Source organism: Protopterus annectens, chromosome 9.part0 (genome assembly GCF_019279795.1).
Source record: "Protopterus annectens isolate FY-2018-M chromosome 9.part0, PAN1.0, whole genome shotgun sequence".
Lineage (NCBI taxonomy): Eukaryota > Metazoa > Chordata > Ceratodontiformes > Protopteridae > Protopterus > Protopterus annectens.
In genome coordinates this window covers 813407555-813551733 of record NC_056743.1, presented here as the reverse complement: position 1 = coordinate 813551733, position 144179 = coordinate 813407555, and positions in this window count along the sequence as shown.

The following is a 144179-nucleotide window of genomic DNA, read 5'->3' as shown; positions in this document are numbered from 1 at the left end:
TGAATGTTTAAAAGCTAATTTTATTTTTTTAGTCCTGGAACAAATACCAGGAGGAGAGAATAGAGTTCAGGGAACTTGGGTGGCAAGTAACCCTGGAAGCATCAAACCCCCCTGGTTTAAATGATTTCATATCTATTGTTCCATTATTAAAATTGAGATCTGCTAAGCTAGTTTTCACCTAAGACAGTTCCTAATGAAGCCACTAGATGGTGCAATAACGTTTTTCCCATCACCCAAGTCAAATTCCTTTTAACACAAGTATAAAAATAATAATAAAAGCAAAGTATTTAATGAATTTTAAAATATTTATGTAATTGTATGTTTTAAGTAAGGTTCATTTCCTTGTGTAATTTAAGGTTTCATATAACACTTTTTCTAAAGGAAGTGATCGTTTTTAACATTTTTCATTACATAATGTGATTTGTTTATTCATATCTGTGAGGTATTATATAAAAGGTAAAATATTATTCTAGGTCATCTGATGAAGTCTTTGAGGAGAGACAAACGCTGGTGCTACAAGTGCGTTTGTGTCTATGCAGTCTGTGGATTGTGTATTAAAATCGTTTTTAAACAAACCTCGTATTTTCCGTTTTCTGAAGGACCTATAAAGTGGATTCTAAAAAAAAACAAATTATCAGAATGGCTGAAGACCTTATTACTTAAATCAGGGGAAGCCAACCTTCCCCGTCTAAGAGACCTAGGACTGAATTTGCTTATACTTCTGACCAGGATTCTGAAATTTCTGTTTCCTCCGATGACCAGGATTTACCCTTATCTACCTATGAGGATTCTGATGCAGAGGACTCTATTCCCTCTGCTTCCTGCCAGAGGATTTCTCTTTTGGTGAAACCTTGCATACTCTTGCAGAGCATTTTTCGCTGGGAAAGCCAGGATTGCTCTGATTCTAAAAAGAGGCTCAGGGATTTCTTACTCCTGCCCCAACACAGGCCTTTAGCTGTTTCTCCTGTACTAGACATGGTTGATGATGCCTTTTTGGAATCTAGCTTGGCCCCTGACTCTTTACCTCCTGCTCCCAGAAAACCTGATAGATATTACAGGGATGTTCATCGTGCATACAGCTGCAGTCATAGCAGATGGGTTATCCTGCTGTCAGGCGGGTCCTCGGTCGGCCGAATTCCAAAGTCTAGGTCCGGCGTCGGTTGTTGTTGCTTCTTCCCTGACGTCAGTGCGGCAGGGGTATAAAAGAGCCAGCCGACGCCATCTTCAGTCTTTCTTGCTGCGCGGTGCCCGAAGCAGAAGCAGTTTGCAAGTGCCAGTCGGCCAGCTCCTGAGATTTACGAAAATATTTCAGCCGAAGTCGTCTTGAAAGCTAAGTACCCCGTTGGGAAAACTTTTCTTGCCTCAGACAGATGTCAGACAAAGTTAATAATTGCATTTCATGTGGGAAGCAACTACCGCATAAGTATTTCCACTTTCTGTATTCCTTGCTTAGGCCCAGACCACGATATCTTGGCCTGCCGTTTTTGTGCTAGATTCAACAAACGCACTATTAAGCGTCGGGCGGGGTTCGCCCATCACTATTTTGGTAAAAAATTTAATTACATTATGTTGTCGGATACTCCAACTCCAGTTTTGAGTAAAAGGCGCAAAGATAAAGACCGACATACGAGGTCCGCGACTTCTGATACCATGCTAAGGCCGACTACTGGTTCTCAGCGAGGTGCCTACGCAGCCCCTGAGTACCGGTGACACTTCATTACCGGTGTCTGGCTCCTCTGCCCCCATTCTGACTACAGATACAGACGCCACTCTTGGCGGGGAAACCCAGAGTTTAGACAGGCCTGCCATTTCTCAAGGGGTCTTCAGGCCTTCCTCCTTCTCTATTATGGCTTTCACAAAATCTAAATCAGCCATGAAAACTAAAAAACAAGGACCACAGACCCCCTCTCAAGGCCCCATGCCTAAAAAACAGATGCTCAAAATGGCTAAGGATTTGATTACTCTTATCAGGGGTTCTCAACCCCCCTCTGACAAAAGGCCCAGATTAGAGGAACACTACCCTTCCTCAGATCAAGCCTCTATTGCCTCTGAACATTCTGAGGACCAGGAATATACATATTCTCCTTTTGAAGACTCTGATGCAGAGGAGTCTATTCCCTCAGTCTCCCCCCTGAGGACTACTCTTTTGGGGAAACCCTACATACTTTAAGGGAACACTTTCACTGGGAAGGCCAAGATTACTCTGATTCCAAGAAAAGGCTGAGGGATTTTCTCTTGCTCCCCCAGCATAGGCCTCTGGCTATCCCTCCTGTCTTGGCTATATTAGATTATGTGTACACAGAAGCCAGCCTCAACCCAGATTCTTTACCTCCAGCTCCTGTTAAACCAGACAGGTATTACCAGGTTCCTGATTCACACCAGTTCCTATACAAGAGCCATACTGCTGACCCAGAAACTATTTCACAGGGTCCCAAGGGAATTAAGGCCTCTACTGCTAGAAACCTTTTACCTTCAGAGAGATATTCCAGAGCTTTAGAAAGGTGGGGGAAAAAGGTGTATACCTCTGCCACTTTAACCATGAGGGCATTAAGCTGTCAGTTCCATATGTTAAAGTATCAACAGTTTTTATTATCTGAGTTGACAAGCAAAATTACCCAACCTGAGCAACCAGATTTAAGAGTTGCAGAATTTGTTGCATAGTGCAGAGCAAGTGGGTAAACATACCTTGCAGTGTGGTTTTGATGCTTTAGAGGCCTCGTGTAGAGCTGCTATTACAGGGTCTGTCATACGCAGACATGCTTGGCTCAAAGAACAAGCCTTACTAGATCATGTCAAAGCTAAATTACTAGATGCACCTCTTCAAAAAGATGTATTGTTTGGTGTTAAAGCTGAGGAGGTACTAAAGAAAATGGAGGAAAAGGCGAGATCAGTGCAAACAGTGAAAGATTTCCTGCAGGTACAACCACCACGTTTCAGCAGAAACTGGCCTTCAAAAAATTGGTCCTTTCCAGCCATGGACAGACCTCAGAGGCAGATACAGGCGCCCGAGGGTTAGAGGGCAATCCTCAAGGATCATTCAGAGCCAGACAATGGCAAGCACCAACCCCAAGAGGTGGAGAAGATAGATCAGTCATTCAGAAAGCAGACACAATGACTTTCCCCTTTACCTGCCAAGCATAGCTTTAATGGCAGCACCTTTAGGCGGAAAACTGGCATTTTCAAAAAATTGGCATTTTGTCACAAGACAAATGGATCCTGGACATTATAGACAGAGGCTACAGATTCCACTTTCACACCCTTCCAAAAATGAGAGGCATGCCAAACCTGCCACAAAATCAAAGGGCAGAGGCACAAAAACAAATTTCAGCTCTCATGGACACGAAAGCTATTCAAGAGGTGCCTGCAAAAGAACAAGGTCAAGGGTTTTATTCCACACTATTCCTGGTACCAAGGAAAGACAAAGATTGGAGACCTATTTTAGACCTATCCATCCTAAACACACATTTACAGGTACCAAAATTCAAGATGCTCACATTACAGCAACTTCTTCCCATGCTGGGCAAGGAGTCTTGGCTGGTAACACTGTACCTCAAGGAGGCATACCTGCATGTCCCTATCAGACAAGATTGCAGAAGATGCCTCCGATTTCTTGCAGGTTCAACCCATTATCAGTTCTCTGCATTGCCCTTTGGCTTGTCTACTGCGCTCAGTGTTTACGAAATGCCTGGCATCAGTAATTGCCTTCTGCAGATTTCAAGGAATACAAATATACCCATATCTGGACGACTTCCTGATCCAAGCAGACAGCAAAGACATACTTCTGAAACACCTGGCATTTGTGTATCCCAGAAAGTTCAGTTTTATTAGTCAACAAAAAGAAATCAAAACTAATACCCTCTCAAAAAATAATTTTCCTGGGTGCCAGCTTGAATACAAACACCCAGATGGCCTACCTCACACCAGACAAACAAGGGCAACTATCTCAATACTTCAGCAAAATGGCAACCTTCACCAGGCTGACTGCAAGGAAAGTCCTGCAGGCTCTGGGATTCATGGCATCTTGCATCCTGCTGATCCCATGTGCAAAGCTGCATATGAGGAAACTTCAATGGTACCTAAAAAAAACTTATGGTCTCAACACAGCCACAGTTTGGAAACTATTATACCACTTATTCCATGTCTTCAGAAGGAATTTCTGTGGTGGGCTGAAGCATGCCAAAGAAACATAGGTCTCCCTTTCTGCATACCTCAAGCAAATCAAATCATCACAACAGACTCCTCGGACTACGCCTGGGGGGCACACATGATAGATCAGTGCATTCAGGGAAAATGGTCCCAAAAAAAGAAGCACCTACACATCAACCAAAAAGAAGTGCTAGCAGTGCAAAATGCTATTATGGCCTTCAAAGACTTACTGCATCCAGGCCAGCTATTGATAAGGACAGACAACACCACAGTGATGTGGTACATAAACAGGGGGGGGAACTCATTCATACACCCTGTGCAGACTAGCCATGACCCTTTGGAACACAGCTCTGGAACTGCAAATCCAACTTCAGGCACAATTCCTGCCAGGGAAGGAAAACACACTGGCAGAAGACAGCCTAAGCAGAAATATGACAGATCCACACGAATGGAAGTTGCATCCTCAAGTTTTCACAAAGATAACTCAGGCATGGGGACAGCCAGACCTAGATCTCTTTGCTACCCAAAGAAATTACCAACTGAAAAAATTTTGCTCAAGGACCTATCATCCACAGGCCTGGAAAGTGGACGCACTTTCTTTCAATTGGACAACATTGACAGTCTATGCCTTTCCGCCTCCCTCTGCTGCCCAAAGTTCTCTTGAAAGCCAGAGCAGGGAGGCCGAAAATGATTCTCATTGCTGCAGACTGGCCTAGACAACACTGGTATACACTCCTGAAGAGCCTGACGCTTTACCCACCATGGATCCTACCTCTAGTGCCTATTCTGTTGTCCCAGCACAACTTCAAAACTCTTAACAGCCAGCTCAAAACCCTAAATCTAGCCACATGGAGAATCCCTTGATTTCCCAACAGACCCTCTCCAAGGAGGTGCAGGATGTCATCTTGGAAGCCAGAAGACCTTCTACTAGAAAAGCCTACTCCGCCAAATGGAAGCGGTTTTGTGCCTGGAATCAGAAAAAGGGCCAGAATCCTTGGGTAATAAATATACCTCAAATATTACAGTACCTAGCTGAGATGTTAAACAGTGGACTTTCCTTCATCAAACTCCATGCTTCAGCAGTTTCTGCACAATACAACACAGATCCTCCTTTATTCTCTCATCCTCTCAAGACAGTTTCTCAGAGGGGCTAAGAATATAAAACCCCCAAGGAAACCACCAGTCCCTGCTTGGGACCTCAACTTCATATTGTAAAAACTGACCCTTCCTCCATTTGAGCCAGCTGCTTCAACAGAACTATAATATTTGTCATGGAAAACGGTCTTCCTTCTGGCTATCACCTCAGCATGCAGGGTTTCGGAACTACGGGCCCTCATGGCTGTGCAACCTTCATAATTTTCCATCGGGACAGAGTTTCCATACGAACCAACCCTACCTTTTATGCCAAAGGTAGTATCCAGTGTAGCCTTGAATCAGACTATCCACTTGCCTACCTTTTACCCTAACCCACAAAACAAAGGGGAAAGACTACTGCATTCCTTGGACATTCACAGACAACTACGTTATTTGGACAGGACAAAGCCATTCAGGAAATCAGAGCAACTCTGTGTCCGGTGCTACAGGTGCTCAAGGAAAGGCCATCTCCAAACAGACTATCTCAAAATGGATAGCCCACTGCATACGCTTTTGTTAATCATTTCATGGAAAAGCTGTACCTTCAAGCATCAGGTCCCACTCCACAAGGGCCACAGCTACCTCTGCAGCTTTCCTCAGGGGGGTTCCTACCAAGGACATTTTGGAAGCAGCCACTTGGAGTTCAGTGCACACTTTCTCCAAACACTATCACCTTCCACTTTACTCAAAATCTAGAGCGGGATTTGCCACAGCTGTCTTGCAGGGCATCCTTGTTCCACTTAGTGCCTGCCACCCCTACTTAGCTTTGGGATTCTACCCATCTGTTATGACTGCAGCTGTATGCACGATGAACATAGTACAGTTTAGTACCTACCATAAATGTAGATGTTAGAGTGCTCATACAGCTGCAGTCCAGGTTTCCCTCCCTCCATCCCCTCTTAGGACAGGCCTTATAGCAAACACCTTCTCATACAACCTATTTGGGGTATTCCTTTATGGTGTATTTGCTTGCAAACTACTGTTTTTTGATTATTCTATATTGCATGATTACCTAAGTTTTTGTTTTGCCTTCCTTCTGGGGGCACCTGACATCTGGGGCGAGAAAAACTGAAGATGGCGTCAGCCGGCTCTTTTATACCCCTGCCGCACTGATGTCAGGGAAGAAGCGACGACAACCGACGCCGGACCTAGACTTTGGAATTCGGCTGACCGAGGACCCACCTGAAGGCAGGATAACCCATCTGTTATGACTGCAGCTGGTAGGTATTTAAAAATCGTACTGTGGATCCTGAAACCATTTCACAGGGACCCAAGAACATTAAGGCTACTACTGCCAAAAATCCTACCCCCTCTGATATAGAGACTCCATGGCGCTGGATAGATGGGCTAAAAAGGTTTACACATCTGCAGCCTTGGCCATTAGGGCCTTAAACTGCCAATTTCCTGTGTTAAAGTATGAGCAGCATATTATTGGATTGCTTAAACAAAAAATGATTCCGGATTGTGCTGAAAGTAAGGGTTTACAGGATTTAATGCATTCTGCTGGACAGGTTGGATACTTTGCAATGTGGTTTTGATTCACTAGAAGCATCTTGCAGGGCTGCTGTCACTGAGTCTGTACTTAGAAGGCATGCTTGGCTTAAGGAGTAATCTTTGCCAGATCGTGTTAAAGTGAAATTGCTGGATGCTCCATTAAATCAGGACCGCCTGTTTGGTAACAAAGCAGAGGTTCCTAAAAAGATGGAGGAAAAAGCTAGATCTATGCAGACCGTTAAAGATTTCTTACAAGTACAGCCTCCAAGATTTAGTAGGCATTGGCCGCCTAAGAATTGGTCCTTTCCTGCCTCTTCCAGGCCTTCAGTCCAAACCCAGAACCGGCAGAACACCCAGACTTCAGTCCCAGGGTACACACAGGACTAAGCAGTGGGGGGCTCCCACTTCCAAATTAGGGAGTAGTTAGACTCCCCTCTATGGTTAGCTGTCTCAATGACTTAACTTTAAAACTTCCATGCACTTCTCATCTGACTGCTCCTTTAGGGGGAAAGATTGCTCTGCAGGCCAAAAACTGGGCACTCATTACTCAGGACAAATGGGTTTTAAATAGTTTCCCAAGGATACAGATTTCACTTCCACACGTTGCCAACCCCAAACGGTTGGCTAGATCTACCCCCAAATCGGTGGGCAGAGGCTCAAAAGCATGAAGGCTATTCAAGCTGTACCAGAAGAGGAAATGGGCCAAGGTTTCTACTCGGGACTTTTCCTGGTACCCAGAAAAGACCAGTCATGGCGTCCTATCATAGACCTTTCTGTCTTAAACACCTTTTTGGTGATTCCAAAGTTCAAGACGCTAACTCTTCACCAGTTGCTGCCTATGCTAGGCAAAGATGCCTGGTTGGTAACACTGGATTTAAATGAAGCCTACCTGCACATCCCAATCAGGCAATTTTGCAGGAGATACCTACACTTCAAAGCAGGCTACATGCACTATCCGTTTACTGCACTGCCCTTTGGCTTATATGTTGTGCCCAGGGTATTCGCAAAGTGCTTAGCTCCAGTCATTGCTTTTTGCAGGCAAAGAAATATTCAATATACCCATACCTGGACGGTTGTCTAATTCAGGCAGAAAGCCAGGCCATCATTTTGAATAATCTGGCATTTGTACAAAAGGTGCTAATTTGTCTGGGGTATACCATAAACGAAAATAAATCACATCTGGTACCGTGTAAACAAATTATATTCCTGGGAGCAAGTTTGAACACAACTTCCCAGATGGCTTTCCTCATGCCAGAGAAACAAATTCATTTGACAACTTACTTGAAACTAATGGCCACAAAAACCCTCCTATCTGCAAGGCAAATACTGCAAGCCTCCTGCATTCTACTAATTCCATATGCAAGACTGCATATGAGGAAACTACAAGGGTATCTAAAAAGCCTATAGTGTCAACTTTCTCAGGATCTAGAAGCAATGATTCCTATCATACCTTTCCTACGGCTAGAGTTCCTTTGGTGGGCAGAGGCCTGCCACCATAACAAGGGACTACTGTTTGATTCTACCCCCTGCCGCCCAAACCCTAACAGACTCATCAGACTATGCATGGGGGGCTCATGTCATTGGGATTGGGATGTGCAGGTAGGCTTCATTTAAATCCAGTGTTACCAACCAGGCATCTTTGCCTAGCATAGGCAGCAACTGGTGAAGAGTTAGCGTCTTGAACTTTGGAATCACCAAAAAGGTGTTTAAGACAGAAAGGTCTAGGATAGGACGCCATGACTGGGAAGTGCATTCAGGGCAAATGGAACCCAAGTCAAATGCACCTGCATATCAATCAAAAAGAAATGTTAGCTGTACAGAATGCTCTGACAGCCTTCAAGGACCACATTCTTCCAGGACAATTGATGGTAAAGACTGACACCACTGTTATGTGGTACATAAACAAGCTGGGGGGGGGTACCCATTCTTACCCCCCTCTGCAGACTAGCCATGGCTCTGTGGAACACAGCCTTGAGCTACCAAGTGCATCTACAGGCTCAACTAAATACAATGGCAGACAAACTAAGCAGAAATCTCATTGACCTGCACGAGTGGAAACTGGAACCAAAGACTTTCAACATGTTGATCAAATGGGGGGGGGGGCCACATACAGACCTGTTTGCCTCCCCCCAGAACTACCAGTTGGACAAATTCTGCACAAGGACTACCCCCAAACAAGCCTGGAAAGTGGATGCTCTGTCCTTCACCTGGAAAAATCTCAGTTTGACTTTCCTCTTGTGCCTCTCCTCTCCAAAGTACTACTTAAGATCAAACAGGGCAAACCAAGGATGATACTGATTGCCCCAGCCTGGCCATGCCAACACTGGTGTACCCCCTCTTGCGCAGTGTCACTGCTGGCTCTATGGCACCTTCCCCAGACCCCTACCCTGCTGTCTCAGCAGGAGAGCCAAATTCTGCACCCTCTGCTTCAACCCCTGAACCTGGCAGCCTGGCTAATTACATAGTCTCTGTTACCATCCCTCATTAAACAAGTGCTGGATGTCATTTTGAAGGCAACAAGACCTAGTACTAGAAAATCTTACGCTGAAAAATGGAAATTATTCTGTGCCTGGAACCAAACTTGACGGATGGGCGCAGCAGTGCCCAGTTTCTCAGATTCTTCAGTACTTGACTGAGATGCTTCACAAGGGCCTTTCTTTTTCCTCCATCAAAATTCACGCCTCGGCCATTTCAGCTCATTACAACCCAGAACCACCCTTCTCTCATCCACTGCTCAAGCAGTTCCTCAGAGGGGCCAAAACCACCCAGCAGAGCCCCAACTCCAGCCTGGGACCTTAACTTTGTATTGGAAAAACTCAACTTTTCCTTTGAGCCAGCTGCAAGTGCAGAGTTAAAATTCCTTTCTTGGAAAACAGCCTTTCTTTTAGCAATCACTTCAGGAAGAAGGGTATCTGAATTACATGCCCTTATGGAGGTGGAGCCTTTCATCTTTCATGCAGATAGGGTGTCCCTCAGGATCAATCCCTCCATGCCCAAGGTGGTATCCAGTGTGGCTCTTAATCAATCCATTCATTTGCCAACCTTTTCTAATCCACAGAACAAAGGGGAACGGATAGTGCATTCCTTAGATGTGCACGGACAACTTAGATTTTACTTGGACAAGACTAAACCTCAAAGGAAATCTGAACTGCTGATGGCATTTGCTTCAGGGGCAGGGAGGAAGGCTATTTCAAAGCAAACCATTTATAAATGGATAGGCCATTGCATTAATTTCTGCTGTAAGCACCATGGAAAACGTATCCCACAGGGGATTAGACCCCATTCAGCCAGGGCTGCATCTACCTCTACAGCCTTTCTCAGAGGTGTCCCTACCAGGGATATCCTAGAAGCTGCTACCTGGAGTTCTGTACATACTTTCACCTAGCATTACTATTTGACAATTTTCTCTAAATCCAGCGCTGGCTTTTCCACTGCAGTCTTGCAAGGCCTTATAGCTGGTCCTGATGCTATCTAAATTCCTCCTCCCATCCTTAGCTTTGGGAATCTACCCAAATGTGATGACTGCAACAGTGAAACACGAAGAACGTGTAGTGCAGTTATGTACACTTACATAAATGTAGATGTTCCGAGTGTATTCACTGTTGCAGTCCTGGTTACCCTCCCTCCAGCCCCCAGACTTCTATAGACTATACCGCTATTCTAGTTTACTATGCTTAAAGCTTTTTGGTGCATTTCTTTTTGTTGGAGGTGTAACCTTGTATACAATTGCTTCCCATTATGGGGGCACCTGACATCTACGGCAAGAAAAACTGATGTAATGGTGTCGGCTGCATGCTTTATACCTCTGACTACCTGACATCACGGAAGATGAGAGAGCAACTGACTCTGGACCCAAGACTTTGATAATCAGGCCGACTGAGGGCTACTGCAAGCAGATAACCCAACTGTGATGACTGCAACAGTCAATACTGTAACATCTATATTTATGATAAGTGTACACAACTGGACTTTTCAGCTTTATGCTTTACCCTTTGGACTTACTACTGCCCTAAAGGTTTTCACAAAGTGCCTAGCACCAGTGGTGGCATTCTGCAGATTGTAAGGCATCCATATCTTCCCATATTTGGATGATTTTCTTTTCCAAGTAGACAGTCCAGAGTTATTACAGCAGATCCTCAGCCATGCATTCTGCATCCTTCTTTCCCTGGGATTCGCAATAAATTACCAGAATCAGCTCTCACCCCAATACAGGACCAGATTTTCCTAGGATGCAGGATTCAAACAGACCTCATGAAGGTCTCTCTCCCCACCCAGAAGGCTTAGGAGCTCACTGCCTTCTTTCAGAGTATCATTCCTCTGTCCCACATGTCAGCCAGGACCTTTCTCAGCACCCTGGGCTTTATGGCCTCCACCATCCCGGTGCTGCCTGTGGCAATGAATGGACATGAGAAAATGGCAATGGTACCAGACATCTGTGTGGACTGTGCATGCACACCCGCTTGAGTTCCAAATTCCCCTTCTTCCCTGCCATTCCCAGGGCTTTCCACTCAATCCTGTTCCACCAGTACAGGAAGTGTACACAGATGCTTCAGGCACAGGCTGGGGAGCAACGTTCGGTGCTATGAATGCAAAAGGCATCTGGTCACCTTTCTCGAAGAAAGGCTCACATCAGTGTAAAAGAAATGAGTGCACTACTCTTCACACTTCTAGCCTTTCAGTCTTTCCTCACCCAGGGGCCCTTAAAAGTTCTAACAAACATGATGATGCTCTGGTATGTGAACAAGCTGTGGTGGAGGCGGGGGGCAAGTCCTACCTTCTATGCAGGCTAGCAGTACAGGTGTGGAATCTGTAGGTCAAATTGCAGACACCCCTTCAGGCAGTATACATTCCCTCCAGCGTGAATGTTTTGGCAGACTCTCAGCAGGTCCAGAACACAACCCCACAAATGGATACTTCACAGGGATCTGTTTTTGGACACTATCCACTTGTGTATTACCCCATTGGTGGACGTCTTTGGTTCTTCCATGTACAGACAGATTCCTGTGTTTTGTGCCACAGACTCGCATTCTCTGGCCTGGAATGTGGACATCCTCCACTCCTCATGTTGAGGGATGTTCTTTTCTATATTCCCTCCTGGGCCTTTCATCCCGAAATTCCTTCTGAAGATTTGGCAGGGCAGACCAAAAATCTTGCTGGTGACCTCCTTTTGACCAAGACAGCATTGGTTCCCTTTACTCCCTCATTTAGCCAAAAGCAATCACCACAAGTTACCTCAGAGTGGACCTTTTCACACAACACAGGCATCCTCATTCACCCCCCACTTGTCAACTCTACAGATGACATTGTGGGTGATAGGGCCTTAATTCCTTCCAGACATCTTTTTATCAGAGGACATGCTAAGTGTACTGCAGGAGGCCAGGAAACCCAACACAAAGAAATCCTATTTATCCAAATGGAAATGATTTTCATTATGGTCTCTCTCTCATAATTTGGACCCACTAACAGAGGATGTTCCCACAGTGCGATCATATCTGTGAGATGCTTGACTAATTTATTCTTCAGTGAAAGTGCACGTGTTTGCTATCTCTGCCTGTCTGCCTCTCACACCTACCTTGGCATCCCAGTTTGAGGTCAAACAATTCCTGAAAGGTGTCCTCCACATGAGACCTCCCCAGGAGACCTGCTCCACCTCCCTGGGTTCTTAACTTTTTGGCTTGAAAAACCTGACCATTTCAACCAGCAGCTTCCGCCTCCCTAAAATTCTGTGCTTGAAAAACTGTTTTGCTTCTGGCAGTCACTTCTGCCAGAAGTGTTTTGGAATAACAGGCCCTTATGGCTTCCTCTCCCTTCCTAGTCTTTCATAAGGACAGGGATGTTCTTTGTGTTTCACTGTTGCAGTCATTGCATTTGGGTTATCTGCTTACAGGTATCCCTCAGTTGGCCTGATTATCAAAGTCTTGGGTCCTGCGTCGGTTGCTATCATCTTCCATGACGTCAGGAAGGTCAGGGGTATAAACCATGCAGCCGACGCCATTACATCAGTCTTTCTTGCCGTGCGGTGCCTGAAGCAGAAGCAGTTCGCAAGTGCCAGTTGGCCGACTCCTGAAATTTTAATTTGAGTTACAGAACCAAAGTCTTCAAAAAAAAAAAATGAAGTACCCCGTTGGGGATCATTTTTCTTGCTCTAACCCGATGTCAGTAAAAGTTAACAGTTGTATTACTTGTGGAAAGAAAATACCTCTAAGATTTTCATTCGTACGGCATTCCTTGCTTAGGCCCAGACCACGAAGTACCTCGCTGTTGGTTTTGTGCCTTATTCAGTCCTCTAACTATTAGTCTGTTCATTTTCGCATCAAACTATTTCAAGCCATCTGACTACTGACTTTCTTAAAAAAATGTAAAGGTAAAGACGAGACAGACCGCATAGGTTCAAAGCTGCCGACGACGCTTCTGTTAAGCTAGTTGCCAGTACTCAGTGAGGCGCTTTCACAGCCCCTGATACCTGCTACTTCAGATTTGCAGGCCTCTACTGAGACACATTTGGAGTCCGGTATGCCGCAAGATGCTTCGACCTATGGAACCTGTGGATGTCTCTACCTTGGATGGGTCTGGAGCCGCTGTGCAGGCACCAGCTTCTGAGGGTATATTCAGGCCTACTGACTTGCATATCAACCCGATGCCATCTTCAAGACCTAAAACTCGATACACACCTAGAAAAACGATGCCCAGACCACATGGTAAGGCCCATATGCCTAAAAAACAAATGATAAAAATGGCTGAAGACGTTATTACTCTAATCGGGGGAAGCCAGCCTTCTCCCTCTGCGACCTAGAACTGATTTTCCTTCTGATTCTTCTGATCAGGATTCTGAAATTTCTGTTTCTTCTGATGACCAGGATTTGCCCTTATCTACCTATGAGGATTCTGATGCAGAGGACTCCATTCCCTCTGCTTCTCCTCCAGAAGATTTCTCTTTTGGTGAACCTTTGCATACTCTTGGGGAGCATTTCCACTGGGAAAGCCAGGATTACTCTGACTCCAAAAAGAGGCTTATGGAATTCTTACTCTTACCTCAACACAGGCCTTTAGCTATTCCTCCTGTACTGGACATTGTTGATGCCTTCTTGGAAGCTAGCCTGGCCCCAGACACTACCTCCGGCTTCCAGGAAACCTGACTGGTATTAGAGTACCTGACTCTCAAGTTCCTCTTTAAAAATCCTACTGCGGATCCAGAGACCCAAAGGCATTAAGGCTACTCCTGCCAAAAACCCTACCCCCCCTGATAGAGATTCCAGGGCCCTGGACAGATTGTGTAAGAAGCTATACACTTCTGCTACTTTGGCCATTAGGGCCTTAAACTGCCAGTTTCATATGCTAAAGTATCAGCAGCATGTTACTGGATTACTTAAACAGAAAATGATTCCTGACTGCGCTGAAAATAAAGAATTACAGGATTTAGTGCATTCTACTGTACAAGTTGGTAAACATACTTTGCCATGTGGTTTTGACTCCTTAGAGGCATCTTGCAGGGCTGCTGTCACTGGGTCTGTACTTAGAAGGCATGCTTGACTTAAGGAGCAAACTTTGCCAGATCATGTTAAAGCTAAATTACTGGATGCTCCCTTAAACCAAGACCACCTGTTTGGCAACAAAGCAGAAGTACTTAAAAAGATGGAGGAAAAAGCTAAATCTATGTAAAGCATGAGATTTCCTGCAAGTACAGCCTCCCAGATTTAGTAGGCATTGGCCTAAGAATTGGTCCTTTCCTGTCTCTTCCAGGCCTTCTCAGTCCAAACTCAGGACCAGCAGACCACCCAGGCTTCAGTCTTAAGGTACGCACAGGCCTAAGCAGTGGGGGGCTCCTACTTCCAAAGCTGGAAGTAGTAAGAAACCCCCCTATGGTAAACTGTCACAATGACTTACCCTTAAACCTTCCAAGCCCTGCTCAACTGACTGCACCTTTATGGGGAAAGATATCCCTGCATACAAAAAACTGCAAATTCATTACCAAAGACAAATGGGTTTTAAGTTTAGTTTCTCGAGCGTACAAATTCCACTTCCACACCTTACCAACCACAAATGTTTGGTCAGACCTACCCCCAAATCAGTGGGCAGAGGCTCAACAGCAGGTTCTCTCTTCTAAGTATCAGGGCTATTCAACCTGTCCCAGAAGAGGAATGGGGACAAGGTTTTTACTCGAGACTTGTCCTGGTATTCAGAAAAGACAACCCCTGGCATCCTATCCTGGACCTGTCTATCCTAAACACCTTTTTGGTAATCCCAAAATTCAAAATGCTAACTCTTCATCAGCTGCTTTCCCATGCTAGGCACAAATGCCTGATTGGCAACATTGGATTTAAAGAAAGCTTATCTGCACATCCCACTAATGGAATCTTGCAGAAAGTATGTACGCTTCAGAGCAGGCTACATGCACTCTTGGTTCTCTGCACTGCCCTTTGACTTATCTACTGCACCCAGGGTATTCACAAAGTGCCTAGCTCCTGTCGTGTTCTGCAGGCAAAGAAATATTCAAATAGACCCATACCTGGACGATTGTCTAATTCAGGCAGAAAGCCAGGACAAGCTTAAACCAGCTTATTTGACATTGTGCCCCTCTACACATCACTCATCAGGCCCATAATTGAATACAATGCCCCATTTGGGATGTACCTTAGCAGACACCTTCAGCAACTAGAAAGACCCAAAAAGTACCTCACCAAGAGGATCAAGGGACTCAGATGCCCGACACAGTTAGGCTAAAAACTCCAGCTCTACTCAGTTGCTTACCGCCTACTCGGAGGCGATCTGTGCCGGATGTATAAAACCATGTCCAACCCAGAATTAATGAACATGCTCCACCTCAGGAAATCCAAATCCCTTAGAGATACATGCTCCAGGGACTTAAACCTCAGCACAGAAATAAATAGGACATGTTGGAGGGGACAGATTCGTATCCGGGTCTCCCCTCACTCTGGAGCAAAATCCCAATCCATGTTAGGCAGAGTCCCTCAATGACCCTCTTCAATTGAAATCTTGAGTGGATGGGAGATCGTAGGTTTACCCCTAGGATCTCTTCTGTGTCCCTGCTAGACAGAGGCACAGTAAACTAACCTCAAAAGGGCTATCTTCTGTGACCTACTATACAGAGGCACAGTCAACTAATCTAAAAGGGTGGCGAAAGCCAAACACACTCTGGCTAGGCTTATAAATGCCCTAGGGCAGATAGCCTAGTATCAACCTATGAACCTATATTAAATCTGGCATTTGTAAAGAAACTGCTAACCTCACTGGGGTACACCATAAACAAAAAGAAATCACGCCTAGTACCCTGCCAACAAATTGTATTCCTGGGAGCAAGCTTGAATAAAACTTTCCAGATGGCCTACCTCACACACCAGAGAAACAGGTTTATTTGATAGCTGGGTCTTTGTGGCCAGTAGTTTGAAGTAGGCTATCTGCAAGGAAAATACTGAAAGCCCTGGGGTTCATGGCCTCTTGCATTCTACTAATTTCATATGCAAGACTGCATATGAGGAAACTACAGTGGTATCTAAAAAGCCTATGGTGTCAACATTCTCAGGACCTGGAATTAATGATTCCTGTCATTCCTTGTATAAAGACAGAGCTCCTTTGGTGGGCAGAGGCCTGCCATCACAACAAGGGACTGCCATTCACTCTATCCCCTGCAGCCCACACCCTAACAGACGCATCAGACTATGCATTGGGGGCTCACTTGGCAGGCAGTGCATTCAGGGCAAATGGAACCAGTCAAATGCACCTGCATATCAATCAAAAAGAAATGTTAGCTGTACAGAAGTCTTTGATAGCCTTAGAGGCACATTCTTCCAGGACAATTACTTGTAAAGACTGACAACACCACTGTTGTGGTACATAAACAAGCAGGGGGGAACCCATTCATACTCTCTCTGCAGACTAGTCATGGCCCTGTGGAACACTGCATTGAGCTACCAAGTGCACCTACAAGCTCAATTTCTGCCAGGCAAGCTAAGTACACTGCCAGACGACCTAAGCAGAAATCTCAAGGACCCACACGAGGGGAAACTGGAACAAAGATATTCAACATTTTGAGAAACAAATGGGGCAGCCCAGAGATGGGCCCGTTTGCCTCCCTTCAGAACTACCAATTGGACAAATTTTGCACAAGGACTTCCCACAGACAAGCTTCGAAAGTGGATGCCCTGTGTTTCACCTGGGAAAGCCTCTCAGTTTATGCCTTTCCCCCTCTGCCTCTTGAGAAAGTTCTACTAATGATCAAACAGGACAAACTGAGGGCAATACTCATTGCATCATATTGGCCACGCCAACACTGGTACCCCCTCTTGCGCAGTTTGTCACTGCTGGAACCATGGCACCTGCCTCAGACCCCTTCCCTACTGTCCCAGCAGGAGGGCCAGATACTGCACCCCAGCTTCAAACCCTGAACCTGGCAGCCTGGCCCATTACCTGAATTCTCCTATACCATCCCTCAGCAAGCAGGTGCTGTATGTCATCCTGGAGGCAAGGAGGCCTAGTACTAGAAAATCCTATGCTGAAAAGTGGAAAAGATTCTGTTCCTGGTGCTAGACTCAGGGGATGGGCACAACAGTGCCTAGTTTACCACATATTCTTCAATACCTAAGAGATGCTTCACAAGGGCCTTTCCTTTTCTGTTAAAATTCATGCCTCAGCAATTTCTGCACATTAGAATACTGAGCCACACCTCTTCTCTCACCCCTTGCTGAAACAATTCCTCAGAGTCCCAAAAATTTAACACCACCCTACTCCAACCTGGGACCTTAACTTTGTATTGGAAGAGCTCTCTACCTCCTTTTGAGCCAGCTGCAACTGCAGAGTTGAAATTCCTTTCTTGGAAAACAGCCTTCCTTCTAGCCATCACTTCAACAAGAAGGGTGTCTGAATTACAGCCCCTCAAGGCAGTGGAGCCCTTCATCTTTCATGCGGACAGGGTGTCCCTCAAGACCAATACTTCCTTTTTGCCCAAGGTGGTAACCAGTGTGGCCCTTAATCAGTCCACATTTGCCAACCTTTTCTAATCCGTACAACAAAGGAGAACGAATACTGTGCTCCTTGGACGTGCACAAACAACTTAGATTTTATTTGGACAGGACTAAGTCTCTCAGGAAATCTGAACAGCTGCTAGTTGCCTTTGCTGCAGGGGCAGAGGGGAAGGCCATTTCAAAGCAAACCATTTCTAAGTGGATAGGCCATTGCATTAGTTTTTGCTATAAGCACCATGGAAAACCTACCCCACATGGGTAGACCCCATTCCACCAGGGCTGCATCTACTTCTACAGCCTTTCTCAGAGGTTTTCCTGCCAGGGACATCCTAGAAGCTGCTACTTGGAGTTCTGTGCATATATTCACCAAGCATTGCCACTTTCCAATTTTTTCTAAATCCAGAGCTGGTTTTGCCACTGCAGCCTTGCAGGGTCTAATAGGTGGTCCTAATGCTCTCTAATTGCCTCCTCCCTTCCTTAGCTTTGAGAATCAACCCAAATGTGATGACCAACAGTGAAACATGAAGATCATAGTATAGTTGTGTACACTTACCATAAATGTCGATGTTCGAGTGTATTCACTGTTGCAGTCCTGACGTTCTTCATGTTTCACTGTTGCAGTCATTGCATTTGGGTAATCTGTTGGCAGGTTGCCCTCAGTCGGCCTGATTAACAAAGTCTTGGGTCCTGCGTCAGTTGCTGTCCATTCTTCCATGACGTCGGGTCGTCAGGGGGTATAAAACATGCAACCGACACCATTACACCATTTTTACTTGCCATGCGGTGCCTGAAGCAGTTTGCAAGTGCCGGTCAGCAGACTCCTGAAATTTTTGTTTTCTAATTTCGAAGCCGAAGTCCAACTTAAAGCTAAGTACCCTGTTGGGGAAACTTTTTCTTGCTCCTTACCGATGTCAGTAAAATTTAATAATTGTATTACTTGTGGGAAGCAAATACCACAAGGATTTTCATTTGTACTGTATTCCTTTCCTAGGCCCTGACCATAAAGTACCTTGCTGTCTGTTTTGTGCTTTATTTAATCAGTCGTAGGTACATTTTTGCTTCAAAATATTTCGGTTCTCTGTTTATCCAGAAATTACATCCATTAGCCATCCGACTACTGGAATACCGAAAAAAAGTTGAGCAAGAGACGGCCTGTTCAGGTCCAAAAACTGCCGACGACACTTCTAAGCCAGTCACCAGTGTGCCAGTAATGTTTGATTAACTTCCAGAATTTTTTGGCAGGGTTCCACACCGCCTGGCATGGAAGGTGGATGCTCCATAATTTTCTTGAAGGGGATGTTTCTGTATGCATTGCCCCCTTAACTCTCCAAAAAGTCCTACTGAAGATTCAGTAGGATCAACCAGCAATCTTGTTGGTGACTCCCTTTTGGCCAAGGCAACACTGGTTCCCCCTTTTCCTGCACTTAGCCAGGGGCAGTTATCACAAGTTACCCATCAGGATGGCTCTACTCGCACAGGACAGTGGAACCCTGATACATCCACAGTTGTCAACTCTGAACCTGGCTGTTTGGTGATAGGATTTTGTTTCCTTTTACACACCTATTTTCAGAGAATATGCTTAAAGTTCTGCAGGAGGCCAGAAAACCTGTTTCCAAATTTATTTATTTTACATTTGTTGACCAGGATAGTCCGACTAGATATATGCCCAGTTTCAGCAGAGGGCCGGGGAGAAAAGCTCCACTTACACAGTTAGAACATAACACACGAGACAAGCTAATTATCAAAGTAGCTACAGTATAGCCCTCTAGTAGGGTCTTACAGTAGACAGTGTCACATTGTACAAAACCAGCAGGATTACAACAAACTGTTTTGAGCAGGAAATGCATACAGTACTATAGGTATTAAACAGTCAACTAAGATGCACTATGCTGTAATATACAAAAAAAAAGCAGACTGCAGCAAACTGTTTTGAGCAAGATGTGAATACAATACTATATAAATAAGATATATTTTATTAGGAAAATTAATCTGGGTTGGTACAGGGGCAAAGCCAGTGTGTATTAAGATACTGAGGCCTTTTTTGAAGAGACTTCAAGAGGGTTCAAGGGTGAGTGTGGAAGAAAGTGAGTTCCATGTTTTGCCAATAAAGTTGGCAAGCAGGGAGTCACCAGCTGTTTAGTAGCTTTGCAGCTTTGGGCTAACATTTTATTGGCTGAGCGTAGTAGCCTTGAGTTACTGTATGGTTTTATAATTTTAGCTGCAGGAGTGTTTTCAGGTTGGGTGAGAAATTTGTGAGCTACTATGAGTTGATTAAATAGTAAGTTTGGTAGTTCTAGCCACCTAAGAATGAGGTTTTGACAGTGATGTGTCCTATATGTTGAGCTGGTGGTGAATCTGGCAGTATGGTTGTAGCAGTGAGAGAGCTTGTTGAGGTCAGTTTTGTTCAGTTTGGAGAGTACAGGGGAAGCATATAGAAGGATAGAGAGTAGGTGAGAGTGGGTGATTGTGGTCCTAGCTATTTGGGTAAGAAAAGGTTTGGTTGTATATGAGCCAAGCTTCTTGTTTTTTATGGTTTTATTGACTTGCAGGTCAAATTTGAATTTATCCACTATTACCCCTAAAAGCTTTGTATGGTCGTTGGGAGAGATAGCAGTACCGTTGGATGTTATAGAGAGGGGAAAAAGGGGTGGATCTAGAAGTGGGGTAAAGAGGAGCAGTTTCGTTTTGTTGGGATTCAGCAGCAGAAGGTGACTAGAGCCAATTTTTAACTAAGTGTTCTGGGGTAAGGTTTGCAGCTCTGAAGGGGAGGAGACTGAGCAGATCAGGGTGGAATCATTTGCGTATTGATGCAGGTTGTTTCAGGGATGCCAGAGTGAAGGTTGTTGATGAAGATAGAAAAGAGTAAAGGACCTAAAATTGAGCCCCGAGGGACACCAAGGGTGAGAGGTAGCTGGGTGGACTGTTTGCCCTGCCGTGCCTGTTGTCTGCCACTCAGAATTGGAACCACTGAATAGCATGGTTATCCAAGGAGATGGATTTTAGAGAGTGGATGAGTAATTTGTGGTTGACCATCTCAAAGGCCTTTAACAGCTCTAAAAAGAGGGCTGAGGATAAGTTATTCCTGTTTTGGTTTATGGCATTGGTAAAAGAAGAGGGTGGAGCTGGTGCTGTGATGTGGTCTAAAGCCATGTTGAGAGTTGGCCAGGAGACTATTCTGAATGAGTTAGTCCATAAGTTGCATATGCACAAACTTCTCCATTATTTTGGCGAGTGGTGAAAGAATGGCAATGAGTCTATAATTGGACAGTTCATTCAGCTACCACCTTTGTGGAGTGGGATCAAATGGGATATTTTCCAGATTGAGGGGTTAGTGCCTTCCATTAAGGTTTTATTGATCAGGATATAAATGGGGTATGCTATGGCATCTGCAGCTTTTTGTAGGTACTCTGCAGGAAGGAGATCAGCAGAAAGGGTGGTTGGCTTTAATTTTTTGATTAGAGATTGGATAAAAGTGGTGGAGACAAGTTTGAAGTAAAAAGGGGGATGGGAGGCGGGTGTGTGATAGTGGTTGAGTTAGAGTGAGTGGGAGTAAGTCGGTTAGCTTTGGACTGAATTGTTTCAGTGAAGTTTATTAAAAGCACTAGCAGTATTCTCTGGGGATTTATGGGTGGAGTTTGATGGGATTGGAGTAGTAGATTGTCCTAGGTGAAGAAGTCTGTTTATACCTGCCCAGAACTTTTGTGGATTATTTTGTTGCTTTTGTTGGAGGTTCTGGTAGTATCTTTTTTTGTCTAACAAAATGGATTTTTTGTTTCATTCCTAAGCTGAGAATACCTTAATTGGTCGAGAGGGGATTTAGTTGTATGCCAGTTGGACCAGGCTTTATTCCCAAGTTTGATTTTTAACTTGGTTTCCTTTGAAAGCCATGGTGCAGTATTTGATTAAGTTTTTATAGTACGTGCAGGAGCATGAGAGTGAAGGATGGTCAGGAATTTAGCATTAAAGTAGACTACTGCCTCATCTAGTGATGGATTTTTTTAGGAGTGACTAGTTGACGACTTAATTTCATTTTGGAAATTAATAGGATATTAGTTCGTATTAGTTCTGATTGTTTTGTAAGTTATCTGTTGGACTTCTGCCTTATGCTTAATGTAAATTGGTGAGTGATTACTTAACTCATCGGGGAGAGTCTTGTCTGTATACAAGTTGGGACTGTTATGGAGTAGGAGCTCTGTGCCCATGAGCTACCGCATAGGCGGTGGTCTACTTAGCACCTGAGGTGTGATAGGAGACCTTGGGACACAGGTGGACAGTAGTCTCTCTCTTGATAATCACATCGCCACAGTGGTCGGGAAGTCCTTCTACGTGGCACACCTAATCACAAAAGGTTTCTCATCCAGAAAAAAGGTCATTGTTCCCCTCTACTCATCACTCATTAGACCCATTATATAAAGTACAGTGCCCCTTTTGGTATGTGCCTTACGGGACATCTGTGGCAATTGTAGGGGCCGTGTAGGTGCCTCACAGGGAGGATTACTGGCCTCAGATGCCCTACGCAGACAGACTCAAAAGGACTCCAGCTTTACTCCGTCACGTCACCTACTCAGAGGCAATCTCTGCCTGACATACAAAGCTATGTCAAACCCAGAGCTGTTGGACATGCGCCACTTAAAGAAATCCAAATCCCACGCTCTAGGGACCTAAATCTTGTCACCACAATAAACAGAACATGCTGGGGGGGAGGATAGATTCCTGTCCCAGAGACTTCCCATACTCTGGAACAGACTACCTATCTATGTCAAGTAGAGCTCCCCATTGGTACTCTTCAAGAGGGATCTTGATCATTGGATGGGTGGTGGGAAGTTCACCCCGGGGATCACTTCTGTGGTTCTGCTTGACAGGGGCACAGGAAAATACTTTTCTTGGGTGTGAAAGCCAGGGTACCTTTTTGGCTAGGCTTGTATAGGCCCTAGGGCTAGTAGCCTAGTACCTATCTATGAACCTATAAGTATCCAATCTAAGATACTTTACCTGTTGGAGAGTTTGCTGATCCTAGTAGGGGAGGTTATTTGCATGAACTCTGATGTATATGGGTGACTGGGGATTCAGCTGAGCTGGTGTGCCAGTATGCGTTTAAGTCACCAAGAACAATGGTTTCTTGGGGGTAGGTAGTGGATAGCCAGTGGAGGATAGATTGTAGAGGACTTGTATTACCTGGGAGAATGTAGACACTGACCGTATTTATGCGTTTGCAATTGTTAATTTGTAGTTTGGTAATGAGGATTTCTGCGTTATTAAATGGGGGTGGTTGTATATGGGATCCATGTTGACACTGTTTTTGTAAAGAGCTGCTATCCCATCTCATTTCCTAGCAGTATGGTCTAATCTGTTTGTTGTAGCCTGGGGGTATTACTTCATTGTCAGCAATAGTGGGTTTAAGCCAGGTTTCTGTAAGGCACATTATATCTGGCGAATGAACTGCTAAGAGGGTATGAAGGTTAAGAACTTTATTGTTTATACTTCTAATATTTAATTGAAGTGTCAGGAGAGAATTAGTGGGTCTGCTTAGGGGTAGCTTATTTATGGGGTTGATGGTATATAGACACTTGTCACCAGGTGAAGATGGGCCAGGGTTGGGGTGAATGTCCCCATCTATAATGAGGTGGTAATGAAGTCTGACTGAGCTTTAGGAATTAAGTTTTAGATGGTGCTTTTCCCTGGGATTGGATTTTAAGGCTTTAATTGGGTGATAAGTTAAAGGGGAATAGGGGTTGGATATATAGAAGATAGTTAAGTGAGCTATTTTGTATGAAAGGTCTGGGGTGGTTGACATTTTGGGTAGTGGAATCTGAGGTAGTACTGGTTTTCATAGGTGGTTAGGTGATGGAAGGCAAGCATCAATGGCAGTAGAGAAAATACTAGGCTTTTTATTTTTTTTTTTTAAAAGCTAGCCTAGCAAGGGGGTTACCCATTTTAGGGCACACTTTTCAACTTGGATGTTACAGGAAAGGGAAAAGTTGGATTTATAGAGGGGAAGGACCACTTGGTGTGAGATGCTGGTTGGAGAGAGAGTGGCTTGGGTAGTATAAGTTTAAACAGTACTGGGGGCAGGGCGGGGCATGGAGCGAGCCCGAGCGAAGCAAGGGGGAACATAGTGGGGTAAACCAGACCACCAAATTCATACAGCAAATGGAAAAGATTTTCTTTCTGGTCTTGCAAGAAGGATGTTCAGCCACTGTTAGTGGATGTTCTGATGGTTTTGTCTTGCGTGAACTGATGAAAGGTGGCCTGTCCTACTCTTCAGTGAAGGCTCACCTTTCGGCTATCTCAGCTTGTCTGCCTATGTCACCTTCTTTAACCTCAAAGTTAGAGGCAAAATGTTTTCTAAAAGGCATCCTTCGTATTAGACCACCAAGGAAGCCAGCTTTTCCTCCTTTGGATCTCAATTTTGTGTTGTAGAAACTTATATTGGCACCTTTTGAGCCAGCAAGATGCCCTCCTGTTCTCATTTTGCAGTATTTTCACTTACAGGATCCTCCACCTCAGGCGACCCGAACGTCCAGCTCCTATGCAAAAGCTTAAGCCTGGTTGCTGTAAGGTGCTTGGGATGTCACATGCAGGGCCATAAACCATGGGCCATAAATATGACGTCAGCATGCACAGCCCTCAGAACTTCTCTACCACAGTAGAATGTCAGCTTGCTTGCTTTGCTCCATACTACAGAAGACCTATTTTACTTAGGCTTGGTTTGCTTTTGCTCCTTATCTAGCAGATGTCCTCTAGAAAATGTAAGTGCGCCCACCAGATTCCACACAAGGATTCCCATGAACTTTGTTCTTCTTATGCCAATCCCATGACCGTATGACCTGTAGCATTTGTCACTCGGTCGTCCCAAAAACCCTATGCAGTCATCTGGCAGCCCTGAAACTATTTCTGGAAAACAAATGACTCGAGCATTTAGCCCTAGGTACAGAACCTGACTCTGCAGTCTAGGTGGAGCCGCCTAAAAAAGGTCAAGATTAAGGCCTACTACTACTGCCCCTTTGGACGTCCTGCCAGCTACCGGTTTAGGGGCTGAGGGATGTCCGGATGAACTGGAGACTTTGGCGGGTACCTTGATGGAACCTGCCTGTGAATCTCCAGCAGGCACGTCCACTGAGGTTACTGCAACGTTTGCTCCGGCTGATGTCTAGGGAGAACCAGGCTTCTCTGGATGGCCGCCAACGGGGACAGAACTAGGCTCCGCACCCACAGGCCTGACACCCAATGCTAGGCCTTCTCCTTTACAAGCAGTCATGAAGACTACTACTCTAGAAAGGAAAAAAAGTCTAAGCATCTGTCCGTCATTACTGAACAGCCAGACTGGCAAGTTTTTCCCAGTCCTTAGCTCAGGCTTTTATGACCGTCAGGCCCGCAGCTTTACTTGCTCTGGCCTTGCCTACCCTCAGCCCTGGGCCAGCATCGGTTACCTCCATTCAGCCTGCTCAAATCTAGGAGCAAGATTCCTCCTCCTTCTCTGGCAGATCTCTCATCTCCCAAATAGCTTCTCCCCTGAAGTATTGCTCCCCAAATGGACTCCTTGGAAGGAGACTCTCCTCTTGAAGATATTACCTTGGGGGAAACCATCTCCAAAATGGGGGAGTACTTCAAGTGGGATGCCACTCAGATGACTAAGGTGCAGAAGAGATTTTGAAATCCTGTAGATGGCATCCCCCTCTCCATCTGCTGTCCCCCTTGTATTTCCAGCCTTCCTGGATGCGTTTGCTTCAGCATCCAAGTGCCCTGAATCAGTCTCCAGTTCCTAAAAGACCAGATAGGATTTACAAAGTCGCTGATGACCACAAGTACCTCATTAAACCACCCATGGCAGACCCAGCTGTCATTGCAGTGGTTCCAGACAATCCAGGCAAATTCCCCTCCTCATCCCTTCTGCCTTCTGAGAAAGACAGTAAGGTCATGGACAGACTAGGGAAAAAGATTTATACTTCCTCCTCACTGGCCTTGAGAGCCATGAATTATCAGACTCTCTTGGTTAAATACGTCTTAGACTTGGTCTCCCAGGCAACTTCCTTTCCTAATTCACCTACTAAACCATAGGTGATCTCCAAGCTCTACATAGCAGCACAAGTTGCCAGGCATTCTGTAAAATGCAGCTATGATGCCGTTGGGGCTTCAGCCAGATCTGCTGCCTCAGCTTCTGTACTGCACAGATACTCCTGGCTCATATTACAGCCACTCCCTGATTTTAAAAACAAAATCTTGGATGCAGCCTTATACAATAAATTCCTGTTTGACAAAGTCTGCAGAACTATTTAAAAAACCTACAGAAAAAAAAAAGCAAGGAACTTCAGGACCTCATACAGTTGGTCTCACCAGTCCCTAAGTTTTATACAAACTATCCTGCTAAACTCTCATTTGTCCAGAGGGCTTCTACCCCTTCCTCCTCCCCAAAACACTAGGAAAGGGTCTAGAAAAACAACATCCCCCCAGGACTGCCTCTGCACAGCCCACCTCCAGAGAGCCCTTTTCAGAGAGGCCAACAATACGCAAGTCCCTAAGGCACCTTCCCCCCTCTCAACCCACATATCTCACGGTCGACCCATCTGACAAAAAAATCACTTCAGACCGCTGGGTCTTTACCATAGTGGAAAAAAGGTACTTTATGACCCGGCAGGAAAAAACCCTACCACAAAGCATACCCTAGCTTTCCAAAAACCAGCTACACCTAATACCCCAGATCATCCTAAATTTGCTTTCACAAGGAACCATAGAAAGGGTCCCCACAGACCAAGAAGGATGAGGGTTCTACACCAAGCTTTTTCTGGTCCCCAAAAAGGATGGCCCTTAGATGCCTATCCTGGACCTGTCCCTGTTAAACCCCATCCTGCAGGTTCCATTCTTCCGCATGCTATCCCTCCAAACCCTTCTTCCAGTACTTCCACCCAGTGCGTTCATGGCCACTTTGGATATGAAAGAGGCATACCTCCATATCTCCATCCACTCTATAGGAGGTTTTGACATTTTCCTTTGCCATCATGGCACTAAGTTTTACTGCCTTGCCCTTTGGTTTATCTACTGCACCAAAGGTCTTCACAAAGTGTCTTGCCCCTGCAGTAGCCTACTGCAGAACAAAAGGCATCCAAATCTACCCCTACCTGGATGACTACCTTATTCTAGCAGAAGAGGCAAGTACTCTCAAGGCTCACTTAGAATTCACTGTCTGTTCTCCAGAGTCTGGGGTTTACCTTCAGTCTGTGAAAATCCTCACTCTCCAGCCCAAGACCAAACCTTTTTGGGTTGCAGAATATGGACAGACCTGACTAAGGCTTTTCCACAAGGCAGTCCCCTCCCTCAGCAGTTTCTTTCAGGAGTTGTTACTTGTTAACCACGTCTCGGTGAGGCAATACCTCTGGCTTCTAGGCCTCATGGCAGCTATTCTTCCTATGTTGCCCCTGGCCAGGCTACACATGAAGTTCCAGTGGTACTTGAAAAATGTCTGGACCCAACACAATCACCCGTTGGAATTCCAGGTGCCCTTCCTACCCTGCCTTAGACAGAGTTGAGGTGGTGGATTCAACAAGTAAACCAAAATCCAGGCCTCCCTCTCCAACCCACCAAACCAGTGCAGTTCATGCACACTGATTCCTCTGATCTAAAGGGGGGAGGGGTACTGTGAACGGTCTCAAGGTTCAGGCTCAGTGGGAGCCCTCCCTCCTTCATGAAAAAGCATATCAGTGTGAGGGAAATGACTGCTTTGTGGACCTAAAGACCTTCCTTCCACTGATAGACACATCTCCCCCTTCAAATCTTCACAGACAACACGACTGGGATATCAACAAGCAGGGGGGGACCAGATCCTACTTACTGTAAAGCCTTGCAACATAGGCATGGGAGCTGGCCACCCAGTACAATATCACTCTGCAGGTGATCTACATTCCATCTAAAGACAACCATCAAACAGATGCCCTCAGCAGATCTTTCTCAACATCACGAGTGGATGTTGCACAGAGATGTATTCTTGGTTGTCTGCCGATGGGGCACCCCACAGATGGATCTGTTTGTCTCCCCTCAGAACAGAACTTCAGCTTTTCTCCTCCAGAATCCCCATCCAACTAGCCTGGAGAGTGGATGCCTTTTCGATTTCTTGGAAGGGGCTGTTCCTTTATGCCCCCCCTCATTCAGAAGGTCCTGCTAAAAATCCAGAAGGACAAGCCAACAATCTTGCTGGTGATTCCCTGTTGGCCAAGGCAGCATTGGTTCCCCCTTATATATCCTGCCAAGGGCAGTCACCACAAGTTGCTTCACAAGGTGGACCTACACTCAAAGCAGATGGGATTACTCACCCACACCTGAAAGCCTTCAGCCTAACCCTGTGGGTGATAAACTCCTGATCCCTTTTAGACACCTTTATTTGGAGGATGTGCTCTCTTTCCTGCAGGCCAGGAGATCCTCTGTTTCTAAATGGAAAAGGTTTTCCAGTTGGTGTCTTCAAAGGCAACTAGATCCCTTTAAAGTGGATGTCCCTCTAGTCCTAGTCTGTGTGTGAGCTTCTTAAATCAGAACAGGGAATTGGGGACATAGAAAGTAATGTAGCCTTTGATCATCATGTGTCTACAGCGGTGAGAAAATCATTGTATGTTGCACAACTTGTAAACAAAGGTATGGCATCTAAGTACAAGGAAGTCATTGTTCCAGTGTATTCGGCATTCATCAGACCTGTCATTTAGTACAATGCACCCTTTGGTATGTACCTAACCAGGCATGTCCAACAACTGGAATGTCCACAGAAGTTCCTCACTAAAAGAATACAGGGTGTAAGTAATAGGTCCTATGCAGACTGCCTCAAGGCCTTTTCCCTTGTATTCTGTCTTCTACAGACTTTTGAAGGGAGATCTATGCCTGGCATACATAGCCTTGTCCGACGCCGCTCTGATGGGCCTCCTGCATATGCACAAAATAAACAGCAGAATTACCCATTCTAAAGACTTAAACCTTGCCTGTTCTATAAATAGGACCTGCTGGAGTGATAGGGTTGTCTGGGATACATACCTATTTGTGGAACATTTGAAGCAGAGTTCCTCCCTAACCCAATTCAGGTGCAGTTTGGACAATTGGATGGGAAATTGGAAATTCATCCCTGGTTTGGCACTTGTACCTTTTAATGCAAACCGGTAATCTGTAAATTCATCTCCCAGACCCATGCTTACACTTGTCAAGGATATCCGAACTGGTCAGAGATTTGTGATGCATGGCTAGGCTTAAAAGGCCCTTGTGGTAGCCTATTAAACACCTATGAACTTTCATACTCTTCAGTGAAAGTACACTTATCTGCCATTTCATTCTGCTTTACCTATGGACTCGCCACTACTTTCCAGGTTGGAAGTAAAGACTTTTTTCCTAAAGGGAATCCTCCATGTCAGACAATACTAGAAAACCAGTCCCCCCCCTCCTTGGGACTTGGAACTATGTTCTGGAAAAACTTACCACTGCCCCCTTTGAATCTGCAGCCTCTGCTTCTTTACAGATCTGTACCTGGAAGACTGTCTTGTTAGTAGACCTTACTGCAGCTAGGAGAGTCTCTGAATTGTAAGCACTCATGGTCTTTCCACCCTACACAGTCTTCCACAAAGACAGGGTATCTCTTTGTATCAACCCCTCCATGCCCACAGTGGTCAATGAACTCTCCCTTGACCAGTCTATTCACTTACCCACCTTTTTCCCTTCTCCACAAAATGACTGAGAGTGCTTCTCACTCCCTTGATGTTCACAAACAACTAAGAATGTTAAGTTGTCAATCTCGCCTTCATTCTTGCTGGATGGGTTCTGAGCCGATCCTCTGCTCACTCTGCCTATACCAAAGCTTGAGAGCTATTTACCGGCTCGAGGCCCTCCCTATATCCCACAATGCTAGGCGTCCAATACCCAGATCTCGTTTGCCGCTTCAGCTGCGCGGTTGCGTTTTTACTGGCTCCAGGTCGTATAAAACTTTTTTACTAAGTTTATATATAAATAGCTAATTTCTTGTTAGATATTTTTCTGTGTCCCCTTTCTGATCCCTTGAGAAATCCCATTTAGAAACTCTTTGCTAGTAGTTTTCAGAGCCCCCCCCCCCCACACCCTTTAGGGTAGTTAGTTTTTTTTTTATATATATTTCTACTAGTCTTGTTAACTGTATTTTTTATAGCAGTATTACTCATTACTACTATATTATTGTAGTGTTAGTTCTAGTGCATGTGTGTATTGTGTTAGGCACTAGTTACTTAGTTCCTTGGTACCCTGTTAGTGTCATTATGTCTAAGGATATTGAGGTCTCAGGTTTCAAGAAGTGTGACTCGTGCTGTCAGAAGATGTCTCTGACAGACTGTCACACCAGTGTATTGTTTGGGCCCCCTACACCTGCAGGACTCTTGTTCGGTCTGTCATGCCTTCAGTCAGAGAGTTCTGCAGGAGCGTAGGAATAAACTTATTTTGAGGGGCTTACTTAAGCCTGAAGGGTCCCTGACCAAGCCTTCGGGTAAACCCTCCAAGCCCGTCAAACCGTCTGCTCCCTGTTCGGAACAGTCACCAAGCGGAGCTACTGCCTCCTCGTCTGTTCCGACTGGAACCGACATTTTGAAATCTGTCTGCTCCTGTTTTAGTGTCAGAGCAGTCTCTGAGCCAAAAACGCTCTATCTCCCTCTTTGGAGTCTGTTTGTTTGGCTCCGAGATCTCCGTTACTACAGTTGGAGCCATAGGTCACATTCCTCTGTCTTCCAGGCTTTCTGATCACGACCTCAAGAGGGTGGTCAGTAGACTCCTAAAGTTGCAGGCACTTGCCCAAATGTTGTCTAGCCCTTCTCAACAGACTACGGGTATCCCTGCATCTTCAACAATTCCTCCTCCGACTCTTCCATTATGTTCAGAGCCGGAGCTCATTGGGGCTCGAATCTTCGGTACGTCGGAGCGGATACCACACATTTCGGCTCCGATCTCTTCATTGGTTCCGTCCGTGGAGGGATCCGGGCGCAGAGACTCTGCTCTGAGGGGGCGAGTGGCATCAGACCCATGTCCGACCCCATTCTCCCCCTTGGTGCAGGTGAGCTCTGCCCCGACATCGGCCTCGGAGCCGTCACTCTCTGTGCCGGGAGGGGTTCTCATCTCTTCGGAGCGGGGACCTTCCTCTCTGCCCGATAGGGTCACCTTCGAGGTCATGAGGAGCGTACTGACTCCTGGATCGGACCCACGATTGGCTCCCCCCTCCATAGTGCCTACGTCTCTCTGTTCACCTTCCTGACCCCAAGTGTGGAGAACAGATACTCCAGGTAGCCCCATTGGGTGTGTCTTCCTCTTCTGAGGCCTCCCCTGATCATTCAGAGGAGCCCCCTCGGAAGAGAAAATGCAAGAGGAAACATGTTGACTCCCCCGGGTCGGTCACCTCAGACACCAATTTGGAGGATTCGGAAGGGTCCCCAAGGTCCCCCTCTGAGGATGTCTCCTTTTCAGGCATCCTTGAGATCCTTAGGCAGAAGGGGAACTGGACTGCCCTTAACCCCTCCGAGGATGAGTCTGTGTACCTGGATGCGTTTGGTTCTCACCCCTCCACCTCCTGGGTGTCTCCGCCTTTCGACCCACTTATGGAAGTGGTGGCTCGGAAGGCGTGGACGGCCCCGGACACAGTGGAACCAACTCCCCGTAGGCCCACAGTTTATTGCAGCCGCCTTCGGCAAACAGTTTCTTAAAGAAGGGTGTCCCTGTTGATGCCATGGTGGTTGCAGCAGCCACTAAGAGTTGGCTGATCCTTCTGTCCCTGTCCATCCACCTAATAATCTAGGACAATGGACAGGTAGGGGAAGCGGATATTTTCTTCAGCGACCTTTTCCATGCGGTCGCTGAACTACCTGTGCCATTTCACCCGCCTTCAAAGGGATATCCTTAAGAAATTGGGTGATACCCTTCAGGATCCATCTGCTGCGGGTTCTCGGGGAAAAGACAACTCCCAGCTGGCAACCCTTAACTCCATTGTTAACTCCTCCATGCGGCTCATTTCTTATGCAGCCGAAGGGGCGAGTAGGGTCGCAGGCACAGGTGTAGCCTTGAGACGACATGCTTGGATGTGGTTGTGCAACTTTGCTGACCCCTTTAAGGCGCCCTTTGCCAACACCCCATTCGATGGTTTGGCTTTGTTCAGACCACAGGTGAAGGATACACTTACCAGGTGCGAGCAGGAAGGCAAGACTCTCCCTGCTGTGGGAGTCTGTTTTTCTACTCCATCTAGACCATACCCAAAAGGTCAGAAAGGTAAAAAAATGTGGTTTCGCAAACCCCAGGGAGTCGTGCCTGATGCACGTGTCGAGTTTCCCTCCATGGGCAGAGGGAACAATAATAGACGCCGCCTGAGGGGCAGAGGGGGTCTGCAGAATCAGGGTAGCAGGGAATCTTTCTCTGGCAAACCCTTCCAGCACCCCTGAGGGGCTGCCCGACTGTCAACCTTCGGAGGCAGTCGGGGGAAGGTTGTCACTGTACCCAGAAGCCTGGCAACTCCTCACACAAGACAAATGGGTACAGTCTATCATATCCGAGGGTTACAAAATTCCCTTCGTACACACCCCTGTACAAAGAAACAGATCCCTTCCAGATGTCCCACCCACGCTAAGGGATCAGTCAGTACTAGAAATTTCAAAACTGCTAAAAGAGGGCCATCCAGCCAGTCCCAGCAGACCAGCAAGGATCCGGAATTTACTCCCAAGTTCTTTTTGGTACCGAAAAAGACAGGGGACTGGAGACCCATTCTGGATGTCAGCAGACTGAACAGATCTATCCAAAGAAAGTTCCGGATGGTCACGCTTCAGTCCATTCTACCCTTTTTGGGTCAGGACAGTTGGATGTGCTGTATAGACCTTCAGGATGTGTACTACCATATCAAAATGAACAGGTGCTCCAGAAGGTTTCTCTGCTTCCGGCTGGGAGCCAGTCGCTATCAATTCAGAGCCCTGCCCTTTGGTCTCACCGCAGCCCCCAGGGTGTTCAAATGTATGGCAGTGGCTGTGGCTCACCTGAGACGACGGGGATTCCAGGTATTTCCATATCTCGACGACTGGCTCCTTACTGCTTCCAGCAGGCAACTTCTGCGAGCCAGGGACTGTACCATTCAGACTTGCTCCAAGCTAGGTATATCAATAAATTTTGAAAAGTCTGCATTGTTGCCTTTTCAATCTAACATTTATAGGCGCAGAAATAAACACAAGATCTGTCTGCAAAACTTCCTCCAGACAGAGTATCAAACATTCGCCGACATGTGCAAGTACTACTAAAGTGCAAGACGATTCAGGCCAGATTTGTACTAAAAACATTGGGTCTTATGTCGGCAGCGATCATTCTAGTCCCCCTGGCTTGATTCCACATGCGGATCCTTCAGTGGATGCTTTTTACCCAATGGTCCTTTCAACAGCTCCCAATGTCCCACAGAATAATCACTCAAACATGCAAAGACCACCTGGCTTGGTGGATGGTCTCCCCTACATTTCTCCAGGGCAGACAGTTTGTTCCTTCTCCTGTTTTCACAGTGACCACAGATGCCTCTCTGATCGGGTGGGGGGGCATTTTCAGGGCAGGACTGTCCAGGGCACTTGGGAACCCCTAGAATACCACCTGCATATAAACGTCTTGGAGATGGGAGCGGTACTTTTAGCATTGTAAGCTCTTCAGGACTCTACCTATCGGGACTATTGCAATTCAAACAGATTGTCTGTAGTGTGGTACATCAACAAGCAGGGCGGAACCAGATCCTACCCCTTATGTCGAGAAGCACTCAGTCTGGCAGTGGGCGATCTCTTCCCAACGTTTTCTGATAGCAACGCACATCCCCGGGAAGTCCATCATAGCAGACAGGCTGAGCAGAGCCATTCTCATGCCTCACGAGAGTGGTCTCTCAATCAGTCAGTAGCGGACAAGATTTTCTGCAGATGGGGTCAACCTTGCTGAGACCTTTTCGCAACCCCTCAACAGCAAGTGCGAAGACTTCTTCACTCTATTCCCCCTCCCCGGCCATTCCCCCAGAGACGCTCTAGTCCACGATTGGCCCCCGGGGTCTTCTGTATGCATTCCCCCCTCTCCCCTTAATTCCCAAACTGATTCAGAAAGCGACCGCTTTGGGTTCCAGGATGATCCTCATTGCCCCTTTCTGGCCTCGACAAATTTGGTTCCCGTTCCTGCATCATCTGGAGCAGCCCTGGAATCTGGACCCAGTGCCGGACCTGTTGGTCTATCAGTCGGGTGGGCTGCACCAGTCCCTTCAGTCTCTCAACCTCACAGCTTGGTTGCTCTACTTCCAACCTTAGCCAGGCTTCCACAGATTTCTCAGCCAGTACGTGAAATCATCCTTCGCATAAATCTACTACCAGAAAAACCTGTGCTAGTAAGTAGAAACGTTTCTCCTGCTGGGCAGAGACCAGGAATATAGATCCTTTTACAGCCCCTGTCCACACTGTTCTGGATTTTTTGGCAGAACTTTTTCGAGCAGGTTCCTCGTCTGCTACCATTAGGGTCCAATTGGCTGCTATCACTGATTTCCACGCTGGCCTGTCAGAAACCAGCATAATGTCCCACAAACTTTGTAAGGCCTTTCTTAAAGGGACTATTTTACTTAGGCCCCTGGTTAGAGATCCCCCGTCTCCGTGGGATTTAAACCTGATAGTAACTTCCTTGATTCTCCCTTCCTCTGAACCTGCGGCCTCCTGTTCTTTAAAATTACTCTCCTGGAAGACTCTCTTCTTAGTAGCTATCACCACAGCTAGAAGACTGTCGGAACTTCAAGCCCTCTGCATTCGTCCTCCCTATCTTGTTTTTCACAAGGATAGTCTCACTTAGAACGAACCCTTCCTTTTTACCCAAGGTTCCTTCTGAGACCAACCTGAATCAGGCTATTGAGCTTCCTGTCTTTTTTCCTAACTATTCAAACAGAGTTGAACAAAAGCTGCACTTTTTGGATGTTCACAGGCAATTGCGTTTTTATTTGGATAGGACAAAACAAATTAGGAAGTCAGACCAACTCTTCCTGTCTTATGCTGAGGGCAATCAGGGCTTGCCAGTTTCTAAAGTATCTTTATTTAGATGGGTGGCTTCAATCATATCCTTCATTTACCAATTAAGACACAGGGAACTCCCCTTAAAACCAAAAGCTCATTCCACCAGAGCGTTAGCCACGTCAGTAGCTTTTCAAGCAAGGCTCTCAGTGGAATCTATTTGTGCTGCAGCCACGTGGGCCACTCCTCATACCTTTATTTCTTATTACAAGTTGGATATGGCCTCCAGGAATCTGGCTGAGTTTGGTTCCACTGTGCTCAAGAGTCTGTTCTGATGAGCCACCCAGGACTAAGGTGCTAGGGACGCTGTCCCATCCAGTAAGAATGAAGGCGGGATTGACAACTTAACATTAAGAAGTTGTGTACCTACCATAACGTTCCATGTTGTCTTCTCGCCTTCTTGCGTCCCACCCGCCATCCCCCTAGCCTGGACACTGAGAAGAATCCTGAGGCCGTATTCCTCTACTGGACTATTCCTAGGTTATGTCCCCCTCTGTTACCACTGTAAATCCTTATAGTTGGCACAGGTGTCTCCATGGTGTTAGCTCTACCAAACGAGATCTGGGTATTGAATGCCTAGCATTGTGGGATATAGGGAGGGCCTCGAGCCGGTAAATAGCTCTCGAGCTTTGGTATAGGCAGAGTCGGAGCCGAGGATCGGCTCTGTACCCATCCAGCAAGAAAGAAGGCGAGAAGAAGACAACTAACATGGAACATTATGGTAGGTACATAACTTCTTATTTAGTCTGGACAAGACTAAGAACATTAGAAGGTCCAATCAGCTCTTTGTATCCTTCCACCCTAGGGCACTGGGGAGAGCTGTATCCAAACAGACTGTATCCTCCTGGATACGCAAGACTTATCTTCTATCACTCTTTTTCAGTGGCAAAGACTTAACCTCACTCTGTAAAAGCCCATTCTGCTAGAGCAGTGGCTTCTTCTGGGGCGTTCAAAGGCCTGGGTAGCTACTAGCTTAGAGGCAGCCAGATGGTCATCTGTATGTACCTTCAAGCATTACAAGAGCAGGATTTGCAAGGGCCATCCTCCAAGGTTTCCTGGAGTGTGCTACCTCTTCCACCATTTTGTCTGCTTGAGCTTTGGTACTCTCACAAGCGTACCTCTCAACCTGTTGGAGCAAGAAATCTGGACAAAGCCGTATATAACAAAGGCCCAAAAATAGGGACAATTTTTAAATATTGCTCTTACAAAGTTGATGGAACAGGATGTTCTTCATCTCACATTGCTGCAGTCCTTACACTTGGGTAGTCCGCTGTCCTCGGTCGGCCCGAATATCAAAGTATAAGGCTGACGTCGGTCAAGGCGCATTAGACTGACATCAGGACGTCAGGGTACAAATGCGCATGACCGACGTCATATCCTCAGTCTTTTTTGCCGCATGGTCCGATGCAGAAGCAGCGCTGCAAGTGCCGTTCTGAAATTTTTCGAATTCGGAGTTTCAGACCGAGTCAAAGTTGGCTAAGTACCCCGTTGGGGGACATTTTAGTTTTTTCTTGCCTCAGCGGTTTACCGGATGTCAGAAAAAGTGAATAACTGTATTTCTTGTGGGAAGCAGATACCGCATAGAGATTATCATACTTTGTGTATTCCTTGTTTAGGGCCTGAGCACGACGTTGTTGGGTTTCGCTTTTGTGCTAGATTCAATAAGCGCACTATTAAGAGAAGGTTAGATTGTGCCAGGCTAGTCTTTGGGAAGCGGTGCAATTATAATATGCCGTCGGATGCTCCGGCGTCCGCTTCTTCGAAGAAGCGCAAGGATAAGGCAGCTAAGCCCAGGTTAGACGAGTCGTCCGTACCGGACGCCGGTTCTTTAGAGGTGTCGGTGGAGCCGGTGGTTCCACCGGAGGTTTCTCTGGAGTCCCAGGGGGAGACCTTGTTATTGCAGGATGTGGCCTCTCAGGAGGCAGGTCAAGCTGAAGGGGCTTCTCAGGCTTCTGTACTCCCCTCCCTTCCTAGGGTGGTTAGGCCTTCTCCTTCTGTTTCCAAGGCTTCTCCCAGAGGCAGGCCAGGTTTAGCTTCAGTTGGTGTCACTCCTAGTTCTTCAGGATCTGTGCCCAAGAAGCATATGCTTAAAATGGCAGAAGATTTGATTACCTTGATTAGGGGTTCTTTGCCCCCTCCTGATAAGAGGCCTAGGGTGGAACCTGAGTTGGGGAGTTTTGAGCAGGCTTCAGATGTTTCAGAGTCTTCGGCTGAAGACTTGCAGGAGTATTCTCCTTATTCTGATTCTGATGTGGATGATTCTACTCCTTCTGCTTCTCCTCCTGAGGATTTTTCTTTTTCAGAGACTCTTTATTCCATGAGGGAGCATTTTAAGTGGGAAGGTCAGGACTTCTCTGATTCCAGGAAAAGGCTTAGGGAATTTTTGTTTTTACCCCAGCATAGGCCTTTGGCTATACCTCCTGTTCTGGATGTTGTGGAGGATGTGTTTGCAGAGGCTTCTCTTAATCCTGATTCTTTGCCTCGTGCTCCTGTTAAGCGGATAGGTATTATAGGGTGCCTGAAGCTCATAAGTATCTTTTAAGAGTCCTAGGGCGGACCCAGAAACTGTTAGTCAGGGGCCTAAGGGTGTTAAGGCTTCTGTTGTTAAAAATCCGGTTCCTCCAGATAAAGAGGCCAGGGCTTTGGATAGATGGGGAAAGAAAGTCTATACTTCTTCCACCCTAGCTATGAGGGCTCTGAATTGCCAGTTTCACATGTTGAAATACCAAAACTATCTACTGTCTCAATTGAAGTCTAAGGTAGATGCTCTGGCGGAAGGTATTGAGTGTAAAGAGTTACAAGATTTGGTACATGTCTCTGAACAAGTGGGTAAGCATTCTTTGCAATGTGGTTTTGATGCTGTACAGGCCTCGTCTAGGGTGGCTGCCACTGGGTCAGTTCTTCGCAGGCACGCCTGGCTAAGGGATCAGAATTTATCTGACCATGTTAAGACAAGGATTTTAGATGCTCCTTTACAATCTGATGTGTTATTTGGTTCACCTGTTGAGGCAGTCTTAAAGAAAATGGAAGACGAGGCTAAGTCTATGCAGACTGTTAAAGATTTTTTGCAGGTTCAGCCTCCGAAGTTTAGCAGAAATTGGCCTACCAAGGGGTGGACGTATCCTTCTTATGATTCCCAGTCTAGGGGTAGGTCTAGACGTGGTAGGGGCAGAGCTCAGGGCTCTTTCAGGCCTAGAACAGGGAGTTCACCTGCACAGTCTTCGGGTGAGGGCAGGGGTCAGTCCTTTCGTAAACAGACCCAATGACCTACCTTTTCAGCTGCCAGAGCCTTCTCGTCTGGCAGCACCTTTGGGAGGAAGGTTGGCACTTTTCAAGGAAAACTGGAGTTTAATTACCCAAGACAGATGGGTGTTGGATATCGTACACCAAGGTTACAGGTTTTATTTCCATACCTTGCCTCCTTTCAAAGGCATGCCAGATGTTCCTCCTCAGCAAAGAATAGAGGCTCACAAACAGATTTCTCTGCTGCTCCAAATAAGGGCCATACAACCGGTCCCTCTGTCAGAAGTGGGCCTAGGATTTTATTCTCGCCTGTTCCTAGTACCAAAGAAGGGGAACACGTGGAGACCAATTTTGGATTTATCTATCCTCAACACTTATCTGGACATTCCCAAGTTCAAAATGTTGACGTTACAACAGCTTTTACCTCTGCTGGGCAAAGATCACTGGATGGTGACTCTGGATCTCAAGGAGGCTTACCTTCATGTTCCTATCAGGCCAAGTTGCAGGAAGTATCTACGTTTTCGGGCTGGGACTTCTCATCAGTTCTCTGCATTGCCCTTTGGCTTATCTACTGCGCCCAGAGTGTTCACGAAGGTTCTGGCTCCAGTGATAGCTTTCTTCAGGCTGAGGAATACAGATCTATCCTTATTTGGATGATTGCCTGATTCTGGCTCAAGGAAAGGACGAACTTCTTCATCTACACTATGTGATAGCAGTGCTAAGATGCCTGGGGTATTCTGTTAACGAAATAAAGTCCAGTCTAGTACCCTCTCAGGACATGTGCTTTCTGGGTGTGAGACTGAATACAGCATCCCAGATGGCCTTTTTGACCCCGGACAAACAACAGAATCTTTCTCTTTACTTCCATCAATTGTCTCATCAGTCCAGGCTGACTGCAAGGACAGTCTTTCAAGCCTTGGGGTTCATGGCATCTTGTATTCTGGTGCTTCCCAATGCCAAACTGCATATGAGGAAGCTACAATGGTATCTCAAAAATGTATGGACTCAGCACTGCCAAGATATGGACACTGTCATTCAGATAATACCTTGCATTCAAAAGGAATTTTTGTGGTGGGCTCAGGAATGTCACCTAAACAAGGGACTCTGTGACCCGGCCAGAGGCGAGTCAGATACTAACGACAGATGCCTCAGACAAAGCTTGGGGCGCTCATCTAAATGGAAAGTGGATACAAGACACGTGGCCTGCCAGACTTCTACATCTACCTATCAACCTGAAGGAGATGTTAGCAGTCCAATTTGCATTAATAGCTTTCAAGGATTTACTTCTTCCAGGGCAGGTGTTGATTCTAACAGACAACACAACTGTCATGTGGTACATCAACAAGCAAGGGGGAACTCATTCTTATCCTCTGTGCAGACAAGCAATGATTTTGTGGGAGACTGCTCTCAGTTTAAAGCTAAATCTACAGGCAAGGTTTCTGCCAGGAGCACAGAACTCCTTAGCAGATGTGTTGAGCAGACAAATTATGGATCCCCACGAGTGGAAATTGGATCCTCATGTATTTCAGGAATTGACAGTGTCATGGGGAACTCCAGACATAGATCTGTTCGCTTCTCCACTAAACTACCAGCTGCCAAAGTTTTGCACAAAGTTTTCATCCCACAGCTTGGAAAGTGGATGCTCTTTCATTCAATTGGAGCAATCTTCATGTGTATGCCTTTCCACCTCTGCCTCTCCTCCCAAAGGTACTTCTGAAGGTCAGACAGGACAAGCCAAAGATGATTTTAATAGCTCCAGATTGGCCTCGACAGCACTGGTACCCATTACTGAGAAGTCTGGTACGGGAGCCTCCATGGCCTTTACCTTCGATTCCACACCTGCTGTCTCAGGAGAACAGTCATTTACTCAATGTCAAACTTCACTCTCTTCACCTGACAGCCTGGCATATTCTGTTTTAAACCCTGGAGGGTTTCAGCTTCCACAGCAAGTTTTGAATGTTATTTTGGAGGCCAGAAGGCCTAGTACAAGGAAAGTGTACGCAGATAAATGGAAGAGATTTTTATTTTGGAGTGCAGCAAAAGCATTTGATGTTTCTAAGCCTAATTTAAGTGTGGCTCTTCAATATCTTACTGAGTTACTGGACAAAGGTTTGTCCTTCTCTTCTATTAAGATTCATGCTGCAGCAATTTCTGCTCACTATGATTGTGATCCACCGTTGTTTTCTCATCCTTTGTTTAAGCAATTCCTTAGAGGGGCAAAGAATATAAGACCCCCACGGAGAGCTCCTACTCCTGCTTGGGATCTCAATTTTGTGTTGGAGAAACTCACTCTACAACCTTTTGAGCCTGCAGCTACTGCTGAGTTGAAATATTTATCATGGAAGACTGCTTTTTTGTTGGCCATTACCTCTGCGAGAAGGGTTTCTGAATTACAGGCCCTTATGGCAGTTGAGCCTTTCTTAATTTTCCATAAGGATAGGGTATCTTTGCGTACTAATCCTTCCTTTATGCCTAAAGTGGTTTCTAGTGTGGCTTTAAACCAAACTATTCATTTGCCTACCTTTTATGCAAACCCCCAAAATAAAGGGGAAAAGATTTTGCACACTTTGGATATACACAGGCAGTTGCGATATTTGAGCAGAACTAAAGGGTTCAGGAAGTCTCAGCAGTTATTTGTTTCTTTTGCTTTGAGTTCTCAGGGCAAGCCTGTGTCAAAACAAACTATTTCTAAGTGGATTGGGTTGTGCATTGCGTTCTGTTATTCCCATCATGGCAAGGAGGTTCCAGCTGGAATTAGGCCTCATTCCACTAGGGCTACTGCCACTTCAACAGCTTTTTTAAGGGGGGTGGCAACTAAAGATATCTTGGAGGCAGCTACTTGGGAGTTCAGTGCATACTTTCTCCAAGCATTATCACCTTCCACTTTACTCTAAATCTAGGGCTGGTTTTGCCACTGCTATTTTACAGGGCATTTTGGCAGCTCCTGCTTCTTTATAGTTGCCATCCTCCCTTACCTCTGCTTTGGGATTCTACCCAAGTGTAAGGACTGCAGCAATGTGAGATGAACATAGTACAGTTTTGTACCTACCATAAATGTAGATGTTCGAAGATCCACATTGCTGCAGTCCAATTTACCCTCCCTCCTTCCCCTCTGTAGTTAGAGGCGGTTGTGTGGGTTGGATTGTAAATATTGTGTATATTGTATATAATGTACATATCATTAGTGCTAGGGTGGTTGGTTGTTTGTTGTCTTTGTGTTTTGACCTTTCTTGTTAGGGTCTTCTGACATCTGGGGCAAGAAAAGACTGAGGATATGACGTCGGTCATGCGCATTTGTACCCTGACGTCCTGATGTCAGTCTAATGCGCCTTGACCGACGTCAGCCTTATACTTTGATATTCGGGCCGACCGAGGACAGCGGACTACCCAAGTGTAAGGACTGCAGCAATGTGGATCTTCGAACATCTACATTTATGGTAGGTACAAAACTGTACTTTTTGCATTAGCATGAATTTTCTGAAGGTTATCAAGTCTGAAACTCAAATGTCTGTCATTTTCTAACTTCCATATTTAACGATTTGCCACTAATTTGCCAAAAGACCACAATTTTATGAAAAACTGACCAAAAATGAGGCAAAATTCTGGACATTCTGTAAAAATCTGTACAGTTGAATGGTATGCCCACAAGTGAGAATACTGCAACATGAGAATAGGACATATATTGGATATAAAAAGTTTGCACACCTCTTAAAATCCAAGGTTTTTGTGATGTATGAAAAAATGAGATCACAGTTAAATCATTTTAAAACTTTTCTCACCTTTAAATGTGATCTATAACCTGTACAATTCAGTTGAAAAATCTGTTGGGGGGAAAATATATAAAAAATAAATGTACAGTAAGCTGGTTGCTTGTGTGCACACCCTTAAACTAATTCTTTGTTGAAGCACCTTTTGATTTAATTACACATTCAGCCTTCTTGGGTAGGAGTTTATCAGCATGGCACATCTTGACTAGGCAATCTTTGCCCACTGTTCCTTGCAAAAGTGCTCCAAATCTGTCAGATTGTGAAGGCATCTCTTGTGCACAGCTCTCTTCAGGTCACCCCACAGATTTTCTATTGTATTTAGGTCTGGGCCATTCCAAAACTTTCATTTTCTTCTGGTGAAGCCATTCTTTTGTTGATTTGGATTGTATGCTTGGGGTCATTGTCGTGTTGAAAGGTGAAATTCCTCCTCATCTTCAGCTTTCTAGCAGACACCTGAAGGTTTTGGGCCAAAAGTGACTGGTATCTGGAACTGTTCATAATTCCCTCCACCTTGACTAAAGTCCCAGTTCCAGCTGAAGAAAAGCAACCCCAAAGCATGAAACTGCCACCACCATGCTTCACTGCGGGGATGGTCTTCTTTTGGTGATGCAAAATGTTTTTGTGCCAAACATACCTTTTGGAATTGTGGCCAGAAAGTTCAACCTTAGTCTCATCAGACCATAATACATTTTTCCCCATGCTTTTGGGAGACTTGATGTATTTTGCTAATTTTAGCCAGGCTTGGATGTTTTTCTGTGTAAGAAAAGGAGTCCATTTTGCAACCCTATCTCCTAGCCCAGACATATGGAGAATATGGGAGATTGTTGTATGTAGTACACAACCAGTACTTACCAGAAATTCCTGCATCTCCTTCAGTGTTGCTGTAGGTCTCTTGGCAGCCTCCTTGACCAGTTTTCATGTCTTCGTCAATTTTGGAGGGCCATTCAGTTCTGTGCAGCGTCACTGTTGTCTCATATTTTCTCCTTTTTGATGACTGTGTTCAATAGTATATCCAAAGCAGTGGAAATTTTTTTGTACCCTTTTGACAACTTTCAACAGTGAGATCCATTTGATGCTTTGAAAGCTGTCTGTGAACCATGGCTTTTGGTGTAGCAAGCAACTGGGTAAATGTCAGGAAAATCCTACTAGGACAGCTGAAATTCATTTGGGATTAATCAGTCTATTTAATTGGCAGATGTGTACCCAGGAAGACTGAATGCTGTAATTAAATCAAAAGGTGCCTCATCAAAGTATTTAACGGTGTGCATACTTACGCAACCAGCTTTATTGTATGTTTTTATTTTTTTAATTTTTTCCCCCTAACAGATTTTGTTTTTCAGTTGAATTGTACAGGTTATAGGTCACATTAAAGATGGGAAAAGTTTTGAAATGATTTCTTGTGGTCTCATTTTTTTATATCACAAAAACCTGGCATTTTAACAGGGGTGTATAAACTTTTTGTATCCATTTTAGATTAGTTGTGTAAAATCTTAAAATAACCATAGATGTCCTTCTCTTCCATGTTGCAGTATTCGTACCCTCCCTCCTGTCCCTCTTCATGACATGTTCCTTCTGTGGATGGCATCATTGTTCTCTAACTCATTACAGCTGATTGCACCTCCAGGTGTTAGTTAGCTCCTATTTAAGCCTCTAGGCGTCAAGTATTGCTTGTTCATATTTGCATTAATAATTCCAAAACTGTGCTACATACAAGTGATCAGAATATAGTATCTTAAAGCATACATGATGGCAAACACAATTGTTTTGATATTTGATCTCTGTTAATGAGCATTTGTTAGAACTGTAAGGTGATAAGTTCAGTTTTTAAAGGCTCAAGCCACACCCACTTTGAGTTAAAGGTACACACTCAAAAGAGCTGCACTGAAGGGAATGAGTTAAACTGTTGTCCAACTGGGCAGTCATTTCTTAGGGCTGTGCATGCAGGCGTCACATTTATGCCCCATGGTTTATGGCCCTGCGAGTGACATCCCATACACCTTACAGCAACCAGGCTTAAGCTTTTGCGTAGGAGCCAGACGTTCGGCTCACCTGAGGCGAAGGATCCCACAAGTGAGAATACTGCAACATAGAAGAGAAGGGACATCTATGGTTATGGTAAGATGTTACACAACTAATCTTCCTCTTCCTTGCAACATTGCACATGGAAAATAGTTTTGCTGGTTGCCATTACATCTGCTAGAAGAATTGCTGAGCTGCAAGCTCTGATGTGTAATCCTCCCTTCACAGTTTTCTACATAGACAGGGTATCCTTGCGTACCCAACCCTTACTTTGTCTAAGGTGGTCAATGCGTTTCTCTCAACCAGTCTATCAATCTTCCCACCTTTTTTTCCTTCCCCTGAATCTAAAATTGAGAGACTCCTGCATTCTTTCCATGTGCATAGGCAACTCTGCTACTACCTGGATAAAAACCAAGCCTATCAGTAAATCCGAACGCCTGTTTGTGTCCTACCACACAAGGGCCCTAGGTCAGCCGGCTTCCAAGCAAACTATTTCATCTTGGATTTCTAAAGCTCTCTTATTCAGCCAATGGTAAGAGCCTTTCTTCTCCAGTGAGGGCACAGTCCACTAGAGCAGTATCCTTTAAAGGCTTGCACACTTGCTCTATTCTGGAGGCAGCTACCAAGTCCCCTGTTCATACTTTAACTAAACATCATAAAGTCAAGGTCATCTCCAAATTCAGGGCTGCTTTTGCTTGGGGTATTCTACATGGTTTTGTAGAAAAAGCTTCTGCTGCTCTTCCTCTCTAGCTTTCCCAAGCATGAGCTTTGGCATTCTCGCATATGTGATGAATACTGCAGTGTATGAATAGGACATAGAATAGTTGCGTAAAATGTTACCATAACCATGATGTCTTCTCTTGTATACTGCAGTATTGCTAATCCTCCCACCTTCCCCCTGATGCTTGCCTGTTTCTCCTGGTGATGTACGTTTTTCACCTAGACTCAGGCTGGTGCTTGGCAGCATTCAATTCTGTTGTTGGTGCATGCTGATGTCTGCTTTAAAACTGACCTTTATGACTGTACGTGAGAGGATGTGTGGTGTTGCACATACCTAGCAGTAGCATGTAGATTTTTGTATACTGGCCGGATTTACGAGTTAGCTGAAGGTGAACTCCAATATGTAATGAATATTGTAGCATATGTAAGAGAAAAGACATCTATGGTTATGGCAAGATTTTACACAACTATTCTTATATACTGATGGCCATAAATTACAAGAAGAGTCTGTTACATCTAACACTTTCGATTCATAGGAGCAATAATCTATAAGATATCAGTGACAGTTCTCCTTCCTCTCTCGGGAGTTCAGACCATCAGATTCCAAGTCATGAAAATAATCCACAGTAGCAAGATTTCAGCCGGGTCAGTCCTTCAAGCCTTGGGATCAGTGTCAGCTGCCATAATCAGTTTCTCTGGCAAGATTTAGTATGAGAGTTCTTCACTGGATGCTAGCAACACAGTGGTCAATCCTTTACCAGCACATGTCCGCACAATTGGGTGTGCAAAAAATGAATTCACTTCAGAAGCTCAAAATACTGAAATATCGAATTTCAAAATCTCTAGCACCAGAAAGTTGAATCTACAAAACCATGAAAACTCAAAACAGCGAAATTCAAAATCTCGCATACTGGAGATTTTGAATTTTGTGGTACTACTGCACACACACCCCACAAGCTACATTCTCCTTGCACACACAAATCACAGCAATAAAACACACTGACACACACCTCAGCCCCTACCCAAAACCCTTAACACATACCGCACACACTTGCCTGAATTCATAACCACAGCAAAAGTTCAGAAGCGCGAAACTCATAACCTTTGGTATTCGAGGTTTTGAATTTAGCGCTTCTGAAATATCGCTGTTCTCAGCATTCGACTTTCTGGGCTCGAGATACTGAAATTTGATATTTCAGTATTTCGAGCTTCTGAAGTAAATTGCAAAAAATACATCCGGTGGTGGATACAGTCAGATCAGGTTCTCCAAGGCCATCCTTTCATTCTCTCTCAGCCAAAGACCATGGTGACCACAGATGCTTCCCAGATTGAGTGGGGGGCACTTCTTGGGGAAAATGCCCAAGGCACTTGGTCCCCCGAAGAGGCCAATTTCCATATGTGTCCTAAAGATAACACCAGTCCTGTTGGTGTTGCTGGCCTTCCAGGATGCTCTTCCTTTAGGGACAGTTGCAGTTCAAACAGACAGTATGCCAGTAGTTTGGTATGTAAATAAGGGGGACCCTTTTCTTGTGTTGAGAAGCACTGTGTGGCGTGGGCGATCTCATCCAAACGCTTTCTCATAGCAACGCACATTCCAGGGAAGTCCTGTGTGATAGCAGACAAATTGTGTAGGTCCATTCTTCTACCTCACGATTAGTCTTTAAACATGTGACAAATGATTTTCCATCACTGGGGCCAGCTTTGCTGCAATGTTGCTTTTCCCTTAAACAGAAAATGTAGCAGCTACTTTGCTCTAATCTGCCCTTTGGAGGAATCACCGAGGGATGCTGTGCTCCACGATTAGCTCTCTGGTCTACTTTATGCTTATCTGCTAATTCCCCTAATTCCAGAATTCCTGCAGAAAGCTGCCAGCAGTAGGGTCATCCTCATTGCACCTTACTGGTTTTGGCAGATTTGGTTCCCCTTTCTATGGCCTCTTCTTTGCCAGCCTTTGATTCTGGATCTGACTGTAGACCTGTCACACTTGACTGGTATGATTCATCTCCAGATATTTCAAACCTCAAGCTGACAGCATGGTTTCTCCGATTCCATTAAAAGCCAGACAACTGCTCTCTTCCCCTGTCAGTCATTCTTCTACCTTCCCAAAAGCCTTCTAGAAGAAGACTTTACATATAAATGGAAAAGGTTAATTTGCTGGGCACAACAAAAACGCGACCCCTTCTCCGCTCCGATACGTAGTATACTTGAATTTTTGGCAAATATTTTTAATGAGAAATAAGACGGCATGCCAACCCAGAAACAAAAACCAGTACAAGCACACAAAATGACCAGTTGCCAAGCCACCACTCTTTATGAATGAAACATTCTCCATTTCCTGCATGTATTACAATAGTGCGCTCCTCTTATACCAGAAAAAGGACATAATTAAAGGGCAGTATATTAGGGCAAATAGGATGGCTTTGAACAATGATGATTTTGTTGGAGAATGTGATTTAGTGGAGAAATTATTTTTAGAAAGAGGTTACCCTATTAATTTAATAAACAAAGTTAGGGTAGATGTTTCACGACAGAGATTTTTTTCCCCCCATTAGGGAAAAAAGTCCTTGGAATTAACAAATGATAGAATTGAACATAAGGCAAACAAATGGAATAAGACGCTTGGTATGGAGTTTAACGGTGATACGTATTTGGCAAAATATAAAAAAAAAATGGGAGAGGTTTGAGTTAACGGATTTGGCTACTTTGCAAAAGGACCCTTTGAGAATTGTATGCAAGAACAGACAGCATTTAAAGGAGTTAGAGTATAATAATGGACCAAATATTAGAGATGACAAAAGGTGCATCTAAGTGTGGGGCTTGTTCTCAACCATATATTATAGGTTCATAGGTGTGTATTAGACTAATGGTCCCGAGGCCTTTACAAGCCTTGCCATAGGATTACCTTGGCGTAGTGCCACACGACCTTAGTTCCTAGTGCATCTGAGTAGAGCCACTGGAGTTATCCCCAGGGTGAATTTTCTGTTTCCCATCCACTCATCAAGATTTCTGTTGGAAGGTCAGCGAGGTATGAATAATGAGAGGGGGTACCTTGAGAGTAGGGTTAGAGAAATAGTTGGAGGGACATTTAATAACTAATAGTGCACAGGTGGTTTATTTGGCCACGTGTGACTTGCGAAGCATTCTATGTAGGGAAAACAGTGTAAATTGAGAGCGCATCTAAAAGCACTGTATCAGGACTCTAAATGAAAAGAATGCTTTATACAAGCACTCTGACATGCAGGGGGAGCCAAGGTCTCCTCTTTTGTTAAAGAATACAAGTGGATGTTAGAGGAGGACCATGGGAGATGAGATTAGAGTACAGGGAATTATTTTGGCAAATTTAGCCTTGATGCAGGTAGTTTCCCTGGCCTAAATGAAAATATTACTATAGTCCCTATATCAAAAATGAGGGCAGCAAAGTTATAAAACACTTGTGTATATTTTGAAACTGATAGTAAGCCTCTAAAGGAAAAGTGATTTTGTTATAAGTTCATGACACACAATACAGGAGGATAGTGAATAAGAAAGAATATTTTAAAGTGATAATAGGGGGTTCGTATTAGTGTATTACACGTTTAAGAGACCTTGTAAAACTGTTGCATGTTGATTTTAATTAACACTAGATGGTGCTGCTGACCAAGGAACAATTTCTTTGCAAACCTAACTTAGTTAAGCATTCTTATATAGGTTTTATAGGTCTTTTAACGTTAATTTTGCAAAACTTTCAATACTTAGGAATAGGTATTGATGCTTTTTTGAAATATATTTGAATTATTTTAAATGATTTTAATATTTTTAATACTTGTATAAAGAATATCTTGGTATTTTATGCTAATATTAAAGTTAATTGGTTTATTAGATAATTTCACTGGTAAGTTTATATACATTTAATTGTAAATACAGGATATTTAATGTTTTATTTCATCTGATGAGGTCTATTGGTATGACAAAAATGTGGTGAAACAGTTATTTATGTGGATTTAATAAATGGTGGTGGTTTTGGCAACTGGTCATTTTGTGAGCTCTGCATAGCTGTGCCTGTATTATTTTTTACGTTTGATTTTTAATGATAGCTAGCTCCTCGAAGTTCAGTTAGCAATGCAACTTTCATATTGGATTTCATAATTCTTCTGTGGCCTTTTTTATACTTGACACAGTTCTGCTAAGATCCCCATATAAAGATCTACTCCACCATGGGATTTGAACTTGGTACTGCAGGCCTTAATTCATTCTCCCTCTGAACCCAGCTGCCAAATGCAATCTTGGGTTTCTGACATGGAAAACTGTCTTTCTAGTGGCCATTACCTCTGCTAGAAAAATGTCATAACTTCAAGCGTTGTCATCTAAATATCTTGCATAAGGAGAGTCCCATCACATACCAATGCGTCTTTCCTTCCCAAGTTGGTGTCCGAATCCAATATCAGTCAATTTGCCAGGATTTCCTAAATTTGCTAACAAAGGTGAATATATGTTGCAGTTATCGAATGGTCATAGACAGTTACGTTTTTAATTGGGACAAAAACTAGGAAGACAGATCAATTATTTGTCGGCTTTATAAAATTAGGCAAACCAGTTGCAAAGGTAACTTCAGCCAGATGGCTGACTAATTGCATTTCATTACAAACTGGATGTGGTCTCGAAAGGAAGGGCAGCCTTTGGCTCAACTGTATTTAGGAATATCCTTGAAGTACACCTGGGATTTAAGGTAGCTGGAGACTGTCCCAACAGCAGAGGATAGAATGAAAATTGAAAACATGAGATGAAAAAAAAATGTGCTTACCATAATGTTCCATCAGTGTTCGTCATTCTTCCTCAACTTTCCACCCACCAACCTTTATAGGTAGGTACTAGGCTATCTGCCCAAGGGCCTACGTAATCCTAGCCAACAAGGTTCCCTGGCTTATGCCACCCAAGAAAGTTATTTTCCTGTGCCACTGTCTAGCAGAGACACAGAAATGATCCCCAGGGTGCATTTCCAACAGACTTCTGGAAAACCATCGTCCTTTATGTTGAGCTCCAAAAATAGTTCCTTCTGTAGGATGTTTATATATAAATGTAAATTTATAAATATATATAAAAGTATAGTATATGTGTAAAATATACATTGTATGTGTGTGTATATGTGTGTGTGTGTATATATATATATATATATATATGTGTGTGTGTATGTATATGGGTCTACTTCTAAATACTGAAAGCTCATAATCTCGAAGTTTAGAATACTGAAAACTCAAAATACTGAGTTTCATAATATTGAAAAACAGCGTACACCAGCACTTAAAAATATTTTTGTGGTAAGCAAAAAGCTCCTGAGCTTCTCCCTTAACCATAGTGCACCACCCCCTAACATACTCCAGATCTTTTTTGCAAATTTACCTAAAGTAAGAAGTGGGTGTTTGTGAGACGCTTCTGTGGCCATTCCTGGTTTCAGTCCACTTTTTTTACCTTGTTTTTCTCTGTTGTCCCTTAATCTGCAATGGACTGAGAGACTCCTCTCTGCAGCTGTTGGAGTGCTCTTGGCAGGCAGGGGAGAACCTTTTTCTTTGGGGGTGAAGGAGCAGGGGATGCCTCTTTGCTTAGCTGGACTGGGATGCCTGTCTCCAGGGGTGGTGTTTGATTCTGTAAAAATTCCTGTCAAAGAAGCAGAAAGGTATATGTTTATCTTCCCATCTGTTACTTGAGACAGGAGTGATTTATTGAGCTTGTGTCATGCTGTTGACCCTTCTAATTCTGGTGTTACTGATAAAAGGGAAAGGATTTAATGTTCTGAAGGTTTTTTTATATTGTATTGAAAAGGAAAATGATTTTGAGTGGACTGCTTTCTTCTCTGCTGACTAATCTTTTTTTCTGAGGTGAGTGTATGATAGTCCATTGGAGGAATTTTCTTTTTCTGAAACCATATCCTGAATGAACCATTTTTTTTCAGTGGGAACATAATGACATTCCACTGATGTCTTGACTAAAATCCCTGTTGAGTATTTCTGATCAGTGGGATTTTCACTGTTGATGTTAGAGCAGGGTACCAAAGCTTTACCTTCTCAGGATTGTATGTCCAGCATATGCGACTCCAGCTAGTCGGCATAGGAGTATATAGATGGCTGTATTAGCCTAATTCCTCTAACTCTTGCTACCAGCCAGGTCACTTATCCATTGGACTGATTGTCATTTGAGTAAATAGAAGTGCCCTCTTGGGGAACCTTACTTTACCTTTCTAAAGTTTTGGTGACTGTTATTATGTAAGCTTGTAGGGTTGTAGTGTGGTAGGTAAATCCCATACAAAGACGTGTATACGTGTGGTGTCTTCTGCTTAGGTTCATAGGTTCATACTAGGCTATCTGCCCTAGGGCATTTATAAGCCTAGCCAGAGTGTGTGTGGCTTTCACCACCCCTTAGGATGAGAATACTGTACCCATTAGCTTGCTGTGCCTCTGTCCAGCAGTGACACAGATGATTCCCGGGGTAAACCTACGATCTTCCATCCACTCGTCAAGATTTCTCTTGAACAGAGTCAGTGAGGGGCTCTGCCTCACATGGACTAGGATTCTGTTCCATAGTGTAGGGAGTCTCTGGGTGATGAATCTGTCCCTCCAGCACGTCCTATTTATATCAGTGTTGAGGTTTAAGTCTCTTGCTCTCGTGGCTCTGGTGGATTTGGATTTTTTGAGGTGGAGCATGTCCATTAATTCCGGGTTGGACATGTCCTTGTATGTCAGGCACAGATCACCTCTGAGCAGACTGTATGCAACTGAATAGAGCTGGAGTTTCTTCAGTCGGGCAGCGTATGACATATGTTTGAGCCCCTTTATCCTTTTGGTGAGGAACTTTTGGGGTCTTTCTAACTGCTGCAGGTGTCGGGTAAGGTACAGTCCGAATGGGGCATTGTACTCAATCATTGGTCTGATAAGTGAAGAGTACAGGGGTACAATGACCTCTCCTGATCTGGATGTGAATCCCTTCATGATCAGGTGGGCAATGTAGAAGGTCTTCCTAACCACTTTGGCAATGTGAGTGTCAAAAGAGAGGTTACTGTCAACTTGGGTCCCCAGGTCCCTGATAACTTCTTCCGTGTTTAATAGATTACCACCTATGTGGTAATTAGGGGTTACCTTGTTTTTCCCAAAGGGTATGACTGTACATTTTTTGGCATTTAGCTTAAGGCCATGGCTCTGGCACCAGTTATCCATTTCTATGAGACCTCTCTGGAGGATGTCTGTGTCTGATGGAATGTCAATTATGGTGCCCAGTTTGCAGTCATCTGCAAATTTTGTCAGCCACAATCCCCCTATGTTTGCCTGCACTTCAGAAAAATAAATGCCGAACAAGAGGGGGCCCAGGACTGAGCCCTGTGGGACATTGCTCGTGACCGGCTTAGAGTCTGACATGGCACCAGCAACTCTAACCCTGTGGGTTCTGTCCTTGAGCCAGTTTGCAACCCATCTTGTGACATATGGGTTTACATCTAAGCTGGTGAGCTTTTCTATGATGCCCGAGTGGGGTATTGTCGAACGCTTTTGCTAGGTCAAGGTAGGCTGTGTGAACTGCCTTACCCTCATCAATGGCCTTAGTGACTGTTTCGAAAAAATCGACCAAGTTCAAGAGGCAGGATCTGCCCTTGACAAAGCCAAATTGGGTAGGATCCAGTGTCTGTAGGTCCCCAATGTCTTTGAGTTCCATTATGATCCTCTCCATAGCTTTGCAGACGAGGCTAGTCAAGCTTATGGGGCGGTAATTTCCAGGGTCCGTAGAAGCACCGCCTTTGTGGAGTGGGACCACAGTTGCCGTACGCCATTCTTTGGGTACGTATCCTGTAGTAAGGCTAAGATTAAACAGCAGCCTTGTGTGTGGGTTTAGTTCCTCATTGAGTTCGTGTGGCACACAGCCGGGGACACCGTCCGGTCCCATTGATGCTGTGTTTTTTGCTTTAGAGAGAGCAGCTCTCACCTGGGCATCTGAGATGTTTGGGAGGCTAGACTCTGGTGGGATAGATATTTCTCCTTTTGGGGGGGGAGGGTTAGGGGCGGAACACTTCTGTTTGCCAGCTGTTTGATAAATAAGACTTTGAGATCCCATTCGTTTTTGGTCAATACTTTTCTGAAAAGCCAACTTCTGAAACTCTTGGCCCACTCCAAGATGACTGATCCTACTTCTCCAGACTTACTTCTACTGCTTAAAAAAAAAAAAAAATTTAAAAGAACTAGGCTGGAGTCTGTTTCTAATTGACATACCCACTGAGGTTTCCGAACCTGTGGTATGTCTGATTCTGTCTCAGATGCCCTGTACTGAAACCCCACCAGAGGATGATATGGTGCCTGAAGATTTTGCAACTGAGAAATCCACGTGAAAAAGCTGAACTGTGAATGGTCTTGGTGAACATTCCCCAGGTACTAGTTATGGAAGAAATCCCAGCTAAACTTTTTGAGGTACATTAGGGATCTGAACCACTGCACTTTGTTCAGGCAGATACCCCCCCAGGGAGAAGGAATGGATAATTTTCTTGGTTTGCTCAAGGCCATTTTGGCCCTGAAGCCTCCTTACTTTTCCTCTAGTCCCGTTCCACAACCCTCCTTAAAAGGTTGCTGTGGATTCATCTTACTGTAAAGATGGAGGCTTCTGATTCTTACAATTTCTTGGCCTTTTCCTCTCTCATCCATTCTCCTGGCCAAGTCCATTATGATGATGATTCCCTTTTTGTTGACTTTGCTGTGGAAGATGATTTTGGAAAGACTATATTAAACATGATGGATTTTGAGAGGGAGTCTAGGCAGATTAGAGATCCAGAAAATATGCTGCAAACCCTTGAATATAGGCACCACAGCTTACTCCCCAGTTCCTTCTGTTCTTGAGACTTTCTTGGATACCTCAGTCCACCTCTGCTGCCCATGATTTGCATTCCCTTGCCCTCAAAAGGCCAGACAAATTTCATAGTCCCAGCTGATCTTAATTGTTCTATTCAGTGTTGTGGTTTTCTTTACATGTGGGTTGTTTTCCGCTATCTACCCGACTTAAGGCTTGTATACAAAAGCTTCAAGCTACTGTCTGTATGTGGGACATCACACATAGGCTCAGGAAACGTCACCCATAAAAGGGATATCCACAGATACAATCCTCAAAACTTTTTCATTGTCATTTGGGAAAGTTGACTCGTACGTTCGGTCTGCTATTGGAATGTTTTATTCCTCCGCTTCAGATAAGTACCCCATTGGAGATTTATTTTTTTCTTTTGCCTTTTGTTATCGTTAATGTCATCCAGAAAGGTTGGGTGTAGGTGTGGAAGGCAAATTCCACATAAAGGTAGTCACCAGCTTTTTGTTTGGGCATGCCAACAACCATCAGTCCTGTTTGTCAGGCCTTCATCTCTAAAACCTTGTGTAGTTGTCTGTCTGCTTTAAATTTGTATCTTGAAAATCAGAGGCTTAAACATCTGGCTATGAAATCGATGGAGGATTCCGCGAGTTCCTCTGAGATATCTGTGAAGCAGAAGGTGAGCAAAGCTAGGCCCGAATCCTCTTTGGCTGCAACTTCTCTCTGATGTACTACCTGAGGTTGGTGAAAACGCGGTGGTACACTCTGTGATGGGGTCAGTCTCTCTGGTGGGACTCTCATTGGAGGCTGTCAGGAGTTTGGATCCAAGCACGTCTGAGGCCATGCAGACATCTGATTTGCATGATTTGGGGGAACCATGGCTGCTTATTTCTGAGGACTCTAACTGCTTTGGTTTCCTTGCAACAGGAAGCTCCGTCTGTTTGGCCTATATCAGGCCTTGCTCCTGCTTTAGAGAGACTTGCTGAAAAGAAACAAGACTAAATGTTCTACAGTACCTTCTCCCTCTTCTTTGGGCTGGGAAGTTTTCTTTCCAGGTGTTAAGGCCTTGATGGCTCTCAGGCCTCCGGCTTTGGCTTCTCTTATTTCTGGCTTTGCCTTCTCTTCTGTGCTGCCATCGGGTCCTCTGGAGTCTTCAGCCGCTATTCTAACCCAGGATTCTGGTTCAGGGGGGTCTTCCTCAGATGACTCATTAACGTATTCCACCAAAATACTTTCCTCCTTGGAATATGCTTCCCCAGAGGAAGAGTGTAGTGAGGGGGACTCGCCCATGGAAGAACTCTCTTTTGGGGAGACATTCAGTAAGATGAGGGAATTGTTTAAGTGAGTTTCTTCTCTAATTTCAGAGGAACAAGAGATACTATAACCTGACTAACTTCCTTTTTCTATTAATAGCTACTGCTTACCCACTACTTCTCTACCAAGTCCAGTTTCCTTGATAGAGAATTTTATATTGTAGATAATACCAGTGTTTGTAGTGGTTTCATTCTTATGGTTTGTTATATGTATGTGATAGGTTTGTGATATAGTTGTGGAATGAGCTGTCATCATTTTTTAAATTTGTTGTACCAACATTTTTATTAGAATTTTGTTCTTGGTGCTTATCTCCCCGGGCCTCTACTGAAAATGAACATATATCCAGTTAGACTAGCCCGGCCAACAAATATAAATAAAAAAATACTATGACTTGCTTCAAGTGGAGGCTGCAGCACCTGCAGCGTTCCCTCCAGTGCTTCCAGCCTTCCTTGATGCTTTTGCTTCATCTTCCAAGATCCCAAATTCCCAGGCACCAGCTCCCAAAAGGCCTGACTGATTATCTTCGTGTTTCACTGTGGCAGTCCTCACATTTGGTGTATCCCTTCCAGGGTAGCCCTTGGCCGTCCCGAATACCAGTGGCTTAGTATTTATGCGTCGGTTGCTGTCGCTTAAGGACTGAAGTCAGATCATCAGTAGTATAAAGTAAGGCAGCCGACGCCATTACATCGGTCTTCCTTGCAGCGAAGCTCGAAGCAGAAGCAGTTTGCATGAATGCTGGTCGGCCGCTACCGGAGTTTCGTCGTCCGAATTGAAGTTGAAGTCTTCTAAAGCTAAGGACCCCATTGGGGATCCTTTTTTCTTGCACTAACTGATGTCGAAGTTAATTGTCTCGCTGATGGAAAGCAAAAACCACACAGACTTCTTCATTCTTACTGCGTCACCTGCTTAGGCCCAGACCACTACGTCCCACACTGTCGCTTTTGTGCTTTGTTCAATGCCAGAACTGTAAGTCATTGGACCCTTGTAGCTAGATATTTTTGCTTACAGTCCTCTAATTCCAGTATAGCTTCGGTAAGCTATCCTCCTTTAAGGTCCCTGAGGATTGGAAATTTCTTTTTAAATGTTTTTTAGCCAACCCTGCAGTGGTCTCACTTCTGACCAATCTTCTCTGGTTTCACCCTTTAAAATTTTACTTTCTTTGAAGGATGTAATTTCGTAGAGGTTAGGTAAGGTTTACATTTCATCCCTTGCAAGTAGAGGCATTAATTACTAGTCCCATACATCTAGATATTCTCTGTTTGTTATCCCAAGCTTCTCAGACTGTGCCTCAGCTTCTGGATTCAGTAGGCAAGTCATTGGCTTTTTCTGTTTTAGTAGCTTCACAGGTTTCAAGGCATTCCATTAAATGCAGGTAATATGCTTTAGAAGCTTCCTCCAGGTGTGCAGCTTCTGCTTCTGTTCTTAGCAGATACTCTTGGCTGTCTACAGGCTCTTCCAGATGATATCAAAGCAAAACTGCTTGATGCTTCATCGGATAAGTCTGATCTTTTTGGAAGAGCTGCTGCAGAACTCTTTAAGGCTCTCAAAGAGAAAGGTAAGGAGCTCCAGGATTTAATACACTTGCTAGTTTCTCCAGTTCCTAAATTTCATATTAACTTCCCTGCTAAAACTCCTTTTATTAGAAAACCTTCCAGGTCTTCCTCTTCAGCTCCCTCAGTTTCTAGGCCAAGTAAATCTGTTGGGAGACCTCCAAAGTCAAAAGCTTCTGCTCCATCCCCTCAGCAACCCTTTAAGTCTAGACCAGGTTCTCTGTGACATCCACCCCCAGCGTACAAGTTCTTCCCCTCTGTCTCTTCGCCTTTCTCTTTCCTTTCAGCCTGGAGGGAGATCACTCAGGGATATCCATTATTCAAAGCAACTATTTCATGACTTGGAAATCTCTTCCTCCACTCTTTCAGGGTATTCCTCAATCACTCAGGCAGACTACATCTGTTTCCTCAGCTGCTCGCGCAGCTTTCTCTACAAGACACAGTTCAACCAGTCCCTTCAGCTCAGCAAGACAGGGGATTTTATTCCAGGATGTTCTTGGTTCCTAGAAAAGGGGGTCATTGGAGACCCATTCTAGATATCTTTGCACTGAATGCCTTCTTGGTGGTGCCTTCTTTCAGGATGCTATCCCTATAGTCTCATCTCCCTCTTGTGCCTCTTCAAGCCTTCTTTGCTTTGCTGGATCTAAAGGATGCTTACCTGCATATCCCTGTTCACCCTCACTTCACGAAATTCTTAAGTTTCTTGGTGTGTTCATGGCACGTTCAGTTCTCTGTCTTGCTGTTTGGTCTTTCCACTACTCCAAGGATTTTCACAAAGTGTCTAGCCCCGGCTATTGCTTTCTTTAAAGTAAAAGGTCTTCAAGTTTACCCTTACCTGGATGAGCTGCTTTTTCTGGTCATGAGTCCAAATCTTCTATGCCAACATCTGGATCTAGCTATTCCCTTTCTAACCGGGCTTTGGGGTTCACACATTTCATAAACTCTTGTTCTATCACCCAGTCAGGGTCTCATTTTTCTGGGGTGCAGGTTCAGAAAAGATTTGATGGTATTTCTTTCTGAGAAAGCTCCCTCCTTCCCAGTCTCTCTCTCCCTCAGCTTTCATGGCATTTCTTCTACCTCTTCCTTCCTTCACTGCCAGGGAGTTCCTTAGACTTCCTGGATTCATGACCTTTACATTCCCCATGTTGCCATTTGCAAAACGTCACATGAGAAAGGTGTCTTCTATTCCCATGTTGCAGTATTCAATATATGGGTTTACTCCTCTTGCTTCACAAGCATCGGGTCAGTACACAAATTTTCAGTCGGGTGTGGGGGAAGTCTGACGTGGCTGAAGGAACTCTGGCCATAAAACTAACATCTGCACATACCAGCCCTGAGAACTTCTCTGCCACCAGTCAAACACCAGCTGTATTTTATATTGGCCGATAACTAAAAAGGGCAAATGCCATTGCGGGTGTCAGATGCTGCATAAGGATACCCACGACCATTGCATTTTTTGTCTTGGGAAGGAACGCAATCATACTGCGTGTTCCATTTGTCAATCTTTCATACTGAAGACCCCCTGCAGGTGTCTGGCCACACTAAATTTATGTTTAGAGAACCAGTGTCTCAAAAAACTTGCGCTTAGAATGGACTCTGAATCAGCCACTAATACTGAACCACCACAGAAAAAAGCCAGTTTCCATGCCATCTTCCATTCCCCCTCTGCCATTGGACTTCCTGCCAGCTTCCAATGCAGGAGGTGAGAGAAGTACGACAGAACAGATTACTTTGGCTCTCAATGGGGAAGCCGCTTCAGAAGTTGTGGTCTGCATGTCCACTGAGGTTGTCCAGACGTCTGTTCCTACTGATGTCTAGGGGGAACCAGAAACAGTCGTTCGGCCTTCCAATGCTCCTGTTCCTGCAACTCTAGCTTCTGGGCCTAGGCCTTCTCCCAAATGTAAACAGAAACTTAACATCTGACTCCTACCCCTGAAGGAGTCCCTGACTGGCCATCTTTCTCTAACTCTCTGCAGGCCTTTATGGCCCTCAGGCTCTACTCCCTCCACTATACTTTTACTCAGCCCTAGGCCTTCTGTCCCCTTGCAGACTACCCAAGAAGGAGAGGAAGGACTAGAACCTTACTACTCCTCTTCTGAAGAGTCCATTTCTTAGGCATCCCAGATTGCCTTCCCTTTAGAATATTATTCACCAGATGAGATCTGTTGAAGGGGACTCACTAGCAGAGGGCATTACCTTTTGTGAAACAATAACCAAGATGAAAGGGTACTTTAAATGGGACACTACCCAGATGACTGACACCCAGATGAGGTACCCAGATAACTGACACCCAGATGAGGTATTTTGAACTCCCAAGTGGAGTCTCCCTCCCCATCAGCCATCCCACCAGTCTTAACCTGCCTGTCTGGATGCTTTTACCTCTGCATCCAAAAACCCAGACTCTCCACCACCTGTGCCCAAAATACCAGACCGGTTTTTATAAGGTTCCGGATGATCAAAAATTTAGTCAAACCCCACTTGGCTGACCCTGCAGTTATTGCTGTCTTTCCAGACAAGCAATCCAGACTTATTCCCGCTGCATCTCTTTTACCAACTGATAGACAGCAAAACCATGGACAGGATTGGTAAAACTGTGCACCTCTTCCACCCTGGCCTTCCGTGCTACAAATTACCAGACACACATGGTTAAATATGCACTGGACTTGTCTCACAAGCAACTAATTTCCTGTCCGCCACACCTGACTGCCCTACCAAATCAGACATAACCTCTAAATTGTGTATGGCTTCATAGGTAGCCAGACATTCAATAAGTTGCAGTTATGATGCTGTAGAGGCTTCTGCCAGGTCAGCATCTTCTGCTTCTGTCCTCTGCAGATACTCTTGGCTGCACCTACAACCTTTTCCAGAAGATTTTAAAACAAAAAATGTGAAGTTCATTCTTTACTGATTGGTTCTGAGCCGATCCATTGACTCCTACTGCTGTTGGTAAAGTGTGTGGTTTACCAGTAGCTCGAGACCAAATTCCTTATCCCATGATGCACTGTGGAATTACCTCAGATCTAGTTTTCTGCGGCACTGATCAGAGGTTCCAGTTTTGTTCAAGCCAATATTTCTACAGACATGTTTATTTGCAAGTTATTTCTATTTTTTCTAATATTTCTATTGTATAGTAGTCTTGTGTAGTTTCTTAAAAGCTCCCCTTTTCCCACGTGTTAGCACAGCTTTAGCATAACCAAATGTTGACCACCTAAGCACAATGACGCAAGAAAATGCGATGTAAGGTGGAACAATGAAGCCACAGAGGGAGATTCAAACCAAGTTTATTTTGCTATAACATTAACGTTGACACAATTTGTTGTACGTTTTCGTTTAAAGTTACTTTGTCAGATGTGGGCGCGCAATCCAGTTTCAGAGCAGTCCTTTGTCAATTCTGATTTTCTTGAACACAAACTTGTCTTTGCTTTGGCTCATTAGCAGCAGTACAAAAGGACCGCCTGTTCGGGTCCGGAGAGGATAGTCACACTGACTTGTTGGTGCCGACTCTTCCTCTCGGGGCTTTGGCTCTGCTCCTACCTCCGACTCTGAGCCCGTGGCCTCAGTGTAGGAGGGGCTGATGGTTCCTGTGGGTCCATCGACTCCTTGTCATTGGAGCAGTGATGCCTTTGAAGCCATGAGGAGAGCCTTGTCCCCCCAAGACATCCTCGACACCAGGTCTGGCTTCGTCCCCCAAAGCACCTGTCATCTTCTGCTTCCATTGTCCAGGTTAGGCGTAGAGACCCTGAGCCTAAGGTAGTGCCACAGGGTGCCCCACCCCTGCTCTTCTGAGACCTCCCTAGAGGCTGCCACTGAGGAGGTCCCCAGGAAAAGATTGTGCAAGAGGAGACACTTGGACTTCCCACAGGAGTCTGACATCTGACACTGACTTGGAGAAGTCTGAAGGGTCCCGACGGCCCCACTCTGAAGATATCTCCTTTGCCGGAGATACTCTAGATCCTTAGGCAGAGGGGTGATTGGCAGTCCAAAAGCCTTACTGAGGATGAGTCAGTTCTCCTGAAGGCCATCAGGTCTCAACCTTCCACTTCTTGGGTGTCTCCTCCCTTCGATGAGCTCATGCAGCTAGTCTTTCGGAGGGCGTGGGAGTCACCGGAGTCCATGGAGCCTGTCCCTCAGAAGCTTAACCAGTTTTTCTCTGCTCCTGTAGATAAATCCTTTTTGTCCAAAGGAGTCCCTGTTGATGCCATGTTGGTGGTGGCGGCCAACAAAAAGGAAATGTCAGACTTTCTCGTCTAGCCATCCTCCTAATAGAGTCTAGGATCATGGATAGATATGGGAAACTTATGTTTAGTTCAGCGACTTTTACACTCCAATCACTGAACTATTTGACCCATTTCACTAGGTTGCAAAGAGATCCTTAAGGAGTTGGGAGATGCTCTTCAGGGTACTGTAGCTGCAGGGGCCTCCGACAAAGTTGCTGCAGAGCTTGCTACCCTAAAATGTTAGGTAGTCTGATCTCACTTTCATTTTTACATATGGTTTCGGAGCAGATTCTCTGCTCCAACTCTGCTGATTTTCAATTTCGAAGACTTCTGGTTGGCTCGTGGCCAAGCAGATATCCAATGGTGCACCAGTGCAATCCCAAGATCTCTTGCCGTGTCGACGAGTTGGGATGTGCTTCTCTTGGCTCTGGCTAAGTTTTTGAAAATTTTCTTTATTCTAGTATCTTTGCATAATTATTGAATATATACATTGTAGGACTTATCTTATTGTCTTGTGGTTGTGTGACCTTTAGTGGTATCCTGTGTACCAGTAGTTAGGCGCAGTTGCGCTTTAAACCGTTAGTTTTGGCGGTTTCGCCTTTCTTTCCTGTTATTTACAGTTAGGATTTTCCTAAATTGCCTTGTGGCCTTGTTTGACCAGTATAGTAGTCTCCTGTATTCAGTAGTTAGATGCACTTGCCTTTTTCTTGTCTAGAGAATTAGTTTGGCGAGTTCCCAGTTTTTTAATCTATAGGGGTTCCTATTATTTCCTGTCAAGTGATTATTGTTGACTGGTGGTCTTTATCGGGGATCCGCTAAAGTCGTAATTTCTTACACTTGTTAATTGCTACCCTTGAGCAAGTGTGTGTGTTGCCTTCTTGGTCTGCTTAAATTACAAGACCCGGTTCTTCACAGGGCTAGGCCTGTAACTTGGAGGACCTAGTCCTTGTGTTGCTTCTATTCTATTGTGTTTAAAATGGTCTCTTATGTGACTGACTCTGTCTACTGTTTAGTGGAAAATCTAGGTTTCCATCTCACACCAGGCTAGGCCCATTTAACTTGGAGGACCTAGTCCTTGTGTTTTTCGTCTGTAGGGCTAGCCCCATTTTAGAGGACCTAGTCCTCAGTCATTTTCTTTCTTTTTTCCCCTCTGATTGCTTGTGGGTTTCAGTGTCTAAGGATAGCAAGGAGCGTAAACCCTCTGGGTTTAAAAAATGTATGAAGTGCTCCCAGAAAATGTCTGACCGATGGCCACAGTAGCTGTCTACTGTTTTGGGAGCCATCCATTTGCAAGAATCATGTTTTTGTCATGCTTTCTCTCCTAGTGTTGCAGGAGAGAAAGAATAAACTTATACTCGGGGGGGGGGGGGGGGGTCTTTTGAAGCCAACCTTCAAGGAAGCTTTGTCTGGTTTTTCGGCTTCCTCGTCCAAGTCTTCTAAGTCGAGATCTGACTCAAAATCTAAAGGTGCAAAAAGGCTGTCTCCGGCACTGGCTACTGTTTAGGAGCCGCCTGCCAAATTAATAAAACCTGCCTCCTCGACTCCTTAGTTTTCGGAGCCGAAGGAGTGCACTGTGGTTTTGGAGTTGGTCATAGATACTTTGGTGCAGACTGCTGAACCCTTACATATAGTTGACTCTGCTTCTCGGTGCCGGTCTGTAGAGTCCTGACCGGTCTCTTTGCTCAAATCTCCAGTGCCTGCTAGGTCGAGATCCCCAACCTTATCTTCCAGGAGTCTTTCAGAAGAAGATATGGAGAGGGTAGTACTGAGACTTCAAGTAGTCTGCCCTGCCTAAATTTTTGTTGGCTCTGACCCAATCAGTCACGGAGCCACTTGAACCAGTCGTATCTCCATCCGTGATTCCTCCTCCAAGCCATGTTTGTTTTTCAGAGCCGGAGTGCTTGTTACCAATGGAGGAACCCTCTGTTCGGCTCCCCTTGCTATTGCATTGGAGCAGAGTTCGGCTCCAACACGTTTGGCTCCATCCGTCGTGTCCAGGGACAGAAGCTTTTCTGTCAGCACTGAGGGGGAGGGTTTGAATCCATCTTCGTCTGTTCCGAACCTTCCTCTGTGCGTCCCACCAGGGTGAGCTTGGACCCTGCATCTGTCTCTGAGCTGATGGCTCCGGCATCGTCCTTTGTCACTTCGGAGCTGGAGAGATCTGCATTTGAGCTGATGAGTGTGCTGTCACAATCTTCAACCCCTGCCAGTGGTACAAGCACCCCCCCCCCCCCCCCAGGGCTCCCACTTCGGTCTCTGTCACTACTCTCTCCAGAGACAGCAGAGACCCACAGCCTCAGGAGCCACTGGCTGGTGACCCCCACTCTTCTGGGGCATCCCCAGAAGGTCCTTTTGAGGAGCCCCCATGGAATAGTATGCAAGAGGAAGCATATAGACTCCCAGGATGAGTCTGACATCGGACACTGACCTCTGAGTCTGAGGGGTCCCCTAAGCTGTCCTGTGATGTCTCCTTTGTGGACATTCTAGAGATCCTTAAGGGGTGCGACTGGCCCACTGACAACCCTTCTGATGAGTCAGTGTACCTGAAGGCTTTCGGGTCTCAACCCTCTGCTTCTTGGGTGTCTCCACCTTTCGATGAGCTAATGGATCTGGTTAGTTGGAAGGTGTGGGATACTCCCGATGCTGTGGAGCCAGTACCTAGAAGACCAAATAAGTTCCTGTCTGCCCCTCCTGGAAAAGAATTCTTGTCTAAGGGCGTTCCCGTAGATGCCATGGTGGTGGCGGCAGCCACGAAGGAGGAGTTGGCGGAAACTTCCACTGTACATTGCCAAACAAGAAGTCTCAACAGATGGACAGATTTGGGAAGCGTGCATTTAGTTCAGTGGCCTTTATACTTCGATCCCTGAACTATCTTGCCCATATCACAAGGTTGCAGAGGGATCTCGTCAAGGAGTGAGGAGATTCCATACAGGGTGCTTGTACTGAGGGAGTCCCGAATAGGATCTCTGCTCAGTTGTCCACCCTAAATTCTGTAGTTAACTCCTCCATGCGGCTTGTATCTCATGCGGCTGATGAAGCGAGCAGAGCAGCGGGTTCAGGAGTTGCCCTTAAGTGCCACTTCTGGATGCGCTTGTGTAATTTTGCGGAGCCATTCAAGTCCACCTTCAACACCCCATTTGATGGTTCCTCCTTGTTTGGTTCCAAGGTGAAAGATGCACTGTGTGTGAACAAGAAGGAAAGACTATCTCTGCTGTGGGAGTCTAGTTTTACCCATCACGCCTCGACCGTACCCCAGAGGTCAAAGAGGAGGGAAGATGTGGTGGTTCAAAAAGTCCCAGAGGGCCTTTCCAGACAGTGAATCCTCCTTCAGAGGCAGAAGAGGAGGAAATGGTAGAAGTTGCTCTAGAGGCAGGGGCAGTCCGCAGTACTAGCAAGGCTGTGGTTCCTTTTGAGGGCAGCCTTATCAGTGCTCCTGATGTGGGGCCTGACTGCGTTTTCTCTGGGACCAGGTGGGGGTTGCATCTCTCTGTATTCAGAAACCTGGCTAAATTTAACTCAAGACAAGTGGGTACAAAGAGTCGTTGCCAGAGGATCTATCATACCCTTTTCCCTTCCACCGTTTTGTTCCCAAGAGGATCCCAGATGTTCCACCCAATCTCTGGGATCAGGCAACTGTGAAGATCAGCAAGTTGCTCTGAGTCACCCAGCCCGTGCCAGCAGACCAGATAGGATCCGCAACTTACTCCAGGTACTTTTTAGTCCCAGTGAACCGGAGACTGGAGGCCAATATTGGACCTCAGCAGATTAAATGAATCCGTGAAAATGGACAAGTTTCGGATGGTAACACTGCAGTCGCTACTCCCGTTGTTAGGGAAAGACTATTGGATGTACTCTCTAGATATCAGATGCCTACTACCATATAAAAATGGACAAGGCATCAAGGAGGTATCTGTGCTTCCAGCTGGGAGCCAGCCATTATTTTCATGCTCTGCCCTTTGGTCTCACCACAGCCCCCAGTGTGTTCAAATGCATGGCAGTCGTGACAGCTCACCTGAGACGTCAGGGATTCCAGGTGTTTATTTATTTGGACAACTGGCTCCTGACCGCCCCCACCAGGCATCTACTTCTCCAAAACAGAGACATCACCATACAGCTCTGTGCTCAACTAGGGGTCTCCATAAATTGGTAAAAATCTGCATTACTGCCCTCGCATTCTGATTTTTATAGGCGCAGAGGTAGACAGTGGATATGACAGTTCGTCTTCCTGCCGAAAGAGCACAAAACCTCATCTCACAAGTTCAGCAACTTCTCCCACTTCGGAAGGTCAAAACAAAGTGGATTCTTCAACTTCTTGGAAGGATGGCCTCAACCATTCTGTTAATACCTCTAGCCAGGTTGCATATGAGAATCCTTCAATGGCTCCTGTTCTCCCAGTGGTCATTCCAATACCTACCACTGAATCACTCTATTCTGCTGACAGAATCATGCCAAAAGGACCTTCGTTGGCCTCCAACAATTTGATCACGGGAGCTACCTTTGTGTCTGCCCAACCCGTTGCCACTGTGACCACCGATGCCTCTCAGGTGGGTGGGGGGGCATTATCTGGGTAGGACGGTACACGGCAAGAACACTAGGCTCATCTGCATATTAACGTTCTGGAGATGAGCGGTGCCTCTGGCGTTGCAAGCACTTCAGGACCTTCTTCCTCAAGGGACGATTGCGATACAATCGGACAATGTCGGTTGTGTGGTATATCAACAAACAGGGTGGTACCAGATCTTACCCCTACTATCGAGAAGCCATGCGAGTTTGGGAATGGGCAATTTCTTCCCAGCACTTTCTGGTGGCAATGCACATTCCGCGGACAACCAATGTGATAGCCGGCAAGCTGAGCCAGGCAATCCTGCTGCCCCACGAGTGGTCTCTGAAATGGGAAATAGTGGAACAGATTTTCCTAAAATGGGGACAACCTTGCTGTGACCTCTTTGCCAGTCCAGTCGATGCCAAGTGCAACAATTATTTTTCCCTAATTCCCCCTCCTGGGAAGCACGCAGAGATGCTTTGGTACACGATTGGCCCACAGGACTTCTCTATGCCTTCCCTCCTTTTCCTCTAATCCCCAAAGTGATACAGAAAGCCAATTCACTGGGAAGCAAGTTGATCCTCATTGCTCCTTACTGGCCTAGTCAGGTCTGGTTTCCCTTCCTCAAGCCTCTTCTGGACAATCCTTGGATCCTGGAACCAGTTCCAGATCTACTGACCCACATGTCTGGTTCGCTACACCCTCAAATTGACAGCTTGACTGATCCAGTCCCATCTCTAGTCAGGCTTCATGATGATTCATCATCGGTGTCCTATATTCTTTTATCCTCACACACAGTCATCCAAAAGGCTGTATGATAGTAAGTAGAAAAGGTTTTCTATTTGGGCACAGAAAATGAATGAATCCTTTTCACCGGTCCCGTTCTCGTAATTCTGGAATTCCTTTCGGAGCTTTTTCAGCAGGGATCTGCCGCAGCCACCATCAGAGTACAATTGGCTATTTCACATTTCTATCTGGGATCTCCAAATGTTAACCTTATGTCGCATAAGTTATATAAAACCTTCTTGAGAGGAGCCACCTTGCTGAGACCACCTTTACAAGAACATGTGGCTTCTTGGGACTTAAATTTTGTGTTGTCCAAAGTAACATCCCCTCCTTTTGAACAGTCTCATTCAGCTTCCTTAAAGTATTTGTCTTGGAAGACTGTTTTTGGTAGCTACTACATCAGCCAGACATGTTTCTGAGCTACATGCCCTGTCTATTAAACCACTTTATTTAGTTTTTCATAAAGACAGGGTTTCTTTACGTACCAATCCTTCATTTGTCCCCAAAGTTTGTTCTTCTGCCACATTGAACCAGTCCATTGAACTCCCACATTGAACCAATCCATTGAACTCCCAGTCTTCTTTCCCAATCATAGCAGTGCTGCGGAATACCATTTTCACCAGTCGGATGTTCAGACAGCTGCATTTCTATTTGCAACGCACTAAAGAATTTCGGAAGTCAGATCAATTGTCAGTTTCCTTTTCTGATTGCAGATTGGGTTTGCCATTTTCTAAGGTGACATTGTCTAACTGGATTTAGAGTTGCATAGCTTTCATCTACAGCTCGGAGGGCAGACCCTTACCCAACAGGATCAAAGCTCACTCTACCAGGTCTCTGTTTAGCTCTGCAGCCTTCCAAGCCAGGGTACCAATTGATCGTATCTGTGCAGCAGCTACGTGGGCTACCCATCACACCTTCATTACTCATAAGTTGAACTTGACTTCTAGAGGTAGAGCATCCTTTGGCTCCATGGTGCTCAGGAGTATCTTCCAATGAGCCACCCAAGAATTGGGTGCTAGAGACACTATCCCATATGTAAAAATGAAGGTGAGGTTGGCCTACCTAACATGACGTCGTGTACTCACCTTAACGTTCCATGTTGGTAGTCCATCTCACCCTTCATTTTTACCAACCCTCCCATCTGCCCCCATCCTGGAAGATCTGGAGGTAATACGAATTTCTTGGTTGGCGACTGTCTAGTATTGTCTTGTTTAAGGGTTTCTTTCTATCTTTCTATTGCTAGTGAGCAGCAAAGAAGATCTGGGGATTGCACTGGTGCACCATGAGATACCTGCTTAGCCACGAACCAACCAGAAGTTTTGGAGCTTGAAAATCGGCCAAGTCTGAGCAGAGGATCGGCTCCGAAGCCATGTGTAAAAATGAAGGGTGAGATGGACTACCAACATGGAACGTTATGGTGAGTACATAACTACTTTTTCTGTTGTGAACTCGTCCATGCATATCATATATGAAGCTGATGGGACGAGTAGGGTAGTGGGTAGAGGAATTGCTGTCAGAAGACCTTCTTGGATGCGCTTATGTTACGTCGCGGAGCCCTTTGTCTTCATTCGTGAGTACCCCTTTTGATGGCTCATCTCTTTTTGGGCCTAAAGTGAAGGAAACTTTGACCAGGTGTTAACAGGTGGGAAAGATTCTGGCATCAGAGTCCATTTTTCCACCCCTACTCGGCCTTACTCCAAAGGGGAGGAAAGATGTTCCGAAAAGCCCAAGGAGCCTTTCAAGACACACGTGGTGAACCCCCTCTAGGGGCAGAGGAGGGGGTGGTAATGGAAGATGCTGCTCACATGGCAGAGGGGGTCCGCAACACCAGGCTGACTGAGATCACTTCTCTGGTCAGCCCGATCAGCACTCCTGAAAGGCCCGACTGTCCTGCTCTGGAGGCAGTCAGGGGTCACTTATCTTTGTACCCAGACGCCTGGCAAGATATAACAAGACAGCTGGGTACAAAGTATTTCCAGAGGGTATTTCATACCGTTCTCCACTCCACCCCCATCTACAAGGAGAATCCCGGACATTCCACCCAGTTACAGGGGACAAGCAACTATAGAGGCCCACAAGTTGCTAGAAAACTGTCGTCCAGACAGTCCCAGCAGACCAAATAGGATTTGGAACTTAATCAGATTCTTTTTGGTGCCAAAGAAAACAGGGGACTGAGACCCATTTTGATCCTCAGCAGACTCTACCAGTTTGTGAGGGAATAAGATGTTCGTGTTTCACTGTTGCAGTCATTGCACTTGGGTTATCCTGCTGACAGGCTACCCGCAGTCGGCCTGAATTCCAAAGTCCTGGTCCAGCGTTGGTTGCTGCCGCCTCTTCCCTGACGTCAATGCGCCAGGGTATAAAAGATGCAACAGACGCCATTTTCTCCCATCTGTCTTGCTGCGCGGTGCATGAAGCAAAAGCAGTTCGCAAGTGCCGGTCGGCAGACTCCTGAGATTTTCGAAATTGAATTTCAGATCCGAAGTCTTCAATAAAAAGTACCCCGTTGGGGAAACTTTTTCTTGCTCCAGACCGATGTCAGTAAGTTAACTATTTCTTGTGGTAAGCAAATACCTCAAGGATATTTATTCTTACTGTATTCCTTGCTTAGGCCCTGACCATGACGTTGCTAGTTGTCGGTTTTGTGCTAGATTCAACCAACGCACTATTTAAGCGTCTGTTCGATTTTGCTTTACATTACTTTGGCCGAAGGTTTAACTATATAATGCCGACAGAACTACCGACGACCGGAGTTCATAAAAAGCGCAAGGACAAAGAAAAGGACAGGCATCCGAGGTCCAAAACAGACTAAGCCTCTTCTAGGCCAGTCGCTGGTTCACAGTGAGGTGCTTTCGCAGCCCCTGACACCTGCTACCTCAGAGCCACAGGCAGTCTCCGACTCCCATGTGGAGGCAACTAGGCCTCTGGAAACTCAAGGTATTGGGCCTACGGGAACTATTTCCTCAGATGGGTCCAGAGCCTCTGAGCCGGCATTGGCTTCTGAGGGTGTTTTCAGACCTACACAGCTTACTATCGAGACCACTTCAGCAGCCAAGGCAAAGTCTAAAGCACCTTTAAAGACAAAGAAACAAGTACAACATTTTCCTGGACAGTCATCCATGCCAAAGAAACAGATGCTTAAAATGGCCGAGGACCTAATTACTTTGATCAGGGGTTCCCATCCCCCTCCTGATAAAAGGCCTAGGCAAGACACTGACTAGGACTCCTCTGACCAGGTTTCTATTTCTTCTGATTCCTCTTCAGAACAGGGATATTCTTTCTCCCTATGAGAGGACTCTGACGTTGAAGAATCTATCCCTTCAGCCTCTCCTCCTGAGGATTACTCTTTTGGGGAAACACTTCACACCATGAGGTAGCATTTCCATTGGGAGATCTAGGATTATTCAGAATCCAAGAAAAGGCTCAGACTTTCTTTTACTGCCTCAGCACAGGCCCCTTGCTATCCCCCCTGTACTAGATATTGCTGATGTATTTTCTGAATCCAGTTGGTTTCCTGATTCTTTACCCCCTGCACCAGTTAAGCCAAGTACTACAGGGTCCCAGATTCTCATAAATTTCTTTATAAAAACCCTTCTGCTGACCCAGAAACAATTTCTCAGGGTCCCAAAGTGGTCAAGACTTCCACTGCAAAAAACCCTGTTCCCTCTGATGGGGATTATAGAGCACTGGACAGATGGGGGAAACAAGTTTACACCTCTGCTACTTTAGCTGTAAGGGCTTTAAACTGCCAGATGTTCTTCATCTCACATTGCTGCAGTCCTTGCATATGGGTAGTCCGCTGTCCTCGGTCGGCCCGAATACCAAAGTATTAGGCTGACGTCGGTCATGGCGCTCAGATCTGACATCAGAGCGTCAGGGTATAAAAGCGCATGACCGACGTCATATCCTCAGTCTTTTTTGCCACATGGTCCGATGCAGAAGCAGCGTTGCAAGTGCCGTTCGGCGTTGTGAAATTTTCGTATTCTGAGTTTCAGACCGAAACCAAGTTGGGCTAAGTACCCCGTTGGGGAATATTTTTGTTTTTTCTTGCCTCAGTTAATTCCGGATGTCAGAAAAAGGGAATAATTGTATTTCTTGTTGGAAACAGATACCGCATAGGGATTATCACTCTTTGCATTCCTTGTTTGGGACCTGAGCACGACGTAGTCGGGTGTCGGTTTTGTGCTAGGTTTAATAAGCGCACCATAAAACGAAGGTTAGATTGCGCTAGGTTAGTCTTTGGTAAGCGGTGTAATTATAATATGCCGTCGGATCCTCAGACTCCCGCTTCCACGAAGAAGTGCAAAGACAAATCTTTGAAAACTAGACAGGATGATTCGTCCGTTTCGGACGCTGGTCCTGTAGAAGCTAGTGGAACAGGTGGATCCGACTGAAGTTTCTGTTGAGTCTCAGGGGGAAACTTTGATTTTGCAGGATGTGGCCTCACAGGAGTCAGGTCAGGCTGAAGGGGCCTCTCAGGTTACTGTTCTCCCGTCTATGCCTAAGGTGGTTAGGCCTTCTGCTACTATTTCTAAGGCTTCTTCTAAGGGCAGGTCTGTTTTGCCTTCCTCTGGTGTCACTCCAGGTACTTCAGGGTCTGTGCCTAAAAAGCACATGCTTAAAATGGCAGAAGATTTGATTACTTTAATTAGAGGTTCTATGCCCCCTCCTGATAAGAGGCCCAGGGTGGAGCCAGAGTTGGAAAGTTTGGATCAGGCCTCAGATGACTCAGAGTCTTCTGCTGAAGATATTCAAGATTTTCCCCCTTATTCGTATTCTGATGCAGAGGATTCCACTCCTTCTGCTTCTCCTCCAGAGGATTTTTCTTTTCAGAAACTCTGCATTCCATGAGGGAGCATTTTAAGTGGGAAGGACAGGATTTCTCTGATTCACGGAAGAGGCTTAGGGAATTCTTGTTTTTACCACAGCATAGACCCTTGGCTATACCTCCTGTTTTGGATGTTGTTCAAGATGTTTTCTCTGAGGCTTCCCTTAATCCAGATTCTTTGCCTCCTCGCCAGTTAAACCGGACAGGTATTACAGGGTGCCTGAGGCTCATAAATATCTGTATAAGAGTCCTAGGGCGGACCCGAAACTATTAGTCAGGGGCCTAAGGGTGTTAGAGCCTCTGTTGTTAAGAATCCGGTTCCTCTAGATAAGGAAGCTAGAGCTTTGGATAGATGGGGTAAGAAGGTGTATACCTCTTCTACTTTAGCAATGAGGGCTTTAAATTGCCAGTTTCATATGTTGAAGTATCAGAATTTCCTCCTTTCTCAGCTAAAATCTAAAGTGGATGCTTTGGCAGAGGGCATTGAGTGTAAAGAATTGCAGGATTTAGTACATGTATCTGAACAGGTGGGTAAGCATTCTTTGCAGTGTGGTTTTGATGCTGTACAGGCCTCTTCTAGGGTGGCTGCCACTGGTTCAGTTCTTCGTAGGCACGCCTGGCTTAAGGATCAGAATTTGTCCGAGCATGTTAAAACTAGAATTCTGGATGCCCCTTTACAGTCTGAAGTTTTGTTTGGTCCCCCTGTGGAGTTGGTTTTGAAGAAAATGGAAGACAAGGCTAAGTCTATGCAGACTGTTAAAGATTTTTTGCAGGTGCAACCTCCAAAGTTTAGTAGAAATTGGCCTACTAAGGGGTGGACGTACCCTTCTTCTGATTCTCAGTCTAGGGGTAGATCTAGACGTGGCAGGGGCAGAGCTCATAGTACATTCAGGCCTAGAACTTGGAGTTTGCCTGCACAACCTGCAGGGGGAAGGTAGGGGCCAGTCCTTTCGTAAACAGGCCCAATGACCTGCATTTTTAGCTGCCAGATTCTTCTTGCCTGGCAGCTCCTTTGGGAGGAAAGTTAGCACTTTTCAAGCAAAACTGGCTTTGTCACCCAGGACAAATGGGTGTTGGACATTATAAACCGAGGCTACAAGTTCTATTTCCATACATTGCCTCCTTTCAAAGGCATGCCAGACGTTCCTCCTCGGCAAAGGATAGAGGCTCACAAGCAGATTTCTATACTTCTTCAAATAGGAGCTATACAGCCAGTTCCTCTGTCAGAAGTGGGCCTAGGATTTTACTCTCGCCTGTTTCTAGTACCAAAGAAAGGAAACACGAGACCAATTTTGGATTTATCTATCCTCAACACTTATCTGGACATTCCAAAGTTCAAAATGCTGACGTTACAACAGCTTTTACCTCTGCTGGGAAAAGATCACTGGATGGTAACGCTGGATCTCAAAGAGGCTTATCTTCATGTTCCTATCAGGCCCAGTTGCAGGAGGTACCTACGTTTTCGGGCTGGAAATTTACATTATCAGTTCTCTGCGTTGCCCTTTGGCTTATCTACTGCGCCCAGAGTGTTCACAAAGGTTCTGGCTCCAGTGATAGCCTTTTTCAGGTTAAGAGGAATACAGATTTATCCTTATTTGGACGATTGCCTGATTATTCCACAAGACAAGGACGAACTTCTTCATCTACAGTATGTGATGGTAGTGTTAAGATGCCTAGGGTATTCTGTGAACGTAACAAAGTCCAGTCTAGTACCCTCTCAGGACATGTGCTTTCTGGGTGTGAGACTGAATACAGCTTCCCAGATGGCCTTTTTGACCCCGGACAAACAAAGAAGCCTTTCTCTTTATTTCCATCAAATGTCTCTACAGTCCAGGCTGACTGCAAAGACGGTCCTTCAAGCCTTGGGGTTCATGGCATCTTGTATTCTGGTGCTTCCCAATGCCAAACTGCATATGAGGAAGCTTCAATGGTATCTCAAAAATGTATGGACACAACACTGCCAGGATCTAGACACTGTCATTCAGATAATACCTTGCATTCAGAAGGAATTTTTGTGGTGGGCTCAGGAATGTCACCTAAACAAGGGACTCTCTGTGACCCGACCAGAGGCGAGTCAGATTCTAACGACAGATGCCTCAGACAAGGCTTGGGGAGCACACCTCAATGGAAAATGGGTGCAAGACACGTGGCCTGTCAGACTTCAACATTTGCATATCAACTTGAAGGAGATGTTAGCAGTCCAATTTGCATTGATGGCTTTCAAGGATTTACTTCTCCCAGGGCAGGTGTTGATTCAAACAGACAACACTACTGTCATGTGGTACATCAACAAGCAAGGGGGAACCCATTCATACCCTCTTTGCAGGCAAGCGATGATTTTGTGGGAGACTGCTCTGTTTACACCTCAATCTTCAGGCAAGGTTTCTACCAGGAGCACAGAACTCCTTAGCAGATGTGTTGAGCAGACAAATAGTGGATCCTCACGAGTGGAAACTGGATCCTCATGTATTTCAAAAGTTGACAGTGTTATGGGGGACTCCAGACATAGATCTATTCGCTTCTCCACTAAATTACCAGTTGCCAAAGTTTTGCACAAAAATGTTTCATCCCACAGCTTGGAAGGTGGATGCTCTATCATTCAGTTGGAGCAATCTTCATGTCTATGCCTTTCCACCTCTGCCTCTCATTCCCAAGGTACTCTTGAAGGCCAGACAAGACAGGCCATCCATGATTCTGATAGCGCCGGATTGGCCTCGACAGCACTGGTACCCACTACTGAGGAGTTTAGTACGGAGCCTCCATGGCCTCTGCCTTTGATTCCGCATCTTTTGTCTCAGGAGGACAATCACTTCCTCAATGTCAAGATTCAGTCTCTGCATCTAACAGCCTGGCATATTCTGCTTTAGACCCTGGAGGGTCTCAGCTTCCACAACAAGTTTTGAATGTTATTTTGGAGGCCAGAAGGCCTAGTACAAGGAAAGTTTATGCTGATAAATGGAGGAGATTTTTTATTTGGAGCAAAGCGAAGGACTTTGATGTTTACAAGCCTGATTTAAGTATTTCTCTTCAATATCTTACTGAGCTATTGGACAAGGGTTTGTCTTTCTCCTCGATAAAGGTTCATGCTGCAGCCATTTCTGCTCACTATGACTGTGACCCTCCTTTATTTTCTCATCCTTTGTTTAAGCAGTTTCTTAGAGGGGCAAAGAACATAAGACCCCCACGTATAGCTCTTACTCCTGCTTGGGATCTCAATTTTGTGTTGGAAAAACTTACTCTACAACCTTTTGAGCCTGCAGCTACTGCCGAGTTAAAGTATTTATCATGGAAGACTGCTTTTTTGTTGGCCATTACCTCTGCAAGAAGGGTTTCTGAATTACAGGCCCTTATGGCAGTGGAACCTTTCCTGATTTTTCATAAGGATAGGGTATCTTTGCGTACTAATCCTTCCTTTATGCCTAAAGTGGTTTCTAGTGTGGCCTTGAACCAAACTATTCATTTGCCTACTTTTTATGCAAACCCCCAAAATAAAGGGGAGAAGGTTTTGCATGCTTTGGATATTCACAGGCAGTTGCGTTATTATTTGAGCAGAACCAAAGGGTTCAGGCAGTCTCAGCAGTTGTTTGTTTCTTTTGCTTTGGGTTCTCAGGGAAAACCTGTGTCAAAACAAACTATTTCTAAATGGATTGGTTTTTGTATTTCTTTCTGCTATTCCCATCATGGTAAGGAGATTCCGGCTGGAATCAGACCTCATTCCACTAGAGCTACTGCCACTTCTACTGCCTTTCTAAGGGGGGTAGCTACAAAAGATATTTTGGAAGCAGCCACTTGGAGTTCAGTACATACTTTTTCTAAACATTACCACCTTCCTCTTTATTCTAAGTCTAGGGCTGGATTTGCCACTGCAATTTTACAGGGCATTTTAGCAGCCCCTAATGCTTTATGATTTTGCCATCCTCCCTTTACCTCTGCTTTGGGATTCTACCCATATGTAAGGACTGCAGCAATGTGAGATGAAGAACATAGTACAGTTTTGTACCTACCATAAATGTAGATGTTCTAAGATCCACATTGCTGCAGTCCAATTTACCCTCCCTCCTTCCCCTCTGTGGTTTGGCATGGTTATATGGTTTGGGTGATGGTTGTTATTGGGCATGTTTTTGGGAGGTATCCTGTCTTTGGGCTGTGGCCTTTCTTTTTAGGGCCTTCTGACATCTGGGGCAAGAAAAGACTGAGGATATGACGTCGGCCATGCGCTTTTATACCCTGACGCTCTGATGTCGGATCTGAGCGCCATGACCGACGTCAGCCTAATACTTTGGTATTCGGGCCGACCGAGGACAGCGGACTACCCATATGTAAGGACTGCAGCAATGTGGATCTTCGAACATCTACATTTATGGTAGGTACAAAACTGTACTTTTCACATGCTTAAATATCAACAATACCTAATGTCTTTGCTAAAACAGAAAATGCTTACAAGCTCAGAATGTCCTAAAAATAAGGAAATGCAGTATTTTTTGCATGCAGCTGAACAAGTGGGAAAGCATACTTTGCAATGTGGTTTTGATTCATTAGAGGCTTCTTGCAGAGCCACAGTTACAGGTTCTGTCATTCGAAGGCATGCTTGGTTAAAAGAACAGAGTTTACCTGATCATGTTAAGGCAAAATTATTGGATGCTCCATTATAGCATGATACTTTGGTGTTAAGGCAGAATAGGTTAAAGAAAATGGAGGATAAAGCAAAATCAATGCAGACAGTAAAGGATTTCTTGCAGGTTCAGCCACCCAGATTTAGCAGGAACTGTCCTTCTAAAAATTGGTCCTTTCCAGTGTCAGACAGGCCACAACGAGGCAGATACAGACGCCCAAGAGGCAGATAGCCCCGAGGCTCTTACAGACCTAACAATGGGGTGCTTCAGCCTTCAAAGGCAGAGAAGACGTGTCACAACCTTATAGGAAACCGTCCCAATGACTTTCCTCTACCAATGCCAAGCACTTACCTTTTGGCAGCACCCTTAGGGGGAAAACTAGCATTTCTCACAGAATTGGCACATGATCACCCAGGACAAATGGGTACTGAATATTGTCTCAGGGTTACAGGTTCCACTTTCACACCCTACCAAGGGCAAAAGGTATGCCAGACCTGCCACACAATCAATGGGCAGAGGCACAAAAACAAATTTCTGCTCTCATGGATATGAGGGCTATTCAAAAAGTACCACAGCAAGAGCAGAGACCAGGATTTTACTCAAGACTTTTCTTGGTACCCAGAAAGGACAAAGCTTGGAGACCAATACAGGACCTGTCTACTCTAAATACTTTCTAAAATTCAAAATGTTGACGCTGCAGCAACTTCTACCGATGCTGGGCAAGAAGGCTTGGCTAGTTACTTTGGACCTCAGAGGCATACCTGCATGTCCCAGTCGGACAATCATGCAGAAGATACCTCAGATTCATAGCTGGCGTAATGCATTACCAATTCTCTGCACTGCCCTTTGGCTTATCTACTGCGCCCAGGGTATTCACAAAATGCCTGGCACCAGTAATTGCATTTTGCAGACAAAAAGGAATTCAAATATATCCCTACTTGGACAACTGCCTTATTCAGAGAGCAAGGACATTCTGCTAAAGCATCTGGCGTTTGTAAAGATTACTAATTTGCCTAGGGTACACAGTAAACGAAAGTAAATCAAAACTAGTGCCCTCTCAAGAGAATAATATTCCTGGGTGCAAGCTTTAAATACAACTGCCCAGATGGCTGATCTCACGCCAGACAAAGGCAACTGACTCATTACTTTCAAATGATGGCAACAAAGACCCAGCTACCTGCAAGAAAAATTCTGCAGGCTTTGGGCTTCATGGCATCCTGCTAATTCCATATGCAAGACTGCATATGAGGAAGCTACAGTGGTATCTAAAAAATGTTTGGCCTCAACATTGCCACAGCCTGAAATCATTAATTACTCACATTCCCTGCCTGCAACAAGAGTTTTGAGGGTGGGCACTGGCTTGTCACCACAACAAGGGACAGCCTTTCACTTTACCCACAGCCAGGCAGACACTAACAGATGCATCTGATTATGCTTGGGGGACACACATGGGAAAATGTGTACAGGGCACGTGGTCCACAGACCAAATGCATCTTCATATCAATCAAAAAGAGATTCTAGCTGTACAGAATGCCCTGACAGCCTTCAAGGATCTACTACAACCAGGACAACTACTGCTAAAGACTGACAATACTACAGTAATGTGGTACATAAACAAGCAAGGGGGCACACATTCCTACCCCCTCTGCAGGCAAGCCATGACTTTGTGGTACATCTGCAGGCACAATTTCTGCTAGGAAAGAAAAATGCTCTGGCAAACGAACTAAGCAGAAACCTCATGGACCCTCACGAGTGGAAACTAGATCCACAAGTCTTCAGCATTATAACAAGGAAATGGGGATGCCCAGACATAGATCTATTTGCCTTCCCTCAACTGCTAACTACAGAAATTCTGCACAAGGGCTTATCGCTCACAAACATGAAAGGTGGATGCTATATCATTCAGCTGGAAAACCGTAACAGTTTGCCTTTCCACCACTGTCTCTCCTCCCCAAGGTACTCCTAAAAGTCAGACAGGCGAAGCCAGAAATGATTCGGATTGCCCCAGACTGGCCACGCCAGCACTGGTACCTAATCCTAAAGAGCTTGTTTCAAGGGGCCAACCTGGACTTTACCTCAAATTCCTCATCTTCTGACGCAACAAAGCAATCATCCTGCACAGCCAACTCAGAACCTTAAATCTGGCTGCATGGCGAATAGTATAACCACTCAGAACACACCTCTCTAAAGCAGTTATGGATGTCATCTTGGAAGCCAGGAGGCCCAGCACCAGGAAATCTTATGCAGAAAAATGGAAGAGATTCTGTGCTTGGAACCAGGCACAAGGACTTGAACCGCTTGTTTCAGATATTCCTCAGATTTTACAATACATAACTGAGATGCTGGACAAAGGCCTATCCTAATCAGTTAAGATCCATACCTCTGCCATTTCAGCTCATTACAATACGGATCCTCATATTTTCTCTCATCCACTGCTAACAGTACCTCAGAGGGGCAAAAAACATAAGACCCCCAAGGAGAGCATAGTTAACCTACATGGGACCTCAACTTTGCCTTGGAAAAGCTCACACTGCCTCCTTTTGAGCTAGCCAATACAGCTGAGATAATTCTTATGGAAAACTGCTCTGCTCCTAGCATTAACTTCAGCAAGAAGAGTCTCAGAGTTACAGGCATTAATGGCAGTGGAACCTTTTATCATTTTTCATCCGGACAGAGTTTCTCTAAGGACAAACCCAACATTTATGCCAAAGGTAGTATCCAGTGTGGCTCTTAACCAAACCATTCATTTTCCAACTTTTTTAACCAAATCCCCAGAATAAAGGGGAGAGACTTCTGCACTCTTTGGACATACACAGGCAGCTACACTTCTACTTGGGCAAAACAAAAGCTTTCAGAAAAACTGAGCAACTGTTTGTGGCATACGCTGCAGGATCACAAGGAAAGGCTATTTCAAAGCAGGGTGTTTCAAATTGGATGGGACACTGCATTCGTTTCTGCTATGCACATCATGGCAAGTCAGTGCCTAAGAATATTAGGCCACATTCTACCAGGACAGCAGCCGTATCAGCAGCCTTTGAGGAGTACCAACCAAGGAAATTTTGGAGGCTGCAACTTGAGTTCAGTGCACACTTTTACCAAGCACCATCACTTACCGCTACTCTAAATCCAGAGCAGACTTTGCCACTGCAGTTATGCAGGGCCTCATAGCCACTCCTAATCCTATTTAGACCCAGCCGCCCAACCTCAGCTTTGGGATTCAACCCAAGTGTAATGACCAACAGTGAAACACGATTAACATAGTACAGTTGTGTACCTACCATAAATGTAGATGTTAGTGTATTCACTGTTGCAGTCCAGGTTACCCTCCCACCATCCCCCTTTCATTGCTGGGACTTATCCGTACTTCTCTATTCTATACAACCTATGTGGTGTATTTGTTTGTAGATGAAGGTAATGTTTGTTAGTGCATGCATTTTTATTTGCAAAATTTTTAGCCTACCCTTTTCGGGTCTCCTGACATCTGGGGCAAGAAAAACTGAAGAAAATAGCGTCTGCTGCATCTTTTGTACCCCTGGCACACTGACGTCAGGGAAGAGGCAACAGACGCCAGACCAGGACTTTGGAATTCAGGCCGACTGTGGGTAGCCTGCCGACTGCGGGTAGCCTGCCAGCAGGATAACCCAAGTGTAATGACTGCAACAGTGAATACACTTGAGCATCTACATTTATGGTAGGTACACAGCTGTACTTTCCAGATGGTCATGCTACAATCTATACTTTCTTTTTTAGGAAAAGAGGGTTGGATGTGCTCGATGGAGCTCAAGGATGCGTACTACCACACAAAAATGGTCAGGCCATGCATAGATCACCTGCGTTTCCGGCTGGGAGGCAATCATTATCAGATGTTCTTCGTGTTTCACTGTTGCAGTCATTATATTTGGGTAATCTGCTTGCAGGTTGCCCTCAGTCGGCCTGATTAACAAAGTCTTGGGTCTTGCATTGGTTGCTGTCCCTTACTCCATGACGACAGGTAGTCAGGGGTATAAAACATGCAGCTGACGCCATTACATCAGTCTTTCTTGCCATGCGGTTCCCAAAGCAGAAGCAGTTCGCAAGTGCCGGTCAACAGACTCCTGAAATTTGTTTTCGTTTTCAGAACCAAAGTCTTAAACTAAAAGCCAAGTACCCCGTTGGGGAAACTTTTTCTTGGTCCTTACCGATGTCCGTAAAAGTTAATTGCATTACTTGTGGAAAGCAAATACCTCATAAAGATTTTCATTTGTACTGTATTCCTTGCCTAGACCCTGACCACGACATACCTTGCTGTCTGTTTTGCTCTTTATTTAATCAGCTTACTGAGTCTGTATATTTTTGCCTCTAAATATTTTGTTTCTCCATTTAATTCAGAAATGTCCGTTAGCCGTCCGACTACCGGGATTCCGAAAAAACGCAAAGCTAGACAGGCCACCGAGGTTCAAAACTGCCAACGCTGCTTCTCCTAAGCCAGTTGCCATTTCGCTGGTACTCAGTGAAGTGATTTTGCAGCCCCTGATACCCGCCACTTCTGATTCGTAGGCCTCTACTGCGGCCCATTCGGAATCAGGTATGCCGCAATATACTTCAACTGTGGAACCCACGGATGTCTCTACTTGGCTGGGTCCGGAGCCGCTATGCAGGCACCCGGCTTCTGAGGGTGTATTCAGACCTACGGACTTGCATATTAAATCGACGCCTCCTTCATTACTTGGGCCTAAATCTCGATCCATGTCTAAAAAAGATGCTCAGGCCTCTATGCCTTAAAAACAAAGAATGGCAGAAGATCTAATAACTCTAATCAGGGGTAGCCAACCCCCCACTTCAAAAAGGCCTTGGACTGAGGTTGAGTGAATCTTCTGATCAGGATTCTGTTTTTTCTGACTCTTCTGATGACCTGGATTTGTACTTACCTACTTATGAGGATTCTGATGCAGAGGACTTTATTCCCTCTGCTTCCCGTCCTGAGGATTTTTCTTTTGGGGAAACTTTACATACTGTAAGGGAGCATTTCCACTGGGATAGCCAGGATTTTTCTGATTTAAGAGGCTTAGGGATTTCCTTCTATCTCAGCATAGGTCTTTAGCTATTCCTCCTGTACTAGACGACGTTGATGCTTTCTTAGAATCTAGTTTGTCCCTGGATTCCCTGCCCTCCTGCTCCCAGTAAAACTGACAAATACTACAGGGTCCCTCAGTCCCACAAGTTCCTTTTCAGAAATCCTATTGCAGATCCAGAGACCCTTTCACAGAGACCCAAGGGCATTAAGGCTTCTACTGCTAAAAATCCTACACCTTTTGATGGATGTTTCAGGGCGCTGGATAGATGGGGTTAGAAGGATTACACTTCTGCAACCTTGGCCATTAGGGCTTTAAACTGCCAGTTTCATATGTTAAAATATCAGCCGCATGTTATTGGACTGCTTAAACAGAAAATGATGATTCCTGACTCTGAAAAATAAAGAATTACAGGATTTAATGCCTTCTGTTGAACAAGTTGGAAAACATACTTTGCAATGTGGTTTTGATTCATTAGAGGCCTCTTGCAGGGCTGCTGTTACTGGGTCTGTGCTCAGAAGGCATGCTTGGCTTAAGGAGCAATCTTTGCCTGATCATGTTAAAGCTAAATTGTTGAAGGCTCCTTTAAATCAGGACCGCCTGTTTGGCAACAAGGCTGAGGAAGTTCTTAAAAAGATGGAAGATAAAGCTAAATCTATGCAAACTGTTAAAGATGTTTTACAAGTTCAGCCTCGTAGATTTAGTAAGCACTGGTCCTTTAAGAATTAGTCCTTTCCAGCCCCTTCCAGGTCTTCTCAAGCCAAACCCAGACACAGCAAAAAAAAACTAGGTTTCAGTCCCAGGGGGGACTAGCAGAACTAAGCAGTGGGGGGGGGGGGGGGGCTACACTTCCAAGTCTGGGAATAATAAGACTCCCCCTGTGGTCAACTCTCAATGACTTCCTTTTAAAATTTCCAAGCACTTATCTGATTGCTCCTTTGGGGGAAAAGATTGCTCTTCATGCAAAGAATTGGGAACTCATTACCCAGGACAAATGGGTTTTAAATAGTGTCCCAGGGATACAGATTTCACTTCCACACATTGACAACACCAAGTGGGTGGCCGGACCTACCCCCAAATCAGTGGGCAGAGGCCCAAAAACAAGTGCTTTCTCAAGCATGGGGGCTATTCAACTGGTGCCAGAAGAGGAAAAGGGACAAGGTTTCTACTCAAGTCTTTTCCTGGTACCCAGAAAAGACAATTCATGACATCCTATCCTGGACCTGTCTACTCTAAGCTCCTTTTTGGAAATTCCAAAATTCAAGATGCTGACTGTTCACCAGTTACTTCCTATGCTAGGCAAAGATGCCTGGTTGGCAATATTAGATTTAAAAGAAGAATACCTGCACATCCCAATCGGGAAGTCTTGCAGAAGATACCTAAGCTTCAAAACAGGCTACACGCGCTATCAGTTCTCTGCACTGCCCTTTGGCTTGTCTACTGCGCCCGGGGTATTCACAAAGTGCTTAGCTCCAGTTATTGTATTTTGCAGGCAAAGTATTCAAATATAGCCATACCTGGACGATTGTCTAATTCAGGCAGAAAGCCAGGACATACTTTTGAATAATCTGGCCTTTGTAAAAAGGGTTCCAACTTGCCTGGGGTACACCATAAACCAAAAGAAATTGCACCTGGTAACCTGTCAACAAATCATATTCCTGGGAGCAAGCTTGAATAAAACTTCCCAGAATGCTTACCTCAAGCCAGAAAAGCAAATTCATTTGACAACCTACTTCAAACAAGTGGCCACAAAAACTCTATCTGCAAGATGAATACTGCAAGCCTTGGGGTTCATGGCCTCCTGCATGCTAATTCCATATGCAAGACTGCATATGAGGAAACTACAGTGGTATCTAAAAAGCCTATGGTGTCAACATTCTCAAAACCTAGAAACAATGATTCCTATCATTCCTTGCCTATGCCTAGAGTTATTTTGGTGGGCAGAGGCCTGCCACCAAAACAAGGGAATACCTTTCACACCACCCCCTGCCACCCAAACCCTAACAGATGCATCAGACTATGCATATGGGGGGCTCACCTGGCACGGGAGTGCATTCAAGGCAAATAGAACCCAAGTCAAATGCACCTGCATATCAATCAAAAAGGAATGTTAGCTGTACAGAATGCTTTGACAGCCTTCAAGGACCACATTCTTCAGGACATTTAATGGTAAAGATGGACAACACCACGGTTATGTGGTACATAAACGAGCAGGGGGGTACACATTCTTACCCCGTCTGCAGACTAGCCATGGCATTGTGGAACACAGTCTTGAGCTACCAAGTGAACCTACAAGCTCAGTTCCTGCCAGGAAAATTAAATGCACTGACTAAGAAACCTCTTGGACCCACACGAGTGGAAACTGGAACCAAGGATTTTCAGCATGTTGCCAAGCAAATGGGGGGAGCCCAGATATAGACCTGTTTGCCTCACCAGATTTACCAATTGGACAAATTTTGCACAAGGACTCCCCAGAAATGAGCCTGGAAAGTGGATGCTCTGTCCTTCAACTGGGAAAATCTGTTTATGCCTTCCCCCCTCTGCTCTTCAAAGTACTACTAAAAGTCAAACAACCAATGATTTATTTTGCTTCAGACTGGCCGCGCCAACACTGGTGCCCCATCCTGCACAGTGTCACTGTTATCTCCATGACACCTGCCTCAGACTCCCTCCTTGCTGTCTCAGCAGGAGAGCCAAATTCTGCACCCTTAGCTTCCAACACTGAACCTTGCAGCCTGGGTAATTACTTAATCTCTCCTTTACCATCCCTCAGCAGACCTGTGATGGATATCATCTTAGGGGCAAGGAGGCCTAGTATTAGAATGTCTTCTGAAAAATGGAAAAGATTCTGTGCCTGGAACCAATCTCAAGGGATGAGCACAGCAGCGCTCAATTTACCTCCAATTTTACATTACTTAACTGAGATGCTTCACAATTGCCTGTCTTTTTTCCTCCATTAAAATCCACGCCTCAGCCATTTCAGCTCATTATAACACAGAACCTCCCCTCTTCTCTCATCCACTGCTCAAGCAGTTCCTCAGAGGGGCCAAACCACCCAGGAGAGCTCTAACCCCAGCCTGGGACCTTAACTTGCTATAAATAATAATAGGAACAATGATCTTTTCTCATCAGCACTATTCCTAAACCTGTCAAAAGCCTTTGATATGGTTAACCATAATATACTCCTTGACAAGCTACATCTCTATTCTCTTGGTTCACAAGCACTCCAATGGTTTAGGAGTTATCTCCAAAACAGGCAAGCAGTGCTATGGGACAACAACCTTTCTTCTTTACTCTCAGTAAACATTGGGGTTCCACAAGGCTCTATCTTAGGTCCCCTTCTTTTTTCTTTATTTATCAATGACCTGCATTTGAACATACCCCAAGCCATCTGCGTTCAATATGCTGATGATTCAACTTTAATCTGTGCTGCTAATAATGTTTCCTCCCTCCAGTCCCTCACCCAAACAGTCTTCCATAATGTAGAAAAATGGTTTATGGAACACTCCCTCCTTCTTAATGCCAAAAAAACAAAACTTCTCTTTACTCCTACACACAAATCTCCAACTCCTTTCTTCACTATCTCCTCAAATAATGCTACCTGTATTAACCCAGATAAGACCACTCGCCTATTAGGTGTAACTATTGATAACCATCTTAATTTTGATGAACATATTAACACCATTAAATCAGTTAACAAAAAAATAGGTACTCTCTACAGAATTAAACCCTTTCTTACCCCTGCAGCCAGAAAAACCATGGCCCAGACCCACCTGATCTCCACTCTTTTCTATGCCTCTGCTATATATACAAACTTATCTAAATCCAACCTTACCAAACTATATCTACCTGTTACAATAGTATAACTAGATTCATTACTGCTAACCCCTTTAGAACTCATCACTGTCACAACCTCAAGCAACTAGATTGGTTAGAGCTAAATAACCACACTCTATCAACAACTACTTATCATTCATAAGTCCCTTCACTACCCTGATCTTACCCCTAGCCTTAAACTAATTTCACCATATAAAAACCTAGCCACACTACGCTCTGCTAATAAACTCCTAGTGGCCTTGACTAAATCATATAATAAAGCTGGGGACTCATTATTTTCTAACTCCGGGAAATTCTGGAATCCACTCCCTCATGAAATAACTAACCTAGACTCTACATCCCTTTTCAAAAGACATATCAAAGAACATCTTAAATCCCAGTGGTTGTCCTTGTGCTAACCCTGACTGAAATTACGTCATTATCTCCCAACTTCCCCCCTCTCCCCGTACTGGTCCTCTAAATAATAGGTTTAATTATCGACTGTTATATCTTTTGATATTGACACTACCTTAGCATTTTTTTTTCTCACCAATGATGTCCTTCAAGGATGCATCTGCAGTCATAACAAATGGGTTGTCCTGTCGTCAGGCAGCCCTTCGGTCGGCCGGATTCCAAAGTCTGGGTCCGGCTTCGGCTGATGTCGCACTTCACCCGACGTCATCTCTGCTGGTCTTCGGGTATAAAGGCATCAGCCGACGCCATTTTCCTCAGTCTTTCTTGCCGCGTGGCGCCCGAAGCAGAAGCTGTTCGCAAGTGCCGGTCGGTCAGATCCAGAGATTACTACTACCGAATACTACGAAGACTTCTAAAAGCTAAGTACCCCGTTGGGGACTCTTTCTTGCCTCAGCCGATGTCAGAAAAAGTAAATAACTGTTTAACTTGTGGGAAACAAATACCTCATAAAGATTTCCACTCTTACTGCCTACCTTGTTTAGGCCCAGACCACGACGTAGCAGCCTGTTTAGCCTGTGCTTCCTTCAACCGTCGAACGCTTAGGCGTCGGTCGGAGTTTGCTGAACAGTTTTTCGGCTCAGATTTTGCGTACATTATGCCGTTGGATCCTCCGACTACCCAAATTGTTAAAAAACGCAAAGAAAAAGACCGACACTCGCGGTCCGCGGTTTCGGCCGAAACCACGGTTAAGCAAGCCGTGAGTGTCTCTGTTTCGGCCGAAACCGATAAAACGGGTCAATCTTCAGCCGAATCCATGACTACTACTGAGGCTCCTGCTACCTTAGTTGAATCGGCCTCTGAAGTTTTGCCTACTACTGTGGTTCCTAGTGAATTATCAGACACCATCCCTTTGGATGTCTCTACCCCAGCACGTGGTGCTGCTAGGCCTCCTGCAGCCATGTCTATAAAGGCCTTTGCCAGGGCTAAAGCAGCCAAAACTGTTAAATCAGTGCCTGTTAAGATCCCCTCACATAGGCCCACTTCTAGTTCACAAATGCTTACTCTGGCAGAGGATTTAATCTCCTTAATTAGGGGATCCCAATCTCACCCAGACAGGGCCTCTCAGCTTCCAGAAAAGAGACCTAGAGCAGAGCCCCCCGAGCCAGTGTCCTCTGATTCTTCGGATGACTCAGACATTACAGATCAGCCAGAGGCTCCTTTTTCTGCTTATGAAGATTCCGATGCTGAAGAATCCATTCCATCTGCCTCTCCACCAGAGGAATTTTCCTTTGGGGAAACCTTACATGCCATGAGAGAACAATTCCAATGGCAGGGACAAGCTTTCTCAGATTCAAGAAAAAGGCTTAGGACCTTACTGCACTTACCACAACATAGGCCCTTAGCTATACCTCCAGTTCTGCCTGTTGTGGATGATGCATTTAATGATGTTTGCACTGCTCCTGATACTTTACCTCCAGCCCCTGCCAAACCAGATAGATTTTACAGGGTGCCAGACACTCATCACCACCTATACAAGGCCCCACTTGCAGATCCTGAGACTATATCCCAGGGGCCTAAGGCAGTAGCTTCGACCTCAGCAAAAAACCCTCTCCCTTCTGAAAGGGAATCCAGGTCCTTAGAGAGATGGGGGGGGGGGGAGTTTACACCTCTGCTACTCTCTCAGCTAGAGCTTTAAACTGTCAGTTTCACATGATCCAATACCAACAGTTTATGCTTGATCAGTTAACTAAGAAGCTGTCCTCTGATGACTCCTTAGATAAGAAATATGTTTTAGAAATGGTGAATAACATTCAGCAGGTTAGTAACCATTCTTTAAAATGTGGCTATGATGCACTGGAGGCTTCATTTAGATCAGCCATGACTGGCACAGTGATAAGAAGGCATGCATGGTTGAAGGAACAGGTTTTGCCGGATCATGTTAAAGCAAAGCTGTTAGATGCTCCTATGGATAAGGCCAGTCTATTTGGTACACCTGCTCAGCAAGTAATGAAGAAAATGGAAGAGAAGGCAAAATCTGTACAAACAGTTAAGGATTTCTTACAGGTTCAGCCCCCAAGGTTTAGCAGGAACTGGCCTGCCAAAAATTGGTCCTTTCCAGACTCCTCAAAATCTCAGAGGCAGGAATAGAGAGGCAGAAATCAATCCAGAGGAGGTGCCTATAGAGGACGCCAGTGGCAAGGCAATAACCAGAGAGGCACAGACACAACCACTGCCACTGCAACAGGACAATCACAGTGACTTGACTCTGACACCGCCTACCAGGGAGCAAATAGCAGCACCTTTAGGCGGAAAGTTAGCCTTATTTTCGAAAAATTGGCACTATATCACAAAAGACAAGTGGATTTTGCAAACCATAGACCAAGGCTACAGGTTCCACTTCCACACCTTACCAGTAAAAAGAGGAATGCCAAACCTACCTCCAAATCAAAAACAGAAGCTCTAAAGCAGATAGCTCAATTAACAAAGATGAGAGCTGTGGAAAGAGTACCAATAACACAACAGGGCAAAGGATTCTACTCCAGACTCTTCCTAGTACCAAGAAAAGAGAAAAGTTGGAGACCTATTCTCGACCTGTCCGTCTTAAACACATACATCATTGTCCCAAAATTCAAAATGCTGACCCTACAGCAACTTCTTCCCATGCTGGGCAAGGAGTGTTGGCTGGTAACTCTAGATCTCAAGGAGGCATACCTGCACGTCCCCATACGACCAAATTGCAGAAGATACCTCAGATTTCTTGCAGGATCAGAACATTATCAATTCTCAGCATTGCCCTTTGGCTTATCTACTGCGCCCAGAGTATTCACAAAATGCCTGGCATCAGTAATCGCTCATTGCAGGCTACAGGGAATCCAAATTTATCCATACCTGGACGACTGCCTGTTACAAGCGGACAACAAAAGCAAGCTGACAACAGATTTACAAAGAGTCATTTGCTTACTACAAGCCCTGGGATACACAGTCAATTTAAAAAAAATCAAGACTGATGCCATCCCAGACAAGAACATTCTTGGGTGCAGAATTGGACACAGTAAAACAAATGGCATTCCTAACTGCAGAAAAACAAGCACAACTCCCTCTTTACTTCTTGGCATTAACAAAGCAGCACAAACTAACAGCAAGAAAAGTACTGCAGGCCTTGGGCTTCATGGCATCATGCATAATCCTGGTCCCCCATGCCAGACTGCATATGAGAAAACTACAGTGGTACCTAAAGAATTTATGGTCTCAACACAGGCACAGCTTAGAAACCGAAATCCCACTAATCCCATGCCTGAAACAAGAGTTCCTATGGTGGGCTCAAGCATGCCAGTCAAACCCAGGCTTGCCCTTCCACAACTTTCAAGCAAACCAAACCATCACAACGGACGCCTCAGACCTAGGCTGGGGGCACATGTTGGACAAGTGCATACAAGGATTGTGGACTCCAGACCAGCTGCACCTGCACATAAACCAAAAAGAAATGCTGGCAGTAAAACTAGCAATCCAGAAATTCAAACCATTCCTCAAAGAAGGCCATTTAATGATAAGGACGGACAACACCACAGTCATGTGGTACATCAACAAACAGGGAGGCACTCATTCATACCCCCTATGCAGAATGACTCTGGACCTTTGGAATATGGCTCTGAGCTACAACATCCAGTTACAGGCAATATTTGTGCCGGGAATAGAAAACACCCTAGCAGACATGTTAAGCAGAACCACCTCGGATGCTCATGAATGGATGCTACACCCGGACATCTTCAAGGCCATCACAAAGAAATGGGGAATGCCACAAATAGACCTATTCGCATCCCCACTCAATCACCAGCTCAAAAAATTCTGCACGAGGACATGCCACCCACTAGCATGGAAGGTGGACTCTCTATCCTTCAGTTGGAAAGGCCTGAGAGCATATGCATTTCCACCTCTTCCTTTGATGCACAAGGTACTACTGAAAATCAGAGGACCGTCCAAGGATAATTCTGATAGCTCCGAATTGGCCAAGACAACACTGGTATCCTTTGCTGAGGAGCATGTCTCAGGGGAGAATGTGGCCAATACCCCTGATGCCTTTGATGTTAACTCAGAACAACTACAACATCATGCACCCAAACCTAAAAACCTTGCAACTGACTGCCTGGAACATCACATAACAGCAACTAACCCAGACTTATCCCAAAGGGTTAAAGACATTATCCTTGAAGCCCGCAGACCTTCAACAAGAAGGAACTATGCAGGAAAATGGAAAAGGTTTGTCATTTGGAGTACTGAAAGAGGAAAAGATGTCTCGAACATAGATATTGCTAACATCCTAGAGTACTTGGCAGAGCTTCTACATACGGGCCTGTCCTATTCCTCCATCAAGATACATGCATCAGCTATTTCCGCAGAATACAGCTTCGATCCACCTGTCTTTTCGCATCCTCTACTCAGGCAATTCCTCAGAGGGATCAAGAATGTAAAACCTCCTAGGAAACCACCATTACCAGCATGGGACTTGAACTTTGTGCTAGAAAAATTGACACTCCCTCCATTTGCAACAGCAGATCTTCAACACCTATCATGGAAAACTGCTTTCCTACTGGCAATTACTTCAGCAAGGAGGGTTTCGGAACTACAGGCCTTAATGGCAGTACAACCCTTCCTAATCTTCCATCAAGATAGTGTCCATGAGAACTAATCCTACATTTATGCCTAAGGTGGTATCCAGAGTGTCTTTAAACCAGGCAATCCACCTACCTACCTTCTTTCCCAATCCACAGGACAGGGGGGAAAGGCTGCTGCATACCTTGGATGTACATAGACAGTTACGCTACTACCTGGACAGAACCAAAAGTAACAGAAAAACTGACCAGCTTTTAGTAGCCTATGCAACAGGAAGGGAAGGAAAAGCAATTTCCAAACAGACAATCTCCAAATGGATAGGAAATTGCATAAGATTCTGTTACTCCTACCATGGAAAACCAGTTCCACAGAACATAAGACCTCATTCTACAAGGGCTACAGCCACTACCACAGCTTTCTTACGAGGAGTGGCAACCAAGGACATTATTGAGGCGGCTACTTGGACCTCTGTGCATACATTTGCCAAGCATTATAATTTACCTCTATACTCTAGATCCCGAGCAGGGTTTGCCACTGCTGTATTGCAAGGGATCCTAACTACACCATAATTCTTCTTCCTCCTCCCTAGTTTGGCTATGGTATTCTACCCATTTGTTATGACTGCAGATGCATCCTTGAAGGACATAGTACAGTTTTGTACCTACCATAAATGTAGATGTCCGAACAGGATAGCATCTGCAGTCAGGATTACCCACCCTCCTTCCCTCTGTGGTACTCCTAGGGTGTTTACCCTCCTAATAGCTAGCTGGGGAGTCTCTTATGGTGTATTTGTTTGTATATATGTACATACATGCTTATTTTTGTGTTTGCCTTCTACTATTTTGGAAACATTGGCATTTATCCAAAATTTAGCTTTCCTAGAGGGCAACTGGCATCTGGGGCAAGAAACACTGAGGAAAATGGCGTCGGCTGATGCCTTTATACCCGAAGACCAGCAGAGATGATGTCGGGTGAAGTGCGACATCAGCCGAAGCCGGACCCAGACTTTGGAATCCGGCCGACCGAAGGGCTGCCTGACGACAGGACAACCCATTTGTTATGACTGCAGATGCTATCCTGTTCGGACATCTACATTTATGGTAGGTACAAAACTGTACTTTTTCCCACCTTGTGTTTTGCTTATCAATCTCTTATTAATCTAACTTCAGAATACTCCATACCTTGTATTTTACTTTTATCTGACTTTTTTTTTCTGTTTACATGCTTTTTGTCAGTTTTAGTTTTTCTTAAATTATTACATAAGTCTTCACTGGTACTTTTGTATTATGCTTATCATTGTTCTTTTGTAAATGATTGTTTACTTCATGTAATTAGAGCTTTTCTCCCCGGGCCTCTACTGAAAACTGCTATCTGTCCAGTTAGACTAGCCCGGTCAACAAATGTAAAATAAAAGTAAAAAATAAAATAAATAAATAAAAATTAACTTTGTCTTGGAGAAACTCTCTACCACCTTTCGAGCCAGCTGCTACTGCAGACTTAAAATTTCTTTCTTGGAAAACAACTTTCCTTTTAGAATCACTTCAGCTGGAAGGGTATCTGAATTACAGGCCCTTTATGCAGTGCAACCTTTCATCATCTTTCATGCGGACAGGGTGTCACTCAGAACCAATCCATCCTTCATGCCCAAGGTGGTATCCAGTGTGGCTCTTAATCAGTCCATTCATTTGCTATCCTTTCCCAATCCACATAAAGGGGAACGGATACTGCATTCCTTAGATGTGCACAGGCAACTTAGATTCTACTTGGTCAGGACAAAACCTCAAAGGTAATCTGAACTGGTAGCATTTGCTGCAGGGGCAGAGGGGAAGGCTATTTCAAAGCAAACCATTTCTAAATGGATAAGCCATTGCATTCATTTCTGCTATAAGCACCATGGAAAACCTATTCCCCCAGGGGATCAGACCTCACTCCACCAGGGTTGCATCTACCTCTACAGCCTTTCTCAGAGGCGTCCCTACCAGGGACATCTTAAAAGCTGCTACCTGGAGTTCTGTACATACTTTCACCAAGCATTATAATTTGCCAATTTTCTCTAAATCAGAGCTGGCTTTGTTACTGCAGTGTTGCAGGGCCTTATAGCTGGCCCTAATGCTATCTAAACTCCTCCTCCCAACCATAGCTTTGGGAATCTACCCAAATGTAATGACTGCAACATTGAAACACTAAGAACGTAGTACAGTTGTGTACACTTATCATAAATGTCGATGTTCGAATGTATTCACTGTTGCAGTCCTGGTTGCCCTCCCTCCAGTCCCCTAACTTCTATACCTCTACTTTCCTTTATTATACCTCTACTTTCCTTTACTATACTTAAAAGCCTTTTTGGTGTATTTGCTTTTTGTTGGAGGTATATCTTTGTGCTTTTATGTTTAATTGCTTCCCATTGGGGGGGCACCTGACATCTGGGGCAAGAAAAACTGTTGTAATGGTGTCTGCTGCTTGTTTTGTACCCCTGATGACCTGATGCCATGGAAGTGACAGCAACCGATGCAGGACCCAAGACTTTGTTAATCAGGCCGACTGAGGGAAACCTGTAGGCAGGTTACCCAAATGTAATGACTGCAACAGCGAATACACCAACATCTACATTTATGGTAAGTGTACACAACTGTACTTTTCAAGCCCTGCCCTTTGGTCTCACTACTGCCCCCAGAGTGTTCAAATGCATGGCAGTGGTCACGACTCAACCGAGGCATCTAGGATTCCAGGTGTTTCTATACCTAGATGATTGGCGCCTTACCTCCACCACCAGGTATCAACTGATTCAGGCAAGGGAATACACTGACGCTCTGCAATCAGGCATTACAGTCAACTCAGAAAAGTCTGTCTTGTTGCCATTGCAGGATATTGTTTTTATAGGGGCAGAGTTAAACACTTCAACCACTACTCTACGACTACCAATCGAGGGAGTCTTTCTTCTTCGCCAGCATGTCAACTCATTGGTATCTAAAGACAGAGTACCAGCCACAGAAGTTCTAAAAGTATTGGGTTTGATGGCTGCAGCGATCTTAACCATACCATTAGCAAGGATGCATATGCGGATTCTTCAATGGCTGCTGTTCACTCAGTGGCCTGATCAGGAACTTCCACTAACTCACAATTTTAATTAAGAACTGTTGCAAGAGAGATCTCCAGTGGTGCTTGACATCTCTTCATGTTATCATAGGGAAGCCCCTTTGTACTACCCCCTGCAGTAGCCACGGACGCTTCCCTGATAGGGTGGGGCATTTTCAGGGAAAGACTGCCCAAGGCACATGGATGGATCAAGAGTCACATCTGCATATCAATGTTCTGGAGATGTGAGCAGTACTTCTGGCGTTGCAGTACTTCCAAGACTCTCTTCCTCTAGGGACGATTGCAATTCAGACAGACTGTCAGTAGTCTGGTACTTGAACAAGCAAGGTGGAACCAAGTCTTACCCCCTTTGCTGAGAAACCCTCAGTTTGTCACTGGGCTGTCCTCCTCCCAGCGCTTTCTGTTGGCAATACACATCCCGGGGAGATCCAACATGATAGCAGACAAAACTGAGCAGGGCAATCTTGTTGCTGCACGAGTGGTCCCTCAGATTGCGGACAGGATTTTCTACAAATGGGACCAGCCTTGCTGCGATCTTTTTGCAAGTCACATCAACACGAAATGCAAAAGCTACTTTGCCCTGATCTCCCCCCCTCCCCCCTGGAGAAGCCCCGTGAGACACACTCGTACAAGCTTGTCCCCTGGGTCGTCTCTGTGCATTTCCTCCTATCCCGTTGATGCCCAAATTTCTACAGAAAGCAAATTCTCTGGGAAGGACCATCATTCTTATAGCCCCTCATTAGCCACTGCAGATTTGGTTCCCATTTCTTCATAATCTCTTGGAGGATCCATGGATTCTGGACCCAGTTTCAGACCACCTCACACATCCGTTGGGGGGCCTCCATCCTTCCTTGCAGTCACTGAAGCTGACAGCTTGGCTGCTTCAGTTCCCCTCATAGCCAGGCTTCACAACTTTTCCAGTGAGACAGAAGAGATCCTTTTGTCTTCCCATAAGCCATCCACCAAAATATTATATCTTGGTAAGTGGAAAAGATTTTCCATATGGGCTTTTAAGCAGAACATTTATCCTTATCAAGCCCCCTTTATGTCCATATTAGAATTCTTGACTATGATCTTTAATAAAGGAGCGGTAGCCGCAACAGTTTAGGTGCAGTTTGCTGCTATATCTAACTTTCATCTAGGAGCTGACTGGCTAAAAATAATGTCCCACAAGTTGTCCAAGGCCTTTCTCAAAGGAACTTTTCATGTGTGGTCTCCAATCAAAACTCCTTATTCTCCTTGGAATCTAAACTTTATGCTGTCTCTCATAATTCTCTCCCCGTTTGAACCAGCATCATTTTCTGATATCAAATTTTTGTCGTGGAAACCCATTTTTTTGGTAGCTATTACTTCTGCCTTCCATGTCAGAGCTTCAAGCTTTATCTGTCAGCCCTCATATGATTTTCCATGCTGATAGTGAATCTCTTAGGACAAACAACTTTTTTGCCCAAAGTTTGTTCAGAGTCTAATAACCAAGTTATTGAGTTACTAGTCTTCTTCCTTAACCATTCCAGTAAGTTGGAGTATATACTGCACAAACTTGACATTCACAGACAGCTCAGATTTTATTTGGACAGAACAAAAGATATTAGGAAATCAGACCAGCTCTTTGTGTCATTCTCAAGCCAGAAAAGTTAGACAAGGGGCTTAGGCAAAGCTTTCTAAATGACTATCCGATGGTATCACATTTGTTAAGTGAGCTGCTAATATGCCCTTACTACACAAGATTAAAGCTCACTCAACCAGAGCAGTTTCTACATCTTCTGCATTCCAAGCCAAGTTGCCTCTTTAACATTTGTGCTGCCGCCACTTGGTTTAAACCTCATACGTTTATCACTCATTGCAAAGTTGATAAGGCCTCCAGGGATATGGCTTCCTTTGGGTCTACAGTCCAGAGGAATATACTCCCGTGAGCCACCCAAGATTGAGGGTGCTAGGGACGCTGCCCATCAGTAAAGAATGAATGGCGAGATTGAATAAGTTCACATTAAGAAGTTATATACTCACCATAATGTTCCATGCGAGTTCATTTCGCCTTCATTCTTGCGTCCCTCCCTCCTTCCCCCTCCTGGCTGATAGTTGACCTACAGGTCGGTCTTACCTGGTTGCCCAGTTATTCCTCTCCATGGGAGGATAGCTCAGTTATATGGCTAGAGTAGGTGCAGCAAACAAGATCTGAAGTAATTCCACAGTGCATCATGGGATAAGGAGCTTGGTCTCGAGCTACTGGTAAACCTCGAGCTTTGCAAATGGCCGTATTGGAGCAGATGGATCGGCTCCGAACCTATAGGTAAAGAATGAATGCGAGATGAACAACTCGCATGGAACGTTATGGTGAGTACATAACTTCTTATTATGGACGCCCCTTTAGACCATAACCTTTTATTTGGAAAACAGTCTGCAGAACTTTGCCTTTGTCAGCCCTCGTATCCCACTGTTTACCTATCTGGAAAACCATTACTTTAGACCAGTGGGTACTGACTACCATAAAAAAATGGATATTTTCTTTCCTGGAGGGTAAACCCATCCCATAGCCCCCAAAAAAAAAAAAAACTCCTGCCACAAATTCTTGAAGACGTCCAAAAACTAGGAACAATAGAACCTATTCCTCCCGGGCTGGAAGGAAAAGGATTGTAGTCGAGACTTTCTGATCCCCAAAATGGATGGTCCTTGGAGACCTATACTGGATCTATCTTTCCTGAACCTATTTCTACAAGTGCCTTCTTTCAAAATGCTCTCCCTCTTATCCCAGACCAGACCTTTATGGCCACTTGGGATCTAAAGGAGGTTTACCATCATATCCCCATAAAACCCTCCAACAGAAAATTTCTACATTTTTCTGGACCCTGCTCTCACTTTTAGTCTACAGCCTTGCCCTTTGGTTTGTCTGCAGCACCCAGAGTACTGACAAAATGCCTAGCCCCAGCCATTGCTTTCTACAGGACCAAAGGTATACAACTCTACCCCTACCTAGATGACATTCTCCTCCTAGCAGAGAAAGAAACCTGTCTCAAATCACCTCAGGTTCACCACCACCCTTCAAAACCTGGGCTTCACCCTCCATGTAAACAAATCCTCCTTGCTCCCTCAGCAAGACATTTTTCTGGGCTGCAGGATCAGGACATATCTAATGCGGGCCTTTCTCCCACAAGAAAAGGTCCACACCCTCTCCAGTCACGTTGAAACCCTTTTACTGGAATCCCAGATTTCTGCAAGACAATTCCTGAAACTCCTGGAGCTTATGGCAGCCACCATTCCAATGTTTTCCTTGGCAAAAATGCCTATGTGGAAGTTCCAGTGGTACCTAAAGAATGTGTGGTCACAACACCTTCACTCTTCAGAGAGGCAAATCCCCTTTCTGCCCAGTCTCAAATCAGAGCTAAGGTGGTGGATTCAACAAACCCGTCACAACCAGGGAATGCCTTTCTAAATGCCCGCCCCAAATCAGTTAATCTACACAGATGCTTCAGACTTGGGGTGGGGGTGCCACCTACAAGGACTTCAGAGTTCAGGAAATTGAGTCCTGCCCTTCAAAAGAAACGTATCAATGTCAGGGAGATGACTGCAGTTCTCCTAGCCCTGAAGGCTTTTTTTCCTACCCTCCACCCAGGACCCCTTCTATTATTCACAGACAAGGTCAGTCATGTGGTACCTCAACAAACAAGGAGGTACCAAAGCGTGCCTCCTTTGCAGAATAACCCTACAAATATGGAAAATTGCCTCCAGGCGTAACCTGTCCCTGCAGTCCTCATACATATTCTCTCAGGACAACAAACAGGCAGATCATTTCTACAGTACAAGTGGATGCTGAACAGGGAAACATTTCTAGACATTGTCCACTGGTGGGGCACTCCTCAGGTGGATCTATTTGCACCCCCCCCCCCCAGAACAGACAATTGACCAGCTTCTGCACCAGTGATCCCTCCCTACTAGTCTGGAGAGTAGATGCCTTCAGCATTCCTTGGAAGGGATTTTTTTACGCCTCACCCCCCTTCCCTCTAATTCAAAAGGTCCAACTGAAAATAAGGAAGGACAAACCAAAAATCTTGGTGACCCCCTACTGGCCAAGGCAGCACTGGTTCCCCCTACTTCACTCTCTAACCAAGGGCAATCACAACAAGTTACCCCACAAGGTTGGACCTTCTCGCACAACAAAAGGGAACCCTAATCCATCCTCCCCTACAGATGTTAGCTGTAACACTCTGGGTGATGAACTTTTAATCCCTTTGACACCTCTATTCAGAGGACGTGCCTACAGTCCTGAGGGAGGCTAGGACACCTGCTACTAGAAAATCATACTTATCAAAATGGGAGAGATTCTCAAAATGGTGCTTGTATAAAGATAGGGACCCCAGCCCAGGTGGACCCTTTCCTAGTCCTTACATGTGTGTAAACTCGTTAAGGATGGCTTTTTCTTTACTCCTCAGTGAAAGTACATCTTTCAGCCATATCTGCCTGTCTCTAGACCCCCCCCCCCCTTTACTATCCAGGCTAGATGTTAAGCTTTTCTTGAGAGAGGTCTTGCACATCAGACCACCCAGAAAACCTGTCCTGCCACCCTGAGATCTGAACTCTTTCCTGGAGAAACGAACACTTTGCCCCTTTGAATCGGCTGGCAATGCTACCTTACAGCTCTGTACATGGAGAACTGTACTGTTGGTTGCCATCACTTTTGCCAGGAGAGTGTCAGAGTTAAAGGCACTCTTGGCCTGCTCCCCCTACACTGTCTTCCACAAGGACAGGGTGACCTTATGCACTTTACCGTTCCTTCATGCCTAAAGTGGTAAACGAGCTGTCCTTAAATCAGTCTATTCACCTGCCTACCTTCTTCCCCTCTCCAACTAACAAGAGTGAGAGGATTCTCCATTCCCTGGAAGTGCACAGACAAATTTGATTCTACCTAGACAAAACTAACCACTTCAGAAAATCTGAACAACTTTGTCTCCTTCCACCCCAGGGCTATGGTCAAGGCAGTTTCCAAGCAAACTGTCTCAGGATGGATCATAATATCCATTCATTACTGCTACTCGCACCATGGCAACCCTTTACCCCAGGGGATGAGAGCTTATTCCAGCAGAGGTATGGCTACTTCCATAGCCTTTCTCAAATGACTGGACACTGCTTCCATTTTAGAAGCTGCCACCTTGTCTACTATCCACACCTTCACCAAGCACTACAAATTATTTGACGTTTCCAGAGCTAGGGCAGGCTTTACTAGGACAGTCCTGCACGGATTTCTGGAGTCTTCCACCTCTACCGCCACCCTTGCCTCTAGCTGTGGTACTCTCCCACAGTAAGAATACTGCAACATAGGAAAAGGACATAGAATAGTTGTGTAAAATCTTACCGTAACCATAATGTCCTTCTCTTCAATGTTGCAGTATTCCATCCCTCCCACCTTCCCTTTGCATTACATTGGACTACTAACCTAGCTCCTAGCTTTTAGGAAGCTCTAGTGTTAAAGAGCAACTAGCCAGCATACGACACTTGACTCTTAGCTGACAGTCACTTATTCCTCTTAAGACTGTCTGACCTTTATGTTCTGAGGTCTGTGCATGCAGACATCACATTTAAGGTCCCTGGTTTATGGCCCAACGTGTGATGCCCCATGCATCTACAGCAACCAGGCTTAAGCTTTTGTTTAGGAGCCAATGTCTGGTTGCCTGATGCAGGAAATCAGAGTATGAATACTGCAACATGGAAGAGAAGGACATCTATGGGTTATGGCAAGATTTTACACAACTATTTTGTCTTTTTCTTTCGTTTAATGCCTCTTCATGTCATCCAGAAATGGTAAGTGTAAGTGCAGCCATTGGATACCTCACAAGGACGCCCATGATCGGTGTCCCTTTTGGGACGGTCGCATGATTAGAAGGCCTGCTACATTTGCCTGGCATTTGTGCCCAAGACATTGTGCAACTGTCTGCATGCGCTTAATCTGTATTTAGAGAATCAAAGGTTAAAACAAATGGCGTTGGGGATGGAGGGGGAGGGTTCCTGTGTACCTACCGAACCGCCAAAAAAGAAAGCAAAGGCTGTACAGCCTACCACTGCAGCTGTGCCTCTTGCTTCTGGCCATCAGCCTGTGACTGACATAGTCTGGTAGAGGAATTGGGCACTGCCACCTTGGGTATAGCAGGTAACTCCATGGAAGCCGCAAAGTCCTGTGCAGAGGGCACGTCCATAAATGCTTTTCTAACACGGGGGGGGGGGGGGGGGGGCACCAGTGCTTTTAGTAGGTCTGTCTGATCCCTCTGGTTCCTTGGTCTCCAGACTCCAGGTCTTCCTCCCTTCAGACACCCGCCAGGCCTCTAAAAAAGGATGATAAAAGGAAGCGTCTCTCTACTCCTACTTGAAAGCATGACTGACTTGGCAGGCTTTCAGCCAAAGTCTGTTTAATGTCTTCGTGGCCTTGCATCCTACCTCTGCAGGGACTGGTAACATTCCACCTCCAGTTCTAAGTCCAAGGCCTCAAATTACAGACCCAACCATGAGGGAAGAGGATGATCTCTGCTTCTTTACTTCTCCCTTGGGGTATGGTTCCCCATAGGAAGAATCTGTTGACCCTGACTCCGCAGCGGAGGATTTGACCTTTGGGGAAACCATTTCCAAGATGAAAGAGCATTTTAAGTTGGAATCCTCTGAAATGACAGGGATCCAGAAAAGGTATTATGAACTCATTCAGATGGATTCCCAAAGCCAGTCTGCTGTTCCCCCAATCCTGCCTGCCTTCCTGGATGCCTTCTCCTTAGCATCCTTAAAGCCTGACTCAACCACCTGCTCCACACAGACCTGATGGACTTTATAAAGTCCTTGAGACCGCCAAGTATCTCCTTAACTGTCCACCAGCAGACCTTGCCACCATCTTCATTTCCAGAGGTACAGCATCTAAACTTTTACCCACCACCACTATCCTTCCTTTTGACAAAGACGTAAAATTTACACCTCTGCTACTCTGTCCTTCAGGGCTACTAAGTACTAGACACATGGCTAAATATGCATTATCACCTTTGGGGAAAGCTTCCAAGGAACCGGCAGATACACCAGATTATTCAGTCTTCCCTTCTGGTTCTCGCTTACCAGGTTACCAGGCATTCAAAGTATAGTTATGTCGCTGCTGAAGCGCAGCAAGGTCAGCATCTGCCTTAAGAAGGTATTTCTGGCTATGCTTCTAGCCCCTTCCAGATTTTAGTTCAAAGCTGATTGAAGCCCCCACCCCCCCCTGGACAACAGCTTTGTTTGGTGCAAAAGTGGCTGATTTGTTTTAAGTCACTTAAGCAGATGGGGAAAGAAATGCAAGATATGAAACATCTGCTAGTCTCCCCAATTCCAAAATTTCAAAGGAACTACCCAGCTAAAACACAGTTAATTAGAAAACATTCTTGCCCTGCTGCTCCCCCCTCAAGGTCTCGAAAACCTACCAGAAAGCAACCCCCTCCAGCTAGAGCTTACACCATCCTCTAGCCAGAGGCCACCCTTTCAAGAAAGGGCAGGTAGCATCTGATTACCTGCCCACCTTACAAGCCCCTCCTCCCTCTCCCTCTGTCGGTATACCTCTCACTGCCTCCCTATATGGACATCCATCACCTTAGACGAATGGGTTCTTTCAATCCTTCAGAATGGATATTTCATGACCTGGCTTATACCCCCAAAGCGAAAGGGCATCCCACAACATCCAAAACATCTACACCACCTGCAGTCATTGCTACAAACACTGCTGGCTCAAGGCACCATCCAACCAGTGCCTCTCGCTGCAAAAGGAAAGAAGTTTCTACTCTGGTTTTCCTAGTTCCAAGAAGACTGTCCTTGGAGACTAATTCTGGATCTCTCATGTCTCAACGTATTCCTAAAGGTTCCAACTTTCAGGATGTTGACTTTACCAACCCTTTTTCCCCTTCTGATCCCCCAGGGGTTTACGGCCACCTTAGATGTAAAGGAAGCCTATCTTCACATACTCATATATACCCACTTTTAGAAAATACCTGAGGTTCTTGGTGGGCCGTTCTCACTTTCAGTTCTCTGCCTTTCCCCTTGGGCTTTCCACTGCACCCAGGGTTTTCACCAAATGTTTCGCGCCAGTGATTGCCTTCTGCAGGACAAAGGGAAAACAGATATTCCCTTATCTGGATGACTTGCTGATACAGGTAGGCAACAAGGAGACCCTCCTGCAACATATACTCGTTTCCCTCCTATAGTCTGTGGGATTCTATATAAATTATCCAAAATCCCACCTGGAACCTACTCAAGGCATTGTCTTCTTGATGTCATGAAATTCTACCTTCCCCTCCAAAAGGTGGAAAACTTGACAGAACACCTACTTCTGGTCCTTCAGTCAACAGAATTGACAGCAAGGCAGTACCTCAGGCTCCTGGGTTACATGGCAGCCACTGTCTTCGTTACCATTAGCAAGACTTCATATGAAAAAGTTGCAGTGGTAACTTCGCTCAGTCTGAACCCAACACTCTCCACTCCTTGGAGTACAGGGTTCCCCTCCTACCATGCCTCAAACTAGATGTCCAGTGGTGGTCGACAAGTGACCCTCAATCCAGGTCTTCCCCTCCAACCACCCCTACCCACACAGATCATGTATACAGATGCCTCAAACTTGGGCTGGGAAGCAACTCTGGGCCTTCAAGAAGTGCAGGGTCTGTGGCCAGAACCACACAAGCAAGAACACATCATTGTTCAAGAGATGAGAGCAATTCTCCTGGCCCTTCGAGACATCCAACCATATCTACAGCAAGGTCCACTAAAGATTTTTACAGACAATACCACGGTTCTGTGGTATCTCAACAAGCAGGGAGGGACTAAGTCTTACTCACTTTGCAGAGTAGCTCTCCTAGTATGGGAATTGGCCAACTCATAGGGAGTGACCTTGCAGGTAGTCTACATTCCCTTTCTACAGAACTCCCAGGCAGACTGTCAAAGCAGAGCCGTCACTAACTACTATGAATGGATGGCTTACAGGGATGTCTTCCTGGATCTGGTCCACCAGTGGGGTACACCTCAAATGAACCTGTTTGCCTCCTCCAACAGACAACTTCCTGGATTTTGCACCGGGATACCACATACTCAGGGACTGGCAACATATGCCTTCTCGTTCTCTTGGAAGGAGATGCACTCCCCGCTTTCCCACTCGTCCAGAAGGTCCTGCTGAAAATCTTGCAGGACAGACCAAAAATCTTGTTGTTGACTCCCTACTAGCCAACACTGCATTGGATGTTTTGTGTTTCACTGTTGCAGTCATTACATTAGGGTAATCTGCTGGCAGGTTGCCCTCAGTCGGCCTGATTAACAAAGTCTTGGGTCCAGCGTCAGTTGTTGTCCCTTCCATGATGTCAGGTCGTCAGGGGGTATAAAACATGCAGCCGACGCCATTACATCAGTCTTTCTTGCCGTGTGGTGCCTGAAGCATAAGCAGTTCGCAAGTGCCGGTCGGCCGACTCCTGGAATTTTCGTTTTTGAGTTTCAGAACCAAAGTCTTCAACTTAAAGCTAAGTACCCTGTTGGAAACTCTTTCTTGCTCCTTACTGATGTCAGTAAAAGTTAATTGCATTACTTCTGGAAAGCAAATACCTAATAAAGATTTTCATTTGTACTGTATTTCTTGCCTAGGCCCTGACCACGACGCATCTTGCTGTCGGTTTTGTGCTTTATTTAATCAGCGCACAATCCATTGTCTGCATATTTTTGCCTCTAAATATTTCGGTTCTCTATTTACTTATCCAGAAATGTCGGTTAGCCGACTACCGGGATTCCGAAAAAACGCAAAGATAAAGATGGAGACAGGCTGCCGAGGTCCAAAACTGCCGACAACGCTTCTAAGCCAGTCACCAGTTCGCCGGTACTCAGTGAGGCACTTTTGCAGCCCCTAATACCAGTTACTTATTTGCAGGCCTTTACTGAGACCCATTCGGAGTCTGGTATGTCGTGAGATACTTCAACTATGGAACCCGCGGATGTGTATACCTTGGATGGGTCCGGAGGCGCTGTGTAGGCACCGGCTTCTGAGGGTGTATTCAGGCCTACAGACTTGAATATTAAATCGACACTTCCTTCATTACTAAGGCCTAAATCGCGATCCATGTCTAAACTGACGCTCAGGCCTCTATGCCTAAAAAAAATGATAAAAATGGCTGAAGATATAATAACTCTAATCAGGGGTAGTCAACGTCTTGATTATGATCGTCTTGAGCTTGATTATGAATCTTCTGATCAGGATTTTGTTTTTTCTGACTTTTCTGACAACCTGGATTTGTCCATACCTACTTATGAGGATTCTGATGCAGAGGATTCCATTTCCTCTGCTTCCCCTCCTGAGGATTTTTCTTTTGGGGAAACTTTACATACTTTAAGGGAGCATTTCCACTGGGAAAGCCAGGAATTTTCTGATTCAGAAAAGAGGCTTAGGGATTTCCTTTTACCTCAGCATAGGCCTTTGGCTATACCTCCTGTGCTAGACATGGTTGATGGGTTCTCGGAATCCAGTTTGGCCCCAGATTCCCTGCCTCCTGCTCCTAGTAAATCTGACCGATACTACAGGGTTCCTGAGTCCCACAAGTTCCTTTTCAAATATGTTGCAGATCCAGAGACTATTCCTCAGGGACCTAAGGGCATTAAGGCTTCCACTGCTAAAAAAATTCCTACCCCTTCTGATAGACTGCAGGGCGCTGGATTGATGGGGTAAGAAGGTTTATACTTCTGCACCCTTGGCAATCGGAGCTTTAAACTGCCAATTTAATGTTAAAATATCAACAACATATTATTGGACTGATTAAACAGAAAATTGTTGATTCCTGACTGTGTGAAAATAAAAATTTACAGGACTTAATGCATTCTGCTGAACAAATTGGAAAACATACTTTGCAATGTGGTTTTGATTCTTTAGAAGCCTCCTGCAGGGTTGCTGTTTCTGAGTCTGTGCTCAGAAGGCATGCTTGGCTTAAGGAGCAATCTTTGCCCGATCATGTTAAAGCTAAATTGTTGGATGCTCCTTTAAATCAGGACCGCCTGTATGGGAATAAGGCTGAGGAAGTTCTTAAAGATGGAAGTTAAAGCGAAGTCTATGCAAACTGTACAAGTGCAACCTCCGAGATTTAGTAGGCACTGGCCTACTAAGAATTGGTCCTTTCCAGTCCCTTCCAGGTCCTCAAGCCAAACCCAGACACAGCAAAAACCCCATGTTTCAGTCCCATGGGACTCTCAGAGCTAAGCAGTGGGGGGCTTCCACTTCCAAATCTGGAAGTACTCCCCTATGGTAAACAGTCTCCATGACTTCCTTTTAAAATTCAAAAGCACTTATCTTTTGACTGCCCCTTTGGGGGGAAAGATTGCTCTTCATGCAAAGAACTGGGAGCTCATAACCCAGGACAAATGGGTTTTAAATAGTGTCCCAGGGATACAGATTTCATTTCCACACATTGCCAGCACCAAATGGGTGGCCAGACCTGCCCCCAAATCAGTGGGCAGAGGCTCAAAAACTAGTACTTTCCCTCTTAAGCATGGAAGCTATTCAACTGGTACCAGAAGAGGAAAAGGGACAAGGTTTCTACTCCAGACTTTGTGGTACCCAGAAAATACAAATCATGGCATCCAATCCTGGACCGGTGTACTCTAAACACCTTTCTGGAGATTCCAAAATTCAAGATGCTGACTCTTCACCAGTTATTTCCTATGCTAGGCAAAGACGCCTGGTTGGCAACACTAGATTTAAAAGAAGCATACCTGCACATCCCAATCAGGGAATCTTGCTGAAGATAACTACACTTCAAAGCAGGCTACTCGCATTATCAGTTCTCTGCACTGCCCTTTGGCTTGTCTACTGCGCCCATGGTATTCACAAAGTGCCTGGCTCCATTTATTGCTTTTTGCAGGCAAAGAAATATTCAAATATATCCATACCTGGATGATTGTCTAATTCAGGCAGAAAACCAGGGCATACATTTAAGTCTGGCATTTGTAAAAAGGGTTCTAACTTGTCTGGGGTACGCCATAAACGAAAAGAAATCCCAACTGGTACCCTGTCAAATTACGTTCCTGGGTGCAAGCTTGAATACAACTGCCCAAATGGCTTTCCTCACTCCAGAAAAGCAAATTCATTTGGTAACCTACTTCAAACAAGTGGCCACAAAAATCCTGCTATCTGCAAGACAAATGCTGCAAGCCTTGGAGTTCATGGCCTCCTGCATTCTTCTAATTACATATGCAAGACTGCATATGAGGAAACTATAGTGGTATCTAAAAAGTCTATGGCGTCAACATTATCAGCCTGGAAACTATTCATATCATACCTTGCCTACGCCTGGAGTTCCTCTGGGCAGAGGCCTGCCGCCAAAACAAAGGACTACCATTCACACTACCCCCTGCCCCCCAAACCCTAGCTATAGATGCAGCAGACTATGCATGGGGGGGCTCGCCTGTCAGGGAAGTGCATTTTGGGCAAATGGAACCCAAATCAGGTGCACCTACATATCAATCAAAAGAAATGTTAGCTGTACAGAATGCTCTGACAGCCTTCAAGGATTACATTCTTCCAGGACAACTAATGGTAAAGACTGACAACACCACGGTTATGTGGTACATAAACAAGCAGGGGGGATGCACATTCCTATCCCCTCTGCAGACTAGCCATGGCATTGTGGAACACAGCCTTTAGCTACCAAGTGCACCTACAAGCTCAATTCCTGCCAGGAAAATTGAATACACTGGCAGACGGACTAAGCATAAAACCTCATGGACCCACACGAGTAGAAATTGGAACCAAAGATTTTCAACATGTTGACAAGTGAATGGGGGAGCCCAGACATAGATCTATTTGCCTCCCCCCAGGAACTATCAGTTAGACAAGTTTTGCACAAGGACTGCTCACAAACAAGCCTGGAAAGTGGATGCTGTGTCCTTCAGCTGGAAAAACCTATCTGTCTACGCCTTCCCCCCCACTGCCTCTGCTCTCCTAAGTTCTACTAAAAATCAAACTGGACAAACCAAGGATCTTGATTGCTCCATACTGGCTGTGCCAACACTGGTACCCCCTCTTGCGCTGTCGCAGTTATCTCCATGGCACCTGCCTTGGACCCCCTTCCCTGCTGTCTCAGCAGGAGAACCAAATTCTGCACCCTCAGCTTCCAACATTGAACGTTGCAGCCTGGCTAATCACTTAATTTCATCCTTATCCCTCAGCAAACCTGTGATGGATGTCATCTTAGAGGCAAGGAGACCTAGTACTAGAAAACCTTACACTGACAAATGGAAAAGATTGTGCCTGGAACCAGTCTGAAGGGATGAGCACATCAGTGCCCATTTTACCTCGGATTTTGCAATACTTAACTGAGATGCTTCACAAGGGCCTGTCTTTTTCCTCCATTAAAATCCATGCCTCAGCCATTTCAGCTCATAACACAGAGCCTCCCCTCTTATCTCATCCTCTGCTCAAGCAGTATCTGAGGGGCAAAAAACTTGAGACCAGGAAAGCTCCAAACCCTGATTGGATATTAACTTTGTATTGAAGAAATTCACTCTACCTCCTTTCGAGCCAGCTGCTACTGCAGACTTAAAATCTTTCTTGAAAACGGCCTTCCTTTTAGCAATCACTTCAGCTAAAGGATATCTGAATTACAGGCCCTGATTGCAGTGGAGCCTTTCATCCTCGTTCATGTGGACAGGGTGTTACTCGGGACCAATCCATTTTTCATGCCCAAGGTGGTATCCAGTGTGGCTCTTAATCAGTCCATTAATTTGCCAACCTTCTTTCCCAGTCTAAGAGCAAAGGGGAACGGATTCTGCATTCCTTGGATGTGCACAGACAACTTGGGTTCTACTTGGACAGGACTAAACCTCGAAGGAAATCTGAACTGCTGGTAGCATTTGCTGCAGGGGCAGAGGGGAAGGCTATTTCGAAACAAACCATTTCAAAATGGATAAGCCATTGCATTCATTTCTGCTATAAGCATCATAGAAAACCTATCCCCCAGGGGATCAGATCTCACTGCACGAGGGCTGCATCTACTTTTGCAGTTTTTCTCAGAGGTGTTCCTACCAGGGACATCCTAGAAGCTGCTACCTGGAGTTCTGTACATACTTTATCATTTGCCAACTTTCTCTAATTCCAGAGCTGGCCTTGCCACTGCTGTCTTGCAGGGCTTTATAGCTGGCCCTAATGCTTTATAAACTTCTCCGAACCATAGCTCTGGGAATCTACCCAAATGTAATGACTGCAACAGTGAAACATGAAGAACATAGTACAGATGTTAGTGTTTCACTGCTGCAGTCATTACAATTGGGTTATCCTGCTGGCAGGCTACCCGCAGTTGGCCTGAATTCCAAAGTCTAGGTCCGGCGTCTGTTGCTGTCGCCTCCTCCCTGACGTCAGTGCTCCAGGGATATAAAAGATGCAGCCGACGCCATTTTCTTCAGTCTTGCCGCTCTGTGCCAGAAGCAAAAGCAGTTCGCAAGTGCCGGTCGGCTGACTCTTGATTTTCAAATTCGAATTTCAGGTCCGAAGTCTTCATTTAAAGCTAAGTACCCCATTGGGTAAACTTTTTTTTCTTGCGCCAGACCGATGTCAAAAAAGGTTAATTGTAGTTCTTGTGGGAAGCAAATACCTCATAAGGATTTTCATTCTTACTGTATTCCTTGCTTAGGCCCTGACCACGATGTTGCTAGTTGTCGGTTTTGTGCTAGATTTAACCAACGCACTATTGAGAGTCGGTACGATTTTGCATTTCATTACTTTGGCAGACAATTTAATTATATAATGCCTTTGGAACAGCTGACTACCGGAGTTTCCAAAGAGTGCAAAGAAAAGGACAGACATCAGAGGTCCAAAACTGACTAGGCTTCTTCGAGGCCAGTTGCCGGTTCTCGGTGAGGTGCTTTCGCAGCCCCTGACGACTGCTACTTTAGAGCCACAGGCCGATACAGACTCCCACGCGGAGTCAACCAGGCCTACAGAAACTCAAGGTATTGGACCTTCGGAAACCATTCCCTCAGTTGGGTCCAGAGCCACTGAGCAGGCATCGGCTTCTGAGGGTGTTTTCAGGCCTACACAATTATGTTGAAACGAATTCAGCTTCAAAGGCAAAGACTAAAGCAGCTTTAAAGACAAACAAGTACAACAGCCCTATGGACAGGCCTTCATGCCTAAAAAACAGATGCTCAAAATGGCCAAAGACCTGATTACTCCGATCAGGGGTTCTCATCCCCCTCTTGACAAGAGGTCTAGGCAAGAGGTAGAATAAGATTTAGATCAGGTTTCCATTTCATCTGATTCCTCTTCTGATCAGCTATACCCTCTTCCTCCTTATGAGGATTCTGATGCTGAAGAATCTCTCCTCAGCTTCTCCACCTGAGGATTATTCTTTTGGCGAAACACTGCCTACCATGAGGGATCATTTCCATTGGGAGAGCCAAGATTATTCAGAATCTAAGAAAAGGCTCAGACTTTCTTTTACTGCCTCAGCTCAGGCCCCATGCTGTTCCATATGTGCTAGACATTGTAGATGTATTTTCAGAGTCCAGTCTGACTCTTAGCTCCAGCTCCTGTTAAGCCAGACTGATATTACAGGGTTCCAGACTCCCACAAATTTCGTTTTAAAAACCCTGCTGCTGACCCAGAAACAATCTCTCACTGTCCCAAGAGGGTCAAGGCTTCCACTGCAAAAAACCCTACCCCCTCTGACAGATTCCAGGGCACTGGACAGATGGGGAAAAAAGATTTGCACTTCTGCTACCTTGGCTATAAGGGCTTTAAATTGTCAGTTTCATATGCTTAAATATCAGCAATACATAATGTCACTGCTTAAACAGAAAATGTTGTCAAATTTTGAATGTGCAGAGAATAAAGAAATGCAGGATTTATTGCATGCAACTGAACAAGTTGGGAAGCATACTTTACAATGTGGTTTTGATTCTTTGGAGGCCTCCTGCAGAGCCGCTGTTACGGGTTCTGTCATTAGGAGGCATGCTTGGTTAAAGGAACAGAATCTGCCCGATCATGTTAAAGCAAAATTATTAGATGCTACATTACAGCATGATACTTTGTTTGGTGTTAAAGCAGAAAAGGTGTTGAAAATGGAGGACAAAGCCAAATCTATGTAGACAGTGAAGGATTTCTTACAGGTACAGCCTCCAAGATTTAGCAGACACTGGCCTACAAAGAATTGGTCCTTTCCAGTGTCAGGCCACAAAGAGGCAGATACAGACTCCCTAGAGGCAGATCCCAGCCCCAAGGCTCATACAGGTCTAAACAATGGGGTGCTTCTACCTCCAAAAGCAGAGAAGACAAGTCACAGCCATACAGAAAGCAGTCCCAATGACTTCCCCCTGCCAGCGCCAAGCACTTATCTACTGGCAGCTCCTTTAGGGGGAAAACTAGCACTTTTTTCCTCAACTGGCACCAAATCACCCAGGACAAATGGGTCTTGAACATAGTGTCACAAGGTTACAGGTTCCACTTTCACACCCTGCCAAGGGCTAACGGTATGTCAGACCTGCCAAAAAATCAATGGGCAGAGGCACAAAGGCAAGATGTCCTTCAAGGATGCATCTGCAGTCATAACATATGGGTTGTCCTGCCTCAGGCAGCCCTTCGGTCGGCCGGATTCCAAAGTCTGGGTCTGGCCTCGGCTGATGTCGCACTTTCCCCGACGTCAGAGCGTCTGGGGTATAAAAGCATCAGCCGACACCATTTTCCTCAGTCTTTCTTGCCGCGCGGTGCCCGAAGCAGAAGAAGTTCGCAAGTGCCGGTCGGTCAGCTCCTGTGATTCAGCTACTCTAAGACTTCGAAAAAGCTAAGTACCCCGTTGGGGACTCTTTCTTGCCTCAGCCGATGTCAGATAAAGTAAATAATTGTTTAACTTGTGGGAAACAAATACCTCATAAGGATTTCCACTCTTACTGCCTCCCTTGCTTAGGCCCAGACCACGACGTCACGGCCTGTTCAGCCTGTGCTTCCTTCAACCGACGAACTCTTAGACGTCGGTCGGAGTTTGCAGAGGAATTCTTTGGGGCTAATTTTGCATATAAGATGCCGTTGGAGACTCCGACATCGCATTTGGTGAAAAAATGGAAGGACAAGGACCGACACTCGCGGCCCGCGGTTTCGGCTGAAACCACGGATAGGCCTACCGCGATTGTCTCTGTTTCGGCCGAAACAGAGTCCTCGGTTCTTCCTTTATCCGAATCCACTCAGCCGACCACCGCGGCCCTGGAGGCCCCGGCTGAGTCGGCTACTGAGCTACCTGCTGAAACCAGTGTCCAGGAAATGTCCGACACCATTCCTTTGGACAAGTCTACTCCTGCACGTGGTGCAGCCAGACCCCCTGCATCCATGTCCATTAAGGCTTTCTCCAGGGCTAAAGCTGCTAAACTTGCTAAAGCTTTGCCTCCCAAGACTTACCTCGGAGACCTTCTTCTAGTTCTCAGATCCTCAGTCTTGCAGAGGATCTTATCTCTTTAATTAGAGGTTCTCAGCCTCACTCGGACAGGGGCTCTCAACCACCACCAGACAAAAGTCCCAGGACTGAGCCCACTGACCTACACTCTTCAGATGAGTCTATGGATGGATCTGTGTTGTCATATCACCAGGAGGAGGCTTATTCGGCCTATGAGGATTCTGATGCTGAAGAATCTATCCCTTCGGCCTCCCCTCCTGAAGAGTTTTCCTTTGGTGAGACACTACACTCTGAGAGAGCATTTTCAATGGCAGGGTCAGGAATTTTCTGATTCTAGAAAGAGATTAAGGACCTTCTTACATTTACCTCAGCATAGGCCCTTAGCTGTACCTCCTGTTTTGAATGTTATTGATGTGTACAATGTTAGTACAGCCCCTGATTCTCTCCCTCCGGCTCCTGCCAAACCTGATAGATACTACAGGGTCCCGGATTCTCATCTACATCTGTACAAGGCCCATTCTGCAGACCCAGACACTATTTCTTAGGGCCCAAAAGGGGTTGCAGCTGCCACTGCCAAAAATCCTCTACCTTCTGAAAGGGAGTCTAGAGCTTTAGAGAGATGGGGAAAGAAGGTATATACTTCTGCAACTCTTTCCTTGAGGGCATTAAATTGTCAATTTCATACGATACAGTACCAAGAGTATTTGTTAGATGAATTGCATAAGAAGCTTTCCTCTTCTGAACCCCTTGACCGTAAATCCCTTCAGGATCTGGTACATAACTCACAGCAGGTTAGTAATCATTTTTTGCAGTGTGGTTATGATGCACTGGAAGCTTCATGTAGGTCAGCTATGACTGGGGCAGTTATTCGTAGGCATGCCTGGTTGAAGGAACAGTCTTTACCAGACCATGTTAAAGCTAAACTCCTGGATGCTCCTATGGAAAAACAAAAATTATTTGGTTCCTCTGCTCAGGAGGTCTTAAAGAAGTTTGAAGAAAAGGCAATATCTGTGCAAACAGTTAAGGACTTTCTGCAAGTACAACCACCGAGATTCAGCAGAAACTGGCCTACTAAGAATTGGTCCTTTCCAGACTCAGACAGATCCCAGAGGGGCAGGAGCAGGCGTCCCAGAGGTAGAGGGCAGGCTAGAGGCTCCTACAGAGGCCGTCAGTGGCAGCCTACCAACCAGAGAGGTGGTGCAGGAACAGCAACTACTACACCTGGACAGGCTCAATGACTTTCCTTTGATTCCGCCGACCAGGGCTCAATTGGAAGCACCATTGGGCGGAAAGCTTTCTTTATTCTCAAAAAACTGGCATTACATTACAAGGGACACATGGACACTGCAAATAATAGACAAAGGATACAGGTTCCACTTCCACACTTTGCCAAGAAGAAACGGAATGCCAAACCTGCCACCAAATCAGAGGGCAGAGGCTTTAAAGCAGATCAACTTAATTCAAATGAAAGCCATAGAAAAGGTACCTCTTTCAGAACTAGGTCAAGGATTTTACTCCAGATTATTCCTTGTTCCAAGAAAAGAAAATCAATGGAGGCCTATTCTCGACCTGTCCGCACTGAATACTTACCTCATTGTGCCAAAATTCAAGATGCTGACCCTACAGCAACGTCTTCCCATGCTGGGCAAGGAGTCTTGGCTGGTGACTAGATCTCAAGGAGGCATACCTGCATGCCCCTATTAGGCAAAGTTGCAGAAGACACCTCAGATTTCTTGCAGGATCAGAGCATTATCAATTCTCAGCATTGCCCTTTGGCTTATCTACTGCGCCCAGAGTATTCACAAAATGCCTGGCATCAGTAATTGCACACTGCAGACTTCAGGGGATTCAAATCTACCCATATCTGGACGACTGCCTTATACAAGCGGACAACAAGAAAAATTTGATAAAGGACTTGGACTATGCCATCCACCTATTACAGGCCTTGGGATACACGGCCAACATCCAAAAATCAAGACTTGTTCCGTCCCAAAGGATAACCTTTTTGGGTGCAGATCTAGATACAACCACCCAAATGGCCTTTCTCACAGAAGAAAAACAAAAATTACTTCATGAAGCTGACAAGACAAACTCAGCTAACTGCAAGGAAAATCCTGCAGGCCCTGGGTTACATGGCATCCTGCATAATTCTGATTCCACAAGCCAGGCTGCATATGAGAAAATTACAATGGTACCTAAGGAGTGTATGGTCTCAGCAGTCACAGTTTGGAAACTTTGATACCAATCATTCCTTGCCTTCAAAAGGAATTCCTGTGGTGGGCTCAAGCCTGTCAGTCCAACAGAGGGTTGCCCTTCAACAAACCAAAAACAAAACAAACCATCACCACGGGTGCATCAGACAGAGGATGGGGAGCACACATGGAGGGCAAATGTATCCAAGGCCTATGGTCTCAAGGACAGCTGCGCATGCACATAAACCAAAAGGAAATGCTGGCAGTGATACACGCAATCGAGGCCTTCAAACCTTTCTTCCATCAAGGCCACCTGTTAATAAGGACAGACAACACCACAGTCATGTGGTAGATAAACAAGCAAGGAGGCACGCATTCCTACCCTCTGTGCAGGCTGGCCATGAATCTATGGGAGCTATGCTTGAAACTCAATATCCAACTACAGTCCCAGTTCGTGCCAGGGAAAGAAAATGCACTAGCAGACAGCTTAAGCAGAACTACCATGGATGCACACGAATGGATGCTGCACCCAGACATCTTTCTACTCATAACACAAGCATGGGGAAAGCCGGAGATAGATCTGTTCGCCTCGCCCCACAATCAACTGAAAGTTTTCTGCTCAAGGACATACCACCCATAAGCTTGGAGGGTGGACGCTCTCTCTTTCAGCGGAAAGCTCTAACAGTCTGTCTTCCCACCTCTCCCATTGATGTCCAAGGTTTTACTGAACATCAGGGCAGAACAGCCAAGAGTGATTCTGATAGCTCCAGACTGGCCAAGGCAGCACTGGTACCCACTATTGAGGAGCATGTTACAGACAAAACCGTGGCCTCTCCCCCCTATGGCCACTTCTGACGCAGAACAATTTCAAGATCATGCATCCCAACTTGAAAACATTGCAGCTAACTGCCTGGAAAATTGCATAAACCCCCCTCAAAATAACTTATCACAGAGAGTAAAGGACATTATTATGGAAGCTCGCCGACCTTCCACAAGGAAGATATACTCAGCAAAATGGAAAAGATTTCTCATTTGGAACACAGCAAAAGGCTTTGATGTGACGGTGGCAAGCATGACACATTCTGGAATACTTAGCAGAATTGTTCCACAATGGCCTGTCCTATTCTTCCATTAAGATTCATGCCTCAGCAATTTCAGCAGAATACAATGTGGATCCACCTATCTTCTCGCATCCTCTCCTCAGGCAATTTCTGAGAGGAATCAAAAACATCAATCCTCCAAAGAAACCCCCTTTACCTACTTGGGATCTCAACTTTGTGCTGGAGAAACTAACACTTCCTCCCTTTGAACCAGCAGCATCGGCGGATCTACAGTTTGTCTTGGAAAACTGCATTCCTTCTGGCCATAACTTCAGCAAGAAGAGTATCTGAGTTACAAGCTTTAATGGCAGTACAGCCATTCCTTATCTTCCATCAGGACAGAGTTTCATTGAGAACCAATCCTACTTTTATGCCAAAGGTGGTATCTAGGGTATCCTTGAACCAAGCTATTCACTTGCCTACATTCTTCCCAAATCCACAAAATAAAGGGGAAAAACTTCTACACACTCTGGATATACACAGACAACTACGCTACTACTTGGACAGAACTAAAAGTTGCAGAAAGACTGACCAACTCCTTGTAGCATATGCTGCTGGGGTACAAGGAAAAGCAATTTCCAAACAGACAATTTCAAAGTGGATAGGAAATTGCATTCGATTTTGTTACTCCTTTAAAGACGGTTCCTGCAAACATTAGGCCTCATTCCACGAGGGCCACCACTACAGCCTTCCTAAGAGGGGTGGCTACCAAGGACATTTTAGAAGCTGCTACATGGAGCTCTGTGCATACATTTGCCAAACATTACAATTTACCTTTATACTCCAGATCCAGAGCAGGTTTTGCTGCAGCAGTCCTGCAGGGTATCTTAACGACACCATCCTTTTCTTAGTACCTCCTCCCCCAGATTGGCTATGGTATTCTACCCATATGTTATGACTGCAGATGCATCCTTGAAGGACACAGTACAGTTTTGTACCTACCGTAAATGTAGATGTCCGATAGGTATGCATCTGCAGTCAGGTTTACTCTCCCTCCTTCCCCTCTGTGGTATTCCTAGGGTGCTTACCCCTCCATTAGCTAGCTGGGGGATCTATTATGGTGTATTTGTTTGTATATATATGTATATATTTTGGAAAACGTTTGGAATTTATTGCATTCCTCCAAATTTGTCCTTCCTAGAGGGCACCTGGCATCTGGGCCAAGAAACACGGAGGAAAATGGCGTCGGCTGATGCGTTTATACCCCAGACGTCAGGGAAAGTGCGACATCAGCAGAGGCCAGACCCAGACTTTGGAATCCGGCCGACCGAAGGGCTGCCTGAGGCAGGACAACCCATATGTTATGACTGCAGATGCATACCTATCGGACATCTACATTTATGGTAGGTACAAAACTGTACTTTTCATCCCTCATGGACATGAGAGCCATTCAGCAAGTTACCACAGCAAGAGCAGGGACCAGGTTTTTACTCAAGACTTTTCTTTATGCCCAGAAAGGACAAAGCCTGGAGGCCAATACTGGAACTATCTATTCTAAACACATACCTGGATATTCCAAAATTCAAAATGTTGACTCTGCAGCAGCTTCTGCTCATGCTGGGCGAGAAGGCTTGGCTTGTAACTTTAGACCAGAGGCATACCTGCATGTCCCAATCAGACAATCATGCAGAAGATACCTCCGATTCATAGCTGGCTCCATGCATTACCAATTCTTTGCACTACCGTTTGGCTTATCTACTGCGCCCAGGGTCTTCACAAAATGCCTGGCACCAGTAATTGCATTTTGCAGACAGAGGAATACAGATATATCCTTACTTTGGACTGCCTTATTCAAGCAGAGAACAAGGACATATTACTACAGCATCTGGTGTTTGTAAAAAGATTAACATGCCTAGGGTACACAGTAAACGAGAAGAAATCAAAACTTGTAGCTTCTCGAGATAATATTCCTGGGTGCAAGCTTAAATACAACTGCCCAGATGGCTTATCTCACGCCAGACAAAGGCAACTGACTAATTTCAAAAGGTTGGCAACAAACGCCCAGTTAACTGCAAGAAAAATTCTGCAGGCTTTGGGCTTCATGGCATCCTGCATTCTGCTAATTCCATATGCAAGATTGCATATGAGGAAACTACAGTGGTATCTAAAAAGTGTTATGACTCAATATTGCCACAGCCTGGAAACAATTACACTCATTCCCTGCCTACAACAGGAGTTTCTGTGGTGGGCAAAGGCCTGTCACCACAAGGGGCAGCCATTCACCATGCCCCCAGCCAGGCAAAAATTGACAACAGATGCATCAGATTATCCCTGGGGGGCCTACATGGCAGGAAGATGTATTCAGGGCTCATGATCCGCAATCCAAATGAATCTACATATCAAACAAAGAGATGCTAGTTTTTCAAAATGCCCTGACTGCCTTCAAGGATCTAATTCATCCAGGACAACTACTGATACAGTCATGTGGTACATAAACAAGCAGGGTGGCACACATTACTACCCCCTTTGCAGACTAGCCATGACTTTGTGGGGCACAGCATTGACTTGCCAAGTACATATGCAAGTGCAATTCCTGCCAGGAAAGATAAATACTCTGGCAGACTAAGCAGAAACCTCATGGATCCTCACGAGTGGAAATTGGATCCACAAGTCCTCTACATAAGGAATTGGGGATGCCCGAACATGGATCTATTTGCTTCCCCTCACAACTGCCAACTACAGAGATTCTGCACTCGGACTTATCACAAGCAAGCATGGAAAGTGGATGCTCTATCTTTCAGCTGGAAAAACTTAACAGTATACGCCTTTCCACCACTGCCTCTCCTCCCCAAGATGCTCCTAAAGGTCAGACAAGAGAAGCCAAAAATTATACTGATTGCCCCAGACGGGCCCCACCAGTACTGGTATCCAATCCTAAGGAACTTGACCTAATGTCCAGCATGGACACTACCTCAAATTCCTCACTTACTGACCCAACAAAACAGTCCGATCCTGCACAGCCAACTCAGGACCTTAAATCTGGCAGCATGGCGGATAATGTAGCTTTTCAAAACACCTCTCTCAAGCGGTTATGGATGTTATTTTGGAGGCCAGGAGGCCCAGTACCAGAAAATCTTATGCAGAAAAATGGAAGAGATTCTGTGCTTGGAACCAGGCACAAGGAATTGACATGATTGTTCCAAATATACCTCAAATTTTGCAATACTTAACTGAGATGCTGAACAAAGGCCTATCCTTTTCATCAATTAAGATTCATGCCTCTGCCATTTCAGCTAATTTACAATACAGAGCCACCCATTTTTTCTCATCCTTTTATTAAGGCAGTACCTCAGAGGAGCCAAAAACTTATGGCCTCCAAGGAGATCACCAATACCTGCATGGGACCTCAATTATATTTTGGAAAACTCACTCTGCCTCCTTTTGAGCCAGCCGCTACAACAGATATAAATTTTTTATCATGGAAAACAGCTCTGCTCCTAGCAATAACCTCTGCAAGACCTGTCTCAGAGCTACAGGCACTCATGACTGTGGAACCTTTTATCTACTATCCAGATAGGGTTTCTCTAAGGACAAACACCACTTTTATGCCTAAGGTAGTGTCCAGTGTGGCCTTCAGCCAAACTATTCATTTGCCTACCTTTTATCCAAACCCACAGAATAAGGGTGAGAAACTTCTGCATTCTTTGGACATACACAGCTGCGCTTCTACTTGGACAGAACCAAAGCTTTCAGAAAGGCTGAGCAATTACTGGTAGCATGTGCTGCAAGATCGCAAGGAAAGGCTATCTCAAAGCAGACTATTTGAGTGGATAGGTCACTGCATTCGTCTGCTATTCTGAACATGGCAAATCAGTGCCTAAGGGCATTAGGCCACATTCAACCAGAGCAGCAGCAACTTCAGCAGCCTTCCTCAGGGGAGTGCCCACCAAAGACATTTTAGAGGCTGCAACCTGGAGTTCAGTGCATACTTTTACAAAGCACTACCACTCTACTCCAAATCCAGAGCAGGCTTTGCCACTGCAGTTCTGCAGGGCCTCCTAGCTGCTCCTAATTCTGTTTAGTTCCAGCCTCCCAACCTTGGCTTTGGGATTCAACCCAATTGTAATGACTGCAACAGTGAAACACTATCAACATAGTACAGTTGTGTACCCTACCATAAATGTAGATTTTCTAGTGTATTCACTGTTGCAGTCCAGGTTACCCACCATCCCCCTTATCTTTGCTGGACCTTATCTGTACTTCTCTATTCTATACAACCTATGTAGTGTATTTGCTTGTAGATGAAGGAAACTTTTAGGGCATGCATGCTTTATTGACATATTTTTAGCCTACCCTTTTGTGGGCACCTGACATCTGGGGCAAGAAAAACAGAAGAAAATGGCGTCTGCTGCATCTTTTACACCCCTGGCGCACTGACGTCAGGGAGGAGGTGACGGCAACCAAACGCCGGACCTAGACTTTGGAAGTCAGGCAGACTGTGGGTAGCCTGCCAGCAGGATAACCCAATTGTAATGACTGCAACAGTGAATACACTCTAACATCTACATTTATGGTAGGTACACAACTGTACTTTGTTTACACTTAACATAAATGTAGATGTTTGAGTGTCTTCACTGTTGCAGTCCTGGTTACCCTCCCTCCAGCCCCCTGACTACTTTTGGCTATAGCTCTACTTTCCTTTTACTATGCTTAAAAGCCTTTTTGGTATATTTGCTTTTTGTTGGAGGTATACCTTTGTGTTTTTTTTATTTGCTCCCCATTAAGGGGGCACCTGGCATCTGGGGCAAGAAAAACTGATGTAATGGCGTCTGCTGCATGTTTTATACCCCTGACGACCTGACATCATGGAAGATGGGACAGCAACCGACGCAGGAGCCAAGACTTGGTTAATCAGGCCAACTGAGGGCTACCTGCCAGCAGATTACCCTAATGTAATGACTGCAACAGTGAATACACTCTAACATCTACATTTATGGTAAGTGTACACAACTGTACTTTCTCCCTACTCCAACTATCCACGTGCAATCACCGCAAGTTACCCCTCAGACTGGACCTCACACAGCAAATGGGATCCCAAATACCCCCACAGTGGCAGTTACTGCACCTCACCATGTGGTTGATAGGATTCTGATCCCCTTCAGACACCTTTACAATGAGGATGTGCTCACTCTCCTGCAGGAGGCCAGGAAACCAAATAAAAGAAAATCTTACCTTTCAAAGTGGAAGAGATTTTCTATATGGTGTCGCAAAAGGCAGTTGGACCTGCTTGCAAGCGAGACTCTTCTAGATGTTCTTCGTGTTTCACTGTTGCAGTCATCACATTTGGGTTATCCTGCCAGGGGTAGCCCTCAGTCGGCCCGCGTACCAGAGACTTAGTATTTCTGCGTCAGTTGCAGGACTGACGTCAGGTTGTCAGTGGTATAAAAACAGGCAGCCAACGCCATTACATCAGTCTTTCTTGCCAAGGATCCCAAAGCAGAAGCAGTTCGCATGAGTGTTGATCGGTCGCTACCTGAGTTTTCATTTCCGAGTTGAAGTCTTCTAAAGCTAAGTACCCCATTGGGGATCCTTTTTTTTTTTTTTCTTGCTCTAACCAATGTCAGAAAAAGTTAACTATTGCCTCGCCTGTGGAAAGCAAATACCACACAGAGACTTCCATTATTACTGCATCACCTGTTGAGGTCCAGGCCATGACGTCCCCCGCTGTCGCTTTTGTGCTTTGTTCAGTGCCAGAACCATGTCGTCGTGCCCTTATTGTAGTTAGATATTTTCACGCTCAGTCCTCAAATTCTGATATGGCTTCGGTAAGCCATCCGACTACCGATCTTTCGAAACAACGCAAGGATAAAGGCAGAGAACGCACAGGTCCAAAACTGCTGACCGCTTCCATTAAGCTAGTAGTCAGTTCTCTGGTCCTCAGTGAGGCACTTTCACAGCCCCTGAAGCCTGCTTCTGTGGATTCACATGCCGCTGCAGAGACCCTTTCGTAGTCCGGTATGCCGCAAGACTGTTTTTCGACTAAGGATCCTGCAGATGTCTCTACCTTGGATGGGTTCTGAGGAGCTGAGTAGGATCTGGCTTGCCTCAGTCTTAAATGCTTAAAATGGCAGAAGACCTTATGCTTATTGGGGGAAGCCAGGTTAACCATTCCAAAAGAAAGAAACTTGTCCCCAGTAGTTTTTATCTGAACAGGAGTCCGATGACTGTTATGCATCCGAATATGAAGACGTACAACCCCTCTCTGCTTATGAGGATTCTGATGCAGAGGAATCCATTCCCTCTGCCTCTCCACCTGAGGATTTTTCATTTGGGGAAACCCTTCATACTTTAAGGGAGCATGTCCAGTGGGAATGTCAGGACTACCCTCAGTCAAAAAAGACTCTGGGAATTCTTAGGTCTACCAAAGCATAGACCTTTGGTCATTCCTCCTGTCCTGGATGTTGTGGATGATGTTTTTATGGAATCCAGTCAGACTCCTGACACCCTTCCTCCTGCTCCCAGGTAACCTGACTAGTATTACAGAGTCCCTGACTCTCTCAAATTTCTTTTCAAAAATCCTACTGCTGACCCAGAGGTCATTTCCCAAGGACCTAAAGGAATCGAAGCAACTTCAGCTAAGAATCCAACCCCTCAGACTGGGATTTCTGAGCATTAGACAGATTGGGTATAGAAGTATACACCTCTGCTACTCTTGCTATTAGAGGATTAAATTGTCAGTTCCACATGCTGAAATATCAGCAACATGCCATGGAATTCCTCAAACAACAAATATCTTTTCCTGCTAGTGCAGAAAATATAGAATTACAAGAGTTGATGCATTCTGCAAGTAAAGTAAGCACACCTTAAAATGTGGTTTTAACACCGTAGAAGCATCTTGCAGGGTAGCAATCACTGGTTCTGTCCTCAGAGGGCATGCTTGGCTTAAGGAACAGACCTTGCCAGACCATGTGAAATCCAAATTACTGGACGCACCCTTGAACAACTTATTTGGCACCAAAGCAGAAGAGGTCTTAAAGATGGAAGAAAAAGCTAAATCTAGCAGACACTCTTTACAAGTCCAGCCACCGTGGTTCAGTAGGCATTGCCCTTCCAAGCATTGGTCCTTTCCTGCCCTGTCCAGGCCAGCTCATCCCAGATCCAGGGGAAGTAGACCCCCCCCCCCCCAGACAACAGCCACAGAGAATGCAGAAAGCTAAGGAATAGAGTTCCTGCTCTTCAAAATCAGGGAGTGCAAAGCCACCCCCTTATGTAAGAACTCACAATGACTTTTCACTTTCACCCCCTACCTTTGCCCACCTGCTTGTGCTCCTAGGAGGAAAATTCTCCTTCCATGTAAGCAGCTGGGCCACCATTAGCAACGACCGATGGATTCTCAACAGTGTCCCAGGGATACAAATTTTATTTCCACACTCTGACCCCATAAGGGTTCCCAGATTTTTCTCTAAACCACTGAGCAGACACCAAAAAGCAAGTCCTTTCCCTGCTCTCCATGGGGGGCAATACAGCATGTTCCTGCAGAGCAGATAGGTTAAGGTTTCTACTCCAGACTTTTCTTGGTACCCAGAAAATAGGGCACATGGCGCCCCATCCTCGATATATCCATTCTAAACACCTTTCTGGTGATACCAAAATTTAAAATGCTCACCCTCCAGCAGTTTTTACCAATGCTTTCCAAGGATGCTTGGTTAACCACCCTAGACCTAAGAGGCCTACCTACACATCCCAATCAGGGAATCCTGCAAGAAATACATACGTTTCAGGGCAGGATTTATGCACTTTAAGTTCTCTGCACTTCCCTTTGGCTTATTCACTGCTCCCAGAATTTTCGCAAAATGTCTGGCTCCCACCATTGCTTTTTTGCAGACAAAAAAATATTCAAATTTACCCATACTTGGACAACAGCCTGTTTCAGGCAGACAGTCAGGAAAAGCTGCTATAGCACGTGACTTTTGTAAAGGACCTACTGACCTCCCTGGGGTATGCCATCAACGAAAAGAAATCAAAATTAGTCCCCACACAAAAAATTGTATTCCTGGGAGCAAGCCTGAACACAGCATCCCAGATGGCATTCCTTATTCCAGAAAAACAAGCCTACCTGGCAGGCTACTTCTCTCAACTAGCCACCAGAACCAGTTACCCGCAAGGAAAATCCTGCAAGCTCTAGGGTTCATGGCCTCCTGCATTCTACTCATTCCATATGCCTGACAGCATATGAGGAAACTACAATGGTACCTAAAAAGCCTTTGGTGTCAACACTCAAGTCCTGGAAACTCATACCAATGATACCTTGTCTAAGGAAAGAATTCTTTGGTGGGCAGCAGCATGCTTCTCACAACCCCATGCAGCTCAAACTCTCACCACAGATGCATTAGACTATGCCTGGGGTGCACACCTGGATGGCAGGCGCATTCAGGGCCATTTGGAGCCCAAATCAAGTACATCTGCACATCAACCAAAAAGAGATTAGCTGTTCAGCATGCCCCGTCAGCTTTCAGACCCCTACTGTCACCGGTGCCTCTACTGATCAAAACAGAACACCACAGTGATGTGGGATATCAACAAGCAGGGAGGGGACTCTGTTTTATCTGCTCTGCAGGCTTGCCTTGACCCTTTGGCACACGGCCTCAGCCATGCAGGTACACCTGATAGCACAATTCCTGCCAGGCTCCCTCAACTCTCTGGCAGACAACTTAAGCAAAAACCCGTTAGACCCACACAAGTGGCAGCTAGACCACAGAACCTTCACTCTTGTAACACAGAAATGGGGCACCCTGAAGGTGGACCTCTTTGCCTCCCACTCCAGTCAGCTCAGCAAATTCTGCACCCGGGAACCTCACAGCAAGGCCTTGAAAGTGGATGCTCTATTCTTCCAGTGGGTAAACCTCTTTGTCTATGCATTTCTCCCTCTACCACTCATTTCAAGGGTAGTGCTAAATAAAACGGAGGAAAACCTGAGAGCAGTCTTGCCCCAGACTGGCCACGCCAGCGCTGGTGCCCACTGCTGTGCAGCTAGTCACTCCTGCCACCATGTCACCTGGCTCAGATCCCAACACTCCTGACCCAGAGAAATGGTGAATTCATGCATCCCCAATTGCAGACTCTCAACCTGGCTTATTCCCTGACCTCTCCTCAAGGTGCCTGCCTAAGCAAACAAGTCCTAGATGTTATGCATGAGGCCAGATGCTCCAGCACTAGAAAATCCTATGCTGACAAGTGGAAAAGGTTTTGTACTTGGATGCAGGCTAAGGGAGCTGGAACAACACAGCCCTCCCTACCTCTCCTCCTGGATTACCTAGCAGACCTACTACACAGGGGTATATCCTTCTCTTCTATTAAAATCCATGCCTCTGCCATCTCTGCTCATACAACACTGAGCCAGCTCTCTTCTTGCACCCTCTCACGTTCCTAAGAGGGGCTAACAACTTAAGGCCACTCAGAAGAGCTTCTACCCCAGCTTGGGACCTTAACTTTGTGTTGGAAAAGCCCCCCCCCCCCCCCCCCCCACTTTGAACCTGAAGCCTCAGCAGAGTTAATTCCTCTCTTGGAAGACTGCCTTGCTTCTGGCTATCACTTCAGCTAGAAGAGTATCACAGCTGCAAGCACTCATGGCTGTAGAGCCCTTCCTTTTCCATGCAGACAGGGTCTCCTTCAGGACTAACCCATCCTTCATGCCTAAAGTGGTGTCCAATGTGGCTCTCAACCAATCCTTTTATTTGCCCACCATTTCCCTAACCCACAAAACAAAGGGGAAAGTATTCTGCACTCTAGATGTGCACAGACAGCTCAGATTCTATCTGTATAGGACTAAATATTTTAGAAAAACTGATCAGCTGCTTGTTAGCTTCGCAGCAGGGGCAGAGGGCAAGGCCATATCCAAACAGTTTCCAAATGGATAGCCCACTGCATCCATTTCTGCTACAAACAGCACTGGAAACCTCCCTCCAAGGGGGTCAGGACACATTCCTCCAGAGCAACCTCCACCTCTGCAGCTTTTCTCAGAGGGGTCCCCACCAGGGACATCCTGGAGGCCGCAACATGGACATCTGTGCATACCTTTATCAAGCATTACCACTTGCCTATCTTCTCCAAATCCAGGGAAGGCCTTGCCACCGCAGTCTTGCAGGGCATCCTAACAGCCCCCAGTCTTCTTGACTGCCTCCACCCTTTTCTTCAGCTTTGGGAATCAACCCAAATGTTAATACTGCAAAAGTGAAACACGAAGAACATAGTACAGTTGTGTGCACTTAGCATAAATGTAGATGTTCCAAGTGTATTCACTGTTGCATTCCTGGTTTCCCTCCCTTCATCCCATTGTCTGTCTCTTCCTCTCTCCTTGCAGGGAATTTTTGATATTTTTTCTACTGGTGGTGTTCTTCCACCATAACCTAGCTCTGTTTGGTGGCTCCTGACAGGGCAAGAAAAACTGATGTAATGGCATCAGCTGCCTGTTTTTATACCACTGACGACGTGATGTTAGTCCAACCGACTCTGTAATACTAAGTTTCTGGTATTCCCGCCAACTGAGGGCTACCCCTGGCAGAATAACCCAAATGTGATGACTGCAACAGTGAATACACTCTAACATCAACATTTATGGTAAGTGTACACAACTGTACTTTGAGCTATTGCAGGCAGGATTGGCCTATTCCTCCATTAAAGCCCACTTGTCTGCTGTTTCAGCGTGCCTTCCTGTGGATCCCCTCTAGCGTCCAGACTACCAGCTAAGCTTTTTCTCAAAGGAGTTCTTCACCTGAGACCCCCCAGAAAATCATCTCCACCCCAATGGGACCTTGACTATGTTTTGGAAAAGCCCACGCTTTCTCCATTTGAGCCAGCAGACAAAGCTTCCCTAAAATACTGTACATGGGGAAACTGTACTGCTTGTGGCCTTGACCTCACCCAGAAGAGTATCTGCAAGCCCTCATGGATATTCCACATTTCCTAGTTTTCCACAATGACAGGGTTACTCTTAGAGCTAACCCTTCATTCATGCCCAAGGTGCTGAATGACCTGTACCTGAATCAAGCCATCCACCTACCTACCTTCTTCCCTAACCAACAGAGGGACAGTGAGACTACTTCACTTCCTGAATGTTCGCAGACAAGTCAGGTTCTATCTGCATAAAACCAAGCCCATCAAACAGGCTGATAAACTGTCTCCTTCCACCCCAGAGCCCTAGGGAAGGCAGTAAGCCATACAATATGTCACTAACTGAATTTCCAAAGCCCAGTGTCTATTATTGTTAGTGTATTAGTTCTGGTTTAAGCACTTGGGCTTCAGGCCAGATATTTTACATTAAGAAGGTTCGTGGTCTACACTTTTGTGGGAGAAGAGGTTGGACTCTGCCCTTCTGAGCTGGGAATTTCTGGTTAAAGATTTATAGTGCCTGAATATTTGAACTGTATCTTACTGAAATTGGTACACCTTGTTTGCTGTAGCATAGACTAGATCCAGGCCTACTGAATCTAGCTTTGTTTATATGCTGCTTGTTTGCTTATTTCCCTGGAACGCTAATTCCACCTAATACGCGGATTCTCAGCGCTTCTGTGGATCACTAGTGATATCTGTATTGCTTACTGTACTTATTTCCTTGTTTCACTTGAAAGAAAGATGAGAGTGTTCAATCTCGCCTTTGTTCTTACACATGGGCTCGGAGCCGATCCTCGGCTCCGTGCCGGCCGACTGCAAGCTCTGCATCGAGAAGAAGCTCGAGGACATCTAATACCCACAATCCCCCTCTGCCTTTACCTCAGATCTAGTTTGCCGCTGCTGCATACGCATCGCTGGAGGCTAGCTCGAGGCTTTTTACAGATAAGAATTTATCTATTCTGTTTAAATTTTCAAAAACTTCTTTAAAATCTAGTCAATTAAAGTTAGAGTACGGTGTGTGAGTGGATTAGAATTCTCGGTACCTTAGATTAGTTTAACTTAGTTTAACTAACGGGTATAGAGTTTTTCGGGGCCTACCACCCCTACTTGGATCACTTTTTGACTAAAAATTTGTTGTAGTCTTGCTTTCTTAAGCAATTGACAATCGGACTTTCAATTACCGGATTTGACATTGTTACTGGAATTGACTATTACTGGACTGGACTGTCTCTTTCTCGTCATTATGTCTGAGAAAATAAAATCTGGCTTCAAACGTTGTCAGTGTGGCCAAAAGATGTCGGTCACAGACAACCACAGTTCCTGTGTCTACTGTCTTGGCCCTCTCCACTTACAAGAGGACTGCTCTATTTGTCACTCTTTTAGTGGGAGGGTCATGACAGATAGGCGCAGGAAACTGATGGATAGAGGATTGTTGAAACCCTCTTTCCAGGAGGCTCTGGATGCTTCAGACCAGGCATCCAAGTCTTCGAAGGGGTCAAAGGCGTCGGAGCCAAAGTCATCGGCTCCGAGCTCTTCGGGTCTAGTTAGATCACCAGTTCCACAGACTTCGGGGCCGAGTGTTCAACTGTTGGCAGTTTCCGAGCCTAGAGTCTTGGAACCGGTGACGGAGCTCCCTCCACCGACTCTGCTGAGGTCGGCTCCGTCTTCGATCCCTTCGACTCGTTCTTCTAGGCCCCTTTCCGACACCGATGTGGACCGTGTGGTGCAGAAACTGATGGAGCATACGGCCCTATCCAAGCTTATCTCGGTCTCCTCTCAGTTGATGTCGAGACTTTTGAAGGCCTGCCACTATCTCCATCTGTTCCTCCTCCGAGACCTGTCCAGTCTTCGGAGCCGGAAGAAGCTGAACTGATGATTGTGGAGCCCTCGGTGCCAGAACCGTCTTTTTCTCGGTCGGCACCGTTCACCTCGACTCCATCCGATCCGGTACTGGAGTCTCTGGGCCGAAGATCCACCCTTGGTTCCGGGACAGAGAGTCGGACCGATGTTTCGGTTCCGACGCTCCCTCTCGGGGCCTCGGCACGGATCGACTCTGTTCCGTCCTCGGGGTCGGTGCCTTCGGCTCCTGTTTCGGGGATTCTTCCCATTTCTTCGAACCGGAGATACCTCGACTGGGACCCGGGGCCTTCGACCTCATGAGGAAGGTGTTGTCTACCCAGACAACCACATCAGCAGGTACAGCTTCTCCTCCCCACAAAGGACCGTTATCCTCCTCTGCACCCACGGCCACGTCCAAGCGTCGGGCACCAGTGTCTCAGCCACCCCTGGAGGGTGCCCCCTCTTCCTCGGAGGCTTCTTCGGATGCTCCCCATGAAGAAGTCCCTAGGAAAAGACTGTGTAAGAGGAGACACTTGGATTCTCCACAAGAATCCTTGACATCTGATACTGACTTAGATGAGTCAGAAGGGTCCCCTAAGTCACCTTCAGAGGATGTCTCTTTTCTGACATCTTGGAGATCCTAAAACAGAGAGGTGACTGGCAAGCCCTCCCCCCTTCTGAGGATGAGTCAGTTTTGCTGAAGGCATTTGGTGCCCGTCCTTCCTCCTCCTGGGTCACTCCGCCCTTTGATGAGTTAATGGAATTAATTGCTCGAAGGGCGTGGGAGACTCCTGACACGGTGGAACCAGTCCCTAGGAAGCCAAATAAGTACATCACGGCACCACAGGACAAAGCTTACCTCACCAAAGGAGTTCCAGTAGACGCCATGGTGGTGGCAGCGGCCACGAAAAAGGAGATGTCTGAGTCTTCCTCATCTGTCCATCCGCCTAACAAAGACTCTAGGACCATGGACAGATACGGGAAGCGCATTTTTAGTTCAGCGGCTTTCTATGCTCCCTGAACTATTTGACTCATTTTACACGTTTACAGAGGGATCTAGTCAAAGAGTTGGGAGATACCCTCCAGGGTACTACAGATGCCGCTGTCTCAGAGAAAGTTACAGCGCATCTCAACACCCTTACGTCCATTGTAAACTCGTCCATGAGGCTGATATCCTATGCAGCCAAAGGATCGAGTAGGGCAGCGGCTTCAGCGATTGCTCTTCGTAGGCAATCCTGGATGCGCTTATGTTCGCTTATGAAGCCTTCAAGTCTTCCTTTACTAACGCCCCATTTGATGGAGCCACACTTTTTGGCTCTAAAGTAAAGGAGACCCTTACCCGGTGTGAACAGGAGGGAAAGACTCTGTCTGCTGTCGGAGTCCGTTTTCCACCCTTCCAGACCGTACCCCAAAGGGCAACGTGGTGGGAAAATGTGGTTTCAAAACCCCAAGGATCTTTCCCAAACACACAGGGTGATGCCCCTCTAGAGGCAGAGGGGGCAGAGGTGGAAGACGCCGCCCTGGCGGCAGAGGGGGTCCGCAAAACCAAGGTGACAGGGATAACCTCCCTGGCAAACCTTTTCAGCACTCCTGAGAGGAGGCCCGACTGTCCTGCTCTGGAGGCAGTCGGGGTCGCTAGCTTTATACCCTCAGGCCTGGCAAGACCTTTCTTCAGACAATTGGGTAAAAAGCGTTGTTACCAGAGGTTACAAAATCCCATTTCTATCCACCCCCATTCCAAAGAAAACTCCCAGATGTACCACCCCATCTGCAGAGCCAGCAGCTACAGAAATTTCAAAGCTGCTAGAAAAGAGTCATCCAACCAGTCCCAGCGGACCAAATAGGATTCGGAACTTACTCAAGGTTCTTTTAGTTCCAAAGAAAACAGGGGACTGGAGGCCGATTCTGGACCTAAGCCATCTCAACACCTTTGTCAAGAAGGAAAAGTTCCGAATGGTCACGCTTCAATCGATCCTTCCATTCTTACAGAAGGACGACTGGATGTGCTCAATAGATCTGAAGGACGCATACTACCACATCAAAATGGCCAGGGCGTCCAGGGATCATTTGCGCTTCCGGCTGGGAGCCAGTCACTATCAGTTTCGAGCCCTGCCCTTTGGTCTGACCACAGCCCCCAGGGTCTTCACCAAATGCATGGCAGTGGTAGCGTCTCATCTGAGGCGCCTAGGATTCCAGGTGTTTCCGTATCTGGACGACTGGCTCCTGTCTGCCACCACCAGGCGTCAACTGATACAAGCCAGGAATTACACCCTACAACTTTGTACACACCTTGTCATTTCAGTAAATTTCGAAAAATCGTTGCTACAGCCATCACAGCATATCTTATTCATAGGAGCGGAATTAGATACGCGTCAGTTAGTTCCAAAACTTCCTACAGAAAGAATAGTAGCACTTCAATTCAACATTTCCCTTCTACTGTCGTCCAGAAAGTCCCCAGCAAAAATTGTTCTGAAAGTTTTGGGTCTCATGGCAGCTTCCCTCATTGCGATACCATTGGGAAGACTGCACATGAGTGCTACAATGGCTTCTGTTTGCACAATGGTCATTCCAACAACTTCCACTGACTCACGAAATATTGATAACGAAAACATGCAAATCACACCTAATGTGGTGGTTACAGACTTGCAACCTATCCAGCGGAAGACCATTTGTGCTACCCGCACCGTCAGTGACGATAACCACGGATGCTTCCCTGATAGGGTGGGGGGGCATCTTTCAGGGACAGACAGTCCAAGGCGAATGGACCAATCTGGAGTACAATCTGCACATCAATGTTCTGGAGTTGAGGGCAGTGTTTTTGGCGTTGCAACACTTTGCTCCCCTTCTTCCTCCAGGGACCATTGCAGTTCAGACAGACAACATGTCCGTAGTCTGGTACATAAACAAGCAAGGGGGAACCAGGTCTTACCAACTATGCAGAGAGGCCATGAGAATTTGGCAATGGGCAGAGTCCACCGGTCGCTTTCTGATCGCAACGCACATCCCGGGGTCATCCAACGTCATAGCCGACAGGCTGAGCAGGGCAATACTATTGCCTCACAAGTGGTCCCTCAAACAGTCAGCTGCGAGAAGGATTTTTCGCAAATGGGGCCAGCCTACCTGCGATCTGTTTGCGTCTCCAATGAACGCCAAATGCAGGAGCTACTTTGCCCTATTACCCCCTTCAGGGGAAGTCCCCAGGCACGCGCTGGTGCACGATTGGCCCCCGGGTCTCCTATATGCTTTTCCTCCATTTCCCCTGATTGCAAAGTTTCTACAGAAAGCCAACAACCTTCAGAGGACTATTATTCTCATTGCCCCGTTCTGGCCTCGTCAAATTTGGTTCCCCTTTCTATTGCATCACCGCATTCGGGGACCTTGGATGCTGGACCCAGAGCCAGATCTACTGACTCACTCGTCAGGAGTTCCTCACCCATCTCTAGAATCTCTCCATCTAGCAGCTTGGCTGCTCCGCTTCCCTTTTTAGCCAGGTCAGTTCCCCTTACATCGGCAGTTCAAGATATTTTAGTAGCTTCTCATAAAGTTTCCACTACAAAGACTTACACCAGTAAGTGGAAACGTTTTGTCTTCTGGGCGGAGTCACATCATTTGGACCCTGTTACAGCTCCGTTAAACAAGGTTTTAGAGTTCTTGACTGAATTATTTCATGAAGGAGCTTCCCCGGCTACTTTAAGAGTACAGTTAGCTGCCATTTCTAACTATCATGTAGAAGAATGTGGTGCGCCTATTATGGCTCACAGACTTTGTAAAGCCTTTTAAAAGGTTCTTTTCATATCAGACCACCAGTCAGAAGTCCGACATCACCGTGGAATTTAAACTTGTTGCTCTCTAAATTGATGTTGCCACCCTTTGAACCAGCTTCAAGTTGCACATTGAAATTTTTGTCATGGAAAACATTATTTCTAGTGGCCATTACATCTGCTAGACGATTGTCTGAGCTTCAGGCCCTTTCGGTCAAACATCCTTATTTAATATTTCATTCTGACAGAGTATCCCTACGCACTAATCCATCCTTTCTTCCCAAAGTTTGTTCTTCTAGTAATATTAATCAGTCCATTGAATTACCCACCTTCTTTAAAAACCACTCTAATAAATTGGAGTATATGTTGCACAAACTGGACGTCCATAGACAACTCAGATTTCTATTTGGATAGAACAAAAGATCACAGGAAATCTGATCAACTATTTGTAGCTTTTGCTGACAGCAGAAAGGGTCTTGCAGTTACGAAACGAACTCTTTCTAAATGGCTAACTGACTGTATCACATATGTTTATGAAGCCTCTGACCAAACATTATCAGCAAAACCCAGAGGACATTCTACCAGATCAGTGTCTACATCTTTGGCTCACGCAGCTCGCTTACCTTTAGACACTATTTGTGCGGCTGCTACTTGGGCTAAACCACATACATTTATCTCTCATTACAAAGTGGACAGGGTTTCTAGGGATAGGGCAACCTTTGGTTCCACTGTGCTCAAGAACGTTCTCCCTTGAGTTCCTCAGGATCATGGAGCTAGGGACGCTACCCATGTGTAAGAACAAAGGCGAGATTGAACACTCTCACATAAAGAAGTTATGTCCTTGCCATAACGTTCCATGTGGAGTGTTCATCTCGCCTTGGTTATTACACTCCCACCCTTAGGAAGAACGTTCGATTTGGTGCCTGGTCTGGAGTATTCTCCTTCTGCTGTTGCAGTATTACTGTTACTATCATACTCTTGGTATGTTTGTATATATGTACTTTTATGTATATAGTTGGCATGTGTGCGTGCTTTATGTCTGGTTTGCTTGCAAACTAGATCTGAGGTAAAGGCAGAGGGGGATTGTGGGTATTAGATGTCCTCGAGCTTCTTCTCGATGCAGAGCTTGCAGTCGGCCGGCACGGAGCCGAGGATCGGCTCCGAACCCATGTGTAATAACCAAGGCGAGATGAACACTCCACATGGAACGTTATGGTAAGGACATAACTTCTTTTTACTGTTTGTCGTTTTTGCATTTGTTACCTGTAACACATTGCACTTAGTTACCTGGCACTTGCTCACTAAAGCAATTATATGTCAGCACTAAAAATTAAAAGCACTGCACCCTCACTCCCCACTGGCCCTTGTTTTCAATTAAGGAATTCCCAATATTCTAGCATGTCCAAAGGTCAGTTGTCTATCTTTCCTCTGGTCCAGCTGGTGAATCTGGGAATCTTGAGGCAATGTTACAACTGCCTCATGTACACAGACAACCCTCTCTTCCTCCCAACAAATTCCATCACGAGAGATGCAACCATATAGCCAAACTGGAGGCTAAGCTCTCAACTCAGTACTGGCATAACCAGTCAGGAGGAGAAGGAAACCACACTCACTACAATTCCAGTCTCGCATAGACCTACCACGACAGCAAACCAAACACATAATCACACAAAAACATACTCGGAGGCTCTAAATAAAGATCTACCTAAGCAGCAGAGACCTCCAAAGCAGACACCCAAGCAACCGCTACAACAAAACGCGTGCAACACATCTCACAAAGCCAGTGTGCCGAACAGTCACAGCCCTTAAGACTAAACAACACACCTGATACACTTGTAATAGGTGACTCTATCGTCAGGCACACTGACTTCCTGCTCACCAGGATGAACAAGGAGAGGGTCACTGTGAGCAGCCTGTTGGGCGCTAGGATCCGCCACATAACACAAGCACTCGGGTCACTCCAAGGCAAGTACAAATATGACTCAGTCATTGTCCATGCTGGTGTGAATGACCTGAGACGTACCTCCCTGGACTACATGAAAAGAGACATAAAGGAGCTCTCTGAGCATGTAGAACAGGCTGGTATGACCCTGACCTTGAGTAGCATCTTACCCTCACCAAGAATGATGCTACAATATGAAGACAAGATGATCAATTTCAACAATTGGCTTAAGTACTGGTGTCATTCAAAGGGGATCCAGTGCCTGTCAGCTTGGGATGATATGCTCGACAAGCCACAATGCTTCGCTAGGGACAGCTTGCACCTGTCACCCCTGGGCTTTCGGATATTGCAAAGGCTCTTGCTACCCCCATAGTGCCTTTTTAGGCAAGGCTCAAAAGACAAACCCACCTCCATAGGTATCACAAGGGATAAGAAACTAAGTAATGCTACTAAACGCCAGAAGTCTAAACCTCAAGATGCACGCACTCGAAACTCTCCTTAGCATGGAGAACATCGATATCTGTGCATTAACAGAAACCTGGTTCAGGGCTCCCGAGAGCACCCCAGCACTACCAGGTTATACCTCATACCATGCTTTTCGGCCCCAAAACTTGGACCGAACCACAAAAGGAGGGGGAGTATCGATATTCATCAAAGATACCCACACCTCCAGGTTGGTGGCAAAGCACTAAGTATCAGAGACTATCCATGTGCAACTAACAGTGGGTAAAACTGCCTTCCAGTTTATAGCCTGCTACAGACAACCCTCCCAAACCCAGGAACCCCACTCGGCCTTCCTGAGAACACTGGAAAATATGAAGGTCTCTCCAAACACCATTATATTGGGCGACTTCAACTACCCAAACAGACTGGGAGCATTACTCTAGCTCCAACACCCTAGCCCAAAGGTTCCTAGAATTTATAAACTCAGATGCTATGGAGCAACTTGATGTCCTTCAAGGATGCATGTGCAGTCATAACATATGGGTTGTCCTGCCTCAGGCAGCCCTTCGGTCGGCTGGATTCCAAAGTCTGGGTCTGGCCTTGGCTGATGTCGCACTTTCCCCGACGTCCGAGCGTCTGGGGTATAAAAGCATCAGCCGACGCCATTTTCCTCTGTCTTTCTTGCCGCGCGGTGCCCGAAGCAGAAGCTGTTCGCAAGTGCCAGTCGGTCAGATCCAGTGAGTTCAGCTACCGAAGACTTCGAAAAAAGCTAAGTACCCCGTTGGGGACTCTTTCTTGCCTCAGCCGATGTCAGACAAAGTAAATAATTGTTTAACTTGTGGGAAACAAATACCTCATAAGGATTTCCATTTCTACTGCCTTCCTTGCTTAGGCCCAGACCACGACGTATTGACCTGTTTAGCCTGTGCTTCCTTCAACCGACGAACTCTCCGACGTTGGTCTGAGTTTGCAGAGGAATTTTTTGGAGCCGCTTTTGCTTATAAAATGCCGTCTGAGACTCCGACTTCGCATATGGTCAAAAAATGCAAGGAAAAGGACCGACACTCGCGGGCAGCGGTTTCGGCTGAAACAATGGCTAGGCCTACTGCGAGTGTCTCAGTTTTGGCCGAAACAGAGTCCTCGGAGATTCCTTCTTCCGAAATCATACATCCGACCACCGAGGCCCGGGAGGCCCCGGCTGAGTCGGCTACAGAACTTCCTACCAAAACCAGTGTTCAGGAAATGTCCGACACCATACCTTTGGACATTTCTACTCCTGCACGTGGGGCAGCTAGGCCCCCTGCTTCCATGTCCATTAAGGCTTTTTCAAGGGCTAAAGCTGCCAAACTTTCTAAAGCTTTGCCTACCAAAACTACCTCCCAGAGGCCTTCCTCTAGTTCTCAGATCCTCAGCCTTGCTGAGGACCGTATTTCCTTAATTAGGGGTTCACAACCTCACCCAGACGGGGCCTCTCACCCTCCTCCAGACAAAAGGCCCAGGACTGACCCCCTCTGACCCACACTCTTCAGATGTTTCCACGGATGGGTCTGAGTTGTCAGACCACCAGGAAGGGGCTTACTCGCCTTATGAGGATTCAGATGCTGAGGAATCTATCCCTTCGGCCTCCCCTCCTCAAGAGTTTTCCTTTGGTGAGACTCTACACTCCATGAGAGAGCATTTTCAATGGCAAGGTCAGGATTTCTCTGATTCTAGAAAAAGATTAAGGACCTTTTTGCGTTTGCCTCAACATAGGCCCTTAACTATACCTCCTGCTCTGAATGTAATTGATTATGTGTACAATGATGTCAGTACAGCCCCTGATGCTCTTCCTCCGGCCCCTGCCAAACCTGACAGATACTACAGGGTCCCGGATTCTCATTTCCATCTGTATAAAGCGCATTCTGCAGACACAAACTATTTCTCAGGGCCCTAAAGGGGTTGCGGCCGCTACTGCCAAAAATTCTCTACCCTCTGAAAGAGAGTCTAGAGCTTTAGAGAGATGGGGAAAGATGATGTATACTTCTGCAACTCTTTCTGTCAGGGCATTAAACTGTCAATTTCATATGATACAGTACCAAGAGTATTTGTTAGATGAACTGAATAAGAAACTTTCTTCTCCTGAGCCTCTAGACCGTAAATCCCTTCAGGATTTGGTACACAATTCACAACAGGTTCGTAATCACTTCTTAAAATGTGGCTATGATGCACTGGAGGCTTCATTTAGATCAGCTATGACTGGAGCAGTTATTCGTAGGCATGCCTGGCTGAAGGAACAATCTTTGCCAGACCATGTCAAAGCTAAACTCCTGGATGCTCCAATGGAGAAACGAAATTTATTTGGCTCCTCTGCTCAGGAGATCTTAAAAAAGGTTGAAGAAAAGGCAAAATCTGTGCAAACAGTTAAAGATTTCCTGCAAATACAACCACCGAGATTCAGCAGAAACTGGCCTACTAAGAATTGGTCCTTTCCAGACTTGGACAGAGCCCAGAGAGGCAGGAACAGGCGCCCTAGAGGCAGAGGTCAATCTAAGGGCTCCTGCAGAGGCAGTCAGTGGCAGCCTGCCAACCAGAGTAGTGCAACAACAACAACCACTACACCAGGACAGGCTCAATGACTTAACTCTGATTCCGACTACCAGGGAACAACTGGAAGCACCCTTGGGCGGAAAGCTGGCTTTATTCTCAAAAAACTGGCATTATATTATAAAGGATACATGGACACTGCAGATAATAGACAAAGGATACAGGTTCCACTTCCACACTTTGCCAAAAAGAAGCGGAATGCCAAACCTACCACCAAATCATAGGGCAGAGGCTTTAACACAGATCAACAATTTACTTCAGATGAAAGCCATAGAGAAGGTACCATGTTCAGAACAAGGCCAAGGATTTTACTCCAGACTATTCCTTGTACCAAGAAAAGAAAATCAATGGAGGCCTATTCTCGACCTGTCTGCACTGAACACTTATCTCATTGTGCCAAAATTCAAAATGCTGACCCTACAGCAACTTCTTCCCGTGTTGGGTAAGGAGTCTTGGCTGGTGACTCTAGATCTCAAGGAGGCATACCTGCACGTCCCTATTTGACCAAGTTGCAGAAGACACCTCAGATTTCTTGCAGGATCAGAGCATTATCAATTCTCAGCATTGCCCTTTGGCTTATCTACTGCGCCCAGAGTATTCACGAAATGCCTGGCATCAGTAATTGCACATTGCAGACTACAGGGAATTCAAATTTACCCATACCTGGACGACTGCCTAATACAAGCGGACAACAAGGAAAATTTGATAAACGACTTGGCCTATGCCATATACCTGCTACAGACCTTGGGATATACAGTCAACATCCAAAAGTCAAGACTAGTACCATCCCAAAGGATAACCTTTTTGGGTGCATATCTGGACACAACCACCCAAATGGCCTTTCTCACAGAAGAAAAACAAAAACAACTTCCAGATTACTTCATGATGCTGGCAAGACACTCAGCTTACTGCAAGGAAAATCCTGCAGGCCCTGGGTTACATGGCATCCTGCATAATTCTGATACCGCATGCCAGGCTGCATGAGGAAAATACAATGGTACCCAAGGAGTGTATGGTCTCAACACAGTCACAGTTTAGAAACCATGATACCAATTATTCCATGCCTTCAAAAGGAATTCCTGTGGTGGGCTCAGGCCTGCCAGTCCAACAGGGTTGCCTTTCAACAAACCAAAGCCAAGGTAGACCATCACCACGGACGCCTCAGACCGAGGATGGGGTGCACACATGGAGGGCATATGTATCCAAGGCCTATGGCCTCAAGGGCAGCTAAGCATGCACATAAACCAAAAGGAAATGCTGGCTGTGAAGCATGCAATCGAGGCATTCAAACCCTTCCTCCAACCAGGACACCTGTTAATAAGGACAGACAACGCCACGATCATGTGGTACATAAATAAGCAGGGAGGCACACACACTTACCCACTATGCCGGATGGCTATGAATCTGTGGGAACTGTGCCTGAATCTCAACATCCAACTACAGTCACAATTCGTGCCAGGGAAAGAAAATACACTGGCGGACAGCTTAAGCAGAACTACCATGGATGCACACGAATGGATGCTGCACCCGGACGTCTTCCAACTCCTAGCAAAGACATGGGGAATGCCGGATATAGATCTGTTCGCCTCCCCACTCAACCATCAACTGAAGACATTCTGCTCAAGGACATACCACCCACAAGCTTGGAGGGTGGACTCTCTCTCTCTCTCAGCTGGAAAGCCCTAACAGTATATGCCTTCCCACCTCTCCCATTGATGTACAAGGTTCTACTGAAGATCAGGGAGGAACAGCCAAGAGTGATACTAATAGCTCCAGACTGGCCAAGGCAACACTGGTATCCATTGAGAAGCATGTCTCAGGCAAAATCATGGCCTCTCCCCCTATGGCCTCTTCTTCTGACGCAGAACAATTTCAAGACCCTGCATCCCAACTTGAAAACATTGCAGCTAACTGCCTGGAAAATTCCTTAAATCCAAATCCACCTGTTTTATCTCAGAGGGTGAAGGACATTATCTTGGAGGCTCGCAGGCCTTCCACAAGGAAGACATACTCAGCTAAATGGAAGAGATTTCTCATTTGGAGCACATCAAAAGGCTCAGATGTCACAGTGGCAAACATAACACATATCCTAGAATACTTAGCAGAATTGTTCCACAATGGCCTGTCCTATTCTTCCATTAAGATTCATGCTTCAGCAATTTCAGCAGAATACAATGTGGATCCACCTATCTTCTCGCACCCTTTCCTCAGACAATTTCTGAGAGGGATCAAAAATATTAAACCTCCAAGAAGACCCCCCTCTACCTGCTTGCGATCTCAACTTTGTGCTGGAGAAACTGACACTTCCTCCTTTTGAACCAGCAGCATCAGCAGATCTACAGTTTCTGTCTTGGAAGACTGCATTCCTTCTGGCAATCACTTCAGCAAGAAGAGTATCTGAGTTACAAGCATTAATGGCAGTGCAGCCATTTCTTATTTTCCACCAGGACAGAGTTTCACTAAGAACCAATCCTACTTTTATGCCAAAGGTGGTATCTAGGGTATCCTTGAACCAAGCTATTCACCTACCTACGTTTTTCCCTAATCCACAGAATAGAGGGGAAAAACTTTTGCACACCCTGGATATACACAGAACTACGCTACTACTTGGGCAGAACAAAAACTAGCAGAAAAACTGACCAACTTTTTGTAGCATATGCTACTGGGGTGCAAGGAAAAGCAATTTCCAAATGGACAGTTTCAAAATGGATAGGAAATTGCATTCGATTTTGCTACTCCTTTCATGGAAAGACAGTTCCTGAAAACATCAGGCCTCATTCCACAAGGGCCACAGCCACCACTACAGCCTTCCTACGAGGAGTGGCTACCAAGGACGTTTTAGAAGCTGCTACTTGGAGCTCCGTGCATACATTTGCCAAGCATTACAATCTACCTTTCTACTCCAGATCCAAAGCAGGTTTTGCTACTGCAGTCCTGCAGGGGATCTTAACTACACCATCCTTTTCTTAGTACCTCCTCCCCCAGATTGGCTATGGTATTCTACCCATATGTTATGACTGCAGATGCATCCTTGAAGGACATAGTACAGTTTTGTACCTACCATAAATGTAGATGTCCGATGGGTATGCATCTGCAGTCAGGATTACCCTCCCTCCTACCCCTCTGTGGTATTCCTAGGGTACTTACTCCTCTTTTAGCTAGCTGGGGGAATCTATTATGGTGTATTTGTTTATACATGTATATAATTTTGCAAATGTTTGGAACTTTTCAGCATTTATCCAAATTTAGCCTTCCTAGAGGGCACCTGGCATCTGGGGCAAGAAAAACTGAGGAAAATGGCGTCGGCTGATGCTTTTATACCCCAGACGCTCTGACGTCGGGGAAAGTGCGACATCAGCCGAGGCCAGACCCAGGCTTTGGAATCCGGCCGACCGAAGGGCTGCCTGAGGCAGGACAACCCATGTGTTATGACTGCAGATGCATACCTATCGGACATCTACATTTATGGTAGGTACAAAACTGTACTTTACCACTCCCACAAGAGGGGAAAATGTACTGGACCTGATCACCAACATGGTGACTTTATGCTCCAGACCAGAAGTGTATCCCTCACTGGTAAGATCAGACCACAAACTAATCTCACTGGATAGTCACATCCCGACCCCACCCCCTGCCCAGAAAACCACAGTGAAAAACTTCTCTAAAGCAAATTTCACACTCCTCAAAACCGAGGTGGAATCCTTCAAAGCCCCCGGGCCTGTGGAAAATACGGCCCAGACCGCAGAATCCTTTATAAACGCATTTTATGAACACCTTCAGGAATGCATGGATCATGCGATCCCAAATAAAACCAAGACCCAATCCTCCAAAGGCAGACGTTCTGTCTGGTGGACCCCAGCCATAGAGCAAATTCCCAAAAAGGGAAGGCATCACTGATCAGTATTAGCAAAAAACTACGGGCACTCATAAAATTTTTAAGGCCAGCTTCGAGAGAAAAATTGCACAGGACACCAAGGATAATCACAAGGCTTTCTTTAGTTATGTTGGGAACCTTGGGTGGTAATTCCCAGATATGCTCAGAATTGGTCCAAAATGACAAAAAATACACAGAACCCACAGACATTGCCAATATCCTAGCTGACTGGTTCAGCGCAAACCCCCCCACCAAAAGGGCAAACATCTATCCCAGCAGAGTGCTGCCCCCTTGACATCTCAGATGCTCAGGTAAGAGCCGCCTTCTCCAAAGCAAAAAACACAGCATCAATGGGACCAGACTGTGTCCTGGGCTGCGTCCTACATGAACTCCAAGAAGAGCTAAACCCAAACATAAAACTACTGTTCAATCTCTGCCTTACTACATGATATGTGCCCAGAGAGTGGTGAACAGCAACAGTGGTCCCTCTCCATAAAGGTGGTGCCTCAACGGATCCTGGAAACTATCGCCCCATAAGCCTGACTAGCTTGGTCTGCAAAGCTGTGGAAAGGATCATCATGGACCTCGTAAATAAAGATATTGGGGACCTACAGACACTGGATCCTACCCAGTTCGGATTTAAGGGCAGATCCTGCCTCTTAAACCTGGTTGATTTATTTGAAACAGTCACCAAGGCCATTGACGAGGGGAAGGTGGTCCACACAGCCTACCTGGACCTCACAAAAGCCTTCGATACAATACCCCACTCGGGCATTATAGATAAGCTCACCAGCTTAAATATAAACCCTTATGTCACTAGATGGATTGCAAACTGGCTCAAGGACAGAACCCACATGGTTAGAATTGCTGGAGCCATGTCGGACTCCAAACCAGTTACAAGTGGCGTCCCACAAGGCTCAGTCCTGGGACCTCTCTTGTTCGGTATATATTTCTCGGAGGTACAGGCCAACAGGGAAGGACTGTGGCTGACCAAGTTCGCAGATGACTGCAAACTGGGCGCCATAATAGACTCTCCAGCCGACACAAGCATCCTCCAAAAGGGCCTCATAGAAATAGACAACTGGTGCCAGAGCCATGGCCTCAAGCTAAATGCCAAAAAGTGTATGGTCATCCCCTTTGGCAAAAACAAAGTGCCCACAAATTACCACATAGGTGGTAATCCATTAAGTACAGAAGAAGTAATTGGGGACCTGGGGACCCAAGTTGATAGCAATCTCTCATTTGACAACCACGTGGCCAAAGTGGTTAGAAAAACATTTTATATAGCCCACCTAATCATGAAGGGATTCACATCTAGATCAGGGGAGGTCATCGTGCCTCTTTACTCATCCCTCATCAGGCCCATAATTGAGTACAATGCCCCTTTTGGGATGTACCTTACCAGACACCTGCAGCAACTGGAAAGACCCCAAAAGTACCTCACCAAGAGGATCAAAGGGCAACAGCTGCCATATGTTGCCCGGTTAAAGAAACTCCAGCTCTACTCAGTGGCATACCGCCTGTTCAGAGGCGATCTGTGCCTGACGTATAAAGCTATGTCCAACCCAGAATTAATGGACATGCTGCACCTCAGAGAATCCAAATCCCATCGAACTACGCGCTTGAGAGACTTGAACCTCAGCACTGAAGTACATAGGACATGCTGGAGGGACAGATTCATAACCCAGAGGCTCCCTTCACTCTGGAATAAAATACCAGTCCAGGTTAGGCAGAGTCCCTCATTGACTCTCTTCAAGAGGAATCTTGATGAGTGGATGGAAGATCGTAGGTTTACCCCGGGTATCACTTCTGTGTCACTGTTAGACAGAGGCACAGTATACTAACCTCAAAAAAGGGCATAGCAAAATAAATTTAAAATGGGTGGGGAAAGCCAAACACATTCTGGCTAGGCTTATAAATGCCCTAGGGCAGATAGCCTAGTATGAACCTATCACCTTCTGCTACAAATATCATGGGAAATCCCGTCAAGGTACTGTTAAAGCACACTCCGCCAGGGCTATGGCCTCCTCAAGAGCCTTCTTCAGGGGTCTAGATGCCTCTACCATTCTTGAAGCAGCCATTTGGTCATCTGTGCACACCTTCACCAAGCATTACAAGTTAGACTACATTTCCAGTGCCAGGGTGGGTTTTGCCGGAGTTATCTTTCACGGATTCCTGGAGGCCACCTCTAGACCACCAAACCCTTCTTCACAGTGAACTTTGGCACTCACCCGTATGGGAGTACTGCAAAATGGGAATAGACGGACATAGAAAAGTTGTGTAAAATCTTCCCATAACCATAGATGTCCTTTTCCATGCTGTAGTATTCCTTCCTACCTTCCTTCCACTCCCGTTAGGCTGCATTTCCCTTTCTGGGTGGCACAAGACTGGCATTGGCCTTACTAGGACTGGTTCCAACTAGGGCTTAAAGTTCTGAGGGCTGGTGCGTGCAGACGTCATTTTTATGGCCACGTTCCTTGAGCCACATCAGACATCCCACGCATCATACAGTAACTGAAAACCTTTGTCTACTGGCCGGGCATTCGCGAAGCGAGAGGAGTAAACCCATATGTTGAATACTGCAACATGGAAGAGAAGGACTTCTGTGGTTATGGTAAGATTTTATACAACTTTTCTTTCCATTGGTTTTTGAAAAGCTTCTGATCTCAGCTTGCTCATCTGTTGGAGAATGTCATTCCTCTTCCATGTTTGAAAAAAGAGCTAGGGTGGTGGATGCAACAGCTCAGTTAGAATCCTGGTTTAGCTCTTCAAACCCTTCAGCCAGTACGGAAACTTTATACAGATGTCATATTTAGGTTGGGGAGCAATGTTTGCTTCCACAAATGTTCAGGGACTATGGTTACTCAGAGGAGAGGGAGCACATAAATTTCAGGGAAATGAGGGCTGTGATTCTAGCCTTACAGGCATTACATCCTCTGCTGCTGCCAGGGCCCCTCAACTTTCTCAGAGACGGTACTGCAGTCCTTTGATGCATAACAGGGCGGTACAAAATCTTTTCTTTGTCACTTAGCAATCAAAGTTTGGGAGTTTACTATTCAGTACAAAGTTTCACTGCATGCATTGTACCTTTCCTCTGCTCAGAACTTGGTGGCAGACGCATTTAGCAGATCCATGACACTGTCCCATGAGTGGATGCTTCACAGGGATGTGTTCATGGATCTAGTTCACTGGTGGGGTATTTGGGGGATTTATTTGCTTCCCCTCAGAACAGGCAACTTCCTCTTTTTATGTGCCAGGGTCCCTCACCCTCATGCTTGGTATGTGGATGCCCTATCATTTTCATGGAAGGGGATGTTTCTTTATGCATACCCCCCTGTTGAAAATTTTACAGGACAAACCAAAAATCTTTAGTGACTTCCTTTTGGACAAAACAGCATTGGTTCCCTCTTTTGCAATTATGCCAAGGGCCATCGCTATGTTACCTCACCAGGAGGACCTACTCACTCAGGACATGGGATCTTTGATTCACCCACACTTAACTCTTCTGACCTTGTGGGTGATCAACTTTTGATTCCTTTTAGGCACCTTTTTTCTAAGGACATGCTTCAGGTTTTGCAGAAGTCCAGGAAACCCACTACTAGGAAATCTTACTTTTCCAAATGGACAAGATTTTCTATCTGGTGCCAAAAAAGGGAAAAGGATCCTTTCTTGGCGGATATTTCTTTGGTGTTATCTTACCTGTGGGAGTTACTGAACAGTGGTTTGTCTTATTCTACTAAGGTCCACTGCTCTGCCTTGTCTGCCTTTAACTCCTCCATTAACTTCCAGGCTGGAAGTTAAACGTTTCTTAAAAGGCGTCCTTCACATCAATCCTCCCATGAAACCAGTTCCTCCTCTTTGGGATCTTAATTTTGTCATGGAGAAGTTGACTCAGGCCCCTTTTGAACCAGCAACCTCAGCTTCTCTGACATTTTGTACTTTAGACAGCGGTTTTAGTAGCTATTACCTCTGCCAGAAGGGTTTCTGAGATCTAGGCTTTAATGGCTTTACTACCTTTCCTAGTCTTCCATAAGGACAGGGTTTCTTTGAGAACAAATATGTCTTGTGCCTAAAGTGGTCAATGACCTTTCTTTAAATCAAACTATCCAATTGCCTACTTTTCCCCCCATCTGCACAGTCTCCTAATGAGAGAATCTTGCATTCCCTGGATGTGCATAGACAGCATACTCTATCTTGACAAAAGTAAGTCTATCAAAAAATCTGATAGACGTCTCATGTCTTTTCATCCCAAGGCCCTGGGTTTGCCGATTTCTAAGCAAACTCTCTCTTCATGGATTTCTAAAGCCATTCTGTTTTGTTATTCATGGGAAATTGTTACCTTCTTCGGTTAAAGCCGATTCCACTAGATCTGTTACATCCTCAGGGGCTTTCTTCAAGGGTTTGGATACCCAATCCATTCTGGAAGCTGCCACTTGGTCATCTGTTCATACCTTTACAAGAGATAAGCTGGGTAATATTTCCAGGGCCAGAGCAGGTTTTGCCAGAGCAATCCTGCATGGATTTCTGGAAAATGCTTCTCCCTAATTTCTCTTTGTTTCATCCCCCTCCCTGGTTTCCTTTTCAGCTTTTGTACTCTCCCATATGTAGAGAGTACTGCAGCATTGAATAGAAGGGCATAGAATAGTTGTGTAAAAACTTACCATAACCACAGATGTCCTTCTCTTGTATGTTGCAGTATTCTGTTCCAGTCGCCTTCCCCCTGCATCTTGCTCTTTATTTGGATGACTGTATTTTGGACCTCCTTTTTGAGTTTCCTCGTTTTTTTTTTTTTTCTGAGGATTGTTCATGCGCATGTCCCCTTTATGGCTGATGTTCCTTGAGCCTACGTGCAATGTCCCACGAACAGCCAGTAGCTTGAAGCTTGTGTATACAAGCCAGGCATCCGGTCGATAGCAGAATACAACCCATATGTAAAGAATACTGCAACATAGAAGGACTTGTATGTTTGTGGTAAGATTTTACACAAGTATTCTTTCTTGTTTAAATGTCCTATGGTGAATCCCTTTGCACTGTCTGTCGCTGTTGAGAAGCCTCCTTCCTAAGGCCAATGCCCTCCCTTCAGACAAAGTTAGCAAGACTGTGGATAGGTGTAGTAAAAAGGTTTATACTGCCTCTACTTTGGCATTCACGGCCGTCAGTTACCATACTCAAATGACCAAGTATTTGATATCCATCCTCATTTCCTTAAACAAGATAGTGGTGGATTCATAAGGAACTGACTCTAAACAACAAATGTTTGTTGCTCTTGTTGGTTGGTTGTTGATCAGACTACACAATTAGCCAGACATAGCATTAAATGTAGTTATGACACTGTAGAGCCTTGTCATCTGCAAGTATGCATGGTTGCACAGTCAACCCATACCCAAAGACTTGAAAGCAAACATTATAATTCCCCTTTAGACATCCTCTTGTTTTGACCCTCCAAGCAAGCTAATAATTTCAAAAACCCTTCAAGAATAGAGTGAAGCTATGAAAAGTGCAAACAGCTTCTGTTAACCTCTATAACTAGTTAGCAAGTTATCTAAACCTGCCTCTCTTGTGAGAAGGGATCCTAGACTCAGCCAGAAACTGAGGAAGGCAACCACTGAGGAGCCCTTTTTTGGGAGGCCTCCCTTGACAGATAAATCTTTGACTGTCTACAAAGTTGTCCACTTTATCCTCCATCCTGGCCGTACCACTTTCCATTGTATAAAAGGGTTAGGTCATGTCTTGGATGAATAATTCCCCCTCCCCACACCCAGATCCATCTCCTCCGATCCATCCTATGGGAATTACTGGTACACTGCACAATAGAACCAGTGCCCCAGGAATTTATGGGAAAGGGCTTTTACTCCAGAATCTTTCTAGTACCACAGAAAGAAGGGCAATGGAGACTTGTACTCTTTTTTTTTTTTTTTTTAAACACTTTTCTAAAAAGTGCCATCCTTCTAAATGTTCTCTCTGCACAGTCTGTTACCGTTCATTCTTCATCAGACCTGTTAACCATCTCTAGATCTAAGATGCCCATCTCTATATACCAGTTTGTCCCACACACACTTG